This window comes from Coregonus clupeaformis, chromosome 33 (genome assembly GCF_020615455.1).
Source record: "Coregonus clupeaformis isolate EN_2021a chromosome 33, ASM2061545v1, whole genome shotgun sequence".
In the NCBI taxonomy this organism is placed as follows: Eukaryota; Metazoa; Chordata; class Actinopteri; order Salmoniformes; family Salmonidae; genus Coregonus; species Coregonus clupeaformis.
Window position 1 is genome coordinate 42,628,221 of NC_059224.1, and position 144,179 is coordinate 42,772,399.

General features: G+C 42.6%; 1 protein-coding gene and 2 pseudogenes across 1 annotated transcript; 2 read left to right on the plus strand and 1 right to left on the minus strand.

Annotated features, from left to right (window-relative positions):
• Nucleotides 1-4,729, plus strand: part of LOC121549191 — an 11,668-nt pseudogene extending 6,939 nt beyond the window's left edge.
• A 16,703-nt stretch (nt 4,730-21,432) lies between these two features.
• LOC121549337 lies at nt 21,433-44,874 on the minus strand (annotated as a pseudogene).
• A 19,327-nt stretch (nt 44,875-64,201) lies between these two features.
• LOC121549123 (prolyl endopeptidase) lies at nt 64,202-108,386 on the plus strand. The gene is made up of 15 exons (XM_041860977.2): nt 64,202-64,386; nt 64,893-64,967; nt 65,328-65,461; nt 66,829-66,959; nt 69,097-69,306; nt 70,534-70,655; nt 70,983-71,088; nt 80,774-80,965; nt 91,528-91,725; nt 99,982-100,085; nt 100,910-101,046; nt 105,331-105,425; nt 105,549-105,680; nt 105,914-106,070; nt 107,051-108,386. The coding sequence occupies exons 1-15, from the start codon at nt 64,249-64,251 to the stop codon at nt 107,343-107,345; spliced, it is 2,226 nt and encodes a 741-aa protein (XP_041716911.1). The 5' UTR covers nt 64,202-64,248; the 3' UTR covers nt 107,346-108,386.
• The last annotated feature ends 35,793 nt before the right edge of the window (nt 108,387-144,179 follow it).

Below are 144,179 nucleotides of genomic sequence, written 5' to 3' on the forward strand. Positions count from 1 at the left end.
AGCAGAGATGACAAAATACTTTTCATTTCACCCATACAACAATATAGCCTATTATTAAAGTACAGTATGTTTACAATATCATAAATAAGTATTTTACACATGACGACAAGGTGAAGGTGCTCTCTACTCAAATGGCAGAACAAGAATCATTCAGATTGTCCAAAGCACAGCATATGACAGCCATCTCGTATAACTGAGCGATGTCTCCTTTTATATCTGGAAAAGGATGAAGTAGAAGTAGAAACTGATGCTGCTGCAGCATTGCTCATCTTCACAGTGGGAATCCAGTCGACATGGGTGTCTTGATAGAGGTCAGCTAGTGAACCTACAGTAGTACATAAACAAATGAAAAGCACTCATGATATTAGAGTATCATTTCTTCAGGTCACCTATACCATCAGGGCACTTAAGTGTTTGATTGTGTTTAATTCATTCAGGTGTTTTAGTGTCATGTAAAGATTGTTGTCTATTGTTGGGCTGGAACAACCAATAGTCAACACAGCAGGTTGTCCTATCCCATTGAGACCTTTGTCCTATATCCATACATTTTCCCTCCTCTTATTAATAAAGTTCTCAACAAATGATCATTGGGTTTCTATATGAATATATGATAACCACTGGAGTTTTTTGGACAATAATGTTATAAAGGTGCATTTTTATGGTGAAAAAATAGCTTCCCCAAAACTTGAAACTCACGTGACACATGCTAATAGCGAGACTACAAGCTATCCAGCTAGCTAATTTTGACTAACTTACTGTAGTGTTGTTGTTAACACCTGGTTAGCGTAACAGCTACACTAAACTCGAAATCGACATACCAGTGATGAAATGATCATAGCAGACCCTGTACTGACAGCTGTCTGGGTTCTGGTCTTGACGGGCAAAAAGGTTTCTTCGCTTTTCTGACAGTTCTCGAGTCTTATCTCATTGGTATCACCAATGGTGTTTCATGATTCTCAGGACTGTGCGGTGGTGGCAATTTTCCTTTCCCTTCACCATAGTTAGAGGAAGAGTCTTCAAGGGAGGAACGGGTATAGCCAACCAAGTAAGCTGTATCCAGTGACTTCTTGTTAGCATGCTAGCCACCACGCTAGCATGCTTCAAAATGTTGTGGTTTTACTTCAAAAAAATGTTTACTAGCTACACCAAGCTATCTTTTCTATCTGTCTTTTTCGGAAACGGTATCCGGCCATCACACTGCGTGCCACCGTCAGAGATAACCCACTAATTTCTAGCTACCTGACTAGCCTAACACGCTAGTTTTTCTGACGACTAAAAACATAGCATCCCAGCTATGGCGACAAAAGTAACTCCCCATTCCAAACAAGGGAAAGCTCCCAACACGAATATGCTCCTGTGGAAACAAGATATTGGCCAAGGACACCTGCTTGGTGTGCTCCGCTTGCATTGGGCTGCAACATGCCCAGGAAGAGTTAGCCTCCCCCGGATCCTGTCCACACTGTGTCGATATAGGACTCGTTTTACTGTGGATATAGATACTTTTGTACCTGTTTCCTCCAGCATCTTCACAAAGGTCGTTAATCTCTAGGAGACAGAACGCGTCTCCTTCCTGAGCGATATGACGGCTGCGTGGTCCCATGGTGTTTATACTTGCGTACTATTGTTTGTACAGATGAACGTGGTACCTTCAGGCGTTTGGAAATTGCTCCCAAGGATGAACCAGACTTGTGGAGGTCTACAATTTTCTTCTGAGGTCTTGGCTGATTTCTTTTGATTTTCCCATGATGTCAAGCAAAGAGGCACTGAGTTTGAAGGTAGGCCTTGAAATACATCCACAGGTACACCTCCAATTGACTCAAATGATGTCAATTAGCCTATCAGAAGCTTCTAAAGCCATGACATCATTTTCTGGAATTTTCCGAGCTGTTTAAAGGCACAGTCAACTTAGTGTATGTAAACTTCTGACCCACTGGAATTGTGATACAGTGAATTATAAGTGAAATAATCTGTCTATAAACAATTGTTGGAAAAATTACTTGTATCATGTGCAAAGTAGATGTCCTTACCGACTTGCCAAAACTATAGTTTGTTAACAAGAAATTTGTGGAGTGGTTGAAAAACAAGTTTTAATGACTCCAACCTAAGTGTATGTAAACTTCCGACTTCAACTGTGATTGTTGCTGCAGTGTGGAGGTGAAAACCTAAGGATTTATAACGTTATAAAGGGATTCTGTATGGAGATATGAAAGGAGAAAGTACTATTTCCGATTATGCTGTTAAATAGAACACTAGTGAACATTTAAACCCATGTATGAATAGAACACTGATGTAGAGGATGAATTTGTGATGTTGCACAAATGTATAATGGGTTACTAGAGATACAGTAACATAATATTTGTATAATTGCTTACTAGAGATCTGATGAAGTAACAATATAAATAATAATAATAATAATAATAATAATAATAATAATAATAATAATAATATACAACTTGAACACCCAGACGTAGATGTACGTAAGTGGTGTAAAAAGTATTCTATTCAGAGTGGTCCCTTTATGGATCATTTGATAAAGATGAGGTTAAAGCATTGTACTGGACTTGATTTACCCCTAACCAATGAAACTATACAAGCTTCTGAGATTTCCTCCACCCTGGTAATACATTTTGAAATAAGCCCATACCCTGTTAAATAGAACTAATGATTTTCTGTATTCACCTACTCAACCGTTTAACGTGCTAAGTAGAGACTTATTATGGACAGAGCATGCCATCTACAGGGGACTGATAGACAGTGCAACCCAGTTAATCCATATTTATCCCTCCAACGCAATACATATGAATCTTAAAATAATAAATATTGAAGCAGAAAGTGAATCTCCAACAGAAATTTGAAATTAATATTGAGTAACTTTTGAAGGCATACTAAGATGAAAATAATGCCTTCCAATATGGAGAAAGTTATTATGTTTGTTTTGTTTTGTTTTAAACCTTGAAAAGGGGGAAAAGCAGAATATTGTTTGAGAGTGATCCATGTGTTTAAGCAGTAGTGATTGAGGTATTCCTATTGTGAAGGGAGTCCAAGTTGAGGGAAACAGAAATGGAGACTAGTGAAAGTAACAAAGTGAATGGTAATTGGCTTTCAGATAGCAATCCAATAACGCAATATCTTAGTAATTTGAAGAAGTAAGACAGACGGATTGAGCATTGCGATTTAAATTAGAGGCCGCTCACTCATCAAGGCCTGGTCCACTGCTCTTGTGTTTAAGTCATCTGTTGTTTGTGATTTAAGATAAGCTTCCTGTTGAACAATAGATAGCCGCCAGTACACACTGAACTCAAACAGGCTGTAAGAGAGACAGAGGGGGAATTTGGGACAGAGGTATGAATAATTGAATAAGACAAGTTTTTGACAATTTCCAATTATTATTAATACATTCTATAGTTTGGGTAGCACCAGTGATTTAAGTAAGAAGGTAATGTAATCTAAAACAATAATATTTTCCCATTACATGGAATTGTCTCCAGAATGAAGTAGATCCAAGTAAATGTTTTAAGTACCGAATATTGAACTGATAAGCCAGCACCAACCTTTTGAAGGTCCTAGCAGATTTGTTAAACAACAGGTTTTATATTTTGACTAGTTTATGACCCAGGGACAGTTTGTACAGAACATGCTACAGGTCAAAATGACAATGATTACAAGAGAGGGGCTCTGGGATTGTTTACTTTGGAAGGTGCCTATTCAGCTTGACGAGACACTGTATCATCTGATGTGTCTGAAGTATAATTCTGTATACGACTGATGGAATGTCCACTACCAAGTAATTTTTTTTCATGTTTATCAATGATTCTGTATCTCTCCCTTTGAAAGGCTTCCTAAGGCAAGTGCCTTGGAAGAGCCACTGAGGTCCTCGAGGTGCAGAAGAGATCCATCTATGACATCACCAACGTGCTGGAGGGCGTGCAGCTCATCCGCAAGAAGGCCAAGAACAACATCCAGTGGATGGTGGGTGGCGTGTTCGAGGGCTCGGCCAGCGGCGGGGAGAAGTCATGCGCCCTGAGGAAGGAGCTGGGAGAGCTGGAGAGGGCCGAGAAGGCCCTGGAAGACCTGATCACGTCCAGCAGCACCCAGCTCAAGGAGCTGACCGAACACAGGGAGAACCAGCAGCTAGGCTACGTCACCTACCAGGACATCAGGTCTATAGCCAGCCTGCAGGACCAGACGGTCATCGCCGTCAAGGTACTCAGGGGGCCCCCAACAGATCTACCTGAAGAGTAATAACGGGCCCATTGAGGTGTACCTCTGTCCCGAGGAGGGTCTGGAGGATGCCAGCCCCGTCAAGAGCACCACCACCCCAGGAAAGACTACCCTCATCACCCCCTGGGTCACACTGCCACCCCCTCCCCCGTCATGGCACCACCACAGTACACCACTATCAAACAGGGGCCCCAATACACCAACGTCAAGCAGGAGCCCATGGAAGCTGAACTCTCCAGACCTGCACCAGTATCCCTCCCCAACACCTCCACCACCAACACCACCACCCTCCTGGATGTTGAGGGCCTCCTGGCCCTGCCCCCCAGCCTGCTCCAGATGACAGAGGACCAGCTCCCAGGCCCTGGGTTCACCCCCGACTCCAACGCCCCCTTCATCAGCTTCTCGCCTCACCTCGACCACGACGACTACCTCTGGGGGGCTGGAGGACGGCTAGTGCGTGTCTGACATCTTTGACACCTATGACCTGGGAGACCTGCTCCAGAGCTGAGAGATGGAGAGAGGGAGGGAGGGAGAGGGCAGATGGGATGGGGTGGCTGTGGTTATAGCCTAGTTACGACCACGTTACCTGACCTTAAGCAACTCTGAGCCCTAGTTATTATATACGCTATAACTGGTCAGGGAAAACTCCTGTCCCTATTCATGAAGGAGTAGTGTCCTCTGTAGAGGTATGGGGTGGGGGGAAATGTTACACTATGAAGCCATCAACCTTTTCTTTAGCCATGTCTGTTCCATGTTAATGATTTGTCTAAAATGGGCCCCTTTATTTGTATATATATTTGTATCCTTTTTGAGTTTGGATTTAGGGTAGGACCTGGATGGACACTGGTGTGTGTGTTTGTGTGCGCTGTGTGTGTCCAGCTTATGAAGCTCTCAGCATTGTGGTTTGTGTATTTGTTTGTGTCCGTCTCATTTCTATTCTGTGTGCTGTGTGAAAATATAGACGCAGCACATTTTTTATGCATATCTGATGACCAGCAAAAAAACAACTGGGGCATTTTGGGTAGGGGGTGCTATATTAATAAGTCTCAGGATTTCTGTCTTTTCAAAAGTCAATTTTCTTACAGTGCCTATCTTTGGCCATTAGGGGGCAGCATTGTATTATGTCAGCTTTAGAGGATTGACTCACTCGCTGTATGTTTTACAACCGAAGTGAAATGGGGAGGTACTACTGAACGTCTCCAATAAGAACACAGATTTTCTTTGTCCGTTGCAAAACTTATTCAAATGTTGTGCCCTACTGAACACGACCCAGATACCAAACATGGAGTCTGTGGCACTAACTTAATGTGAAGTTTCAACAAGGTGTAGGAGTATGGGTAGTGTAGTTGTCGGGTATTCCCAAGATATCTGTTTATATTGGGGACCTGACCTGGTCACTACCTCGAGCCTCAAGCTTTATGGAAGGTCAGGTGGTGAAGTATTCTGTCTCCCATGATAGAATGTGTCCACATCACATCACAGAGCACAGGTGTCAAACTCATTCCATGGAGTATCTGCAGGTTTTCGCTCCTCCCTTGTACTTGATTGAGGAATTAAGGTCACCAATTAGTTACAAACTCCCCTCACCTGGTTGTCTAGGTCTTAATTGGACAAAAAAAAATGAAAGAAAATAACTAAAACCAGCAGACACTCGGCCCTCCATGGAATGAGTTTGACACCCCTGTCATAGAGGTTAGTTAAAAGCTGTTCTGGACCCATAGCCAAAGACACAGGGGTTGCATCCCAAATTGTGCCCTATATAGCGCACTGCTTTTGACCAGAGGTCATAGGGAATAGTGTGCCATTTGGGACGCAGCCAGGGTCTTTTTAGTGACTGATATTATCTATCTACTGAGTGATCCCTAATCTATGTGACTGAATAGAGTATCATGCCTTGCTCTTGTGAATCGGCAGCTAGGTGTCACATCGTGAAGCTTCTCTATCAAGATGCATTTGATAGTGTTTTATAGTATCTAGACTTTGTAGTATCAAATGACTATATATTTCCAAGGAAATAATCCAATAAGGGTAATAACATGCAACAAAATCTGGGTTTTTAATGGGTGTTTTGATTTAGGCAGTAATTAAGATAAACTGGAGGGCAATTTTAATTTCCCACTTCTTTTGAAACTAGATGAAGTATTTGATTAAATGGTGGTCTGTGTGTTGTTGAATGCTTGCCATGCACCCATAATAGGGAACAAAGAGCACTTTGTGTATTTTTCTGTTTTTTTTCTTATGAAGGCTTGGCCCCATGTGTGTGGTAGTTTAAACCTGGGAGAAAAGAGCCAAATGACACACCAAGGTCAAAGTTGTCTCCTTCTGTCTTTTAGGCTGGGTTGTGTTCATTAGGCACCAAACCGAAGAAAAGGGACCGAAACACGGAGGGACTACCTGGACCATTGTGGGCACTAATGAACACCAGTCTAGAAGTTTAAAAGATTCGGACACATCTCAGGACATTTTAAGCGTGAATTCCATGTTAGTGCATTTTCTGCCTCTTCCCACAATGCGGGTTAAGTCAATTTGTAAGTCGCTCCGGATAAGAGCGTCTGCTAAATTACTTAAATGTAAATGTAAATGTAAAGAGCAGTTAAAGGTACCCAGATCCAGCTGTTAAGGGAGCTCCCAAATTAAGTAAGGTCTTTTTGTTTCTTTTTACCCTACGATTCTAACTATATACACGCCAGCACCCACACATAACCCACCTGTTTGTATTTGTTAGTGGTGTTAATACTGATTTATGGTGTGGGGTCTTTTTATTTGGTTTTAGTGGGTTTTTCACGGGTTAGAAAGGATGCTGTACACAAATGAACGTTTCTATTGTCAGAGTTTTGGGTGCACACGTAAATTCTCTTGATTAGAAGAAATTTACTGAAAAACCCAATGTAAACCTGATAAACAAAATGTTTGAAATGTTTGTAATATCTTTAAATAATGTCTAAGGTACAGGAAAACAAACAATTAATAGGGCTGACTGACCCCCGACCTCTGTTCTGACTTCCTGGTGAAGCCTGATCACCCTCACTAGAAAGACTGGAGACATTGGGTGAGATTTAAATGGGCTATGTAAACACTAACAATTAGAGAGAAGTTTGTAATTTATCAATAGTCCTATGTGTGATTCGGACCACAAGAAGAACAGAGAGAGAACGCTGCCCCTGAATTAGGGACACCTGTCTCTAGTCTATTTTACCATTACCTTATGGGATACAATTATTTCCTTATGGAGTTATCAAGAATTGTAATTCTAATTTGATTTGTTATCGTCATTTGTTTATTTTTGATTTAACAGGCAGTGTTGTTGTTGTTTTTTTGCACGCATGAATCACGATGTGAGTCATGTGTCCAAAGGGGAAATTACCAGTCCCCTGGGGCCCTGGCCCTTTGGTAAATAAGCAAATAGATTTTGTTCATGTGTCATGACTTGCTCTCATGGGTTGAGGATCAAACATGCCGGCTAGGCAAAGGTTAGAACACCCCCTTTCATTTTACATTTACATTTTAGTCATTTAGCAGACACTCTTATCCAGAGTGACTTACAGGAGCAATTAGGATTAAGTGCCTTGCTCAAGGTCACATCGACAGATTTTTCACCTAGTCGGCTCGGGAATTAGAACCAGCGACCTTTCGGTTACTGGCACAACGCTCTTAACCACTAAGCTACCTGCCGCTTTCCTGGGGGCCAGTTTTATGACCGGTCGTAAATACCGTGCAGACTTTCTCTTCCTTGCCATGAAGTATTGGGAGAAAGGACCCCTTTTTTAACAAAGGAAGTCTTCCCTCCAAGACTCCAACATCCAAAAGTGGATAATGAAACAATATTCCTACTTAAAAGAATGTGAAGACTTGAAGTGTGAGCTAAACGTTACAAAATGGTTTAAAACTACAACTCCATTACCAAAGGAAGACCAAGCATACTACGGTATAAGCTGGACGTTGCAAATGGTTGAATTTCTACAAGACCAAGAAGCGTGAAGCTGAAGCTACACGTTACAAAATGGTTAGACCAGAAAGACCAGAAAAGGTGAGACGCTAGTCCACACGTTTGAAATGGAGAAACTCTGAAACTCTCAACCTCTACACGAGGTGAAGAAGAAGACAATGCACTAGACCTTATCATTTCAGTCTGCAGCTGGCATGTATAGTCGTCTAGAGAATTTTCACTAAAGACACGAGTTGGGAAGGACAACCGCTGGTACATCTGAAGTATCCATCTAACCACAACTACAACCAGAAACCCTACCAAGGACATTGGGATCTCTGGTGGGCAAACCAGAGTCCTAAATCATCAACTCAACTATGCGACGTTCAGAATGAGACTGATAAGAGGTAATTATTTAGTAAGTGACTGTTATCGATATATAACATATATCTTCTAAGAGTTTATGGTAACTCGTTAAACAACTTCTTCCGTGGTGCCCCAAATTCCTAATGAGTTAATTGTTACATGATTAATTTAATTGAGTGACAATTAAACATAGTTAGGTGATTCGATAAATAACAGTCATACATTAAAGTAAGTCATGTCACGACACATGCCTGCCTATTAAATAAGAAATATATGTTGGTAATGATTGACAGTTACTCCAAATGGATTTAAGTTTTCCCCACCTCGAGTGATTTATTCGTATTGTTGTTGTTGTTTTGTTTTCTTTGTTTTTGTCTTGCTTCCATAACAAATCTCATCAGATTGGGCCTGCTGGATGGTTGGGATTTCTCCTTAAGGATTAGCTCTCTAACTCCCTGACGCTGTAACTCTGCAGTGAGATCGCCAAGATGATAGGAGAGTATAAGCCAACTTGGAGAAGAAAACAAAAAAGTTTTCAAATGTGTGTTATGCTCTATGACATTTGTTTTAGAAATCTGTATTAAGAATAATGACCACAGATGGTATCTAGATGCATGGAAGATAATTCGGCCAAGAACATTGTGAACCTCACCCCTTCTAACCGGCTGAAATAATGGCAATAATGGCGTTCAGGGTGGTCCTTCACCACTTCTACTGTGAGACCTGAGTCCGAGCCAGCAACCTGTACACTGCATCCAGTCGAAGCTATCAACTGCCTTTTCTCTCATGCCTTTTCTGTCAGGAGTACGACATGAGTCCACATGGAGTGAGCATGGAGAGAGATCCTGTCCAAAACTTCTCTCATGCTGCTGATGTACTGGTAGGAAAATGGACAAAGACATAATGGACTGTAAAGGACAGTGGTGGCTCAGGTGAGAGACATTATCAAGGGCCATCCACTTTGAACATGTGTCATTGGGAGGACGAACTGAAACACTATCTGAAGAAGAACATGACGAAACGCCAGAAGGATGAGTGCCGGGAGGGAGGGGGGTGGTCAACCGTGCCCGTAATTGATTTAGGCTTATCCAAAATTGTTTATTTGGGTCTGCACACTGCAAAATGTATAGTAATTTAGATTAAGAATGCATTGAGATACCAATCTGTCATTACCACAAGTGATGAAAATAGTTAATGCTGGAAATAAAATATGAATATACTGTATGTCAATTGTAGCGGTTTCAGGGGTTGTGTGGTGGATGGAAGTTATGTGCTTGCGAGGTTTCTTTGTTTTTTCGTTGCAACCTTTGCTCTCTCTCTCCCGCTACTCTCTCCTCTTCCATCCTATCATCTCTTCCCTCTGCTAAATCCTTCTCCCTCCAATCTCCTGATTCTGCCTCCTCAACCCTCCTCTCCTCCCTCTCTGAATCTTTTGACTCTCTATGTCCCCTATCCTCCCGGCCGGCTCGGTCCTCCCCTCCTGCTCCGTGGCTTGACGATTCATTGCGAGCTCACAGAACAGGGCTCCGGGCAGCTGAGCGGAAATGGAAGAAAACTCCCTGCGGACTTGTCATCTTTCCACTCCCTCCTCTCTACAGTCTCTTCCTCCGTTTCTGCTGCTAAAGCCACTTTCTACCACTCTAAATGTCAAGCCTCTTTGCCACCTTCTCCTCCCTGCTGAATCCTCCTTCTCCTCCCCCTCCCTCCTCCCTCTCTGTGGATGACTTCGTCAACCATTTTGAAAAGAAGGTTGACGACATCCGATCCTCATTTATTAAGTCAAATGACACCGCTGGTCCTGCTCACACTGCCCTTCCCTATGCTTTGACTTCTTTCTCCCCTCTCTCTCCAGATGAAATCTTGCGACTTGTGACAGCCGGCCGCCCAACAACCTGCCCGCTTGACCCTATCCCCTCCTCTCTTCTCCAGACCATTTCTGGAGACCTTCTCCCTTACCTCACCTCGCTCATCAACTCATCCTTGACCGCTGGCTATGTCCCTTCCATCTTCAAGAGAGGGAGAGTTGCACCACTCCTCAAAAAACCTACACTCGATCCCTCCGATGTCAACAACTACAGAACAGTATCCCTTCTTTCTTTTCTCTCCAAAACTATTGAGCGTGCCGTCTCTAGCCAACTCTCCTGCTATCTCTCTCAGAATGACCTTGATCCAAATCAGTCAGGTTTCAAGACTGGTCATTCAACTTTGACTGCTCTTCTCTGTGTCACGGAGTCTCTCCGCACTGTTAAAGCTAACTCTCTCTCCTCTGCTCTTATCCTTCTAGACCTATCTGCTGCCTTTGATACTGTGAACCATCAGATCCTCCTCTCCACCCTCTCTGAGTTGGGCATCTCCGGCGCTGCTCACTCTTGGATTGCGTCCTACCTGACAGGTCGCTCCTACCAGGTGGCGTGGCGAGAATCTGTCTCCGCACCACGTGCTCTCACCACTGGTGTCCCCCAGGGCTCAGTTCTAGGCCCTCTACTATTCTCTCTATACACCAAGTCACTTGGCTCTGTCATATCCTCACATGGTCTCTCCTATCATTGCTACGCAGATGACACACAATTAATTTTTAAAGGACTGCCCGCTCCATGATCTCGCCATCACAGTTGACAACTCCATTGAGTCCTCCTCCCAGAGTGCAAAGAACCTTGGCGTGACCCTGGACAACACCCTGTCGTTCTCCGCTAACATCAGTGCGGTGACCCGATCCTGCAGGATCATGCTCTACAACATTTGCAGAGTACGACCCTACCTTACACAGAAAGCGGCACAGGTCCTAATCCAGGCACTTGTCATCTCCCGTCTGGATTACTGCAACTCGCTGTTGGCTGGGCTACCTTCCTGTGCCATTAAACCCCTACAACTTATCCAGAACGCTGCAGCCCGTCTGGTGTTCAACCTTCCCAAGTTCTCTCATGTCACCCCACTCCTCCTCACACTCCGCTGGCTTCCAGTTGAAGCTCGCATCTACTACAAAACCATGGTGCTTTCCTATGGAGCTGTGAGGGGAACGGCACCTCCTTACCTTCAGGCTCTGATCAGACCCTACACCCAAACGAGGGCACTACGTTCATCCACCTCTGGCCTGCTAGCCCCCCTACCTCTACGGAAGCACAGTTCCCGCTCAGCCCAGTCAAAGCTATTCGCTGCACTGGCACCCCAATGGTGGAACAAGCTCCCCCACGACGCCAGGACAGCGGAGTCACTGACCACCTTCCGGAGACACTTGAAACCCTACCTCTTTAAGGAATACCTGGAATAGTATAACAGTAATCCTTCTACACCCCCCCTCCCCCAGTGGTGGTTGTCCCACTGGCTATCCTAAGTTGAATGCACCAATTTGTAAGTTGCTCTGGATAAGAACGTCTGCTAATTGACTTCAATGTAAATGTAAATGATTAGCCATCTCTCATTCAATTTCCCATAATCACAGTCTTTTATAATATTACAAAAATGGTTTCACTTTCACACATACCTCTAATTGAACAAATTACTGTACTTTATATGGATCATTATCCTAACAAATGCACTGATGTGGTCAAATGATATGAGATAGCCTGTCAAGATGCTTTAACCTCTTAAGGATTGGACCCTTTGTTTCATTTTTCGCCTAAAATGACATACCCAAATCTAACTCCCTGTAGCTCAGAACCTGAAGCAAGGATATGCATATTCTTGATACCATTTGAAAGGAAACACTTTGAAGTTTGTGGAAATGTGAAATTAATGTAGGAGAATATAACACATTCGATCTGGTAAAAGATAATGCAACCAAAAAAACATGCATTTTCTTTGTTTTTTTATCATCTTTGAAATGCAAGAGAAAGGCCACATTTAATATTGCAGTTTAGGCTCAATTTAGATTAGATGGCAGCAGTGTGTGTGCAAAGTTTCAGATTGATCCAGTGAAGCATTGCAATACTGGACTATTTTGTATCAAGTCTGTCCAAATGTGCTGAATTGGTCAATTGATACATTTTCAAGTACATAACTATAGAGAACACACATAAATTATATGGTAATACAAAATGTAAGTTTACACACTCCCAGGAATGTCATACATGATGGATCATTAGCTTACACACTAACTTTCACACATCTAGATGGCCGGGCGGGGTGGGTGTGGAGCCAGAGACAGCAGGGGTTCAAACTGTAGAACCCAGTTCCTACATTTGAATATAAAACAACAAACCATGCTACATTTTATCTCTGGGACCCTTAGGATGACAAATCAGAGCAAGATTACTGAATGTAAGTACATTATTTACCTTCAGAGGTGAATGTTTCAAACCAGTGATACGTTTTTTGTTGTTGTGCACTCTCCTCAAACAATAGCATGGTCTTTTTTCACTGTAATAGCTACTGTAAATTGGACAGTGCAGTTAGATTAACAAGAACCTAAGCTTTCTGCCCATATAAGACATGTCTATGTCCTGGAAAGTTGGCTGTTACTTACAACAGATATGGTAAAAGATAATGCAAACAAAAAAACATGCACGGGACACCGATCCCGTAGAGGTTAATTCACAATGGAAATACAATAAAATAAATAAAATACAAATAATATTACTCACAACACATATTTTCCACATTCACTAGGCTATGCTTGACAAGCAATTCCTTTATTCCACCAGGGAGTTTTGTTGAAAGCCCAGATGCTCAATTTGAACATTAACAAGTGTCGCTTGCGGTACGGTTTTGGACCTTATCTTTCATATCAGCGAGAAATAATAATAATAAAATAATAATAATAATAATAAAATAAATGATACACACCTTGATAGGTTTAGGGTTAGTGTTCCCACACGGCCATATCTCCATGTTACAGCGCTTGTTCACGGAAGACGAGGCAACCACCTGTGCTAATTAGCTATCTAGCGTGCTCCGAACACCTGTGGGTAAGCGTAACTCGGGAAGTGTAGTTTCGTCAGATGGAGGCACCCATAATTGTATGGATCTGTACAAAACTGCTACAGTAAGTGTTATTATTTTTTATTTGAACTATTATTTTTCACTGATGAAAGATAAGGGCCATCTGTTTCAAAAGCCGTATCGCAAGCGATGATTATTGACCTTTCTAAACATTCAAACACAGCATCGGGATTGTAGTTCACATGAGGTAGTCGTGGGTAAAGCTAAAGGCGGATAACTGAAGGGAGAAGGCATAATAGGGGGTTATAATGATGACAGAACTATGTGAGTTGGTATTTTGAATTTCGTGGCCGCGCATTTAGATTCATGATTGCAAGTACGATTCGCAAATGTGTAATTACATTTTGCAAGCTTGTATCATGATGTGTGAAAGATTTAACAATTGTCGCAAATTTGTAACTTGACATTTAAATAAATAAGATTTGCAATTGTAATTTATTTTCAGAATTATTACTAGTCCATTTACGATTATGAATATTCTGCTGTGAATGAAAAATACACTTGCAGATTTAGAATCTGCGCAGGCTCTGAGTTCTGTCACTGTTGTCACATTACCAAGAGATTCTTAAGCTTGTAAAACGTTTTGTAAGTTTGTACATAGAGATTCACATGGTAAAATGTGATTTGCCCTCTGGGGGCAGGACGTTTTACGCCTAACCATTGGCTGGATTGTTCCATCAATCAAATCTCAAGAAGTAGCTATCCACATGAGCAAGAGAGGATGAGGTAAATTAAACCAAAACGATCTACTTGAAAGTAATCGTCTCTTTTCTGCAGCTTATGAGTGTTCATTGATTTTTTTGGTGAAAAGGCATGACAGTAGTTTGCTTATCGTGAAATATAATGGTACATTTCAAACAAACTCCAGACCAGCCATTGCATTGACAGCCGCTATTGCGTTAGCTAGCTGGCCTCTGACATTCATCCTAGCTTTACTATCAAATGGCTAGGTTTATCAGTCAGCTTTAGATGCGAGGGAAAACAAATATATTTGCTAGTTAACCATCTGATTGATAAAGTTGATTATAAATGATAGCTAGATAGCAAGCTAAATTGAAACTGCTGGGGAAAAGCTAGCTAGCTAACTCCCACCATCAGCTAGCTATATTTTAAAGACTTGTTACTGACAAACTACTTAATTCCACTGCCTGTTTATTGATTAATTGGTGACTGAAAAAGTTGGCAAGAAAATGCCCCTCTCAATTTCACTGCAAATACATGAGGTAGCTAAAAGTAAACTGGTGACAACTTGATCAAGCTTATGAATATGTAAAACTGTTTACAAAATGACGGCACATTAAAGGTAGTTGTGGTTCTCAGCAACTTGAACAGCACTAATTTCTTCCCCCTTTCTGCTCTTTTCCTCAGGTTGAAGCACATCCCTAACACCCAGACAGATTTAAAGAACTTGGGGACCTCCCAGACAACAGGAAAATCATCTTGTTCTTGAAGTTTATTCACAAGGTTAGATAGAAATAAATCCACATGTTATTCTCTATCATGCAGAATTGCAGCTAAACTTGGAGAGCTCATTCAATAATACAGACATGGGTGATTTATGTCCCAGGGGACTGAACTGTGTGCAAGTTTTTGTTCAATTTAGAACACAATTAGTTGAATGAGGTGTTATTGAAGTGCTGGAACAGAAACCTGCAGACTCCTGTGTAAAGAACTTATGGCTGTCATGACTTTAATTGACTAAATACAGTTACCATAAAAAAAAAATAATCTATGCAGGTTTGTCATATGATTTCCAGGAGCCTGGTGGAGATGGATACAATCGGACATTTCCCTGCATCCAGGTTGAGGCCTGCTACCAGCAGGAACATGGAACACTCCGTGTCAGTAAGTCATGCATATTTGTATTACTACCTGTCAGAGAGACTGATTAGAGGGTTTTGCCAGATGCCCTGGGCCAATGGGAGGTGAGGGTTTAGGGGTCAGAGGGAGTGAGAGGGAAGTTACAGACATGAAGATACAACTTGAACCACAGAGTAAGGCTACCTTCAAACCAAAATGCATGAAACGCATGTCCAACGCAGCTGTTTGGTGGGGGAAAATAATTTTTAAAGTGTTTAATTGGTTGATGGATATGCAACTTTAATGACGGACAGCACAACACAAGCCTAGACCCCCCTTCATTGAGTTGCTGCGTCTTTTATGCATCCATTTGTCTGATAGGAAGGCACCCTTATAGTCCTCAATAATCAACAATGTAAATCTTATCTCTCTTACTCTGTCTCTTTTAAGAGCATTCAGTACCTCTATCCATCTCTCTGTAGGTGCTGGAGACAATATTCCAAGGACCTACAGAGCCTCAGACCAACTACCTGCGATCTCTCTAGAGCACAGAAAAGTAACCTCCGCTGGTTTTAATATACTTTATGCAATATGTAAACCTCCTTCACTATGGTTGTCTGTCTGTATGATGACATACAGTATAGCATATTATCCACAGCCACTGGTTGATTTGGATTTACTGTACTCACTCAAACTCATGCGCTCTCCTCCCACTAAAAGTCTCCCAGACTTTTATCAAAACTAACATCTCCATCCCCATATTCCCAGGTGAGTCTGCTGGGCCATGGAACTCTAGAGCAGCACATCAAAAAACCTGTCACCATGTTGTCAGCTATTGACAGGTCCCTGAGGAAGGATGCAATTATCAAGGCTTTAAATGGTCAAATTTGGGGGATGACCACCAAATGCAATAAAGTTGCATTTTTTTATAGGTTACAAAACAATAACTGTTTCTTAGCCTGTTCTCATTTTTACTAACTACTATGGTAACTTAAACATCTGACAACATGCAGACTTTTTTCCATCAAGACAACACATATGATTCAAAAAGTTCTAAAGTCTCATATCCAGGGTGAATACATTTGTATTCATGTATAAAGGACATCACACAGGTGTGCCAACTAAAATATATATCCCAGACAAGACTGAACACTAGGAAAAATAGGCTGCGTTTAGATAGGCAGCCCAAGTCTGATCTTTGTGGTCTTTTGACCAATCAGATCAGCTCTGAAAAAGAGCTGATGTGAAAAGATCTGATGTGATTGACCAAAATACCAATTTGTGGAAAAAAAATCAGAATTGGGCTGCCTGTCTAAACGCAGTCAGGGACAAGTGAATATAATTCAGTTCTTGTGTTCATAGCGGTTTATAAGGAGACTCTGGCTGTAATCAAAGGGAAGGTACCACTGAAGAACCACAGTATTTGATTTGATTTATTAGGATCCCCATTAGCCGACGCCAATGGCGACAGCTAGTCTTATGGGGTCCGACATATAACAAAAAAGACATTACAGACAAAATACTTTACAATTTACATACATTTAAAAACATTAACATGTAGCGTGTGTGTGCATCTATCAGTTACACATACATGTCAGTACATACACACAAGTAGGTCACATGGGAGAGAGGCGTTGTGCTGTGAGGTTTTGCTTTATTTGTTTTTTTAAACCAGGTTTGCTGTTCACTTGCGCTATATAAGATGGGCATTCCATGCACTCATGGCTTTGTATAATACTGTACGTTTCCTTGAATTTGTTCTTGACCTGGGGACTGTGAAAAGATCCCTGGTGGCATGTCTGGTGGGGTAGGTGTGTGTGTCAGTGCTTTGTGTAAGTTGACTATGCAAACAATTTGGAATTTCCAACACATTAATGTTTCTTATAAAAACAAGAAGTGATGCACTCAGGACAGTTAACACGTGCTGCCTTATAATTATCTATAGGCTAGGTTTACACTTGTCAAGTAGCCCGTTTCAGTGTTGTGGACAATTTATGTTTGAGGCTTTACTGAGCCGGACAAACTTCTCTCTTCGAGGAAAGCCCAAGCAACTCCCCAGTGTTTCCGCAGATCAAGTATGCCGACATTTGCGCAGTCTTGCACGAACTGGCACATTTTCTGGGTGGCGCTTGCATTGCCTTCATTGTTGTTTTCCTTACAAATAATAACTTTGGACATGTGTGCATTCCTATCAAAGTAAGTGCCTTATTTTCTGTATATCGTGTTGACGTTTCTACTGTAGCATACAATATGTATGTATGTACAGTACCAGTCAAAAGTTTGGACACAACTACTCATTCCAGGGTTTTTCTTTATTTTGACTATTTTCTACATTGTAGAATAATAGTGTAGACATCAAAACTATTAAATAACACATATGGAATCATGTATTACCAAAAAAGTGTTTAAAAAACCTAAATACATTTATATTTCAGATTCTTCAAAGTAGCCAAGCTTTGCACACTCTTGGCATTCTCTCAACCAGCTTCATGAGGTAGTCACCTGGAATGCATTTAAATTAATTGGTGTGCCTTGTTAAAAGTTAATTTGTGGATTTTCTTTCCTTCTTAATGCGTTTGTGCCTTTCAGTTATGTTGTGACAAGGTAGGGGTGGTATACAGAAGATAGCCCTATTTGGTAAAATAACATATTATGGCAAGAACAGCTCAAAATAGCAAGAGAAAGGACATTTATTTAGAATTCAAGGCACACTTAACCAGCATGGCTACCACAGCATTCTGCAGAGAAAAGCCATCCCATCTGGTTTGCGCTTAGTGGGACTATCATTTGTTTTTCAACAGGACAATGATACAACACACCTCCAGGCTGTGTAAGGGCTATTTGACCAAGAAGGAGAGGGATGGAGTGCTGCTACAGATGACCTGGCCTCCACAATCACCCGGCCTCAACCCAATTGAGATGGATTTGGATGAGTTGGACCGCAGAGTGAAGGAAAAGCAGCCAACAAGAGCTAAGCATTTGTGAAAACTCTTTCAAGACTGTTGGAAAAGCATTCCAGGTGAAGCTGATTGAGAGAATGCCAAGAGTGTGCAATGCTGTCATCAAGGCAAAGGGTGGCTATTTGAAGAATCTCAAATGTAAAATATATTTTGTTTTGTTTAACACTGTTTTGGTTACTACATGATTCCATATGTGTTATTTCATAGTTGTGATGTCTTCACTATTATTCTACAATGTAGAAAATAGTTAAAATAAAGAAAAACCCTTGAGTAGGTGTGTCCAAACTTTTGACTGGTACTGTACATTCAGCAGTCCATTAATCAGTTGGTGTGTGTAAGTGTGTGTGCTGCGGGGTTGAAGCTACGAACCCATAGGCTTGGCTCTCTCATCCCTTCCAGGCTTTTGGGAGGGAGGGTTGACAAGGAGCCTGTCATAGCGCATGTAAGCAATGTCCCCACACGCTCTGGCAGCTTTCATGGCTGGGATAAGTTATTTCCTCTTCTGGCTCACAGTTTCAGGATAGTCCTCGTTGAGGAAGATATACGTTCCTCTCAAGTTCTTGGCTCTTTCCAGAACAGCTACCTTGTCCTTGAATCTCTGGAACTTGACCACTATTGGCCTGGGCCTGTCAAGTGGCCGGTGGTGGGTTTTCCAGTCCTGTTGGCGCACTCCACCTCAATCTTCATGTGGTCCATCTTCAGTTTCTCTGAGATCATTTCCCTCACATTGTTCTCAGACTGCGTCCAGGTCTCATGTGGAGATTCTGCAATCTCCACATGATAGTGGTCCTCTGTAGCTCAGCTGGTAGAGCACGGCGCTTGTAACGCCAAGGTAGTGGGTTCGATCCCCGGGACCACCCATACACAAAAATGTATGCACGCACGACTGTAAGTCGCTTTGGATAAAAGCGTCTGCTAAATGGCATATTATTATAGTCTAATAGTCTATTTGCACTGACATTGGGAGGGGTATTTTTCTTGCTAACATTTTCAGTCACCAATTAATCAATAAATAGGCAGTGGAATTAAGTAGTTTGACAAGTGTTCAAAAGTCAGTAAAGTCTTTAAAATATAGCTGGCAAAGATATACACTACCTTTCAAAAGTTTGGGGTCACTTAGAAATGTCCTTGTTTTCGAGAAAAAAACGTTTTTTGTCCATTAAAATAACATCAAATTGATCAGAAATACAGTGTAGACATTGTTAATGTTGTAAATGGCTATTGTAACTGGCAGCTTCATTAAATAGTACCCACAAAACACCAGTCTCAATGTCAACAGTGAAGAGGCGACTCCGGGATGCTGACCTTCTAGGCAGAGTTGCAAAGAAAAAGCCATATCTCAGACTGCCCATCTTAATCTTAATTTCTAAGTGACCCCAAACTTTTGAACGGTAGTGTATATATATATTTTAAAATATATTTTGGGGATACCTAAAGGAGTCCTAAAATTCCAAATCAAATAGCTAAATGATCCATGGTATAACCATCTTAAAACATTTCCATAAGTTAGCTTAGTTCCCCCCAACCCCCCACCCTCCCCCCCCCCAAATGTAAATCACAAAACATCATATGGCAACTTAGCCCTATAAATAGAATGCCAAATTCATGATATTAATATAATAACATTTACATTTGGATATTGTCTTTCAGTTATCTCTTTATTTAGGTTGATGGCATGACGTTGAAACAATGACGTTGATTCAAACATAACATTTTGCAATCAACATTGATTTCAACATAATTTAAACCATCCAATTGAATGTAGGATGAAAAGTCTGATTAAACAGTGAAAATATGTAAAAATGTCAGCATCTAAAATATAATGAAAATGTGACGTGAGAGGGGTTGAGTGAAAGGGGGAAAGTGGGGACAGAACTAAATCGATACCCTGTAGCAATTTACTGGATTGTTGGAGGAAACTAACTGAATCATTTACTCATGTGTAATACTCTGTTTCAGTTTCCATACTGAGTGATATTGCATAATTCACACCTCTGGGGAGTCCGTAAATTGGTCTCAATAGTAGTGTGTGGGCGATAGGGAGAGTGTGGGTGTGAGCATTTTCCCGTATCAATGAGTTCAACTGCTGCTGGCAACTGGAAGTGATACATTTAAGAGAAAATATATACTCAGTCACACACCCACCCACCACCCCACACACACACACACACACACACACACACACACACACACACACACACACACACACACACACACACACACACAGAGAGACTCTGCTTATCTCATTGCTCTGCTTATCTCATTCGATCCTGATCACACATCCCTTATAATTTGTTATTATATGAAAAGCTGATTTTCCCAATGTGCAATTGTGTCCTGAAGAGTGTGTGCTTGTGTGTGTGAGTGAGAGAGTGAGTGAGTGAGTGAGACAGTCTGTGTGAGTGTCTGCCAGTGATGTCATTCCTTATCGGAGCTCTGAAATACAATGTGGGCAACTGCGGTAGGAAGGAGAGGTAATCAAGATAACAACTTCCCTGATGGGGCATATTAAATCAGCTCTCTTACACACACACACACACACACACACACAAGGTTGGGGAGTAACTGATTACATTAAATGTAATCTGATGACAAAACCCCCCGAACTAATCAGAAGTATTGTCATGAGATTACAGATACTTTTGAAAAACTAGATTACTTCTTGGATTAGTTTTAAATTCAGAAAGGATGTTTTTACGGGGGAAAAAATATATTATAGGTAGCCTAGCGGTTAAGAGTGGTTGCTGGAACCGAAAGGTTGCTGGTTTAAATCACCGAGCCAACTAGGTGAAAAACCTGTCAATGTGCCCTTGAAAGGCACTTAACCCTAATTGCTCCTGTAAGTAACTCTGGATAAGAGCATCTGCTAAATGACTAGAATGTAAATGTGAAATAACACCTTTATGATTTCTCAATGACATTCAATTCAGCATTGAAAAAAGGCACAAGTTTAGGTTTGTTCCACCTGAGCGAGTCTGACCACAAGTCAGAGACCAGCATGATGACACACCAAATGTGTTTAATGGATGCTATTAGTCTTCTTCTAATGCTTCTTAAGGGGAAAGTCATCCAAAATTAACGGAAAGTTACTGAGTTTGGGTAATCCAAAAGTTACGTTACTGATTACAATTTTGGACAGGTAACTAGTAACTGTAACGGATTACATTTAGAAAGTAACCTACCCAAGCCTGCACACACACACACACACACACACACACACACACACACACGTGAGTAAACACATTCAAATGTAAAGTAAGACACATTATTTCTTTATGCATGAATTGTCTCTTTTCAATTATTGCCCCACATCATCAAGAAATAAAACATTACAAAAACAGAAAGTAGGAACTGAAACTCTTATAAACATTTGATCACAAATCTCTGTCTTTGTGGCTTCCTCAGGTTACAATAAACTGCATAATAAATTAAGAATAAGGCTGAGAATATCATAGGTACAATACAAGTCTCGTGTTTATATTCTCTGATAAAGTCCCACTTCTTCAACACAGGAGGTTGGTGGAATCTTAATTGGGGAGGACGGTCTGTTGGTAATGGCTGGAGCGGAATTTGTGAAATGGTATCAAATACATCAAACATATGGTTTCCATGTGTTTGATGCTATTCCGTTCGCTCCATTTCAGTCATTTGTTCTTCACATAGCCCTGAGAGTAAAGATCTCTGTAATGGAGACAAAGCCTTGCTTCAAATAGTAAAGGTCACTATCAGGCCACGGTCACCATGATGGATTAGAAGTATGCTGTCTCTTGTACTCTTTCCATACTATCATTACCGACCCAAGCCGTACTGTGCTGGCTTGGATATTTCCTTTTCACATTGTCCTTTCCAGTACATTGCCAAACATTATACACTGTCTGTGGATGCATAATCAGGCCAGTGCAGTACAATTCGGTTTGCCTTGGCTTGGCTCGGCTCAGTAGTTTGAAAAGGGTATTAATGGTCTGTTATATCACATGACCTGACTCCTGTTTGACATGGCCAGGATGTAGAGGTAGAGGGCGGCTGTGATGCTGCAACCTAAGGACAGAGGATTCCCTCGCTGCTGCATCGTAGGCCACGCTCGACTAGTGACATAGTCTCATCGGAGCCGCTAAGATGGCTGGAGGTCTTCCACTCCAATTCCATATCCTGCAGCAGGACGCTAATGCTGCTGTTCCCCTTCTCCGCCTCAACTTCCGCTGCCATGGCCTCCAAGCGTTCCGCAGCCTTGCTCAGGTCGAACTGCTCGATCTCGGCGTTGACACGGTCACGCTCCTCAACAGAGGGAGCAGGGCCTGAGGGGTCGGGGCCTGAGGGGCAGAAACCCTGGAGGTGCACCTGGAGGCTACAGTAATTAAGGTAGGCGCATGGACAGTGTGGGCAGTGGTAGGGGCGCTCGCCAGTGTGCAGGCGCTTGTGGAGCTTGAGGTGGGCATACTGGGTGAAGCGGGCCAGGCACAGCTTGCACTGGTAGGGCTTCTCGCCTGAGTGGAGACGCAGGTGGGTCTTGAGGTTGCTGGTGCTGCTAAAACGCTTGTGGCACACCTGAAGCGAGAGAGAGAGAGAGAGAGAGAGAGAGAGAGGTTGGGGGAGAAAGGATGAGAGTCATTATTTCATTAATGGTGTTTCTTTAGTAATAGAGTAAGATTAGTATGAGAGTTTACACAGGCTTGCTTGAGAATAATATGATGTGTTATTTTGTGCTCCCATTGGCAACTTTGTACAGTATACCATAGTGAAGAAATATGGTATCAGTGAAGCATGACGTTTCAGTGAAGTCTCAGTATACCTGGCATTCGTGTGGCTTCTCCCCGGTGTGAACCAGGAAGTGTTTCTGCAGGTGGGCCAGCTGGGTGAAGTCCTTACTGCAGGTCTGACACCTGAAGGGCCGCTCTCCACTGTGGACGCGCAGGTGGACCTGGAGACAGGAAACATAATAGCAGGAAGGAAGGAAACATAGAAAGATAGCCATAGAAAGAGATAGCCGTAAAAAGGAAATGAAAGAAGTGGAAACCCAAAAAACAGAGGATGAGACAAATCTATTTCTTGAAAAGAACAGAAAGGCCCTATGCACCCAATAACACCTTTGTTGCAGCCTGGTCTCATACACTAGACATAACATATTAAAGTAAAATCCAGGACACTCAAATGTGTATGATATCAAATCAAATCAAATCAAATTGTATTTGTCACATGCGCCGAATACAACAGGTGTAAAAAAAATAAGTGTTAAGTAAAAAATAGATAACAACAAAAATAAAATAATCAATACAATAACAGTAGCGAGGCTATATACTACCGGTACAGAGTCAGATATGTTACGTTTTGTATGGTTAAATAAGACAGAAGGTTACCTAAGGCAAAAACAATGGCGGCAAGCTTTACACCACTTCAGCTGATGCTTGGCATTGCGCATGGTGATTTTAGGCTTGTGTGCAGCTGCTCGGCCATGGAAACCCAATTCATGAAGCTCCCGACTAACAGTTCTTGTGCTGACGTTGCTTCCAGAGGCAATTTAAAACTCGGTAGTGAGTGTTGCAACCGAGGACAGATTATTTTTACGCGCTACGCACTTCAGGTCCCATTCTGTGAGCTTGTGTGGCCTACCAGTAGTGAGTGTGCCAAATTGAAAGTCACTGAGCTCTTCTGTAAGGCCATGCTCCTGCCAATGTTGTCTATGGAGATTGCATGGCGGTGTGCTCAATTTTATACACCTGTCAGCAACGGGTGTGGCTGAAATAGTCGAATCCACTAATTTGAAGGCGTGTCCACATACTTTTGTATATATAGTGAATCATATGAAATGGATGATGGACATCCACAAATTAATACATACCATACAAAACGTAACATATCATACTAAGTTCAGTGTCCTGTTTTTTTTTTACTATGTTACGTCTATCCCTGAGTCCAGGTTGTTTATTGACAAGGTTTCGATCCAATAAAGGTGGCAATTAGGAGCATACAGTGTAATTGGGAGTATATACTGTTATTTTCCTACTTTGTTAGCCCAGCAGCAGTTTTTTCAGGTTCTTTGTATGACCACAAACTTTTCCATAAACAAAACTATTTCAATAATAATATCATATTAGCATAAACTATAATCTAAACATAAACTACTTGTGATCTCAGACATGGGCCATATGATGAGGGACTGACTGACCTTGAGGTTGGACAGCTGACCAAAGATCTTGCCACAGACGTTGCACTCGTATCGGATCTTCCCATTCTTCCGGGTAAGCGGGTAGGAAAGGGTCTTGTACCCGATGACCCGTCCACCATGCCTGGCCTTCCGCAGGACCACTGCCCCTTCCTCTGCACTGTGGCTGGAGCTCAGCAGGGCAGATGTGTGCTTGGAGGGGAAGTAGTCAGAAGAGGCAGCCAAGCCTGCCGGCGGTGAGCCTCCCCTGGGTGCAAGACAGGTTGCCATGGATGAGGCCCTGGAGGTGGCTGGTAGAGGCTGGTCATCGAAGGTGCTGCTGGCAGGTGAATGCTTAGAGTCCCTGAAGTTGTCCGTTGGTGTCAAAGGGAGGTTTATGAGGTAATTATTTGGTGAAGGCACATGGTCCCCAAGGTGTTTGCGCCCATTTGTCGGCATACAATTGAGGTCTTTTTCGCTTTTGGTCAGTGCAAGGGGCAGATCTCTGCTGCCATTGGGCAGTGAGAAGTTTTTGTGGGAAGTGGTCAGTGTGAGCAGGAGCTCTTTGTGTACATTGGCAGATGGGCGCAGGGAGTGCGGGTAACCCTCTAAAGGCAGCATGTGAGGTGGAAGTGGCATATGAGGAGCTAGTCTGTCACTGTACATGGGGTATGTGTGAGGTAGTAGGCTGTTAATGCCAAGTGGGAAGTGAGGTATGAGGAAGGGACTGCACAGTGAACTGGTGTACATGTGACCTGGCAGCGAGGACACTGGGTAATGTTTGGCTGTGATGGGACTGCCCAGGCTGGGCTTGACAGGGAAGTGCATGTGGGGGGTGACAAGGCTGCTGAGGGTCCTTTTGGGGATGGGGGGTCCACAGTATGGGATGGGTGGGTAGCTGGGGTAGACCACAGAGGGGCAAAGGGGTAGGACAGGGCTACAGGTTTGGGACAGTGCTGATTTGGGTAGTCGGGGGCAAGGGGGATGGGGCTTGGTGGGCTCCTTCCTCAGGATTTCGGACATGCTGTGCCCCCTCTTCCCTGAACTCTTTCCGCGAACCTGGTTCTGCTCTGTGGGACATCAAAAAAAGAGACAGACACACATACTTAGGGTAACGTTTTGTCACGCAAAGTAATCAAATCAAATCAAATTGTATTTATCACATGCTCCGAATACAACATGAAATGCTTACTTACAAGCCCTTAACCAACAATGCAGTATAAGAACATATTTGCTAAATAAACTAAAGTTAAAAAAGTTACACAATAAAATAACTATGCATAGATAATAAACAGCTAGTAGCAGCAGCATAAAAATGGGGGTCAATGCAAATAGTCCGGGTAGCCATTTGATCAACTGTTTAGCACTATTATGGCTTGGGGGTAGAAGCTGTTAAGGAGCTGCTTGCCGTGCGGTAGCAGAGAGAAAAGTCTATGACTTGGGTGGCTGGAGTTTTTGACAATTCTTAGGGCCTTCCTCTGACGTCTTGGTATAGAGGTCCTGGATCGAAGGAAGCTTGGCCCCATTGATGTACTGGGCCGTACGCACTACCCTCTGTAGCACCTTGAGGTCGGATGCCGAGCAGTTGCCATACCAGGCGGTGATGCAACCAGTCAGGTTGCTGTCAATGGTGCAGCTGTAGAAGTTTTTGAGGATCTAAGGACCCATGCCAAATCTTTTCAGTCTCCTGAGGGGGAATAGGTGTTGCTGTGCCCTCTTCACGACTGTCTTTGTGTGTTTGGACCATGATAGTTTGTTGGTGATGTGGACACCAAGGAACTTGAAGCTCTCGACCCACTCCACTACAGCCCCGTCTATATGAATGGGGGCGTGCTCTGCCCTCCTTTTCCTGTAGTCCACGATCAGCTCCTTTGTCTTGCTCACATTGAGGGAGAGGTGGTTGTCCTGTCCCAACACTCATCGTTGTCGGTGATCAGGCCTAACACATTTTACATTTACATTTGAGATTTTAGTCATTTAGCAGACGCTCTTATCCAGAGCGACTTACAGGAGCAATTAGGGTTAAGTGCCTTGCTCAAGGGCACATCGACAGATTTTTCACCTAGTCGGCTCGGGGATTAGAACCAGCGACCTTTCGGTTACTGGCACAACGCTCTTAACCACTAAGCTACCTGCCGCCCCGGCACCATTTTGTTTTCGGCAAACTTAATGATCGCATTGGAGTCGTGCTTGGCCACGCAGTCATGGGTGATAAGGGAGTACAGGAGGGGACTAAGCATGCACCCCTGAGGGGCCCCTGTGTTGAGGATCAGCGTGACAGATGTATTGTTGCTTACCCTTACTACCTGGGGGCGTCCCGTCAGAAATCCAGGATCCAGTTGCAGAGGGAGGTGTTTAGTCCCAGGTTCCTTAGCTTAGTGATGAGCTTTGAGGGCACTATGGTGTTGAACGCTGAGAGGTAGTCAATGAACAGCATTCTCACATACAGTGGGGAAAAAAAGTATTTAGCAATGACACAGGTCAAACGTTTTCTGTAAGTCTTCACAAGGTTTTCACACACTGTTGCTGGTATTTTGGCCCATTCCTCCATGCAGATCTCCTCTAGAGCAGTGATGTTTCGGGGCTGTCGCTGGACAACACAGACTTTCAACTCCCTCCAAAGATTTTCTATGGGGTTGAGATCTGGAGACTGGCTAGGCCACTCCAGGACCTTGAAATGCTTCTTACGAAGCCACTCCTTCGTTGCCCGGGCGGTGTGTTTGGGATCATTGTCATGCTGAAAGACCCAGCCACGTTTCATCTTCAATGCCCTTGCTGATGGAAGGAGGTTTTCACTCAAATTCTCACGATACATGGCCCCATTCATTCTTTCCTTTACACGGATCAGTCGTCCTGGTCCCTTTGCAGAAAAACAGCCCCAAAGCATGATGTTTCCACCCCCATGCTTCACAGTAGGTATGGTGTTCTTTGGATGCAACTCAGCATTCTTTGTCCTCCAAACACGACGAGTTGAGTTTTTACCAAAAGTTCTATTTTGGTTTCATCTGACGATATGACATTCTCCCAATCCTCTTCTGGATCATCCAAATGCACTCTAGCAAACTTCAGACGGGCCTGGACATGTACTGGCTTAAGCAGGGGGACACGTCTGGCACTGCAGGATTTGAGTCCCTGGCGGCGTAGTGTGTTACTGATGGTAGGCTTTGTTACTTTGGTCCCAGCTCTCTGCAGGTCATTCACTAGGTCCCCCCGTGTGGTTCTGGGATTTTGGCTCACCGTTCTTGTGATCATTTTGACCCCACGGGGTGAGATCTTGCGTGGAGCCCCAGATCGAGGGAGATTATCAGTGGTCTTGTATGTCTTCCATTTCCTAATAATTGCTCCCACAGTTGATTTCTTCAAACCAAGCTGCTTACCTATTGCAGATTCAGTCTTCCCAGCCTGGTGCAGGTCTACAATTTTGTTTCTGGTGTCCTTTGACAGCTCTTTGGTCTTGGCCATAGTGGAGTTTGGAGTGTGACTGTTTGAGGTTGTGGACAGGTGTCTTTTATACTGATAACAAGTTCAAACAGGTGCCATTAATACAGGTAACGAGTGGAGGACAGAGGAGCCTCTTAAAGAAGAAGTTACAGGTCTGTGAGAGCCAGAAATCTTGCTTGTTTGTAGGTGACCAAATACTTATTTTCCACCATAATTAGCAAATAAATACATAAAAAATCCTACAATGTGATTTTCTGGATTTTTTTCTCTCAATTTGTCTGTCATAGTTGACGTGTACCTATGATGGAAATTACAGGACTCTCTCATCTTTTTAAGTGGGAGAACTTGCACAATTGGTGGCTGGCTAAATACTTTTTTCCCCCACTGTAGGTGTTCCTTTTGTCCAGGTGGGAAAGGTCAGTATGGAGTGCAATAGAGATTGTGTAATCTGTGGATCTGTTTGGGCGGTATGCAAATTGAAGTGTGTCTAGGGTTTCTGGAATGATGGTGTTGATGTGAACCATGACCAGCCTTTCAAAGCACTTCTTAGCTACAGACGTGAGTACTACGGGTCAGTAGTCATTTAGGCAGGTTACCTTGGCGTTCTTGGGCAAAGGGACTATGGTGGTCTGCTTGAAACGTAGGTATTACGGACTCGGTCAGGGAGAGGTTGAAAATGTCTGTGAAGACGCTTGCCAGTTGGTCAGCTTATGCTATGTGTACACGTCCAAGTAAAATATTTTGCCCTGCGGCCTTGTGAATCTTTACCTGTTTAAAGGTCTTACTCATATCTGCTACCTTGAGCGTGATCACACAGTTGTCCGGAACAGCTGGTGCTCTCATGCATGCTTCAGTGTTGCTTGCCTCAAAGCGTGCATAGAAGTCATTTAGCTCATCTGGTAGGCTCGCATCACTGGGCAGCTCGCGGCTGGGCTTCCCTTTGTAATCATTAATAGTTTGTAAGCCCTGCCACATCCGACGAGCATCAGAGCCGGTGTAGTAGGATTCAATCTTAGTCATGCATTGACGCTTTACCTGTTTGATGGTTCGTCTGAGGATTTTTTATAAGCGTCCGGAAAAGAGCACAGATCCAATGCATCGCACTGGTGACTAAACTCATCACGCTGCAAATGATAGTTTTATGGTACTTTTTGCACAGATCGGCACATGACACAATCGCGAGATGCAGTCTTTGGAATTAACACTGAATGATATTCCTTTTTGAAATGTAATGGTTATCTTGCGCACTGCCAATTACTTGTGCTGATTGTCACCCCTAATGATCACATTAACTGCACTGTGGTGAGAACTCACACACTGACTTCACACAAAGCCACAAAGGGTTCAAGTTTACCGACTGCATATCAACGTATAAAATGAGCAGTATCTGTCGGACTAATTGCATTGTGTCACATCAGCACTAGTCTAACCATGACAAATTTAAGAGTCGGTGTCACAAAGCCAAAACTTTTTTTTCCACCTAACGACCTCACTCTTAGTTGAAATCAGTGATACCGCTGTAAAAGGCTCTCAAGAAAGACAGAAACCCCACAAGTTGAGATGAGTTGACAATAAGTGCAATAGCACACACACACACACAGTCTTGTACAACTAACCTTGTTGGGTCACACAATTCAGTCGCATTCAAAATCCTATTTTCCCTAACCCAAAACCTACCTTAACCCTAACCCGTACTCCTACCCTAACCCTAACCCTAACCTTAACCCGAAATCCTAACCTTAACCCTAACCCTAAACCTAACCCTAGCTCCTAACCCTAAAACTAACCCTAGCTCCTAACCCTAAACCTAAACCTAATTCTAACCCTAACACTAATTCTCACCTTAACCCTAAACCCACTAGAAATAGCATTTGACCTTGTGGGGACCAACAAAATGTACCCAGTTGGTCAAATGTTTGTTTGTTTACTATTCTTGTGGGGACTTCTGGTCCCCACAAGTTTAGTTAAAGAGGTCCGCACACGCATACGCACACGCACAGGCACACACACACACATACATACACAGAAGCCTTATCTCCAATTTGTTTCACAGGACCACCCCTCCCTCTCTTCCAAACAAACAACCAACACTCTTGGAGCTGTCAACTCGGGACGCCTTGCCAGGAAGTAGTCAATGGAGCATTTCCTCCCGCTCTTCCTCTTCAAGAGCAGCTAAATAAATAAGGGAGACCTACCAGAGAACTGTCAGCACCTCAACACCCCCCTCTGGATGGGTGTACGTATGTGTGTGTGTGTACGTGTGTGTGCACATGCGTTCATGCGTTCATGTGTGCATGCATGCGTGTGAGCCTACAGTGCACTTCTAAGTGTGTGTTTGTGTGTGTGTGTGTGTGTGTGTGTGTGTGTGTGTGTGTGTGTGTGTGTGTGTGTGTGTGTGTGTGTGTGTGTGTGTGTGTGTGTGTGTGTGTGTGTGTGTGTGTGTGTGTGTGTGTGTGAAAAAACTTACATTTTGCCTTGAGACCTGAAATTGGTTTCGCCTTAACGAGACAAAACCTCTCCTGGTGACACCTGGAGTTAGATCTTCTCTCCTTTCTTTTATCTCCTCTCCTGCTTTGTCTAACTCCTTCACAAAGGCCTGTGGGTGTGACCTTTATTTCTAGTTAAACACCCACACAAAGAGTTTGTAAGGCGGCTGGATCATTGACTGAGCGACTTTGGCTTCGATTAACCACCCACATCCACCCATTGCTCTAGGAAACTCTAGGAATTGCTCTGAACTCCTTTCAATATGTTGTGCCAAACACTCATTGACCATATTGCTTTTCGCATCCCCTCACCGCAGTGAATAAAAGTCCCAGAGACCCCATATTGTCCCATTCTGTATTAGATTGGATCAAATGGGATTGGATCCGTTAGGCTGGCCTAGTATAACTTATTAAGTACATTAGTTGCGGGCTTGATTTCTATATGAATCTGATGTTAGTCGAGGAGGCCACAAAACAGCAACTTGCGGGCCAGATTGCAGGCCACAAGTTTAAGACCTCTGCATTACAGAATCCAACTCAGACACGTACCAATTCTCTCCATGAAGACCTCTCCGGGGGGCGGGTAGTTAAGACGGCGGGCGAACTCCGGGCAGTACCACACCAACAGCTCCTGGCCCGGTGGCACAGTTCTCACTGTGTAGAAGTAGATGGCCATGCCAGTCTGGCACGCCGCCAGATTCTGGTCCTCAGGACGGCGGGCCGGGTTGACGTAGCGCATCCAGTTACTCTTCTCCTCGTCCAAGCCATCCAGGATGTGATGTAACCGACTCTCTGAGAAGACCTGGAGAGAGACAAGGGGGGAGGGGAGGGGATAAAATGAGTGAGAGAGAGAGAGAGAGAGAGAGAGAGAGAGAGAGAGAGAGAGAGAGAGAGAGAGAGAGAGAGAGAGAGAGAGAGAGAGAGAGAGAGAGAGAGAGAGAGAGAGAGAATATCCAAGGCCTGAGGTCATCTGCCTTTGGCCTAAAGAGCAGGAATCTGGACTTCACCAAAGAAATCGGAAATACAGACATTGTCATCCTACAAGAAACATGGTATAGAGGAGACGGACCCACTGGTTGCCCTCTAGGTTACAGAGAGCTGGTAGTCCCATCCACCAAACTACCAGGTGTGAAACAGGGAAGGGACTCAGGGGGTATGCTAATTTGGTATAGAGCAGACCTAACTCACTCTATTAAATTAATCAAAACAGGAACATTTTACATTTGGTTAGAAATTCAAAAGGAAATTATCTCAACTGAGAAAAATGTCCTCCTGTGTGCTACCTACAGTGGTGGAAAAAAGTATTTAGTCAGCCACCAATTGTGCAAGTTCTCCCACTTAAAAAGATGAGAGAGGCCTGTAATTTTCATCATAGGTACATGTCAACTATGACAGACAAATTGAGAAAAAAACATCCAGAAAATCACATTGTAGGATTTTTTATGAATTTATTTGCAAATTATGGTGGAAAATAAGTATTTGGTCACCTACAAACAAGCAAGATTTCTGGCTCTCACAGACCTGTAACTTCTTCTTTAAGAGGCTCCTCTGTCCTCCACTCGTTACCTGTATTAATGGCACCTGTTTGAACTTGTTATCAGTATAAAAGACACCTGTCCACAACCTCAAACAGTCACACTCCAAACTCCACTATGGCCAAGACCAAAGAGCTGTCAAAGGACACCAGAAACAAAATTGTAGACCTGCACCAGGCTGGGAAGACTGAATCTGAAATAGGTAAGCAGCTTGGTTTGAAGAAATCAACTGTGGGAGCAATTATTAGGAAATGGAAGACATACAAGACCACTGATAATCTCCCTCGATCTGGGGCTCCACGCAAGATCTCACCCCGTGGTGTCAAAATGATCACAAGAGCGGTGAGCAAAAATCCCAGAACCACACGGGGGGACCTAGTGAATGACCTGCAGAGAGCTTGGACCAAAGTAACAAAGCCTACCATCAGTAACACACTACGCCGCCAGGGACTCAAATCCTGCAGTGCCAGACGTGTCCCCCTGCTTAAGCCAGTACATGTCCAGGCCCGTCTGAAGTTTGCTAGAGTGCATTTGGATGATCCAGAAGAGGATTGGGAGAATGTCATATGGTCAGATGAAACCAAAATATAACTTTTTGGGAAAAACTCAACTGGTCGTGTTTGGAGGACAAAGAATGCTGAGTTGCATCCAAAGAACACCATACCTACTGTGAAGCATGGGGGTGGAAACATCATGCTTTGGGGCTGTTTTTCTGCAAAGGGACCAGGACGACTGATCCGTGTAAAGGAAAGAATGAATGGGGCCATGTATCGTGAGATTTTGAGTGAAAACCTCCTTCCATCAGCAAGGGCATTGAAGATGAAACGTGGCTGGGTCTTTCAGCATGACAATGATCCCAAACACACCACCCGGGCAACGAAGGAGTGGCTTCGTAAGAAGCATTTCAAGGTCCTGGAGTGGCCTAGCCAGTCTCCAGATCTCAACCCCATAGAAAATCTTTGGAGGGAGTTGAAAGTCTGTGTTGCCCAGCGACAGCCCCAAAACATTACTGCTCTAGAGGAGATCTGCATGGATGAATGGGCCAAAATACCAGCAACAGTGTGTGAAAACCTTGTGAAGACTTACAGAAAACGTTTGACCTGTGTCATTGCCAACAAAGGGTATATAACAAAGTATTGAGAAACATTTGTTATTGACCAAATACTTATTTTCCACCATAATTTGCAAATAAATTCATTACAAATCCTACAATGTGATTTTCTGGAAAAAAATATCTCATTTTGTCTGTCAATGTTGACGTGTACCTATGATGAAAATTACAGGCCTCTCTCATCTTTTTAAGTGGGAGAACTTGCACAATTGGTGGCTGACTAAATACTTTTTTACCCCACTGTATATCCCCCCACTAGAATCCCCATACTTTAATGAAGACAGTTTCTCCATCCTGGAGGGGGAAATCAATCATTTCCAGACCCAGGGACATGTACTAGTCTGTGGCGACCTAAATGCCAGAACTGGACAAGAACCTGACACCCTCAGCACACAGGGGGACAAACACCTACCTGGAGGTGACAGCATTCCCTCCCCCATATGCCCCCCTAGGCACAACTACGACAACATAACCAACAAAAACGGGTCACGACTCCTGCAGCTCTGTCGCACACTGGGTATGTACATAGTCAATGGTAGGCTTCGAGGGGACTCCTATGGTAGGTACACCTATAGCTCATCTCTTGGCAGTAGTACTGTAGACTACTTTATCACTGACCTCAACCCAGAGTCTCTCAGAGCGTTCACAGTCAGCCCACTGACACCCCTATCAGACCACAGCAAAATCACAGTCTACTTGAACAGAGCAATACTCAATCATGAGGCATCAAAGCCAAAGGAACTGAATAATATTAAGAAATGCTATAGATGGAAGGAAAGTAGTGTTGAAACCTACCAAAAAACAATTATGAAACAACAAATTCAATCCATTCTAGACAACTTCCTGGACAAAACGTTCCACTGTAATAGTGAAGGTGTAAACTTGGCAGTAGAAAACCTAAACAGTATATTTGACCTCTCAGCTTCCCTATCAAATCTAAAAATCTCTAACAGAAAACCAAAGAAAAGTAATAACAGTGATAAATGGTTTGATGAAGAATGCAAAAACCAAAGAAAGAAATTGAGAAATCTATCCAACCAAAAACATAGAGACCCAGAAAACCTGAGCCTACGCCTTCACTATGGTGAATCACTAAAACAATACAGAAATACACTACGGAAAAAGAAGGAACATTATGTCAGAAATCAGCTCAATGTAATTGAAGAATCCATAGACTCTAACCACTTCTGGGAAAATTGGAAAACACTAAACAAACAACAACACGAAGAGCTATCTATCCAAAACGGAGATGTATGGGTAAACCACTTCTCCAATCTTTTTGGCCCTATAACAGACAACAAACAGCAAAAAAATATACATGATCAAATGCAAATCTTAGAATCAACTATTAAAAACTACCAGAACCCACTGGATTCTCCAATTACATTGAATGAACTACAGGACAAAATACAAACCCTCCAACCCAAAAAGTCCTGTGGTGTTGATGGTATCCTCAATGAAATGATAAAATATACAGACCACAAATTTCAATTAGCTATACTTAAACTCTTTAACATCATCCTTAGCTCTGGCATTTTCCCCAATATTTGGAACCAAGGACTGATCACCCCAATCCACAAAAGTGGAGATAAATTTGACCCCAATAACTACCGTGGGATATGCGTCAACAGCAACCTTGGGAAAATCCTCTGCATTATCATTAACAGCAGACTAGTTCATTTCCTCAGTGAAAACAATGTACTGAGCAAATGTCAAATTGGCTTTTTACCAAATTACCGATACGACAGACCACGTATTCACTCTGCACACCCTAATTGACAAACAAACAAACCAAAACAAAGGTAAAGTCTTCTCATGCTTTGTTGATTTCAAAAAGCTTTTGACTCAATTTGGCATGAGGGTCTGCTATACAAATTGATGGAAAGTGGGGTTGGGGGGAAAAACATACGACATTATAAAATCCATGTACACAAACAACAAGTGTGCGGTTAAAATTGGCAAAAAAACACACACATTTCTTTCCACAGGGCCGTGGGGTGAGACAGGGATGCAGTTTAAGCCCCACCCTCTTCAACATATATATCAACGAATTGGCGAGGGCACTAGAACAGTCTGCAGCACCCGGCCTCACCCTACTAGAATCTGAAGTCAAATGTCTTCTGTTTGCTGATGATCTGGTGCTTCTGTCACCAACCAAGGAGGGCCTACAGCAGCACCTAGATCTTCTGCACAGATTCTGTCAGACCTGGGCCCTGACAGTAAATCTCAGTAAGACAAAAATAATGGTGTTCCAAAAAGGTCCAGTTGCCAGGACCACAAATACAAATTCCATCTAGACACCGTTGCCCTAGAGCACACAAAACACTATACATACCTCGGCCTAAACATCAGCGCCACAGGTAACTTCCACAAAGCTGTGAACGATCTGAGAGACAAGGCAAGAAGGGCCTTCTATGCCATCAAAAGGAACATACAATTTGACATACCAATTAGGATCTGGCTAAAAATACTTGAATCAGTTATAGAACCCATTGCCCTTTATGGTTCTGAGGTCTGGGGTCCGCTCACCAACCAAGAATTCACAAAATGGGACAAACACCAAATTGAGACTCTGCATGCAGAATTCTGCAAAAACATCCTCCGTGTACAACGTAAAACACCAAATAATGCATGCAGAGCAGAATTAGGCCAATACCCGCTAATTATCAAAATCCAGAAAAGAGCCGTTAAATTCTATAACCACTTAAAAGGAAGCGATTCCCAAACCTTCCATAACAAAGCCATCACCTACAGAGAGATGAACTTGGAGAAGAGTCCCCTAAGTAAGCTTGTCCTGGGCCTCTGTTCACAAACACAAACAGACCCCACACAGCCCCAGGACAACAACAACAACAACAACAACACAATTAGACCCAACCAAATCATGAGAAAACAAAAAGAGAATTACTTGACACATTGGAAAGAACAAACAAAAAAACAGAGCAAACTAGAATGCTATTTGGCCCTAAACAGAGAGTACACAGTGGCAGAATACCTGACCACTGTGACTGACCCAAACTTAAGGAAAGCTTTGACTATGTACAGACTCAGTGAGCATAGCCTTGCTATTGAGAAAGGCCGCCGTAGGCAGACCTGGCTCTCAAGAGAAGACAGGCTATGTGCACACTGCCCACAAAATGAGGTGGAAACTGAGCTGCACTTCCTAACCTCCTGCCAAATGTATGACCATGTTAGAGACACATATTTCCCTCAGATTACAGCGATCCACAAAGAATTCGAAAACAAACCCAATTTTGATAAACTCCCTTATCTACTGGGTGAAAAACCACAGTGTGCCATCACAGCTGCAAGATTTGTGACCTGTTGCCACAAGAAAAGGGCAACCAGTGAAGAACAAACACCATTGTAAATACAACCCATATTTATGTTTATTTATTTTCCCATTTGTACTTTAACTATTTGCACATTGTTACAACGCTGTATATATACATAATATGACATTTGAAATGTCTTTATTCTTTTGAAACTTCTGAGTGTAATGTTTACTGTTAATATTTATTGTTTATTTCACTTTTGTTTACTATCTACTTCACTTGCTTTGGCAATGTTAACACACGTTTCCCATGCCAATAAAGCCCTTAAATTGAAATTGAATTGAATTGAGAGAGAGAGAGATATGACTACACCAACACAACCTTCTCCCCCGGCTCTGAAACCTAAGTTACAGTATCAATCCAGTAGTATGACGTGAGAAATAAAGTCACTCAAGATGTTGTTCTATCTATCATATAAGGTGTGGAGTGTTTTGGTTGGTGGTGGTAGTGGTGGGGTACCTGGGTGTGGTCATAATCTGTGTTTTTTTTCCTACCAGAAAGACAGTATGACAACTCTACTCGAGTCAGTTCACAACTGGCTGTGTTACATCACTCTAACTTCATTATCATATTTATATACCAATACAGCACACCTAAATGGCTACACATTCCTGGAGAGCAAAAAATAGACTTCATTTTGGATCCTTCACTCTGGATTTCTGCTCTACCACAGTTTTCCACTCAATCTGCTTTACATCAATTTGTTTGTTGATCTTTGTCTGGAAGAGGTGTTGTTTGCAGATTGACTCATGTCTTTATAGTGTTCCGGTTGTCTATGTTATGGCTGTGTTAATCTCATGTCTGTGTAGTGACTCCGTTGTTTAGATGTTGTGTCGGGTCTGTGTCATGAATATGCTGTTTGCATGCCTACGCCATTAGCTGTGTGTATGCAAGTGGAAGTCGTGGCTCGCAAGACCTAGGCCACTTCCTTGCTTAGTCAGTGTGAGAGTCAGTGTGTGTGTGTATGTGTGCATGTGTGTGTGTGCGCGTGTGTTTCCCAGCAGTGAGACCATGGCACTGCCGAGAGGAGCAGAGAGAGGAAAAGCACTGCGTCACCGAAACTGAACAGCTGTGTGTGTGACCTCACACAACCTCCTCCCGAACGGGCAAACACACGCACACACACACAACCTTTACAGTAAAGCAAAAAATAACACGTTGGCATAAAAACACAATCACATACATATTACACAGGATGAGAGACCACAAGTGTCAATTTGTGCCATCCCTCTCACTTACCCTCCAGAAGTACTTCCTGTTGGCATCTTTGGGCACCATGTCATTGCTGTAGGTCTGGCCCACCAGAGGGCCGAACCGTGTCCCCTTCGGAATGAGCTCCCGACTCGTCACCCCAAGCACCTGTACCACACAGGAAGGAGGAAGAGGAGGACCACCCTCCTCAGTGAATTTCATAAAAACAACAATTGTAAAACATTAAAAAAGTTATACTAAATATCATCACGTCACCAAATAATTCATAGCACTATTTTGCAATGAAGGTCTACAGTAGCCTCAGCAGCACTCTAGGGTAGCACCATGGTGTAGCCAAAGGACATCTAGCTTCCGTCCTCCTCTGAGTACATTGACTTCAATACAAAACCTAGGAGGCTCATGGTTCTCACCCCCTTCCATAGACTTACACAGTAATTATGACAACTTCCAGAGGACGTCCTCCAACCTATCAGAGCTCTTGCAGCATGAACTGACGTGTTGTCCACCCAATCAAAGGATCAGAGAATTAATCTAGTACTGAAAGCATAAGCTACAGATTGCTAGCACTGCAGTGGTGAGAGAATGTCATATTTTTTTTCACTTTCAGTTCCACTTACTTAGCTAGCAAATGCAGCTAGCTTGTTTAGCCTACTCAAACACCCTGCTCAAACAGACGGATGCTATGTTAGCTAGCTGGCTATGACTATCCAACACAACACTGGAACTCTTCCATGTCAAGGTAAGCTTTTGGATTGCCACCGGGGCCCGCTGGTGTAAATGCTAAACTGCTTACTGACTGTACACTGTAACGTTACTGCATGATTGTAGCGGGTTTACTAACGCGTTAGTTATATTAGCTATGTTGACTATGACATTACTTTAGCTAATATGGTGACAACAATGTAGGCTGTATGTAGCGGTTATGATATGGTTTGGCTTGGAAAGGATTTGATTTGATTTGATTTGATGATATGGTTTGGCTTGGCTTGGAAAGGTTTTTTCGCCTGGTCACATACAGCTGATGTGTTGTGCACTGAGGTCCACAAGCGAAGGGAAAGGTGAGAGGAGGAGAGTGCATAGATGCGAAAAGGAATACAATGTGGCTGCTATGAAAGTGAACTGTATTTACTCGTGATCAGGGGTGTATCATTCTGCCGAATCTGTTGAAAGATGTTTCTTAAATGGAAGCAAACGGAATGTTTGAATGTGTCACTGTCTGTCCATGTGTCACTGTCTGTCACCTCAAATGTTTATCTCGACCTGTGTACATCTACGTTGTAAACTTTCATTCATAGGCTAGGTTGTAGCAACCTCATGATGGGTATAGGGAAAATTGAAGTATGCTAAACCTATCACTGTTACATTGAACTGGATGAATGGAATATGAATTACAGTCATCTAATATGCTGTAATAAAAATAAGGCCGTGCTCATGAAAAAAAAAAGAAGTCCTCCCTCATCTTAAACGGCACTGACCGCCACTGCTGTACTTAGTGCTATACAGTGCATTCGGAAAGTATTCAGACCCCTTCCCCTTTTCCACATTTGGTTACATTTCAGCCTTATTCTAAAATGTATTAAATAAATGTTTTTCCTGATCAATCTACACACAATACCCCATAATGACAAAGCAACAAAATATTAAGTATAAGTATAGTATTCAGACCCTTTGATATGAGACTTGAAATTGAGCTCAGGTGAATCCTGTTTCCATTGATCATCCTTGAGATGTTTCTACAACTTGATTGGAGTCCACCTGTGGTAAATTCAATTGATTGGACATGATTTGGAAAGGCACACACCTGTCTATATAAGGTCCACAATTGACAGTGCATGTCAGAGCAAAAACCAAGCCAAGAGGTCGAAGGAATTGTCCGTAGAGCTCCGAGACAGGATTGTGTCGAGGCACAGATCTGGGGAAGGGTACCAACACATTTCTGCAGCATTGAAGGTCCTCAAGAACACAGTGGCCTCCATCATTCTTAAATGGAAGAAGTTTGGAACCACCAAGACTTTTCCTAGAGCTGGCCGCCTGGCCAGCTCAATCGGGGGAGGTGACCAAGAACCCCATGGTCACTCTGACAGAGCTCCAGAGTTCGTCTGTGGAGATGGGTCAACCTTCCAGAAGGCCAACTATCTCTGCAGCACTCCACCAATTAGGCCTTTATTGCAGAGTGGCCAGACGGAAGCCACTCCTCTGTAAAAGGCACATGACAGCCCGCTTGGAGTTTGCCCAAAGGCACCTAAAGGATTCTCAGACTGTGAGAAACAAGATTCTCTGGTCTGATGAAACCAAGATTGAACTCTTTGGCCTGAATGACAAGCATAACGTCTGGAGGAAACCTGGCACCATCCCTATGGTGAAGCATGGTGGTGGCAGCATCATGTTGTGGGGATGTTTTTCAGCGGCAGGGACTGGGAGACTAGTCAGGATCGAGGGAAAGATGAACGGAGCAAAGTACAGAGAGATCCTTGATGAAAACCTGCTCCAGAGGGCTCAGGACCTCAGAGTGGGGCGAAGGTTCACCTTCCAACAGGAAAACGACCCTAAGCACACAGCTAAGACAACGCAGGAGTGGCTTCGGGACAAGTCTCTGAATGTCCTTGAGGGCCCAGCCAGAGCCCGGACTTGAACCCGATCTAACATCTGTGGAGACACCTGAAAATAGCCGTGCAGGAATGCTCCCCATCCAACCTGACAGAGCTTGAGAGGATCTGCGGAGAAGATTGGGAGAAACTCCCCAAATGTGTGCCAAGCTTGTAGCGTCATACCCAAGAAGACTCGAGGCTGTAATCACTGCCAAAGGTGCTTCAACAGAGTAATGAGTAAAGGGTCTGAATACTTATGTACATGTGATATTTAAGTTTTTAGTTTTTTATTCATTTGCAAAAATTCTAAAAACCTGGTTTTGCTTTTTCATTATGAGGTATTGTGTGTAGATTGATGAGGGGAAAAAACATTTGAATCAATTTCAGAATAAGCCTGTAATGTAACAATATGTGGAAGTCAAGGGATCTGAATATTACATGTATTTTTGTAGAGCAACACTTTTTGTGGAATGTACTACACAGCGCACAGACCCCCATCGCACACTCAACGTCGTCGAGATATGTTGAGTTTCCTTGTAGGCGGGCTATTTGGCGGGGAAACTGTGAATCCAGCTGTATAGCCTATTGCCTTCTTCTGTTTATGAGTCTTTTATTAAATAATGTGAACAATGTTGTGTCTGTTTGCTGCTTTTCATTAAATCATGCATAGCTGTTCTTTATATGGCCTAAAATAAATGTGTTCATATGGGCACAATACAGTATGTATTGGATAAAGGCACAATTTTGGGGCTTTTCTTGGGCTTGGGCTCATTAAAGTACCAACTGTTAATGTAGGACACATAAAATGTATTTAATATATGTGTCATCAGGCTCAGGTAGCATCAGGTTTGAATATTCATGCTGATCAAAGCTCTAATCAAATCTAGACATATTTATATGCTTTATAATGCTTTTGAATGACACTTCCGGTTTTGGCGGGAAATACCGGGTTACCCGGGAGAAAAGTGATTTGTTCTCGGGATGGAACATTTGTAAAATACCGGGAAAATATTCAACCCTGATACTGACTGACTGAACAAGCTACTCAAAGACAAAGAGGGAATAGGAAGAGACCCTGAATTTGAACAAATTCATATTGACAACCGCTGTCCATGCCCTTACATCAGACACACTTTGATTCGAGTCATGTTCGAATACTCTGAAAAATGCATCGTTCCTCCCTACCTCTCTTGATACAATCACTGATTTGGACAGATGACAGCAATCCAGTGGAACCGTTACTTTCACCTATCCAGTCATCTTATATCTTAGATCTGTGAACACTTCAAGGAAGGGTGGTAGGAAGGATCCATTTTGAAAGATTTCAAACGTGGCCTCAGTCTCATTCCTGTCTCCTGTTCAGTAAGGCGTGAATCCGGTTTTCTCTTAAATGTACTTTTCACTCATCAATGCATAAAAATAATGATATGGTTACCTAAGTGAATTTAGGATTCGACCCTAAACATCAACCTGCCCGCCCAACCACTTTCCTTCTTTCATGTTGATCAAACTAGCTGATACACTTCTTCTTCGACCTGAGATTATTTACGATCAGTAGCGCGGGTCTCAGTGTCTCTGCTTTACAGTTTAATGGCAAGGGACATTGGGAACCGGTAATGTAAAGTAAAGTACTAACTAATCATATTGACCCCAGGCTGTGGCTCTGAAGACTGGGGCTGCATCCCAAATGGCACCCTATTCATTATATAGTGCACTACTTTTGACCAGGGCCCATAGGGAAACCCTATGGTCAAAAACAGTGCACTATATAGGGAATAGGGTGCCATTTAGGATGCGTCCATGGCTATTGTCTTGCCATCTGTTGTAAGATGTACACAGCGTAAAAGACACAGAGAGGAAAAGCTGGAATTAGTCAACAATGTGTCAAGCATTTCCTCCTCCCGAGGAAGGATGGAAGGAAGGATTGGTGGATATGGGAGTGATGTAAGGTGAGTTTTCCAAAACGCACACACAGAACAAATATAGTACAGCCGTATGCACATGCATAAACACACACACACACACACACACATTACACAGACCCATATGAACAGATAGGCATAAATTCTCATGCATGTGCGCAAACGTGCCCGTGTGCACGCAAACACACCGACACACACACACCCAAACACACTAGAAGGCCCCCACAAAGAAACACCACGCCCACTCACTCTCCCACACACGAAAACACAAACACTCACACATACCTGCATTCAAATACTAACTCTTTCACTCTCAACTCTAATTTTTTTAACACATCCCCCCCCATACACAGGAAAGTGTGGTCGTCACGCTTTCAGTATACCCTACCTCTGCAGAGTCAGGGCAGCGTTTCAGGACCAAGTTTCGGGGTAGAGACCTCTCAGCCTTGGTCTTGTTCTGGTTCTCTGGGTGGTTACCCGGGTCCAACGGGTGGTCCTTCAAGATGTAGGTGCACCTCTCCTGGAACTCGGCCTCACTCCAGAGGGTCATGTCTGTGTCCTGGGGGTCTGAGTCAGTCATGGCCAGGGTCAGGGTGGGGGTGGAGACCCATGTGGTGTGGGGAGAGGGGGAGCCATCTGAGGTTAACATGGCTGTGCTGTTCTGGGAGGAAGAGGAGGCCTAGGGGAGAAAGACAAGACAAGTGAGGGATAAGAACACAGAAGAGTATGAGAACTATGATGTGCATTAGCCCAAATAATTGAGGAAGTCCACATAGATTCTCTGTTTCCATTTTTTCTTGTATCTGCTTATATCCTTTGCTCTCTGCTCTTCTCCTGATCTCCTTATTCTCTCTCTCTCTCTCTCTCTCTCTCTCTCTCTCTCTCTCTCTCTCTCTCTCTCTCTCGCTCGCTCTCTCTCGCTCTCTCTCGCTCTCTCTCTCTGTCCTATAGAGTTGAAAAAGCATGAAGCATCACAAACAGCGGATGAAGTGTTCTGAAGGAGGAAGCTCTACTCTGTTTTGAATGGAGCTAAAATTAGAAGCAAGGAAGCCGAGGTGTGAGACAGTCAGAGACGGGGGGAGGTGGCGGAGGGGTAAGAGGGTTGTCGATCAGTCGGAGGGGGGTGTCCTAACTAACTTTCCCACCGAACACTACCGGACAAACAAACTTCAAAGGGTAGCGCCCATCCCTCCACCATCCCACCATCCCACCATCTCCGCCCACCATTCCAAACATCCTGTGACCGTCCAAAACACGATGCCAGGCTGCAAGAAGAGGTTCCTGTGCACGTCAGCCAAGGAGTGGGGGCCACCACTTTCACAAGTAGGAAACCAGTGTTCCCCTTGAATCAGTCCAGACTTCCTCTCTACACTGACTGGGACCTGGCTCTCGTCCCAGTTACCTGTCTGTCTGTTCGTCTGTTCGTCTGTTCCTCTGTCTTTCTGTCTGTATGTCTGTCTGTCTGTCTGTCCATGGTGTTCGACCTGGACATTCTCTTTTCACATTTTCCTTTCCAGCACGGTTCCAGCAGCTATGATGGATGCGTGACCAAGCCAGTGCGGTACAGCTCGGCCTGGGATCAACTCAGAAGTGTGAAAAAGCTTTCATTAAGACTGGACAAAGCCATGAATAGGACTAGAGTTAGTCTGAAAAATGCTAATCCTACAGCGCCTTTGCAAGTGTAAACATCTGGCAAATGTGGGTGGAGTAAATGTTGTGAAATGTCAGAAGCTGGTGATTTGAAATGCCATTTAGCAGACGGTTTTATCCAAAGCAACTATTCAAGCAGGCATACATTTTTCATATGAGTGGTCCTGGGAATCAAACCCACTATCCTGACGTTGCAATCACCATGCTCTACCAACTGAGCTATAGAGGACCAGTTGATGGTATAGATCAAGTTGAAGTTTCCCAACTTTTATTATCTTCACTTTCACTTTTTGAATAAATTCTAGTGCTCCAAAATGTATGGAAGTAGAATGATTTGACATAATATCCTCAACACATTTTGAGATGGTCACAACATAGCACATATAATTATAATTATTATTCATTTTTTAATACCAGTGATATCCTATTAGAACACGTAAACAATTCCATGCATCATACTCATCCATACGAGGAAAGGAAACTGATCTTCTCTTGTACTGTACACTCATCGACCAAGATTGATGGATGACATTTCACGTTTCTTTGGTACGCATTACCGCGGAGTGGAATGAGTGTCACAACAGACGGTGACAGCTCACTCTGAAACCATGCAGCTATGAAACTACACTCTGAAATCGATGCATGATGAGTGAAAGGCACACAGCTGTGGCATCATGAGAAGTTGTAAAAATTTAAAATATCCTCATTACAACATAACACCTTATGACACAAAGGAAGATTAACTTTTGTAAGAGGAGTGATGTGAAATCTGTGCCACGAGTGACTAAAAACGAATACTTCCACAGACTTAATGAAAGCCTACAACTCAAATATCTGTGTCATTGTATGACACTGTCACACCAAATGACACAAAAAAAATGAAATTTAGGAAGTGGAGTGATGTGAAATCTGTGCAGTGTGTGACTGAAAACATACAGTACTTTCACAAACTTCATGAAAGCTCAAATATCACTATCGCTGTTTCACCGTCACACGTCACATTATGACACAGAAAAATAACTTTAGGTGAAATCTGTGCTGTGTGTGAAAAACACACTTTCACAACTCTGTGACTGAAACCCAAATGTATACATACACACACATAGAGCATACTATGGTAGAATGAGAAGAATAGAGTGATGAAAAAGGAGTGGAGGTGTACTTACTGTGAAGCCTTGAGAGGAGCCACACATAGAGCAGGTTATCTGTGTCCTCGAGTGTCTGTGTAATTGATGCTCCCTCTCCTTCCTTCTCTTCCCCCTTCTCTCTCTCTCTTTCTCTCTGATTAGGTTCTTATACAGTGTGTACCTGTTGTGACTGAGTGACAGTTGTGTGTGTGGGAGTCTCTCTCCCTCTCTCTCTCTCTCTCTCTCTCTCTCTCTCTCTCTCTCTCTCTCTCTCTCTCTCTCTCTCTTGTGGGTGTGTGGGTCAGCCCTCTCTCTTCCTCCCTACCTTCCTCCTCTGTGTGTGACTCCTCCTTGGGGGTAGTGATCTGTTCGTCTATGCATTGCTCATTCACTCACTCTGCCCCGGGGGCCCGTGCTACGATAAGAAGAACAGCAAGAGCTTTCTCTCCAGGAGGTGCGTCGCCGGTCACACAGATATGTCCGGTTCAGACACACATCTATCTCCATTTTATTTTTTGGGGAGATTCGAAACACAACCCCCCTTTTCTGTCTTCCTTGGGTGTGAATGCATATATGTTAAGTGATGTTGTGCTATGTTGTGTTTGTAGGCCTAATTCAAGGTTTAGAGAGTGTTTGTTTGAAAAGATTCAAAGAAGTTAACTTTTTCTTGTCAGTTCTTTGAAACGGAGAGTTGAATTCAAATTGAAACCGAGACTTTGGTTAGTTTCCAAAACATGACCATAACCATAATTTAAAGAGGTTAAATGTAAATGTTTCCTACAAGTTCTGCCTTGACAAACTTACATAGGCTAGGTCTATAACTCTCACATAATTCAAATGTCAAGGCTGTCACTTAATGTATCTGCACACATTCTGTATTTAGCTGAAGTGTTCTGAAGTTGAGGACTAAATTTAAGGCTTTGTGAATGTGTAGAAATCGGATATACCCCCTCCACATGACAGCTGCGGTCTGAAATAATGTTATTGTAGACATCAGTATTTGGCATTTGACTGGCATAAATGTACACATACAATGCGGGGTCAAGAAAGCTTGTTCAGCCCTAACACGTGATAACCAGGTTATAACCATGTCGTAATATGTCATAACAGCTGACATAACTTGTCATAACCTGTCATAATATGGTCATAACACTGTCATGACCCATATATTTACACCTGTTGTGACATATATTGCGTTATTTTATGGCTGGTTATGATACCTATATAAGAGTGTCAAAACCCACATTTATTCAAATTAATTGTTTCCCTGCCAAGAAGTTTCCTTTCATTCATTCTTAAATTCTTGTTGTTGTTGTAATGAATTCTTTACAGTCATGTTTTTTCATCACATTTTAAATAACATGTAGAAAACACACTTGACCATTATGACCATCCTGTGTCACTTTACTTCAGGGTTCTTCAATTCCGGTCCTGGAGGGCCGAAACACCTCTGTTTTTCATCCTCTCCTTCTAATCAGGGGCTAATTCAGACCTGGGACACCAGGTGAGTGCAATTAACTACCAGGTAGAATTAAAAAACAGAAGTGTTTCGGCCCTCCAGGACCGGAATTGAAGAACCCTGCTTTACTTGGACTAAGAAAATAAACTCAAGAAGCATTAGACCATCATATTCATATAAGCCAGATAGGCCTATCATGTACATGCCCTTATATCAGTCATTAGTCAAAAAGAGGGTGTCTTGTCCTGCTCCTGAAATCTGCTCCTGCATTCATCCCAGTCATCAGCAACAGAGCATTGGGGTAGGTGCATCTCTGACATCAATGTGTGCGCAATTACAATAATAATTTAACATGGTCAATAAAAATATATATATACAGTATATAACATAAACATACTGTTGACACGTAGGCAATGGTGTAATGGAATGTTTGCCTTGTGTGGTAGGTTTTGTGGGTTTTGACACTCTTATGTAGGTTTTATAACCAGTCATAAATTAACTACCGGGTTAGTTTTGTGGGTTTTGACACTATATAGGTGTCATAACCAGACATAAAATAACGCAATATATGTCACAACAGGTCTAAATATATGTGTCATGACAGTGTTATGACCATATTATAACAGGTTATGACAAGTTATGTCAGCTGTTATGACATTTTATGACACTGTTATGACCGTGTCATAATGTGTTATGACGCTAGGTGTCAAGTAAGTGTCACCCTAATTTTATATGACTACAGATTCTTTCATCACCAAACCAATGGCAGCACATTGGTAACAGCCACACATTATCTTTGAAGCTAAGCAGGATTACGCTTGGTTAGAAATTGGATGGGAGACCTTCAACAAACAGCTGTAGATTGATCAATTTGCCAGTATAGGAGATGCTGTCCAGGCTGTTGCTTTTTCTGATAGTGGATACTAAGTTGAAGACCTGACATTGCTTCAAATTTACAATATCAATGCATTTTAAAGGAAAGCAACAAGGAAAGTTGGTTCATTACAAGAGTAACTATTTTAAAAGGACAATCTGCAATGCTACATACATTTTTAGACTTTAAAATGAATGATATATACCCATTGATTCTTGAAGAATATAACTTCCCACTGGGCACAGTCATCAGTTCAACGTTTAGTTTCGATTTACATTTGGTTGAGTTGTCAACTAACCTTAAAGGTTGGATGAAAAAAAGACTAAATTCACTTACGTTGATGACTTAACAAAAATCTAATCAGTTTTCCACGTTGATTCAACATCATCACATTGATTTTTATTTTTTTTATGACATGGAAACAACGTTGATTAAACCAGTTTTTGCCCAGTGGGGTATAAATGCCTCATGAAATTAGTTCAACTGTCGTACCGCACAAGAACCCTAAATATAAGCTTGTTTTACTCCATTGTTTGTAAACAAACACTGTATAGCCTCAAAAAATGGTTAAAACTATCATTTTGATATCATGGATGGTCAGTCCTTGCATTCACAACTATGTCTATGAATTTGATGATGGTTACATTTCTCAAGACCCATCTTTCAGCTGTTTACCAATAACAGTGGAGGGGTGCCTGCTTTGTTATTGTTTGAACTGGAGACTGCCCCTTTAACTTCAGACAACTGTTTGCGAATTCTATGACATTGTTACAATATGCACATGATACAATTTGTTTTTGCCCGGTAGGTAGTTTCACAAAACCAAAGTCATGCATTGCAGCCTCTACTTGAGGAGTGTTGTTTTGTGGCACTGTTGATTCGGCATGATGCCAGGCAGCCAGGCAGTTCTGACAGAGCGAAATGAGAGGATTTACACCTGGCACGCACCACGAAACAAGGCAAGTGCCTAGAACAGAAAGATAATGTGTGTGTTTGTGTGTGTGTGTGTGTGTGCGTGTGAATGAGCGCGCGTGTGTATATCATGATACGGTACTTTGATGGGTGTATGTGAACTTTCAAGCTCTCTCCCCCCCTCTCTCTCTCTCGCTCTCTGTTAGGTGTTTTTATGCCCTTGTCATTCCTGTCTCATATCCTGCTACACACCACACCTGACCAGGGTAATAATTAGAGCCGTTGACAAGAAGCGCAGTATAATTTAGAGTCCACTTCTCTCTCCTCTCTCTCTCTCTCCCCCTCCCCCCACAGACATCTTATTCATCACATTCTGTTGAGGGTGAGCTGTCTTTTTCTCCCCCATCCTCTATCATTCACACACCTGCATACTGTATATGTGTGGTGTTATGTCTCTTGGGTTTCATAAACACGTCTTAATAACAATTCAATAATGGTGAGACGGGAGACAGGAAGTCAGTTCAACCATTTATCTGAAACGTGATCATCTCAAGACACATATTACCCATGATGCTCTGCGGCACAACTATGGTAGGTATGGAGATGCAAATGATATAACCCTAATACACAACACATCGTACTGGATGAGTAATTATGTTATTGACAACATGATCATGTACTACAGAAAGAATAGCTGAGATCCATATGAAGATTATACTACAAATTACTACAACAAATGTTAGCATGTCATCTGAGTGTCAGTCAGTGAGTCTGTCTGTCAATCTGTCTGTCTGTCTGTCTGTCTGTCTGTCTGTCTGTCTGTCTGTCTGTCTGTCTGTCTGTCTGTCTGTCTGTCTGTCTGTCTGTCTCTTTGCCAGACATGCATGACCGTCTGTCCGTCATTCCATAATGACAGAGTGTGAAGGCATGTGCATAGGTAGGTGGATGGCACAACCGTGAAGTATTTGAATATTACATGAAAGGTTTACGTAACATTCTTAGACTGCCATAGACATGAAAGACCAAGTGTGTCTCCTGTCTCCTCCTCCTTTGACAAAACATAATTGGAATGTGTTCGAAAATGTGTCATAAAAATCCTTAAGTCTATTGAAGCACCCGTGCGTCAATCTAAGTAACGTAATAAAGAAATCCCCCTCAAAATCTGTCAGTTTAAGCTAGAGATATGTTTTTTTGCACGGGCTGCATCTCAATCCATCGCCTATGTCGGTCTCCAACCCCCAAAAAAGATGTGTAAAAAATATATATATTATCTCCTACATATAGGAAAGATATTTCAAAACCTTAATCCTTATGATTTATTTTTTGACTGTCTTTTTTGCCATTTATGACTGTGTTATTCAATGCGTTACTACTATAGTAGTAAAGGCCAAATTCAATATTTCATAAAAATATTAAATTATACCTACAGGGGTCAAAAACTAAATCAATTAGCTAAATGATCCATTGGTATGACCATCTTAAAACAACGTCAATCTGTTACACTCCATTTAGTGTGATATGTTATGTTAGGTTACATTCTAAATGGAATAGCGGTCGTACAATATCATACGAATTAGAGGATGTAACTTATACACTTGGAGGACGTATAGTATTATACGTCTTTCTCTGAGACCATGTTGCTTACTGCATCATAACAACAAAGGAAAATTACAGGGAGAATTTTTGTTGGTGGTTAGTTAACCTAAGAACAAAGCTTAGGATAATTTACATGAAAGATTATAGGAACTAAAACGATAAAGGTTAGGTGAATTTACGTAGCAGGTTAGGTGAATTGGATAAAGTTTAGAATAAGGGTTAGGGGAAGGGTTAGCTAAAATGCTACAGTTGTCCCCGACGCGACTCAAACACGCAACCTTTGGATTGCTAGATGGTTGCGGATTACGCCCACCCATCCTCTCCGACCAACGTCCCTACTTTCGTTTCTGTCTAAAGTAACTGCACAATTAGTAGGTATCATTCGTCTTGGAGGTGATCAGAAATACATTTAGTATGTTTTGTATGGCTCTGAGGCCAGGCTGCAATGGAAAGTTCCCAGATACAGTAGAGAGAGACTCTATTTTACATGCATAAGCAAAGACGCCCTTGGGGGGCCTCTGTAAATTGACTTTGTAAAGAGTTAACACTGTAATTTCCACAGTTTTGTCTGTCTGTACCTGCCTCGGGATAAATCTCACAGGGCTGGACCAAAGACCTACCACCCCTCCTGTCACTATACAGCTGGTGAGAGGTGACAACCCACTGGGCACAGACGTCAATTCAATATCTATTCCACGTTGGTTCAACGTAATTTCATTGAAATGACGTGGAAACAACGTTGATTCAACGAGTGTGTGCCCAGTGGGAAAGGTCCTAGGTATTGTTTGTAGGCACTCCATCCGAGAAAAACTTGCCCACTCTCCTTGTTTTTAACTGTTTTATGGCTCACTTCTAATGAAAATATGTTGCATTCTGGGTATCCCTATTGGTCACTGTCCCCTCCCTCTCTCTCTCCTTCACTGTATTTCTCTGTCTCTGTATCTGTCTGTCTGTCTATCGCTCTCTCTCTCTTGTAACTGTTTTCCTTCTCCTCATCCCATTCATCCTGAGGTTGAATGAAGAGGTTGAGAAATAACTCTCTCTCATGCTCTCTCGTTCTCCTTCCCTCCATCTTTTACCCCCATTATTTCATCAGGTCTCTCTCTACGTCATCGTCCTCCTCCCTCCTGTCTAATCTGCTGTTGACAGGACAATATTTATTATTGATATTTCAGTCTGAGAGGAATGCTGCTAGGGAAAGGAACAGCTTTGTTAAGGAGCACTGATGATACCACCCACCCTGCTACTGTTACTGGACTGGACTAGACTGGACTGACTGACCAAGACTGCTTTGCTACTGTACCAAGGTTCGGGGTCAATTCAATTCAATGCGAGCATGCGTGTGTCTGTGTCTGCCTGTGTGTGATCCTTATCTTGTTAATAATCTACATAAGACATCTCCTACAGGTCCCCTCCACCCATCCACCATAACCCAAACGGACACTCTTGAACTATAAATGCCACTTAAGGAAGTGCAGTTTAGTACCCTCAGGTGGTACATGTCTCTGTCTCGGCTGCTTTAAGACACTCCTCTTATTGTTTTGTTTTCCTCCTGATTAGTGAGACTGTGACAAATGTTGAGGCGGATAATCGTGGAAGGACACACATTTAAAAGAACACAAGTACACTCGGAATAAATACACATACAAGTACACTCACAAGTACAGACACACAAGTGCACCCACAAGTACACACACACACACACACACACACACACACACACACAGATATACAAAACACACACACACACAGATAAACAAAACACTTAGACACATCCCACAGTGCATAAACAAAGGGATGGATGTCATCGGAAGTGGCAATCTGTCTGACAAATGCACACTGCTGTGGAGATCTCTTTCATGTTCACTGAAATGGTCTCTGAGAAAATAGGAAAACATATCACTGTAGTCGACAGTGTTGACACCGTCTATGAATAGTAATAGTAATAGATTTGTCTCTCTCTCTCTCTCTCTCTCTCTCTCTCTCTCTCTCTCTCTCTCTCTCTCTCTCTCTCTCTCTCTCTCTCTCTCTCTCTCTCTCTCTCTCTCTCTCTCTCTCTGTCTCTCTGTCCCCCCTCTCTGCCTCTATCCCACTCCCTCTCTCCCTGTCCCTAACCCTCCCTCCCTCCCCCTTCGCTTTCTCTTTCTTTCTCTCTCTCTCTCTCTCTCTCGCTTTCTCTCTCTCTCTCACTCTCTCTTGCTCTTTCTCTCTCTCGCTCTGTCTCCCCCTTTCTCTCTCTCTCTCTCTCTCTCTCTCTCTCTCTCTCTCTCTCTCTCTCTCTCTCTCTCTCTTTCTCTCCCCCTTCCTCCTTTCCTACCTCCCTCCTTCTCTCGCTCTCTGCGTCTCAGAGCCTCAGCCCCATACCTCTCAGATTCCTGATATATTTCGGGGTGGCCGCTGAACAAACATCAGTAAACCTGATCCCAACAGTCACACTCTGACGTGGAGGTAGAGTTTCCCTTACAGTCACAGACAGCCAGACAGATAGACAGACACATTTAGCTCTAAATGACCTTACTGGGAAAAGGTGTGTGTGTGTGTGTGTGTGTGTGTGTGAGTATTTGATCGAGCTACGGATCTCTTCTTGATAACTCTCGATCATTAAAGGGGCAGCCTCAGTTTCAGCAGGACTTGTTTCAATGTAGGTTTCTGACTAGGATCCCGTGAAGTTTGGCTTTCTGTGATGAGTATACTGTTCAGGAATGGTTGTATACAATAAAAGGGGAATTTTACTGCAACTTAATGACAACATCAATGACATCATCAGGTGCCATAGTGTCTGTCTGCGTCTCTTTGTCTGTCACTCCCCCTCTCCCTCTCTCTCTCTAACTCTCCCTCTCCCTCTCTCTCTCTAAATCCCCCTCTCCCTCTCTCTCTCTAACTCCCCCTCTCCCTCTCTCTCTCTAACTCCCCCCCTCTCTCTCTAACTCTCCCTCTCCCTCTCTCTCTCTAACTCCCCCTCTCCCTCTCTCTCTCTAACTCCCCCGCTCTCTCTCTAACTCCCCCTCTCCCTCTCTCTCTCTAACTCCCCCTCTCTCTCTCTCTCTACCTCCCCCCTCTAATCCTCCCCCTCTATCCCTCCCTTTTTCTCCCCCTCTCTCAGGGCCACTCAGACAGGCCAGGCCCATCACTTCCACCTGTCTCCAGTGTAACCTGCCCCAGTCATTACATCTGTCCCTGATCCGTGCCATAAGTGCCCATGTCAACGTGCAAATTACAGGAGAGCGGCACACGTTTGTTTTTCTTTAAAAGGGCGATATCCGTCTCACGCAACTGATACACTCATCCTCTCTCACTCCCCTCCCTAGCTTTTCTGTTGACGGAGCCCAAAGGGAGAGAGCCTGAGAGACAAAAGGGAGAAAAGAGAGAGAAAGACTTGAGTGGTGGAATCTGGGTGGGGGTGTAGAGAGGGGGAAGGTGGGAACATGCCCTCTGAGAGAAGTAATGATAGGACAGAAGGAGAGAGAGGAGTGATGCCGTTGTTATTGAGGCCTGTTTCTCTGGTCAGACACCGGACAAATGTACCTGAGAGAGCCCTATTATCACATGATCACAAACCACAAATCTACTTCCACAAGGGATCAAGGTGTTATTTGTGGCCAAGACAGTCCGCTTTGTTCAGCTTTGTTCTCTTGTCAAGTTAATTATAATTGAAACAACAAAAGAGCATCAGAAGTTTGGGTTTTAAGTGAAGAGCTCTGCTTGCTAAAGTATTATGGGCTGCAGCTTTGGTCTAACTTCTCAGACTAAACAGAAGGATTGACAAATCATGATAGATGCGTGGAAATGGAGATGTACAGTGCCTTCAGAAAGTATTCACACCCCTTGACTTTTTCCACATTTTGTTGTGTTACAGCCTGAATTTAAAATGGATTAAATTGAGATTGTGTGTCACTTGCCTACACACAATACCCCATAAAGTAAAAGTCAAATTATGTTTTTAGACATTTTTACAAATGAATTCAAAATGAAAAGCTGTAATGTCTTGAGTCAATAAGTATTCAACTCCTTTGTTATGGCAAGTCTAAATAAGTTCAGGAGTACAAATGTGCTTAACAAGTCGAATAATAAGTTGCATGGACTCACTCTGTGTGCAATAATAATGATTAACATGATTTTTATATGACTACCTCGTCTCTGTACCCCACACATACAATAATCTGTAAGGTCCCTCAGTCGAGCAGTGAATTTCAAACACAGATTCAACCGAAAAGACCAGGGAGGTTTTCCAAAGCCTAAAAAAAGGCCACCAATTGGTAAATGGGTAAAAAATAAAAAAGCAGACATTGAATATCCCTTTGAGCATGGTGAAGTTATTCATTACACTTTGGTTGGTGTATCAATACGCGCAGTCACTACAAAGATACAGGCGTCCTTCATAACTCAGTTGCCGGAGATGAAGGAAACCACTCAGGAAATTCACTGTGAGGCCAATGGTGACTTAAAACAGTTACAGAGTTTAATGGCTGTGAAAGGAGAAAACTGAGGATGGATCAACAACATTGTAGTTACTCCACAATACCAACCTAATTGACAGAGTGAAAAGAAGGAAGCCTGTACATAATACAAATATTCCAAAACATGCATCCTGTTTGCAACAAGGCACTAAAGTAATTCTGCAAAAATGTGGCAAAGCAAATCACTTTTATCCCTGAATACAAAGTGTTATGTTTTGGGCAAATCCAATACAACATATTACTTATGTACCATTCTCCATATTTTCAAGCATAGTGGTGGCTGCATCATGTTATGGGTATGCTTGTAATCATTAAGGACCGGGGAGTTTTTCAGGATAAAAAAGAAAGGGAATGGAGCTAAGCACAGGCAATATCCTAGAGGAAAACCTGGTTCAGTCTGCTTTCCACCAGACACTGGGAGATGAATTCACCTTTCAGCAGGACAATAACCTAAAAGACAAGGCCAAATATACACTGGAGTTGCTTACCAAGATGACATTGAATGTTCCTGAGTGGCCTAGTTACAGTTTTGACTTAAATCGTCTTGAAAATATATGGCAAGACTTGGAAATGGCTGACTAACAATGATCAACAACTAACTTGACAGAGCTTGAATAACTTTTAAATTAATAATGTGCAAATATTGTACAATCCAGGTGTGCAAAGCTCTTAGAGACTTACCCAGAAAGACTCACAACTGTAATTGCTGCCAAAGTTGATTCTAACATGTACTGACTCAGGGGTGTGAATACTTATTTAAATTAGATATTTCTGTGTTTAATTTTCAATAAATTAGCAAACATTTCTAAAAACATGTTTTCACTTTGTCATTATGGGTATTGTGTGTAGATGGGTGAGAACCCCCCCCCCCATTTTATACATTTTGAATTCAGGCTGTAAGTCAAGGGGTATGAATACTTTCTGAAGGCGCTGTACGTGACATGTAATGGAAGTGGTTCAGAACCACGCTTATGAAGGGCACCCAGTGAACAAAATTGGTTCAAATACATTAAATACATGTTTCAACGTCTTTTTCAACTAAAAAGACGTATAGCTAGCTCAGAAGGAGAAACATAGATGATAAGTAACCTTGCCTGAAACCTGAAAACTCACGTTGGCTCTCCAAGCTAATGCCTGAGCTTTAACTCAGCCAGCTTACACAGTATTGTGGCACGCAGGAGACCTGGATTCGAACCCCGGTCAGTCACAAACAGTACAGATGATGTAGACCTAGTCAGTACATTCTCTTTCTCTCTGTCTGTCTTTCGAACCAAAGATAAAAGATTATTCTCCAAACTGACATCATTCCTTCCTTTCACTTACCTTACCTGTACCGTTTGTGTGTGCGTGCATGTGACCTCACAAGCAGTACACATAAACACGAGAGAAGACAAGCTTTCAAAGGAACTCTTTCCCCTGTGTAGTTTTGTTTCCTATAAAACTGTCCCTTTTCTGCTCAGCTCCTTCAGCGGGTATGGCGTAAGACTGTAAGTAACCCGAGTGCCCCTCTTACCCCTTTCAACACGCTCAATTCCAACAATGACACACTTCCCCTCGTCTCAGGAAGAGTGGCAAGCACTAATCTTTTCTTTCTTCTGAGGGAACTGTACGTCTGAAATGAATACTGTGTGCTGTAAAGGTGTAGTGCTGAAAAAGAATAGGTGACGTCGTCACCAAACAATAACACTCTAAATTCCTCATGCCCAGAGTGCTGTAAGATGCTTTCAGCAACATTTAAGTGTCATTATCCAACATGCCTGTGTATTTCACCTATATCTAATTATTCTCAGTCGGTATGTCTCATTCGCACCAATGAGATCAGGAATCACTCAAATTGAGGCTAAAGTGAGACAAACATACACAGATGATGACAACACACTTCCTGTAATTTGCGCACCAGTCACGGCGGGTCATTTTCCTTGGGCACTGTAATTTCCTTGGCAGGCTCTTCAAAAACATCCTGTTGTCAGTGAGTGTAGGCCTACATCTGAGGGGGACACCTTTCTTTGACGGACCGAGACATCACACAGGGCAGTGAAGACAGACACTGGGGGGGCAGTAAATTGTGGTATTACTTTGGTCTCTTTTGTAAGAGCCCTGTTGTTGTTATTGTTGTTTGTCGGCTTGAGATCCCTCAAATAACTACTTTTAGAAGCAGTGGGATGGTGACACTGGTTCCGCCATTTAATGGTTCCACAAGGCGCTACAGAGGGTAGTGCGTATGTCCCAGTACATCACTGGGGCCAAGCTTCCTACCATACAGGACCTCTATACCAGGCTGTGTCAGAGGAAGGCCTTAGAAATTGTTAAAGACTCCAAAGGCCCTAGTCATAGACTGTTCTCTTTGCTACTGCACAGAAAGCAGTACCGGAGCACCAAGTCTAGGTCCAAAAGGCTCCTTAACAGCTTCTACCCCCAAGCCATTAGACTGCTAAACATTTAATAAAATGGCTACCCAGACTATTTGCATTGATCCCCTTTTTTCCGCTGCTGCTACTCGCTGTTCATTATCTATGCATAGTCACTTTACCCCTACTTACATGTACATATTACCTCTATTTTCCTCGATAACCTGTACCCCCGCACATTGACTCGGTACCGGTACCATCTGTATATAGCCTCGTTATTGTTATTTTATTGTGTTACTTTTTTTTCTTACTATAGTTTATTTGATTATTTATTTAGCAAATATGTTCGTACTTAAAAAAAAAATCTGCATTGTTGGTTAAGGGCTTGTAAGTAAGTATTTCACGGTAAGGTCTAAACCTGTTGTATTCCGCGTATGTGACAAATACAATTTTATTTTGTTTTATTTGATATACAATTATTATTTTAGTTTTACAAACTTTTCATCAACCTACATTATTTTGTGATCGGTTGCCATTAATGTCATACGAATAGAATATAATTGTATTGTCCATACGAGGACGGAAATGTGCCTTTTGCCTCAACTCACCAGTATTAATATACAAGCATGTATGGTATAAGGTTAAGTTTAACTGGTAAGAATCTAAGCGCCATGCACAATATTGTTGTTGCAGCTAAAAGGAAAGAGGATACCAATGAATTAAAAAAAACATTCTGACACACATAAGTTGGTGACTTAACCTGCTAACTTATCCACCACAATGGACCTGAGATTCATGTTCTAGCTGACCAACTGATCTTCTGCAGGGAAGAAGGCAGGTGGTCATCCCTCTTCCAGCCACACAACAGAGACAGACAGGTGCTTCCTGTGGGGATGTGTACAGGTCACTGTGTTAGTCTGGACAATGGAGAATGTGGCTACTCATTCAGAGTGATAGGCACACCCACACACACATGCATGTACACACATACACACACTCTTTCTCTGTCTAGCATACACACACAAATCACATGGTCTCTCTTGTGCATAGACACAAACCTACTCACACGGTTTCTTACACAAACACTCTCTCTCTCTCTCTCTCTCTCTCTCTCTCTCTCTCTCTCTCTCTCTCTCTCTCTCTCTCTCTCTCTCTCTCTCTCTCTCTCTCTCTCTCTCTCTCTCTCTCTCTCTCTCTCTCTCTCTCTCTCTCTCTCTCTCTCTCTCTCTCTCACACACACACACACACACCACTCTGCTTAGGATACAGACGCAGGGAACAACAATAGCTCTGTGACCCGTATCTAGAGTTGACATAAGCAAACAGGAAATGATCCCCCTTTTGTGGAGGAGGGTATTCCTGACATGAGGTCAATTAGGGAAAGAGAGATAGTGGGTAGGGTGGAAGGGAGAAGGGTATAGGGGTTGTAACATCCCCAGGGGGTAATAACCAGCAAAACACCCCTTAGTAGGTGAAGAAACGCAACGACCCAAAACGACCAACACAAAAACCTCGGACACCTCCTGTCCATCGCTGACCAATCAGGAACGACCAGGAAGCCAGCACCCATAGCAGAGGAACAGAAATGTTGCGACCCGAGACAATAAACAAAAACACCCGTGACACCTAGGCCATTACCTGCAGGTGAAAGTTTCTTGTTTATTACAACACCTTGCTTTCACCTGTTCTTTCACCTCGTCTCTCCACTTTCACTGTGAATGTTACCGTAAGTGGATGTCATAAGATAAGTTGTCTATTGTTCTGCTTGTCAACTTTGAAAAGTGCGTCTTGGTCCAACATGACAGTTCTGATATTAGGGAGCTTTAAACAACATTGCTTTGATACCACTTGTGACAGGATAACAATTGGAGGTTCAGCATTCTAAGTTTACGCTTCTTTTCTTTTTTTTTTTACTTCTAAATGGCTATTCTGCTATGGTATCCCAATAAATACATAATTCCTTGAACAAAACTCCAGTATGTAATTAAATCTGTCTCTGTGTCTTATCACCATCTCTGAAGAATGAATCAAAGTCACATTCTTACTGGTGTCACAGTGTAATAATAAGAACATCTAAGTTGTATAATGCAATTAATTAGCATTATACAACTACTGTTATTCAAACACACACACACGCACACAAACACACACCAACACACCAAACCAGTCGATGGTGAGAGGAGATAGAAGGGTTGATGGATGAGGAGGATATAGGGAGGAAGAGGATGGGAAAAGAAGACAGTGGAGCAGGAAAGAAAGGATGGGAAGGGATGGGAAGGGAGGATGAGGGATGGACAGAACCACCGCTCTCCTCCATGATGTGATAGAGATGGTGATGGAGTTTCTCTGATGATACTGATAACCCCTGACTGGACAGGGGAAGGGGAGAGGTGGAGGAGGGGAGAGATGGAGTGTTTTCCCGCGATTGTATTTGAAATAGCTTATTGCTAAAGGCCTGTTTTGTCTGCATGCTTTTCACTGACAGATTTGCCGCCGTTGCCGACTGTAGGCTATGCCTTGTTATTGGGCTACACAGAATCCACAGCTAGGCTATTTTTTAAAAGAAGCTATTGGTCCTCCGTGGCTAAATTATAGGCATACTCGGCTACTCATGGTGTAGTAAGTATGCTATTCTGAATTATTTATTTCTGAACAGACCGCAGTAATTCTAGAACTTTGGCAAATCTATTTTAATTTATCAGGTGTGCTGCAGCATTTCCAGCATTCTTCCCACTGCTATGATTCTATAATATTTTGTTGTTTTGGCTCTGTACTCCAGTACTTTAGTGAAAAATGTACAGGCACAAATATCATACCCCCCAAAAAATGCTAACCTCCACTGTTATTGTAATCGTGAGAGGTTAGCATGTCTTGGGGGTATGATATTTGTGCTTCTGTAACTTCCTCACAATTTACGATTCATTCAGGATTATTTGTGATGATGGTAGCATCCACATTCATGTAGAAATATATTATATTCTTATTTACAATAAAAATTACTCCAAAATGACACAATACATGATTTACCATTCATTTATATCTGAAGCACAACCAAAACAAACAGCAAATGCATCCAACAAGTTTGTAGATTCATAAGCTTGATGTAATCATTGTGTGATATGGGACCAAATTATAAACTTTTGAATATTTTAATACACATAAAGTGTGTTAGGAAAGTATTCAGACCCCTAGACTTTTTCCACATTTTGTTAAGTTACAGCCTTAAATGTCATCAGCATTCTACACACAATACCCCATAATGACAATGCGAAAATAGATTTGTAGAAATGTTCGCAAATGTATTAAAAATAAAAAATACCATAAGTATTCAGACCCTTTGCTATGAGACTCGAAATTGAGCTCAGGTGCATCCTGTTTCCATTGATCATCCTTGAGATGTTTCTTCAACTTGATTTGAGTCCACCTGTGGTAAATTCAATACATTGGACATGATTTGGAAAGGCACACACCTGTCTATATAAGGTCCCACAGCTGACAATACATGTCAGAGAAAAAACCAAGGCATGAGGTCGAAGGAATTGTCCATAGAGCTCTGAGACAGGATTGTGTTGAGGCACAGATCTGGGGAAGGGTATCAAAAGAATTCTGCAGCATTGAAGGTCCCCAAGAACACAGTGGCCTCCATCATTCTTAAATGGAAGGAGTTTGTAACCACCAAGACTCTTCCTAGGGCTGATCTCCCGGCCAAACTAAGCAATCGGGGGAGAAGGGCTTTGGTCAGGAAGGTGACCAAGAACCCTATGGTCACTCTGACAGAGCTCTAGAGTTCCTCTGTGGAGATGGGAGAACCTTCCAGAAGGACAACAATCTGTGCAGTACTCCACCAATCAGGCCTTTATGATAGAGTGGCCAGACGGAAGCCACTCCTCAGTAAAAGGCACATGACAGCCCGCTTGGAGTTTGCCAAAAGGCACCTAAAGACTCTCAGACCATAAGAAACAAGATTGTCTTGTCTGATGAAACCAACAATTGAACTTTTTGGCCTGAATGCCAAGCGTCACATCTGGAGGAAACCTGGCACCATCCCTACGGTGACGCATGGTGGTGGCAGCATCATGCTGTGGGGATGTTTTTCAGCGGCAGGGACTGGGAGACTAGTCAGGATCGAGGCAAAGATGAACAGAGCAAAGTACAGAGAGATCCTTGATGAAAACCTGCTCCAGAGCGCTCAGGACCTCAGACTGGGGCGAAGGTTCACCTTCCAACAGGACAACGACCCTAAGCACACAGCCAAGACAATGCAGGAGTGGCTTCGGGACAAGTCTCTGAATGTCCTTGAGGGCCCAGCCAGAGCCCGGACTTGAACCCGATCGAACATCTCAGGAGAGACCTGAAAATGTCTGTGCAGCAACGCTCCCTATCCAATCTGACAGAGCTTGAGAGGATCTACAGAGAAGAATGGGATAAACTCCCCAAATACAGGTGTGCCAAGCTTGTAGCTTCATACCCTTATTTTTTTAAATAAATTAGCAGAAAATTCTAAAAAACTGTTTTTGCTTTGTCATTATGGGGTAATAAGTGTGTAGATTGATGAGAAAAAACAACAACAATTTAATCAATTTTAGAATAAGGCTTTAATGTAACAAAATTTCGAAAAAGTCAAGGGGTCTGAATACTTTCCGAATGCACTGTATAAGTGAATTTGTGCCAATACGTTTGGTCCCCTAAAATGGTGGGACTACTGTATGTACAAAAAGTGCAGTAATTTCTAAACGGGTCACACGACATGGATGGTAATACCCTCAAATTAAAATGAAGTCTGCACTTTAACCTCATAGTAATTTTATCATTTGAAATCCAAAGTGCTGGAGTACAGAGACAAAAAACTTTTGGAGCTCACTGTAAGTAATTGCTATGACATTAATGCTTTTCAGAGTGAGTTAGGACCTTGTGTTTACTTTCAAGTCTTGCGTGTAAATATATAGCCTCAAATTTAGCCTGCCAAAACCCACTCAAACCCACCAATAGAGGGCGGTCTCAAGACTCTGGTGGTAGTCTTGGAAGTTATTTTTGAATGTGTCCAGCTAAAGAAGGATAGAGTTTATACCCATACCACAGAGTTTCTTTGCCCATACAGTCATTGGCTTCAACATTCAAGTTGATGTTTGGGAGGGCATGAGACAAAGTATTGTGTAGTACCCTATCGGTGGACAAAGTTGTGTGTGTTAACTGTAGGAGTATCCATGGTGCTGGAGATCAGAAGTGTCTGGTGAGAGAAAGGCAGGTTGAGGTTGCCATGATCAGAGTAGTACAGAAGGTGTCGTATGCTGAGGGAGTGAAGAGAGTAGTAGAAGAAGATGGGTCCAGGGCGAGGGATCCTAAGAGGCTCCCTGTGAGTAGGCCGAGGCCAATAGAGAGGGATAGGAATAACATATGCTTCAGTAAGGTTGGTTTCTTAGCGTTCATAGTTCACAGAAAATAGATGTTCTGGTGGCAGCTGCAGAGAAGTACTTGGGTTTACGAGATTCTACTGCCGAAAAGTTACAAGGTGTGTTGAACGATAGTGTCCCGTCCTCCCAGGCCTGGTGTAGGATCAGATAGGGCCAAGTAGTGGAATAGTGGTGAGGTTTTTTAATGGGTGTAGGGTTAGGTGGTAGGGCAATTTTCTTGCCTTTTCACTGTCATTTTCTCTTCACTTTTTGTGTCACAAAATGTAATGAATTCACACTCCAGAATAGTAGGCGGAAAAACACAGGGCTAGATAAGAAAAATAGATTAACAGGGAGGCCTCATACTCCAGTACAGTAGGTGGCGGTGTATGCACCTTTCAGTTGTTTGCGATGGGCCAATAGATCATTTAAGAAGGTGGGTGCTTCGACAATTCGATTGATCTTGTGCAAGCTTATGTGCCGAGTACATTACGATGTTACAGGTGTTAAACTTATGGGCATGTGGCAGCAGTATGTAGGAGGGAGATTCCAAGGTGTGAGAAGTGTGCAGAAGGGCATGAGACAAAGGAGCATGAAGCAGTGGGGAAGTGGTGGTATGTGCTAATTGTAGGGGTGGCCATGGGGCTGGGGATCAGACATGTCCAGCGCGAGAGAAGCAGGTTGAGTTTTCCAGGGTAAGAGTAGAGAAGAAATTGTCATATGCGGAGGCAGTGAAGAAAGTAGAGGAAGAGGGGTCAAGGGGGTGGGGGGAGTGGTGAGAGTAGGAAATATATACCAGTACAGTGGGATAGGCAAGCAAGTGATATATGTTTCAGTAAGATTAGATTTTTAGCGTTTATAGCAATGGTTATTAATTGTACTGTAGGGATGGAACGTAAGTCGAAGAAAATTGAGGTTGTGGTGGCAGCTGCAGAGAGAAATTTGGGTGTGCGAGACTTGACAGCAGAAGAGTTACAGGGAGTGTTAAGTGGTGATGTCCCATCATTTCAGGTTGAGTGCATGAGGTAGGAGTGAGTATATCTAAATAGTGGAGAAGGGTGGGGTTAATTATTAGTAATAGTTTTGAATTTGTGAGTGTAGTGTTAGATGGTAGGGTATTTCTTTGCTTTGTTTTATTTTATTTTTCAAGGAAAAGAAAAGGGAGTTGTACTCCAGTCTAGTAGGTGGCGGTAATGCAACAAATTGGATGCCAACCGCAGTTAAACCTCATTGAAGAAGAAGAAGAAGACAATTCGATTGGGAGAGCAATGGCAGAAGCAGAAGCAATGCTTGATTCTGTTGGCGCGAGTGAAGATAGAGGAAATGAGTGGAATACTGTAACGTCTAAGAATGGAGCTAAAAGTGCTAAGCGGTGCTAAAAGGGCTAAGTTGTAAGTCAAGATAAGCCTCAGTATGATAATGCCTCATTCCTTGTTGGAGTGCGATGCATGAGCAAGGATGTCTTTTTGGGAAACCCGTTTGCGGTCACAAAGATGTGACCAGGAGTGCTATGATGTTGATTTCATGTGTGTCAAAATAACAAAAGGAGAAAGAACTGTGGATGTAAAAATAATAAACACATGAAGTGGAATGCTATTATCGGAGTAGGGCACTAATAAAAGGTGTCATATCTGGCGTCTCGATGGATATTGAGGCTTCATGGTTTAAGATGAACATGCCAGTAATGGTTCATTCACGTCACTTAACCCGCACTGTGAATAGAAAGAAGTGTCAAGTGTTTGCAAACGGAATATCATTGTTGAAGAGTCTGAGGATGCACGGTGCTGCAATTGTGATGTGAATCACGTTCCAGATTTCCCTGAGTGCCCTGTTCAGGTGAAGGAGGTCAAAGTAGGAAGGACCAGGGCTGTCGAGAAGGTCTCCTATGCAGAGGCATTAAATTGTTGAAGCAGCGAGTAGAGATGATGAAGCTATGGCAGTGGATGATGCCCAACAGTCTATGGATGTCAGTCAGTGGAGAGAGAGATTTTGTTATGTTTATTGTGCAGGTGATTAATTGTACAGGACAAACTAACACAAAATCGAAGAAACTGGAAATCATCGTGTAAGTGGCTAAAAGGTTCTTGGATCTCCAGGATTTCACAGCTGAAACATTGCAGGGAATAATGTCTGAAGATGCTTCCCCCTCTCAGGCCCCAGAGCTGAGTACATTTGACTAAGTGAAGGAGTACATTGACTTTTGTTTAGTTTTTTAAGAATAAATGTGGAAATTATTATTATTATTTTGTTATAGTATTATTATTTTATTTTGAAATTTGTGAGTGTAGTGTTAGATGGTAGGTTATTTCTTTCTTCTTTTATTTTTCAAGCAAAATATAAGGGAGTTGTACTCCAGTCTAGTAGGTGGCGGTAATGCAACAAATTGGATGCCAACCGCCGTTAAACCTAATCGAAGAAGAAGACATTTTAAGAAGAAGAAGAAAAAGACGAAGTTGATGTTTGGTCGAATCCAGAAAGTCATATCCAAACAATTATTTAAGTATTCGACACAACTTTCCTTATTACGGATTTCAAGAACAGTCACTTCTAAAATGTCTTTCCAGTATCCAAATGCTTACCGTGACGAGGCAGTTGTAAGTAAGAGGCTAGCTAGTCATGCCGCTTTCAAGTGAATGGGGAGGAGCTAGCCACTTGCTAGCTTGCCATGATGTACCGGTACTTGCTAACTAGCTAGCCGTCTTTGTTTAGTTGGATAGCTTGAGGCTACTAAAATAAGTTGTCATTTGAACACATGCACATTGCTTGCTAGCTAGCTAGCTAGCTAGCTAGCTATGAACCGAGTTCGCAAGCTAACAAATGAACGCTAGCTAGCTAACTGTTAGCTTGTAGCATAATGTTACCAGCATGGATAACCAAACCTCAAATGAATGAGCCAGTTAGCTAGGCTTCGTTCGCCTTTTGTTGGCTTTGTTTCATGTTAGCTAGCTGCTAGCAAAGCTTTTGCATAGGCTAGCTAGCAAGCTAACCTTAGCTCTGTCATGTTATCACATAACATCCAGCAGCAAATGATGAATGATCAAAGTTGTTGGCTGACAGCTGCCGCACATTCTGGATTTCACCTGGTTGTTATTTCTTACAGGTGGATGACTACCATGGCAATAAGATTCCAGACCCGTACAGTTGGCTGGAGGACCCAGACAGCGAGAAGACGCAGGTAAACGCCCATCTGCCATTCATTCACCACTGGTTGTTTTATCAGCTGGTTTAGGTCAGGGAGTCCTTAGTCGGTGTCAACTTGGTGACAGAAATTCTGATAATTCTCATTAATTTGTATATTATTACTTTTATCAAGGGATAATAAAGTTAGCTGAGTTGGTCACTGTAGATTTTGTGCCACTGCCAACACCCCCCCACAATCAAGGACAAAGACTGAAATTACATTTGAGTCACCAACTAAAATGTCCAAACAGTATTGACATAGGCTACTGACACAGTAGATAAGGTTGCAACCAGCACCACCTTCTGTGAATTAGTGGTCATTGCAGTGATGTTGATATGGCTTGTTTCTTCCCAGGCTTTTGTCAATGCTCAGAACCAGCTGACACTGCCCTACCTGGAGCGCTGTGAGGTGCGGGAGCTGTTCAAGGAGCGCATGACGGAGCTCTATGACTACCCCAAATACAGCTGCCCCTTCAAGAGGGGGAGTAGGTGAGAGAGAGAGAGAGCGAGAGAGAGAAGGGCTGGGGTTGGGTCAAGGTTAGCCAGCAGATCCGACCCGCTTCCTTACAGCTGCACTAGGGTCAGACAGCCTTCCTTTGTAAATTAAGGAACTGCAGAGCCAGCGCGATCCAGGGATGAGAAATGTATTGTGCTCCGCATTTTCCCATTATCCCAACTGCTACACTGAGAAGATTGAACGTCTGCTAGTTTTCCGGAAAACTGTCATTTTCGTCCTCATGCTAGGTAGCAGAAGCCACAGCAGCCATTCCAACCCTAGTGCAGCTGGTCATGTTCATTAGGGCATGTAACACATTTTTTTTTTTACATTCTGCAACAGGAAAATGAGGATTTCTTATTGGACAACACCAGAGGTTTATTCAGTAGAAACCCAACAGAAGCAAACAATCAAACGGGGGTGGGACATAGCTGCATTTGTTCATAGAATAAAAAAAATCTGCTTCTAAATGTTTTCCGTTAAGAAAAATGATGAATACACCCCAAGTAGGCCCTCCCCGTTTGGTTCCTTGTGAGGGGGCTTTCACACCAAATTGGTTTGGTGCGTCTTTTCCGAACTCTGGTGCGTTTACCCCCTTATTTTGCTTCGATTGGACTGGTGTGAACACTGCACTCGGGAGCGCACTAAACAATGCACCGTGATTCGCTCACAAAGGGTAGTCTCGGTCCGATTCAATTCGTACCGTGGTGCGGTTCGCTGCAGGTGAGAATGCAGTCCGGACCAAACAGAGAAATAACCAGAGTCGCGCATCATTATTGGTTGTTTGACTGCGAACATTTGATGAAATGCGCACAGCATCATAACGTGAGATCTCTGAAACATTCTGAAAGCAGCAGCGCATCCTATGCAGATTAGGGGAGATGGGGGCTATACCGGGGATATAGGCTATTGACTATAGCCTATTCACGTCGCAGTTAGAGCGTCTATTGCGCTGTTTCCTCCCGCATGTTGTTGGAAGATCAAAGCGAAAGTAATTGATAATCATGAATGGATTTAACTTGATCAATTTTGCCCAAGAAACAAAATATAATAATAATAATATAATATGCCATTTAGCAGATGCTTTTATCCAAAGCGACTTAGTCATGTGTGCATACATTTGACTTGCATGGACATGTGGTTTTGTTTCGGAATTTTTGTTAGTTTGACATTTTGGCGATGTGAAGCCAACTGAACTAAATATAAATAATACAAAGTAACAAATAGTCGAACTCTGATTCGGACTGTAGCTCAAAACTGTGTGAAAACGCCTTAAGAGGTTCAGGGGGACTTGTCTCTTGGAATACTGGATAGTGCAGTTCCATTGGTGTCAGGCTCACATTCTTGTTCCCCTCTGCAGGTATTTCCACTTCTACAACACAGGTCTCCAGAACCAGAGTGTGATGTATGTTCAGGAGAGCCTGGAGGCAGAGCCCACAGTCTTTCTGGACCCAAACACTTTCTCTGAGGACGGGACTGTCGCTTTACAAGGTGGGGGACTGAAATGTGTTCAAACAATATTATTGACAATACTATACAGATGGCCATTGTCTTCATTATATGTTCTCTCTATTAACAATCAATGTGTGGCGCTGACATTACACTATGTAGTCTAGCTGGGCATGCAAGGCTATATGATGTGTATATACAGTGCCTTCAGAAAGTATTCACACCACTTGACTTTTTCCACATTTTGTTGTGCTACAGCCTGAATTTAAAATTGATTCATTTGAGATTTGTCACTGGCCTACACACAATACCCCATAATGTCAAAGTGGAATTATATGTTTTTTGAAAGTTGAGCAGTGAATTTCAAACAGAGATTCAACCACAAAGACCAGGGATGTTCTCCAATGCCTCACAAAGAAGGGCACCGATTGGTAGATGTGTAAAAAAAATTAAACGAAAAACAGACATTGAATATCCCTTTGAGCATGGTGAAATTATTAATTACACTTTGGATGGTGTATCAATACACCCAGTCACTACAAAGATACAGGCGTCCTGCCTAACTCGGTTGTAGAGAGGAAGGAAACTGCTCAGGGATTTCACCGTGAGGCCAATGGTGACACACGGCTATTTCAACCACACCCATTGCTGACAGGTGTATAAAATCGAGCACACCGCCATGCAATCTCCATAGACAAACATTGGCAGTAGAATGGCCCGTACTGAAGAGCTCCAAATCATGTCCAATCAGTTGAATATACCACAGGTGGACTTCAATCAAGTTGTAGAAACATGTCAAGGATAATTAATGGAAACAGGATGCACCTGGTAAGGTATTTCTGTTTTTTATTTTTAATACATTAGCAAAAATGTCTAAACCTGTTTTCACTTCGTCATTATGGGGTATTGTGTGTAGATTGGTGAGGAAAAACATTTATTTAATCTGCACAGGATCGGTACCGCCGAACATCACCTGCGGGACAGGTACAGGATGGCAACAACAACTGCCCGAGTTACTCCATTTGACATTTTTACATTTACACCAGGAACGCACAATCCCTCCATCAGTGGCCAGACTGTCCGCAATAGGCTGAGAGAGGCTGGACTGAGGGCTTGTAGGCCTGTTGTAAGGCAGGTCCTCACCAGACATCACCGGCAACAACGTCGCCTATGGGCACAAGCCCACCGTCGCTGGACCAGACAGGACTGGCAAAAAGTGCTCTTCACTGACGAGTCGCAGTTTTGTCTCACCAGGGGTGATGGTTGTATTCGCGTTTATCGTCGAAGGAATGAGCGTTACACCGAGGCCTGTACTCTGGACCGGGATCGATTTGGAGGTGGAGGGTCCATCATGGTCTGGGGCGGTGTGTCACAGCATCATCGGACTAAGCTTGTTGTCATTGCAGGCAATCTCAACGCTGTGCATTACAGGGAAGACATCCTCCTCCCTCATGTGGTACCCTTCCTGCAGGCTCATCCTGACATGACCCTCCAGCATGACAATGCCACCAGCCATACTGTTCGTTCTGTGCGTGATTTCCTGCAAGAAAGGAATGTCCGTGTTCTGCCATGGCCAGCGACGAGCCCGGATCTCAATCCCATTGAGCACGTCTGGGACCTGTTGGATCGAAGGGTGAGGGCTAGGGCCATACCCCCCCCAGAAATGTCTGGGAACTTGCAGGTACCTTGGTGGAAGAGTGGGGTAACATCTCACAGCAAGAACTGGCAAATCTGGTGCCGTCCATGAGGAGGAGATGAACTGCAGTACTTAATGCAGCTGGTGGCCACACCAGAAATTGACTTTTGATTTTGACCCCCCCTTTGTTCAGGGACACATTATTCAATTTATGTTAGTCACATGTCTGTGGAACTTGTTCAGTTTATGTCTGTTGAATCTTATGTTCATACAAATATTTACACATGTTAAGTTTGCTGAAAATATATGCAGTTGACAGTGAGAGGACGTTTCTTTTTTTGCTGAGTTTTGTTTTGTTCAGTAAACTTGCGGGTCCAAATAAAATCACCTTTGGGCAAAATTCGGGCCGCGGACCACCAGTCGGGGAATCCTGGCATAGGCTAACTCATTTGCCCCTGCTCTCCGCTGTCTCCTTATGTCTTCACTATAGAAGTGTTTTCAATAACTTCCTTGTTTTAAATCAAGTTCTGTCGATCTCCTCAGGCTATGCGTTCTCGGAGGACGGCGAATACCTGGCGTATGGCACCAGCGCCAGCGGCTCGGACTGGGTGGAGATGCGCTTCCTGCGGGTGGAGGGGGCCGTGGCCCTCAAGGACAAACTAGAGAGGGTTAAGTTCAGCTGCATGTCCTGGACCCACGATGGCAAGGGCCTCTTCTACAACTCCTACCCTAAGCAGGAGGGCAAGAGCGACGGTGAGCATCCTTGATACGTAGATACACACTGAACAAAAATATAAACGCAACATGTAAAGTGTGGGTCCCATGTTTCATGAGCTGAAATAAAAGATCCCAGAAATGTTCCATACTCTCAAAAAGCTTATCTCAAATTTTGTGCACATTTGTTTGCGTCCCTGTTAGTGAGCATTTATCCTTTGCCAAGGTAATCCATCCACCTGACAGGCGTGGCATATCAAGAAGCTGATTAAACAGCATGATCATTACACAGGTGTACCTTGTGCTGGGAACAATAAAGGGCCACTCTAAAATGTGGGAGCATGCAACTGGCATGCTGACTGCAGGAATGTCCACCAGAGCTGTTGCCAGAGAATGTAATCTTAATTTCTCTACCATAAACCGCCTCCAACGTCATTTTAATGAGTTTGGCAGTACGTCCAACCGACGTCACAATCGCAGACCACGTGTATGGCGTTGTGTGGGCGAGTGGTTTGCTGATGTTAAAGTTGTGAACAGAGTACCCCATGGTGGCGGTGGGGTTATGGTATGGGCAGGCATAAGCTACTGACAACGAACACAGTTGCATTTTATCGATGGCAATTTGAATGCACGAGATCCTGAGGCTCATTGTCGTGCCATTCATCCGCCGCCATCACCTCATGTTTCAGCATGATAATGACTAAAATGTAAATGTAATAATGCACAGCCCATGTCGCAAGGCTCTCTACACAATTCCTGGAAGCTGAAAATGTCCCAGTTTTTCCTTTGGCTGCATACTCCGCAGACATGTCACCCATTGAGCATGTTTTGCTCTGGATCGAAGTGTACGACAGCGTGTTTCAGTTCCAGCCAATATCCAGCAACTTTGCACAGCCATTGAAGAGGAGTGGGACAACATTCCACAGGCCACAATCAACAGCCTGATCAACTCTTTGCGAAGGAGATGTCACGCTGCATGAAGTAAATGGTGGTTACACCAGATATTAACTGGTTTTCTGATCCATGCCCCTACCTTAAAATGTATTTAATTTTTTATCTGTGAACAACAGATGCATATCTGTATTCCCAGTCGTGATTAGGGCCTAATTTATTTATTTCAATTGACTGATTTCCTTACATGAACTGTAACTCAGTAAAATTGGAAATTGTTGCATGTTTTTTTTTTGTTCAGTATAATATGTTAGGTTCTTCACATCGCCACAAGGGGTACATTAACACCTCTGTCTCTCTCTCCTCATCCTCTAGGCACTGAGACGTCCACCAACCTGCACCAGAAGCTCTACTTTCACGTGTTGGGGACCCCCCAGTCCCAGGACTGCCTGTGTGCGGAGTTCTCCGACCACCCCAAGTGGATGAGCGGTGTCGAGGTAGGATGGAGTCACTATTACTAAACGCTCCCCTACAGACAGGTGGGTGCTTGACTTGCTATATCTAGCAAACTGTTTTAACACAGCCATGGTTCTAAGCTTAAATAGGCACTCAAGCAGAAATAACATTATTTGAGTAGTAATGTCGTAATCTTTAATGTAAGTAATATTTTCTGTTCACTTAGCATCCACACCAATCCTGTTCCCCTCTACACTCACGAGGAGAGACAGTTTTGCTATGTAACAATTTCTCTGATACTTTATTTGGGTTAGGGTTAGCGGCAGAGTGTTGTGGTCAGAGTGCTTGACCAGTGTCGCTCTCTCCAGGTGTCCGATGACGGGCGCTACGTGCTGCTGTCCATCAGGGAGGGCTGTGACCCGGTCAACCGGCTGTGGTACTGCGACCTCCAAACCACTCCTCAGGGCATCACAGGTACCCCTAACATTCATAATCAATTATTGTAATAACAGGTACCCCTCGCCCAAAACGATGAAAGGTCACTGGTTCTGCTGTAGCTTCCTGAAATCAAGTAAAAAATAAAATAAAACATTTCACAGTAAAATAACAATAACGAGGCTATATACAGGCGGTACCGAGCCAATGTGCGGGGGTACAGGTTAGTCGAGGTAATTTGTACAAGTTGGATAGGGTATTAAAGTGACTGCATTTGACATGCTGGTAGAAATTAGGTGAAAATTGACATTTAATGACTTTGTGGGGGGTTTCTTTGACTGTTATTTCCAGCGTTATCCATTGGGTTTGCTGCAGGCAGGAAATCCTAGGAAATGCTCTTTAATTGACACAAGCTGTCTCCAATCATTAAATGTGTAGTTTTACATGAATGTTTAGTGGGGGGGAACACCTAAACCAGGGGAGGCATAGCATACGAATCTTAATTGCACAAAACCTATTATTTGGCAGGGAATACTATTTGTAGAGCAGTGATTCTACACCTCGCTTTGCTCAAGCTGATCCTCTCCAAAAGACTCAATCCCTGATCATCGGAGGTTATATACAGTGGGGGAAAATAGTATTTAGTCAGCCACCAATTGTGCAAGTTCTCCCACTTAGAAAGATGAGAGAGGCCTGTAATTTTCATCATAGGTACACGTCAACTATGACAGACAAAACTGAGAAAAAATTCCAGAAAATCACATTGTAGGATTTTTATGAATTTATTTGCAAATTATGGTGGAAAATAAGTATTTGGTCAATAACAAAAGTTTCTCAATACTTTATTATATACCCTTTGTTGGCAATGACACAGGTCAAACGTTTTCTGTAAGTCTTCACAAGGTTTTCACACACTGTTGCTGGTATTTTGGCCCATTCCTCCATGCAGATCTCCTCTAGAGCAGTGATGTTTTGGGGCTGTCGCTGGGCAACACGGACTTTCAACTCCCTCCAAAGATTTTCTATGGGGTTGAGATCTGGAGACTGGCTAGGCCACTCCAGGAACTTGAAATGCTTCTTACGAAGCCACTCCTTCGTTGCCCGGGCGGTGTGTTTGGGATCATTGTCATGCTGAAAGACCCAGCCACGTTTAATCTTCAATGCCCTTGCTGATGGAAGGAGGTTTTCACTCAAAATCTCACGATACATGGCCCCATTCATTCTTTCCTTTACACGGATCAGTCGTCCTGGTCCCTTTGCAGAAAAACAGCCCCAAAGCATGATGTTTCCACCCCCATGCTTCACAGTAGGTATGGTGTTCTTTGGATGCAACTCAGCATTCTTTGTCCTCCAAACACGATTGAGTTGAGTTTTTACCAAAAAGTTATATTTTGGTTTCATCTGACCATATGACATTCTCCCAATCCTCTTCTGGATCATCCAAATGCACTCTAGCAAACTTCAGACGGGCCTGGACATGTACTGGCTTAAGCAGGGGGGACACGTCTGGCACTGCAGGATTTGAGTCACTGGCGGCGTAGTGTGTTACTGATGGTAGGCTTTGTTACTTTGGTCCCAGCTCTCTGCAGGTCATTCACTAGGTCCCCCGTGTGGTTCTGGGATTTTTGCTCACCGTTCTTGTGATCATTTTGACCCCACGGGGTGAGATCTTGCGTGGAGCCCCAGATCGAGGGGAGATTATCAGTGGTCTTGTATGTCTTCCATTTCCTAATAATTGCTCCCACAGTTGATTTCTTCAAACCAAGCTGCTTACCTATTGCAGATTCAGTCTTCCCAGCCAGGGGCAGGTCTACAATTTTGTTTCTGGTGTCCTTTGACAGCTCTTTGGTCTTGGCCATAGTGGAGTTTGGAGTGTGACTGTTTGTTTGAGGTTGTGGACAGGTGTCTTTTATACTGATAACAAGCTCAAACAGGTGCCATTAATACAGGTAATGAGTGGAGGACAGAGGAGCCTCTTAAAGAAGAAGTTACAGGTCTGTGAGAGCCAGAAATCTTGCTTGTTTGTAGGTGACCAAATACTTATTTTCCACCATAAGTTGCAAATAAATTCATAAAATATCTTACAATGTGATTTTCTGGATTTTTTTTCTCCTCAATTTGTCTGTCATAGTTGACGTGTACCTATGATGAAAAGTACAGGCCTCTCTCATCTTTTTACGTGGGAGAACTTGCACAATTGGTGGCTGACTAAATACTTTTTTCCCCCACTGTAAATGGGGCAATTAGGACAGTTAAAGTGGAGAGACTATGAATCCAAAGAGAAAATATTTTAAATTCAATCACTATCGCTTGAAAAAAAGAGCGTGTCAATACCCCACTGGGACTCTTTGCAGACAACAATATATTCTGCAAAACCTGCAATTTAGCTTTAGATTATGAATGGAAAGACAGGATAGACAGCCATCTGAAATCAAATTAAAACACATTACACTGTTCAGAAGAATGCTTCTTCTTTAGAAGGTTGTGGAGGATATAGCGAAACACTCATCCTTACATAACAAGACAATATCAATCAACTAAAATATTTCACAACGTATTCCTTGTCTGTTTTTAACATAAGGGTATGATCAGGGCACCAGACTTTGTTTGAAAGTGCGGGTGAGAACACTTTTTTGGGCGTTGTTGTTTGAAGTATTTTTTAATTAACTTGTCTCAGCAGCATACATATTTGATGCAAAGAGGCTAGAAATAGCTTATTTGGTCGATATTACTTAACATTTACATTTACATCATTTAGCAGTTGCTCTTATCCAGAGCGACTTACAAATTGGTGCCTTCAACTTATGATAGCCAGTGGGACAACCACTTTAAAAAAAAAAAATTTGTGGGGGAAGAAGGATTACTTGATACAATTCCAGGTATTCCTTAAAGAGGTGGGGTTTCAAGTGTCTCCGGAAGGTGGTCAGTGACTCCGCTGTCCTGGCGTCGTGGGGGAGCTTGTTCCACCATTGGGAATAGCTTTGACTGGGCTGAGCGGGAACTGTGCTTCCGTAGAGATAGGGGAGCTAGCAGGCCAGAGGTGGATGAACGTAGTGCCCTCGTTTGGGTGTAGGGTCTGATCAGAGCCTGAAGGTAAGGAGGTGCCGTTCCCCTCACAGCTCCGTAGGCAAGCACCATGGTCTTGTAGTAGATGCAAGCCTCAATTGGAAGCCAGTGGAGTGTGCGGAGGAGCGGGGTAACATGAGAGAACTTGGGAGGTTGAACACCAGACGGGCTGCAGCGTTCTGGATAACTTGTAGGGGTTTAATGGCACAGGCAGGGAGCCCAGCCAACAGCGAGTTGCAGTAATCCAGACTGGAGATGACAAGTGCCTGGATTAGGACCTGTGCCGCTTTCTGTGTAAGGTAGGGTCGTACTCTGCGAATGTTGTAGAGCATGATCCTGCAGGATCGGGTCACCGCTTTGATGTTAGCGGAGAACGACAGGGTGTTGTCCAGGGTCACAAGCCGAGCAGACAGACCCGGCGCCAGGATAGGCCTAAAGTGACTAAGAGGGCAGTTTTAAATTGGTGAGGGGGCAAAATTCTTGCATTGGGATTATATTGAATTATTCTTATATGCCGCTATACCACAATAAACAAAGAGACTCCGAGGCCATTGAGTGCTTTTGAAGTGACAGGTTGGCGCAAAATCTGCAGCCAATCTGCGCTGTATCAGCACAATGGACAGCGCCTCACACACTAAAGCAAGGCTGTTTTGGCAATGAATATATGCTACAAGATAGGCTGTTTGTAATAGGTGAATTACCCTATGTGAATGCAGCCGTACACACAGCTGTCTTACAACAATGCAAACTAAACGCTGAAAGTACAGTGTATTCTGACTTTTTCCACATTTTGTTACGTTACAGACTCCTCAATCTACACACAATACCCCATAATGACAAAGTGAAAACAGGTTTTTAGAAATGGAGTGTCTTCGGAACAAGTCTCAATGTCCTTGAACCCGATCGAACATCGCTGGATAGACCTGAAAATGGCTGTGCAGCGATGCTCCCCATCCAACCTGACAGAGCTTGAGAGGATCTGCAAAGAATGGGAGAAACTCCCTAAATACAGGTGTCAAGCTTGTAGCGTCATATTCAAGAAGAGTCGAGGCTATAAACGCTGCCAAAGGTGCTTCAACAAAGTACTGAGTAAAGGGTCTGAATCCTTGTGTAAATTAGATATTTCCGTTTTAATTTTTAATACATTTGCAAAAATTTCTAAAAACCTGTTTTTGCTTTGTCATTATGGGGTATTGTGTTAGATTGATGTAAAAAATATATATATATATTTTATCAATTCCACAAAATGTGGGAAAAGTCAAGGAGTCTGAATACTTTCCGAATGCACTGAACACAAATATAAACGCTACATGCAACAATTTCATTGATTTTACTTAGTTACAGTTTGTATTAATTAATCAGTCAATTTAAATACATTTGTTAGGCCATAACCTATGGATTTCCCTGTTACTGAGCATTTCTCTTTTGCCAAAATAACCCATCCACCTGACAGGTGTGGCATATCAAGAATCTGAGTAAACAGAATGGTAATTACACAGGTGCACCTTGTGCTGGGTACAAAAAGCCACTCTAAAATACCACAATGCCACAGATGTGTCAAGTTTTGAGGGAGTGTGCAATTGGCATGTTGACTGCAGGAATGTCCACTAGAGCTGTTGCCAGATAATGTAATGTTCATTTCTCTACCATAAGCCGCCTCCAACGTCGTTTTAGAGAATTTGGCAGTACGTCCAAGAAGTAACAGGTTGGCGCGAAATCTTTGCTGCGCTCCATCAGCACCATGGACGGCACCCTACACACTAAGCATGGCCATTTTGGCAGTTAAAATATTGGCTAGCTAAAAAAGTATTTTTGCTATTCCATACTCTAGGTTTTTGCTGAAAATGATTCCACTGGTTATACCACCAATATTTTGATCAAAACCAACCAGCTACAGTCGTGGTCAAAAGTTTTGAGAATGTAAGTATTGGTCTTCACAAAGTTTGCTGCTTCAGTGTTTTTAGATTTTTTTTTGGCAGATGTTACTATGGTATACTGAAGTATAATTACAAGCATTCCATAAGTGTCAAAGGCTTTTACTGACAATTACATGAAGTTTATGCAACGACTCAATATTTGCAGTGTTGACCCTTCTTTTTCAAGACCTCTGCAATTAACTTCTGGGCCACATCCTGACTGATGGCAGCCCATTCTTGCATAATCAATGCTTGGAGTTTGTTAGAATTTGTGGGTGTTTGTTTGTCCACCCGCCTCATGAGGATTGACCACAAATTCTCACTGGGATTAACGTCTGGGGAGTTTCCTGGCCATGGACCAAAAACATATGTTTTGTTCCCCGAGCCACTTATTTATCACTTTTGCCTTATGGCAAGGTGCTCCATCATGCTGAAAAAGGCAAAGAACTAACTCTGATGGTTGGGAGAAGTTGCTCTCGGAGGATGTGTTGGTACCATTCTTTATTCATGGCTGTGTTCTTAGGCAAAATTGTGAGTGAGCCCACTTCCTTGGCTGAGAAGCAACCCCACACATTAATGGTCTCAGAATGCTTTACTGTTGGCATGACACAAGACTGATGGTAGCGCTCACCTTGTCTTCTCCGGACAAGCTTTTTTCCAGATGCCCCAAACAATCGGAAAGGGGATTCATCAGAGAAAATTACTTTACCCCAGTCCTCAGCAGTCCAATCCCTGTACCCTTTGCAGAATATCAGTCTGTCCCTGATGTTTTTCCTGGGGAGAAGTGGCTTCCTCGCTGCCCTTCTTGACACCAGCCCATCCTCCAAAAGTCTTCGCCTCACTGTGCCTGCTGCCATTCCTGAGCAAGCTCTGCACTGCTGGTGCCCCGATTCCGCAGCTGAATCAACTTTAGGAGACGGTCCTGGCGCTTGCTGGACTTTCTTGGGCGCCCTGAAGCCGTCTTCACAACAATTGAACCTCTCTCCTTGAAGTTCTTGATGATAAATGGTTGATTTTAGGTGCAATCTTACTTGCAGCAATATCCTTGCCTGTGAAGCCCTTTTTTGTGCAAAGCAATGATGACGGCACATGTTTCCTTGCAGGTAACCATGGTTAACAGAGGAAGAATAATGATTTCAAGCACCATCCTCCTTTTAAAGCTTCCAGTCTGTTATTCTAACTCAATCGGCATGACAGAGTGATCTCCAGCCTTGTCCTCGTCAATACTCTCACCTGTGTTAACGAGAGAATCACTGACATGATGTCAGCTGGTCCTTTTGTGGCATGGCTGAAATGCATTTTTGGGATTAAGTTCATTTTCATGGCAAAGAGGGATTTTGCAATTAATTGCAATTCATCTGATCACTCTTCATAACATTCTGGAGTATATGCAAATTGCCATCATAAAAACTGAGGCAGCAGACTTTGTGAAAATTTATATTTGTGTCATTCTCAAAACTTTTGATTACAACTGTAGATTGTTTCTTACCTTTTCAGAAGAGTTGCAGCCTCCTTGATGCTCTGTTGAACTTCCTGATTAATCGATCAATCCATTCTCTGCAAAATCTTCTTGAACAATCCCCCTCAAATGCCAGTTGGATTAGTTGAGCTTTCCTTTGGCGTGGCATGCTTCGTCTGTTCTGACTGAGCACTTTTGTCAAAGTGCAAAATGAGTTCTTGCCAGCTGCCTATTGTTAACAAGTGTTGACACCTCAGTTCCCATAGCACTTCGAAATGGTTTTTCTTTCTGTAGTGCATTTCAAATGCTCCTTGCTTGATGCGTGCCTAGCGAATCCTATGGTTCTATCCAGTTAGAATCTTCCAGTTAGAATACCGACCTTGGGTGAAGGCCTTAGCTGCGTTAGCGTTGGACACAATACAGAACTTTTGACATAGGAATCAAAATGCCGCATCTGCAGTAACCGAGTATTCCAGCCACTCTCTTCCTATGAACCAGTTGCTATTAAATTAACGTTTTTGGACAGAACCTGTGGCTATGGTAGGCTAACCTGGGCTGGCTCCTCTCTTCCAAGATCGTCAAGAACAGTCTGAGGTGGAGGGTGCTGTGGAGCCATTATCCTGGTGGCACTTGTGGAAGGGGGGGGTAGGCTCTTCACGCGGAGCTAGCTGGAGCTCGGGCAGCAGCATCATTGCTGGGCTTGGCGGCAGCCTCTTTGGTTTGATTTCTGATATCCATCGTGGCAGATATAGGCAAATAACACTTAATGCCTTTTACAGCTAGCTAAGAAGCTAACTAAACTCTGGAGTGGTGGGGCGAGAGGCAGAGTTGAGTGAAGCAGCTTAAACTGAACTTGACCTTATTAATCAAAATCAAATAGGCCTGTTACAGGTGGAGGCGTATCACGTTATTCACGGAGCCTACCAAAGATGTGCAGCTATTTTTCCCGCTTTTTATGGAAACCCAAAGGAGTCATACCTAACCACCCAGTGGCTTTCCGTAGCCCCCCTACATGCAAACACACACATCTCACAGCGCTGATCCAGCGCAGCGGCGATAAAGATTTCGCGCCAACCTGTCACTCAATCATTTAAACTTTTTTATATAGGGACATAAAACTAAAACATGTGGCACAAGTTTCAACTGAGGTGGCTAAGCCCCTCGTGGAGCTGTGCCCGCAAACAGAGCTGTTTTATGGAGATACAAATATATCATGTGCTTTCTCATTTGGTGCATACAGTGGGGAGAACAAGTATTTGATACACTGCCGATTTTGCAGGTTTTCCTACTTACAAAGCTTGTAGAGGTCTGTAATTTTTATCATACAGTGGGGAAAAAAAGTATTTAGTCAGCCACCAATTGTGTAAGTTCTCCCACTTAAAAAGATGAGAGAGGCCTGTAATTTTCATCATAGGTACATGTCAACTATGACAGACAAAATGAGAAAAAAAAATCCAAAAATCACATTGTAGGATTTTTAATGAATTTATTTGCAAATTATGGTGGAAAATAAGTATTTGGTCAATAACAAAAGTTTCTCAATACTTTGTTATTTACCCTTTGTTGGCAATGACACAGGTCAAACGTTTTCTGTAAGTCTTCACAAGGTTTTCACACACTGTTGCTAGTATTTTGGCCCATTCCTCCATGCAGATCTCCTCTAGAGCAGTGAATTTTTGGGGCTGTCGCTGGGCAACACAGACTTTCAACTCCCTCCAAAGATTTTCTATGGGGTTGAGATCTGGAGACTGGCTAGGCCACTCCAGGACCTTGAAATGCTTCTTACGAAGCCACTCCTTCGTTGCCCGGGCGGTGTGTTTGGGATCATTGTCATGCTGAAAGACCCAGCCACGTTTAATCTTCAATGCCCTTGCTGATGGAAGGAGGTTTTCACTCAAAATCTCACGATACATGGCCCCATTCATTCTTTCCTTTACACGGATCAGTCGTCCTGGTCCCTTTGCAGAAAAACAGCTCCAAAGCATGATGTTTCCACCCCCATGCTTCACAGTAGGTATGGTGTTATTTGGAGGCAACTCAGCATTCTTTGTCCTCCAAACACGACGAGTTGAGTTTTTACCAAAAAGTTCTATTTTGGTTTCTTCTGACCATATGACATTCTCCCAATCCTCTTCTGAATCATCCAAATGCACTCTAGCAAACTTCAGACGGGCCTGGACATGTACTGGCTTTGCAGGATTTGAGTCCCTGGCGGCGTAGTGTGTTACTGATGGTAGGCTTTGTTACTTTGGTCCCAGCTCTCTGCAGGTCATTCACTAGGTCCCCCTGTGTGGTTCTGGGATTTTTGCTCACCGTTCTTGTGATCATTTTGACCCCACGGGGTGAGATCTTGCGTGGAGCCCCAGATCGAGGGGAGATTATCAGTGGTCTTGTATGTCTTCCATTTCCTAATAATTGCTCCCACAGTTGATTTCTTCAAACCAAGCTGCTTACCTATTGCAGATTCAGTCTTCCCAGCCTGGTGCAGGTCTACAATTTTGTTTCTGGTGTCCTTTGACAGCTCTTTGGTCTTGGCCATAGTGGAGTTTGGAGTGTGACTGTTTGAGGTTGTAGACAGGTGTCTTTTATACTGATAACAAGTTCAAACAGGTGCCATTAATACAGGTAACGAGTGGAGGACAGAGGAGCCTCTTAAAGAAGAAGTTACAGGTCTGTGAGAGCCAGAAATCTTGCTTGTTTGTAGGTGACCAAATACTTATTTTCCACCATAATTTGCAAATAAATTCATTAAAAATCCTACAATGTGATTTTCTGGAGGAAAAAAATCTCAATTTGTCTGTCATAGTTGACGTGGACCTATGATGAAAATTACAGGCCTCTTTCATCTTTTTAAGTGGGAGAACTTGCACAATTGGTGGCTGACTAAATACTTTTTTTCCCCCACTGTAGGTACACTTCAACTGTGAGAGACAGAATCTAAAACAAAAATCCAGAAAATCACGTATGATTTTTAAGTAATTCATTTGCATTTTATTGCATGACATAAGTACTTGATACATCAGAAAAGCAGAACTTAATATTTGGTACAGAAACCTTTGTTTGCAATTACAGAGATCATAAGTATTTGGTCACCTACAAACAAGTTTTGCCATCTTGGCCATAGAAATAAAATCACTTGGTCCAGCCTTTTTTTATTTTGAGCTCAATGGGAAACCTGGTAAAATAGACAAAATCCACACATAAGCAGATGTTTTGATTGGCCCTCTGTGTGCAACGCATTACATCACTCATTGTATCCCCTTTATCTCTCTCTCCCCTCCAGGCCTGTTGCCGTGGGTGAAGCTGATAGACAACTTTGATGCGGAGTACGAGTACGTGACCAACGAGGGCACGGTTTTCACCTTCAAGACCAACCTGGAGGCCCCGCGCTACCGCCTCATCAACATCAACTTCGCTCAGCCCGCCCAGGCCAACTGGAAGGAGCTTATTCCCCAGCACGACAAGGACGTCATCGGTAGGTCACAGACAGAATGAAAAGAGAGTTTTACGCGCATTATATGTACACTTTATACAGGAGCTAGACAAAAATATCAACTAAAGTGGAAAAAGTCATTTCCACCCACTGCATGCTGCTCCCAACAAGTGATCTTTAAAAGGCAACCTAATCAAGATATTTTAGCCTCTTTGGGTCGCTTAAAGAGGTATTGTTCAGCCATAAACCGAGAGGAAGTTGTGTATCTCTTTACTGGAATTTTTGTATGTTTTTCAGAATCCGTTAAACATTTAATTGAATTTGTATGGCCTAAAGGTGATTATAGATGCAGTTCATTCGGAAAGTATTCAGACCCCTTGACTTTATCCACAGTTTAAGTTACAGCCTTATTCTAAAATGGATTAAATACAAATTTTCCGACATCAATCTACACACAATATCACAATGTCAAAGCGAAAAGAAGTTTTTAGAAATTTTTGCAAATGTATTAAAAATAAAAACCGATACCTTATCTACATAAGTATTCAGACATTTGCTATCAGACTCGAAATTGAGGTCAGGTGCATCCTGTTTCCATTGATCATCCTTGATGTTTCTACAACTTGATTGGAGTCCACCTGTGGTAAATTCAATTGATTGGACATGATTTGGAAAGGCACACACCTGTCTATATGAGGTCCCACTATTGACAGTGCAAAAACCAAGCCATGAGGTCGAAGGAATTGTCTGTATAGCTCCGAGACAGGATCGCGTCAAGGAAAAGACCTGGGGAAGGGTACCAAAAAACCTCTGCAGCATTGAAGGTCCCCAAGAACACAGTGGCCTCCGTCATTCTTAAATGGAAGAAGCTTGGAACCACCAAGACTCTTCCTAGAGCTGGCCGTCCGGCCAAAGTGAGCAATCGGGTGAGAAGGGCCTTGGTCAGGGAGGTGACCAAGAACTCGATGGCACTCTGACAGAGCTCCAGAATTTCTCTATGGAAATGGGAGAACCTTCCATAAGGACAACCATCTCTGCAGCACTCCACCAATCAGCCCTTTATGGTAGAGTGGCCAGACGGAAGCCACTCCTCAGTAAAAGGCACATGACCGCACACTTGGAGTTTGCCAAAAGGCACCTAAAGGGTGCCCCCCGAGTGGTGCAGCGGTCTAAGGCACTGCATCGCAGTGCTTGAGGCGTCACTACAGATCCAGGTTCGATCACCAGGCTGTGTCGCAGCCGGCCGCGACCGGGAGACCCATGAGGCGGCGCGCAATTGGCCCAGCGTCGTCCGGGTTAGGGGAGAGTTTGGTTGGCAGGGATGTCCTTGTCCCATCGCGCTCTAGCGACTCCTTGTGGTGGGCCGGGCGAATGCACGCTGACTCCGGTCGCCAGTTGTACAGTGTTTCCTCCGGCTGACTTCCGGGTTAAGCGGGCAGTGTGTCAAGAAGCAGTGCGGATTGGCAGGGTCGTGTTTCGGAGGGTGCATGGCTCTCGCCTTTCGCCTCTCCCGAGTCCGTACAGGAGTTGCAGCGATGGGACAAGACTACCTACCAATTGGATATCACGAAAAAGGGGTACAAAAATAAAATTTTAAAAAAGGCACCTAAAGAACTCTCAGCCCATGAGAAACAAGGTTCTCTAGTCTGATGAAACAAGGATTGAACTCTTTGGCCTGAATGCCATGCGTCACGTCTGGAGGAAACCAGGCACCGCTCATCACCTGGTCAATACCATCCCTACGGTGTAGCATGGTGGTGGCAGCATCATGCTGTGGGGATGTTTTTCAGCGACAGGGACTGGGAGACTAGTCAGGATCGAGGGAAAGATTAACTGCGCAAAGTACAGAGAGATCCTTGATGAAAACCTGCTACAGAGTGCTCAGGCCCTCAGACTGGGGCGAAGGTTCACCTTCCAACAGAACAACGACATTAAGCACACAGCCAAGACAACGCAGGAGTAGCTTAGGGACAAATCTCAATGTCCTTGAGTGGCCCAGCCAAAGCCCGGATTTAAACCTGATCGAACATCTCTGGAGAGACCCGAAATGTAGCTGTGCAGCGACGCTCCCCATCCATCCTGACAGCACTTGAGAGGATCTGCAGAGAAGAATGGGAGAAACTCCCCAAATACAGGTGTGCCAAGCTTGAGGCATCATACCCAAGAAGACTCGAGGCTGTAATCGCTGCCAAAGGTGCTTCAACAAAGTACTGGGTAAAGGGTCTGAATACTTATATAAATGTGATATTTCCGTTTTTTTATTTGTAATAAATTTGCAAAGATTTATAAAAACCTGTTTTTGCTTCGTCTTTATGGGGTATTGTCTGTAGATTGAGGAAAAAAACAATTTTAATCAATTTTAGAATAAGGCTGCATCAAAATGTGAAAAAAGTCAAGGGGTCTGAATATTTTCCGAATGCACTGTAAATGTGCCCATTTGGGGATCTGATAGTATTTCTGATTGGCTTAACGCATCACCACTAATGAGCGGTTTAGCTTCTCAAAGTAATGTTTTCTTCACCTCAAACAGCAAGCAAACAAAGTCTGTTTTTACATCCGTTGAGAATGACAATAGTTCCTCAATGTATTTGAAAAATCTTTCCAACTCTCTCCCTTTCGATAACCACTCGGCGTGATAGGAAAAATGTAATGCTCTGATCCAGTGGAAATTTGATAAAATCGGCCTGCCTGATTACTTGACTTGGACTGAAATAGGTTATGGTACTCATTTTGGGTGCTGGTACTGTTTATATTTAGGTGCAGGAGCTCCACAATACTTTTGAGCTAATATTCTATAAGAGGAACAGGAGCTCAAGCAGTAGAAATTGAGGTGCCAGTACTCTGCTCCGGTGAGCTTCTGTCAAAGTCAAGCACTGCTTCTTATCCCTTGTGCAAATGGCCTACAGCTGTGTCTGTCCCGAGCTCACTGGTGCAGGAAACTGAGGGGCCAGAATATTTTATACAATGTTGCAAGTTCGCTAGCACAAGCTTCGGGCTGGACCCAAGTTAATAGTTGATACAATGTTTCAAGTTCATTGCAGACAGGCCATGTGTAGCCAATGTGGTTTATAGGAAGAAAATAAATCTGGATATTTTCTACTTGCAGGCTGCAATGTTTTTAAATTTGTTGGCTTTATTTAGGCTATTTTTACATAGTTGGCAGTAGAAGTTTTTAGGTTTGTATAATTTTCATTTAGATTTAAATCGAATTTTGATTAACCACATGACAATGATTTTGAGATATGAAGACGTTTTTATAAATGAAATGAAACTGTTCCACGAAAATGTGCCTATGAAAACCATAACTGGCAGGCAGATCGGTAGAAATGGTAAGATAAATTGGTATTTCACATGAGAAAGGTTGCCGAGTAATGGCAGAATCTGCGAAAGGCAGCAGGAGGAGAATGGTTGGGTCAGGTTAAGTTTTTTTTTCTTCTGGTTATCTAGATCGCTGGATCCCTCTTGAGTCATTTGTCTTATTTCATCAAACCGTAAGCTTAAATCATCAGACAAGTTCAATGCATATAGTTGATTTTATTAAAACACCTTAAGTGTGTCTATATATGGAAAAATACACGTTTAAACATTCCTGGGATCTGCAGTGCTTTAACCATGAATTATTTCCCCCTCTCTCTGGATCTTTACCTTCATCTTCTTTATTTCCAGTAAGCACCAGATGTTCGTGTATATTGAGTAGGGATTCACTCAACAACTTGTTCTCTCTTTTTTTAAGTTGATTAACATCAGCTTTGATAACATTGACTGTACCCTTCAGCTTTTTAGTTTCTTTTTCCAGTGTCACAGCTTTCTCATCACTCATTTCAAGGCTCACCTTCATCTCATGTATATCTTTACAGACTAACTCAAGTACGCCTAATTTATAGATTTTAGCAGTTCGGTTTCCACGCTTACCGTACAGGGTGGTGAAAATAGGTCATCCATGTCAGTCAGTCTCTTATCATATTTTTTAGAGGTTAGTTCTCCATTCTTTCCGTGTTTACCCTCCACCATGTTTTTGTTTTGACTGCGTTGGTAGTGTTCGTCTATAAAATGCTCTAGCCTTACAAGTTGTCTTGAGTTATTATCCAGTTTTGATGTTGTTGCCCACGAGTGAGCAGATCAGCGTAAAAGTACTATTATTTTGTCAGTTTTAGGGAGATTAATTTCTACGCTTTTTCACGAGGCATTCACAAGGCATTCTGCACCGCCATCTTCAGTCCGCCATATTTCCTATCAAGGTGTTTTCCATGTTAGTAAAGACAATATTAAATTGAGAATAGTCTGATAGATGAAAATATGATCACTTGATGAGAGAACAGCGTGTGCAGCCTGAGGGGCAAGGAACAGAGGGCAAGCTTTTTTGGCGACTTTCTCAAATATAGTATGTAGTCTCATCATACAGCCCATATGTTTTGATTTCTAAGGTTTGTATCATTCACAACTAAAGTTGCCAAATAACTCTAAATCTAGCGTATAGGACCCGTTTCAAATTAACATATTTATGCTCAACATAGCCACTTCATATGTGCGCGAAGTCGCTCTGGAATGGGCAAAATATCCTTTCTATTTTATTAAGCTTAGTTAAAATATCCTTTTCTTACTATAAAATATCTACAGTGAGGGAAAAAAGTATTTGATCCCCTGCTGATTTTGTACGTTTGCCAACTGACAAAGAAATGATCAGTCTATAATTTTAATGGTAGGTTTATTTGAACAGTGAGAGACTAACAACAAAAAAATCCAGAAAAACGCATGTCAAAAATGTTATCAATTGATTTGCATTTTAATAAGGGAAATAAGTATTTGACCCCTCTGTAAAACATGACTTAGTACTTGGTGGAAAAACCCTTGTTGGCAATCAGAGGTCAGACGTTTCTTGTAGTTGCCACCAGGTTTGCACACATCTCAGGAGGGATTTTGTTCCACTCCTCTTTGCAGATCTTCTCCAAGTCATTAAGGTTTCGAGGCTGACGTTCGGCAACTCGAACCTTCAGCTCCCTCCACATATTTTCTATGGGATTAAGTTCTGGAGACTGGCTAGGCCACTCCAGGACCTTAATGTGCTTCTTCTTGAGCCACTCCTTTGTTGCCTTGGCCGTGTGTTTTGGGTCATTGTCATGCTGGAATACCCATCCACGACCCATTTTCAATGCCCTGGCTGAGGGAAGGAGGTTCTCACCCAAGATTTGACGGTACATGGCCCTGTCCATCGTCCCTTTGATGTGGTGAAGTTGTCCTGTCCCCTTAGCAGAAAAACACCCCCAAAGCATAATGTTTCCACCTCCATGTTTGACGGTGGGGATGGTGTTCTTGGGGTCATAGGCAGCATTCCTCCTCCTCCAAACACAGCGAGTTGAGTTGATGCCAAAGAGCTCGATTTTGGTCTCATCTGACCACAACACTTTCACCCAGTTCTCCTCTGAATCATTCAACTCCTCTAAATCATTTCAGTCCTTCACGGCGTAGTGTGTTACCAATTATTTTCTATGGTCCCAGCTGCCTTGAGATCATTGACAAGATCCTCCCGTGTAGTTCTGGGTTGATTCCTCACCGTTCTCATGACCATTGCAACTCCACGAGGTGATATCTTGCATGGAGCCCCAGGCCGAGGGAGATTGACAGTAATTTTGTGTTTCTTCCATTTGCGAATAATCGCACCAACTGTTGTCACCTTCTCACCAAGCTGCTTGGCGATGGTCTTTTAGCCCATTCCAGCCTTGTGTAGCTCTACAATCTTGTCCCTGACATCCTTGGAGAGCACTTTGGCCTTGGCCATGGTGGAGAGTTTGGAATCTGATTGATTGATTGCTTCTGTGGACAGGTGTCTTTTATACAGGTAAACTGAGATTAGGAGCACTCCCTTTAAGAGTGTGCTCCTAATCTCAGCTCATTACCTGTATACAAGACACCTGGGAGCCAGAAATTTTTCTGATTGAGAGGGGGTCATACTTATTTCCCTCATTAAAATGCTAATACATTTATAACATTTTTGACATGCGTTTTTCTGGATTTTTTGTTGTTATTCTGTCTCTCACTGTTCAAATAAACCTACCATTAAAAGTATAGGCTGATCATTTCTTTGTCAGTGGGCAAACATACAAAATCAGCAGGGGATCAAATACTTTTTTCCCCTCACTGTAATATAAAATAATGGAATGGGATTTATACGCATATCATGTCTGCTAAATTAATAAGCCTACGCCTATGGCATAGCCAGATAACAACATATTGAAGGCTAACTCATATTCTGTTCTTCTGAAATGCATTTTCTTTATATCATAATGTTTCTTTAGACCTGCCTAAAATACATTACGATTTATTGTGATGGTGTATATTCAATTGATTTATTAGACTTTGTTAATTAACGGTCAATTACTGTGAGACCGGCAGTCTTTTACATGACAATAACCGGCTGACAAAATTATATGACTGCCACAGCCCTAGTAGAGGATAAAAAAGCGGTTGTAAATTTACTAACAGTTGTGGAGTTAATGATGCGAGTTGGGACACACATTTTTAGGAGGAGGAGATAGCAGTTTAAAAACAATACTACGGTGGTCAGACACACATCAATAGTTTCCAAGTTATCAATATTCAGAACATAAGACAGCACGAGATCAAGAGTATGGCCTTTGTGTGTAGGCCCTGTGGCATGTAGCACAAGTTAAGAAACTCCCCAGCTAGTGCATTATTTTGGCAACACATTGTTTCGATCTCCAAGAACAATAACCCTGTCATATTTAGGTGTAACCAAAGGTAGCAGGTCAGATAATTCTGCAATGAACAAACTATTAGGTTTAGGAGGCTGTTTCTTGTTCAAGCAAAGGACAAGGCTCTCAATTGAGGAAAATTTGCCACATGACACAGCGCTACATATATACTTGTCTCTATGAATGACGGCTACCCTACCACCACGGCCAGACGGCTTGGGTTTCTGTAGATAAGAGAAGGATGGAGGGGTAGGTTCATTTAGAGAACTAAAATCATTGGGTTTAAGCCAATGACGTATGTTTTAAGCCAGGTTTCAGCAAGCATGAAAATATCAATGCCGTGTTTTTCCACTAGCGCTAGCTGTCGACTATACAGCTGATTACAGACTCATTTTCAGCTGGATACTTTTTCCACTTAAATTAACTAGGCTACTTTTCAATTCGCTAGTCAGAAAAGTCTGCCGAGCCCTCTCCCGCTAGAATGAACGTTATGCATCTTCTAGCGACCTATTGATAGGACAGGCGCCTGTCAGTCACAAAGTGAGCGATGACAGGGAACACTGCTGGTTTGACAGTCCGTTGTGTGTCCCACCTCTTGGTACCTGTGTGTGTTGAGTCTGCTGTGGTCGCTGTCAAAATTCTTTACACGGAGGGAGGGAGCATAAATTTGCACGTCCCATATAATGTGGAAACGATGAGTCGAAATCGAGTACAGTAGGTGGCATTAATGCACAATAACGTTGGATTCCAGAAGCCGATAAACCCCACAGAAGAAGGGGCAGGAGTGACAACGGTAGCTAGCTAGCCGTAGACCGTGTCCTTCGTCCCCGTCTGTTGGTCTGTTTTTCCGCAGTTCTGTTAAGGACGGCAAAGGCAGGTGTTCGGCAGGCGGGAGCGAAGGACACTGTGTGCTAGCTTAGACAGCTAGTCCGGTACACAGGAGGCAGGGGCAACACTACAGTGGGGGAAAAAAGTAATTAGTCAGCCACCAATTGTGCAAGTTCTCCCACTTAAAAAGATGAGAGAGGCCTGTAATTTTCAGAAAATCACATTGTAGGATTTTTTATGAATTTATTTGCAAATTATGGTGGAAAATAAGTATTTGGTCAATAACAAAAGTTTCTCAGTACTTTGTTATATACCCTTTGTTGGCAATGACACAGGTCAAACATTTTCTGTAAGTCTTCACAAGGTTTTCACACACTGTTGCTGGTATTTTGGCCCATTCCTCCATGCAGATCTCCTCTAGAGCAGTGATGTTTTGGGGCTGTCGCTGGGCAACACGGACTTTCAACTCACTCCAAAGATTTTCTATGGGGTTGAGATCTGGAGACTGGCTAGGCCACTCCAGGACCTTGAAATGCTTCTTACGAAGCCACTCCTTCGTTGCCGGGCGGTGTGTTTGGGATCATTGTCATGCTGAAAGACCCAGCCACGTTTCATCTTCCATGCCCTTGCTGATGGAAGGAGGTTTTCACTCAAAATCTCACGATACATGGCCCTATTCATTCTTTCCTTTACACGGATCAGTCGTCCTGGTCCCTTTGCAGAAAAACAGCCCCAAAGCATGATGTCTCCACCCCCATGCTTCACAGTAGGTATGGTGTTCTTTGGATGCAACTCGGCATTCTTTGTCCTCCAAACACGACGAGTTGAGTTTTTACCAAAAAGTTATATTTTGGTTTCATCTGACCATATGACATTCTCCCAATCCTCTTCTGGATCATCCAAATGCACTCTAGCAAACTTCAGACGGGCCTGGACATGTACTGGCTTAAGCAGGGGGACACGTCTGACACTGCAGGATTTGAATCCCTGGCGGCGTAGTGTGTTACTGATGGTAGGCTTTGTTACTTTGGTCCCAGCTCTCTGCAGGTCATTCACTAGGTCCCCCCGTGTGGTTCTGTGATTTTTGCTCACCGTTCTTGTGATCATTTTGACCCCACGGGGTGAGATCTTGCGTGGAGCCCCAGATCGAGGGAGGTTATCAGTGGTCTTGTATGTCTTCCATTTCCTAATAATTGCTCCCACAGTTGATTTCTTCAAACCAAGCTGCTTACCTATTGCAGATTCAGTCTTCCCAGCCTGGTGCAGGTCTACAATTTTGTTTCTGGTGTCCTTTGACAGCTCTTTGGTCTTGGCCATATTGGAGTTTGGAGTGTGACTGTTTGAGGTTGTGGACAGGTGTCTTTTATACTGATAACAAGTTCAAACAGGTGCCATTAATACAGGTAACGAGTGGAGGACAGAGGAGCCTCTTAAAGAAGAAGTTACAGGTCTGTGAGAGCCAGAAATCTTGCCTGTTTGTAGGTGACCAAATACTTATTTTACACCATAATTTGCAAATAAATTCATTAAAAATCCTACAATGTGACTTTCTGGAAAAAAAATCTCAATTTGTCTGTCATAGTTGACGTGTACCTATGATGAAAATTACAGGCCTCTCATATCTTTTTAAGTGGGAGAACTTGCACAATTGGTGGCTGACTAAATACTTTTTTCCCCCCACTGTATGTGACCCTGTGTGCTAGCTAGTTAGTTAGCTAACCCAGGGCTTCCCAAACTCGGTCCTGGTGCACGTTTTGTTTTTTGCCCTAGCACTACATAGCTGATTCAAATAACCAACTCATCAGCAAGCTTTGATGTTTTGATTCACCTGTGTAGTGCTAGGGCAAAAACCAAAACGTGCATCCAGGGGGGGCCCCAGGACCGAGGGCCAGTGAGAAAAGTTAACGTTGGACTGACTGAATAAAGTCGATCTCATATCCTTTCCATTCATAAATCATACAACGTAGTTATATGTCCATGGTATCGCATCGGGACAAGTAAACTAAAGATCTCATTTTTATTTTCGATATGAAGTCCGTCAGGACTTGCCAGACAGTGATTTTAAAGTGAGTGACTCGTCCGTAGCCTACCGAATTGCATCGGTAAGAGAGCTGTAGGCTTTTTGCCAATTATCTGCACATAAATTATGAAAACATTTGATTATGATGGTGAATCCTCCTCACTGCAGGAACAATATGTAGGCTGGTGGAGCGAGAGCCTCACTCTGGTCCAAAATATAATACAATAAAAAATGATTAATTGTTTTAAAAGCTAATGATACTTATATGGTATTTTCAAAGATATTGATGTAGGTCTACTGATTTTAATGAACAGGTTGACAATAAGAGTAGTCAACTGCTGCTTTCTGTGTAGCAAAGCCCATGTTTAACACCTGCTTTTTTTTTTCATACCTGTATTGCAGATAGCTGAGAAAATGCCTGAAGGCCCAGTGCAGTCAATTAAGTTTTTCCAGTGTTTTATATCATATTGTACAACAGCTGATGAAACTAACACTGTAAAAGCGAAAGTGTAATCAGTGTTATTTCCTTAAAATACAATCTAGCATTTGAATGTACCAGAGGCCACCAAAATAGTGCTTGTTCTGCAACAACAAAATGCCGGGGGGAGCCAGGCTGGCTACTTTTTCTATTTGTGGAAAACACTGTCAATGTCATGGAAATAATAAAATCATTGCATATGAATGACTTATTATTTAGAGATCTTACATTTAATAAACCAATATTGACATGGATACCTGCCTGATTGACCGAAGTATTCAGATGAGTTAAAGGAACATAAATTAGGTTACTTACATTAACCGCACTACGGGACATAGTATGCTTTCCATGTCCTCTGTTGCTAATTATGACCGGGAGGACTGGAGCACTACCAGAACCAGACAGCCAGTCTATTGGTTTTGATCAGGTCCTCGGTAAATAACTGCCATATACTGTCTAGGAGTACTCTGTTATCCACATGATCATGGTTTTTAAACTTTTCGATTGTTTGACTTACCCTTCTTCATGCGCTCTCTCTCTCTCTCCCATTCCCTCCATCTCCCTCCAGTGTTTGCCACCTGTACCTACTCCAGCCTCCTGTTCGTGTGTTTCCTGCACGATGTAAAGAACGTCCTTAAGATGTACCGTCTGAGCTCGGGGGAGGAGCTCAGGACCTTCCCCCTGGACGTGGGCTCTGTTGTGGGCTTCACCGGACGCAAGAGGGACTCTGAGATCTTCTACTACTTCACCTCCTTCCTCTCGCCAGGTAGGCTATCATAAACCAGGGCTCAAAACTGTGACCCAAGCACTCACATTTGCGACCTTTTGACTTGGCAGTGCGACACCGATTCTTAATTGGTCGCTAGGGTGCCAGTGGAAAAAAAAAAAAGTTTTTGTTCATGTTAGTTTTTGGTTCACAATGTGCTTTTTTTCATTATCAAGATTTATTCAAACAGCAAAGGGTATGCAACAATGGATATGCAGACCAGGTAGCCTATTTAAAAAGTTTGTTCAGAAGTCTTGGTTGAATCTTTGCGATGCGCAATTGTCATCATGCTCTGTTTGAATGAACATTTCTAAAGGCTTTCCCAAAAAACCTTCTCAATTAAATGTTGACTAAAGAGTAGGCCTACCTGGCAGAATGATATCATTCGCATCAATGACAGGGCATTTGTTTTTCCAACTCTGCCATCACATGTAGCTTACACTGTACAGTACAAAAACACCGCTAGCCTAACACAACGTGTTCTTGCTTAGGTGTACAATTGAATAAAGGACCCTCCTGCCCAAAAATGTTTTGATTGTTCCCAGTACTTAAAAGTGCTCTCCTGATGTGGTTTAATCCTTGGCCTACAATAGCCGCACCCCCATGGAAATCGAATTAACATAATAATTAACATCCCCATCAAAGTCCGTCTGTTTAAGCTAGATATTCAGTGCCTTGCAAAAGTATTCATACCCCTTGGCGGTTTTCCTATTTTGTTGCATTACAACCTGTAATTTAAATGGATTTTTATTTGGATTTCATTTAATGGACATACACAAAATAGTCCAAATTGGAAATGACAAAAAGATTTGTTTCAAAAAATTCTAAAAAATTAATAACGGAAAAGTGGTGTGTGCATATGTATTCACCCCCTTTGCTATGAAGCCCCTAATAAGATCTGGTGCAACCAATTACCTTCAGAAGTCACATAATTAGTTCGATTGCACACAGGTGGACTTTATTTAAGTGTCACGTGATCTGTCACATGATCTCAGTATATATACACCTGTTCTGAAAGGCCCCAGAGTCTGCAACACCACTAAGCAAGGGGCACCACCTAGCAAGCGGCACCATGAACAAACATTTTTTTTTTTATGTTCATCAAATGAAGACCAAGGAGCGCTCCAAACAGGTCAGGGACAAAATTGTGGAGAAGTACAGATGAGGGTTGGGATATATAAAAATATCGAACTTTGAACATCCCTCGGAGCACCATTTTCTAAATCCATTATTAAAAAATGGAAAGAATATGGCACCACAACAAACCTTCCAAGAGAGGGCCGCCCACCAAAACTCACGGACCAGGCAAGGAGGGCATTAATCGGAGGCAACAGAGACCAAAGATAACCCTGAAGGAGCTGCAAAGCTCCACAGCGGAGATTGGAGTATCTGTCCATAGGACCACTTTAAGCCGTACTCTCCACAGAGCTGGGCTTTACGGGAGAGTGGCCAGAAAAAAGCCATTGCTTAATGAAAAAAATAAGCAACCACGTTTGGTGTTTGCCAAAAGCCATGTGGGAGACTCCCCAAACATATGGAAAAAGGTACTCTGGTCAGATGAGATAAAATTGAGCTTTTTGGCCATTAAGAAAAACGCAATGTCTGGCGCAAACCCAACAGCTCTCATCACCCCGAGGACACCATCCCCACAGTGAAGCATGGTGGTGGCACCATCATGCTGTGGGGATGTTTTTCATCGGCAGGGACTGGGAAACTGGTCAGAATTGAAGGAATGATGGATGGCGCTAAATACAGGGAAATTCTTGAGGGAAACCTGTTTCAGTCTTCCAGAGATATGAGACTGGGACGGAGGTTCACCTTCCAGAAGGACAATGACCCTAAGCATACTGCTAAAGCAACACTCGAGTGGTTTAAGGGGAAACATTGAAATGTCTTGGAATGGCCTAGTCAAAGCCCAGACCTCAATCCAATTGAGAATATGTGGTATGACTTAAAGATTGCTGTACACCAGCGGAACCCATCCAACTTGAAATACTTCAAATCCCAGTGGCTAGATGTGCCAAGCTTATAGAGACCTACCCCAAGAGACTTGCAGCTGTAATTGCGGGGGGGAGGGGGGTGAATAGTTATGCACACTCAAGTTTTCTGTTTTTTTGTCTTATTTTTTGTTTGTTTCACACAAAACATTTTTTTTTTGCATATTCAAAGTGATAGGCACGTTGTGTAAATCAAATGATACAAACCCCCAAAAAATCAATTTTAATTCCAGGTTGTAAGGCAACAAAATAGGAAAAATGCCAAGGGGGATGAATACTTTCGCAAGCCACTGTATGTGTTTTTTTGCACGGGCTGCGTCTCAATCCATCGCATCCGCCGATATCGCCCTTCCGCATCTGCGGTGAAAGGTGGCAGAGAGAGAGCGGTGTTTGTCAGACCATGAGACATCCCGGGAAAATCAGTCTTCTCACAAAAACGTCTGTAGCGTCCAAACGGTTTAGCCTATAAAACTATTATGACCACTCTATTGAAAGCTGAAAGTCACCAACACAATGGTTTTCTCCCTTTTGCATGAATGGAACTACGGTGCATTCGGAAATTATTCAGACCACTTCACTTATTCCACATTTTGTTAACAGCTTTAATTTAAAATTGATTAAATGTTTTTTTTCCCCTCATCAATCTACACACAATACCCCATAATGACAAAACAAAAACTGGTTTTTAGATTTTTTGCAAGTGTGTGTATATATATATGTGTGTGTGTGTGTGTGTGTATATATATATATATTGCTCAAAAAAATAAAGGGAACACTAAAATAACACATCCTAGATCTGAATGAATGAAATAATCTTATTAAATACTTTTTTCTTTACATAGTTGAATGTGCTGACAACAAAATGACACAAATTATCAATGGAAATCAAATGTATCAACCCATGGAGGTCTGGATTTGGAGTCACCCTCAAAATTAAAGTGGAAAACCACACCACAGGCTGATCCAACTTTGATGTAATGTCCTTAAAACAAGTCAAAATGAGGCTCAGTAGTGTGTGTGGCCTCCACGTGCCTGTATGACCTCCCTACAACGCCTGGGCATGCTCCTGATGAGGTGGTGGATGGTCTCCTGAGGGATCTCCTCCCAGACCTGGACTAAAGCATCCGCCAACTCCTGGACAGTCTGTGGTGCAACGTGGCGTTGCTGGATGAAGCGAGACATGATGTCCCAGATGTGCTCAATTGGATTCAGGTCTGGGGAACGGGCGGTCCATAGCATCAATGCCTTCCTCTTGCAGGAACTGCTGACACACTCCAGCCACATGAGGTCTAGCATTGTCTTGCATTAGGAGGAACCCAGGGCCAACCGCACCAGCATATGGTCTCACAAGGGGTCTGAGGATCTCATCTCGGTACCTAATGGCAGTCAGGCTACCTCTGGCGAGCACATGGAGGGCTGTGCGGCCCCCCAAAGAAATGCCAGCCACACCATGACTGACCCACCGCCAAACCGATCATGCTGGAGGATGTTGCAGGCAGCAGAACGTTCTCCACGGCGTCTCCAGACTCTCACGTGCTCAGTGTGAACCTGCTTTCATCTGTGAAGAGCACAGGGCGCCAGTGGCGAATTTGCCAATCTTGATGTTCTCTGGCAAATGCCAAACGTCCTGCACGGTGTTGGGCTGTAAGCACAACCCCCACCTGTGGACGTCGGGCCCTCATACCACCCTCATGGAGTCTGTTTCTGACCGTTTGAGCAGACACATGCACATTTGTGGCCTGCTGGAGGTCATTTTACAGGGCTCTGGCAGTGCTCCTCCTGCTCCTCCTTGCACAAAGGCAGAGGTAGCAGTCCTGCTGCTGGGTTGTTGCCCTCCTACGGCCTCCTCCAAGTCTCCTGATGTACTGGCCTGTCTCCTGGTAGCACCTCCATGCTCTGAACACTACGCTGACAGACACAGCAAACCTTCTTGCCACAGCTCGCATTGATGTGCCATCCTGGATGAGCTGCACTATCTGAGCCACTTGTGTGGTTTGTAGACGCCGTCTCATGCTACCACTAGAGTGAAAGCACCGCCAGCATTCAAATGTGACCAAAACATCAGCCAGAAAGCATAGGAACTGAGAAGTGGTCTGTGGTCACCTGCAAAACAAGTCCTTTATTGGGGGTGTCTTGCTAATTGCCTATAATTTCCACCTGTTGTCTATTCCATTTGCACAACAGCATGTGAAATGTATTGTCAATCAGTGTTGCTTCCTAAGTGGACAGTTTGATTTCACAGAAGTGTGATTGACTTGGAGTTACATTGTGTTGTTTAAGTGTTCCCTTAATTTTTTTGAGCAGTGTGTGTATATATATATACACACACACACAGTGGGGAGAACAAGTATTTGATACACTGCCGATTTTGCAGGTTTTCCTACTTACAAAGCATGTAGAGGTCTGTAATTTTTATCATAGGTACACTTCAACTGTGAGCGACGGAATCTAAAAACAAAAATCCAGAAAATCACATTGTATGATTTTTAAGTAATTCATTTGCATTTTATTGCATGACATAAGTATTTGATACATCAGAAAAGCAGAACTAAATATTTGGTACAGAAACCTTTTGTTTGCAATTACAGAGATCATACGTTTCCTGTAGGTCTTGACCAGGTTTGCACATACTGCAGCAGGGATTTTGGCCCACTCCTCCATACAGACCTTCTCCAGATCCTTCAGGTTTCGGGGCTGTCGCTGGGCAATACGGACTTTCAGCTCCCTCCAAAGATTTTCTATTGGGTTCAGGTCTGGAGACTGGCTAGGTCACTCCAGGACCTTGAGATGCTTCTTACGGAGCCACTCCTTAGTTGCCCTGGCTGTGTGTTTCGGGTCGTTGTCATGCTGGAAGACCCAGCCACGACCCATCTTCAATGCTCTTACTGAGGGAAGGAGGTTGTTGGCCAAGATCTCGCGATACATGGCCCCATCCATCCTCCCCTCAATACGGTGCAGTCGTCCTGTCCCCTTTGCGGAAAAGCATCCCCAAAGAATGATGTTTCCACCTCCATGCCTCACGGTTGGGATGGTGTTCTTGGGGTTGTACTCATCCTTCTTCTTCCTCCAAACACGGCGAGTGGAGTTTAGACCAAAAGCTCTATTTTTGTCTCATCAGACCACATGACCTTCTCCCATTCCTCCTCTGGATCATCCAGATGGTCATTGGCAAACTTCAGACGGGCCTGGACATGCGCTGGCTTGAGCAGGGGGACCTTGCGTGCGCTGCAGGATTTTAATTCATGACGGCGTAGTGTGTTACTAATGGTTTTCTTTGAGACTGTGGTCCCAGCTCTCTTCAGGTCATTGACCAGGTCCTGCCGTGTAGTTCTGGGCTGATGCCCCACGAGGTGAGATCTTGCATGGAGCCCCAGACCGAGGGTGATTGACCGTCATCTTGAACTTCTTCCATTTTCTAATAAATGCGCCAACAGTTGTTGCCTTCTCAGCAAGCTGCTTGCCTATTGTCCTGTAGCCCATCCCAGCTTTGTGCAGGTCTACAATTTTATCCCTGATGTCCTTACACAGCTCTATGGTCTTGGCCATTGTGGAGAGGTTGGAGTCTGTTTGATTGAGTGTGTGGACAGGTGTCTTTTATACAGGTAATGAGTTCAAACAGGTGCAGTTAATACAGGTAATGAGTGGAGAACAGGAGGGCTTCTTAAAGAAAAATGAACAGGTCTGTGAGAGCCGGAATTCTTACTGGTTGGTAGGTGATCAAATACTTATGTCATGCAATAAAATGCAAATTAATTACTTAAAAATCATACAATGTGATTTTCTGGATTTTTGTTTTAGATTCCGTCTCTCACAGTTGAAGTGTACCTATGATAAACATTACAGACCTCTACATGCTTTGTAAGTAGGAAAACCTGCAAAATCGGCAGTGTATCAAATACTTGTTCTCCCCACTGTGTGTGTGTGTGTGTGTGTGTGTGTGTATGTATGTATATATATATATATATATTTTTTTTATATCACATTATTCATAAGTATTCAGACCCTTTACTCAGTACTTTGTTGAAGCATCTTTGGCAGAGACTACAGTCTCGAGTTCTTGGGTATGATGCCACAAGCTTGGCACACCTGTATTTGGGGAGTTTCTCCCATTCTTCTCTGCAGATCCTCTCAAGCTCTGTCAGGTTGGATGGGGAGCATTGCTTCACAGCTATTTTCAGGTCTCTCCAGAGATGTTCAAGTCCGGGCTCTGGCTGGGCCACTCAAGACATTCAGAGACTTTCCCTAAGCCACCCCTGCATTGTCTTGGCTGTGTGCTTAGGGTCGTTTTCCTGTTGGAAGGTGAACCTTCGCCCCAGTCTGAGGTCACGAGCGCTCTCGAGCAGGTTTTCATCAAGGGTCTCTCTGTACTTTGCTACGTTCATTTTTCCCTCGTTCGTGACTAGTCTCACAGTCCCTGCCACTGAAAAACATCCCCACAGCATGATGCTGCCACCACCATGCTTCACCGTAGAGTTGGTGCCAGGTTTCCTCCAGACGTGACGCTTGGCATTCAGGCCAAAGAGTTCAATCTTGGTTTCATCAGACCAGAGAATCTTGTTTCTCATGGTCAGTGTCCTTTAGGTGCCTTTTGGCAAACTCCAAGCGTGCTATCATGTGCCCTTTACTGAGGAGTGGCTTCCGTGTGGCCACTCTAACATAAAGGCCTGATTGGTGTAGTGCTGCAGAGATGGTTGTCCTTCTGGAAGGATCTCCCATCTCTACAGAGCTCTGTCAGAGTGACCATCGGGTTCTTGGGCACCTCCCTGACCAAGGCCCTTCTCCCCCGATTGCTCAGTTTGGATGGGCGGCCAGCTCTAGGAAGAGTCTTGGTGTTTCCAAACGTCTTCCATTTAAGAATGATGGAGGCCACTGTGTTCTTTGGAACCTCCAATGCTGCATAAAGGTTTTGGTACCCTTCCCCAGATCTGTGCCTCGACACAACTTTGTCTCTGAGCTCTACAGACAATTCCTTCAACCTCATGGTTTGTTTTTTGCTCTGACATGCACTGTCAACTGTGGGACCTTTATATAGACTGCTGTGTGCCTTTCCAAATCATGTCCAATCAGTTGAATTTACAACAGGTGTACTCAAATCAAGTTGTAAAAACATCTCAAGGATGATCAATGGAAACAGGTTGCACCTGAGCTCAATTTCGAGTCTCATAGCAAAAGGTCTGAATACTTATGCAAATAAGGTATTTCTGTTATTTATTTTTTATAAATTAGCAAACATTTCTAAAAACCTGTTTTCATTTAGTCATTATGGGGAATTTAATAATCTATTTTAGAATAAGGCTGTAACGTAACAAAATGTGGGAAAAGTCAAGGGGTTCGAATGCACTGTATATATGGAGATGGTTTAGTGCCTAAAATAAGGGGATAAATACATGTACAAACAAATATATACTGGAAATTATATCTCTCAGATATAGGACAGACACTTTAGAACAAACTTCCATCTTATAACAATTCCATATGTTAGCTTAGAAGCCCCCCCTCCCCCGGTTTAGACAGGGCCTAGACTCTAGAGGGTTAAGCGTTGTTGTGGACTTCGTACATCCAATATTTGTAGTTTTTCTATAAAGAAAAGTGTGATTTTGAGAGTGAAAACCTGAAAGAAACTCAGAAACCTGGAAAAACATCACCAGGAAATCTGAATTTACCAAAAGATAAAACTGCTTTTATAAGGGCACTACAACTGTAGTGACTGTTCAGAATCGTTAACAATAACACCCTTTTTCAGATTGCGTAAAGGTTTTATTTATTTATAAAGATTTTTAGCCTGGTTCGGAAGGAATCCAGGTACATTATGGGACACAGTTCAGGACATTATCACTGTGCAGCGGCGCAAAATTGGTGCGACCAAACCATATGCTGAAAAAGTTGGTGCCACCAGTGAATCAGACACACAGACAAAAATATACACACACACACATTCTGTGGTGGGCTTCAGCAGATGCAAGAGGGACTCTGAGATCTTCTACTACTTCACCTCCTTCCTCTCACGACGTAGGCTATCATATTACACACATTCTGAGTTAGAGACCGATACACATGCATACAGATGTTCTACTACTTCACCTCTTTCCTCTTGCCAGATACACACACACACACACACAAACACACTTTCTACTATTTCACCCCTTTCCTCTCTCTTGTCTCTTGTAATGTACGAATGTAATTCAGACTTGTGGAATTTCTACAAATATACGGAATTGAAAAATTAAAAATGACCTGTCCCCCGCTCTCTTTCGTCCAGCCATCATCTATCACTGTGACCTGACCAAGGAGCCCCTGCAGCCCCACGTGTTCCGGGAGGTCACCGTCAAGGGCTTTGACCCCTCTGACTACCAGACCACTCAGGTGAGATAGCTACAATATTACATGTACATGATGACCTTTCAAAGGATGGTATGCTTTTCCATACTGTACAAATTAAAAAGAAAGTCACACACTCATCTCTCCTTGCTGTGGATTTATTTGACCAACATTTCGGCTAAAGATTAAACGTTGGTCAAATCTATCCACAGGAAGGTGAGATGATTGTAACTTTTTCATATGCGTAGTGTATTTTCTGTTAGTTAGCACCTCACCTAAAGGGTGTGTTCTTTATTTTATTTACTTCATGCTTTTCTATACTAACACAAATCACCAGAATTGACTGATTCGATGTGTGTGTTTTGTCACTTCAACAAACCTCTGTGTAAATACGGAGTGTACTAAACATTAGGAACACCCAATATTGAGTTGCACCCCATTTTGCCCTCAGAACAGCCTCAATATGTCGAGGCATGGACTACAAGGTGTTGAAAGCATTCCACAGGGATGCTGGCCCATGTTGACTCCAATGCTTCCCACAGTTGTGTCAAGTTAGCTGGATGTCCTTTGGGGGGGTTGACCATTCTTGATACGCACGGGAAACTGTTGAGCGTGAAAAACCCAGCAGCGTTGCAGTTCTTGACACCCTCAAACTGCCCATTCACCCTCTGAATGGCACACAATAACAATCCATGTCTCAAAGCTTAAAAATCCTTATTTTACCTTTCTCCTACCCTTCATCTACACTGATTGAAGTGGATTTAACAAGTGACATCAATAAGGGATCATAGCTTTCACCTGGATTCACCTGGTCAGTCTGTCATGGAAAGAGCATGTTTTCTGCACTCAGTGTGTATTTGTGTCTCCAGGTATTCTACCCCAGTAAGGATGGCACTGAGATCCCCATGTTTATCGTCCATAAGAAGGGCCTGAAGTTGGACGGCTCTCACCCTGCCTTCCTCTACGGCTACGGAGGGTTCAACATCTCCATCACTCCCAGCTACAGGTAAAACCACAAGTCACACTGCTAGCTACAAGTACAACCACAAGTCATACCAGTGTTTTCCGTAAGCGCTGTCCTTCGGCTAAATAGACGATAACAGACTCATTGCTCTGCTGGCTACTTTTTCCACTTCGTTAAGGTGATCACACCAAAATATGTTTAGAAACAATTGATAAAATATGTAATTTGGCCTTTATTACTATATTCCTTAGAAATGCATTGAATAACACATTCATAAATGTAAACAGTTCCCCAAAAAATCAATAAGGTTTTAAAGTGTCTGTCCTATATCTAGGAGTGATATATGACCAAGCACCTCTTTTCGGTCTCATGTAGCAACATTTGAAATGATGGCCTCTGCATGCCTCTGGAGGCTCCGCAATTACGTCACACCCTCCATACGGAGCCTCCGACCACATTTTCAGATCAAGCATAAACTGGCTTTAAGTGTCCACAGCAGCAGAGCCAATAAAATACAGAATTTGAAGAACAAACATCATTGTGGCAATTCATATCTTACAAGTCATATTTACAGTTTACTGCATCTCAAGATAAGAGGTTTAATGTTAAAAAAAGGTTATCTTACTTAGAAAATAGTCCTGATCATATAGTCCTAGACGATATCAGAAACTAACACACTGAAATCATACATTTTCAGTCATTTTAATTGCAAAGTCAAGTCTTTCTATCAATACCACAACTAAAGTTGTGAAATTATTCAATAATTTAGCTGTATATTTCAGTTGGGATCAAGGCATTAGAATGTACCAGAGGCCACCAAATTAGAGCTCGTTCAAATTAGAGCAATTTCTTCCTCCGGACCCACCCAGCCTAGAACTCCCTGGTTGGCTACTTTTTCTATTTGGCTGGCATACTGGTAGCTACAGGTACAACCACAAGTCATACTGCTAACTACAGGTAAAACACAAGTCATACTGCTAACTACAGGTAAAACCACCAAGTCATACTGGATCTATTACCCAATTTGTCTATATTCACTTAAAGTTGCTACATTTACCAATTTAGCTAGATCTCTATTTCTTCTTTTGATTGCCTCATGAAGTAATGTTCCTTTACTTAGTGCTGAGCGATTAGTGCTTTTTGAGGTCGGTTCGGTTTTGGTTAGATTTTTATTTATTTATATAATCACGGTTTTCAAAGTAAAAAGGCATACTTTTATGACTGCTGAAAACCAACTATCAATCACTTAGATCATGTATTTTCAGGTAGAGATACCTCACGAAGCAACAGCTGCTCTCTATCCCGTCACGATCGCTCATTAATAATAATAATAATAATAATAATAATAATAATAATAATAATAATAATTAGTCATTTAGCAGACGCTCTTATCCAGAGCGACTTACAGGAGCAATTAGGGTTAAGTGCCTTGCTCAAGGGCACATCGACAGATTTTTCACCTAGTCGGTTCGGGGATTAGAACCAGCGACCTTTCGGTTACTGGCACAACGCTCTTAACCACTAAGCTACCTGCCGCCCGATTTGGATTATTTTGTTAAATATTAAATGCATTTTGCATTACAGTTGAAGTCGGAAGTTTACATACAGTTAGGTTGGAGTCATTAAAACTCATTTTTCAACCACTCCACAAATGTCTTGTTAACAAACTATAGTTTTGGCAAGTCTGTTAGGACATCTACTTTGTGCATGACACAAGTAATTTTTCCAACAATTGTTTACAGACAGATTATTCACTGTATCACAATTCCAGTGGGTCAGAAGTTTACATGCACTAAGTTGACTGTGCCTTTAAACAGCTTGGAAAATTCCAGAAAATGATGTCATGGCTTTAGAAGCTTCTGATAGGCTAATTGACATAATTTGAGTCAATTGGAGGTGTACCTGTGGATGTATTTCAAGGCCTACCTTCAAACTCAGTGCCTCTTTGCTTGACATCATGGGAAAATGAAAAGAAATCAGCCAAGACTTCAGAAAAAGAATTTGTAGACCTCCAAAAGTCTGGTTCATCCTTGGGAGCAATTTCCAAACGCCTGAAGGTACCACGTTTATCTGTACAAACAATACTACGCAAGTATAAACACCATAGGACCACGCAGCCGTCATAACGCTCAGGAAGGAGATGCGTTCTGTCTCCTAGAGATGAACGTGCGAAAAGTGAAAATCAATCCCAGAACAACAGCAAAGGACCTTGTGAAGATGCTGGAGGAAACGGGTACAAAAGTATCTATATCCACAGTAAAACAAGTCCTATATCGACATAACCTGAAAGGCCGCTCAGCAAGGAAGAAACCACTGCTCCAAAACCGCCATAAAAAAGCCAGACTACGGTTTGCAACTGCACATGGGGACAAAGATCGTACTTTTGGAGAAATGTCCTCTGGTCTGATGAAAAAAAAAATAGAACTGTTTGCCCATAATGACCATCGTTATGTTTGTAGGAAAAAGGGGGACGCTTGCAAGCCGAAGAACACCATCCCAACCGTGAAGCACGGGGGTGGCAGCATCATGTTGTGGGGGTGCTTTGCTGCAGGAGGGACTAGTGCACTTCACAAAATAGATGGCATCATGAGGAAGGAAAATGATGTGGATATATTGAAGCAACATCTCAAGACATCATTTACATTTACATCATTTAGCAGACGCTCTTATCCAGAGCGACTTACAAATTGGTACATCAGTCAGGAAGTTAAAGCTTGGTCGCAAATGGGTCTTCCAAATGGACAATGACCCCAAGCATACTTCCAAAGTTGTGGCAAAATGGCTTAAGGACAACAAAGTCAAGGTATTGGAGTGGCCATCACAAAGCCCTGACCTCAATCCTATAGAAAATGTGTGGGCAGAACTGAAAAAGCGTGTGCGAGCAAGGAGGCCTACAAACTTGACTCAGTTACACCAGCTCTGTCAGGAGGAATGGGCCAAAATTCACCCAACTTATTGTGGGAAGCTTGTGGAAGGCTACCCGAAACGTTTGACCCAAGTTAAACAATTTAAAGGCAATGCTACCAAATACTAATTGAGTGTATGTAAACTTCTGACCCACTGGGAATGTGATGAAAGAAATAAAAGCTGAAATAAATCGTTCTCTCTACTATTATTCTGACATCCTAACTGACCTAAGACAGACAGGGATTTTTTTACTAGGATTAAATGTCAGGAATTGTGAAAAACTGAGTTTAAATGAATTTGGCTAAGGTGTATGTAAAAGTCTGACTTCAACTGTATGTGGGTTGAATATTGTAACACAGAAAAAACATGAAAACAGCCCCAGACCATTATTCATCTTCTACTGGACTGCCAGATGGTGAAGCGTGATTCATCACTCCAGAGAACGCGTTTCCACTGCTCCAGAGTCCCAATGGCGGCGAGCTTTACACCATTCCAGCCGACGCTTGGCATTGCACATAGTAATCTTAGGCTTGTGTGCGGCTGCTCGGCCATGGAAACCCATTTCGTGAAGCTCCCCATAAACAGTTCTTTTGCTGACGTTGCTTCCAGAGGCAGTTTTGAACTCTAGTGAGTGTTGCAACTGAGGACAGATTATTTGTACGTGCTACGCACTTCAGCACTCGGTGGTCCCGTTCTGTGAGCTTGTGTGGCCTACCATTTCGCGGCTGAGCTGTTGTTGGTCCTAGACTTTTCCACTTCACAATAACAGCACTTACAGTTGACCGGGGCAGCTCTAGCAGGGCAGAAATTTGACGAACTGACTTGTTGGAAAGGGGGCATCCTATGACGGTGCCGCGTTGAAAGTCACTGAGCTCTTCAGTAAGGCCATTCTAATGCCAATGTTTGCATGGCTGTGTGCTCGGTTTTATACACCTGTCAGCAACGGGTGTGGCTGAAATAGCCGAATCCACTAATTTGAAGGGGTGTCCACATACTTTTGTATATATAGTGTACCTCGCGAAGCAACAGCTGCTCTCTTTATCCCCCCACGATCGCGCATTCTGGATTATGGTCATTGTAGTTAATTACCACATTTTATATGCTGAACTATGTCAAATATTGGCCTGTTGGAAACTACAACTCCCTACTACATCGCACAGTTCAGGCTGGAACTGATATATCTAGAGAAACCATGCAATGTGCGCATTGAGCTCACAGAAAAAAAGGGTTAATCTCTCAGCACTACCTTGACTACTATAGATATATCGTTGATATTTAAGGTAACATTATTTGCAGGCGATAGTTACATTTAGCTCCTTTTTGAAGGACTAACATATCTTGGCCCTTCTACACAATGCTTTCTATCTACCTTGACTTGTTTAGACAGAGTAACAGGATGTTAAATGTTGTTTTTTCCAGTGTGTCACGGCTGATCTTTGTCCGACACATGGGAGGAGTCCTGGCGGTAGCCAACATCAGAGGAGGAGGGGAGTATGGAGAGACCTGGCACAAAGGTAACAGACACAGGTTGCCAGTCACTTGAGAGGAGAGGACTCCTGTTATAGATTCTGATTCCTAAACTTTACACACACACACACACTCTCACCCGCTCTGTCCCTGTGTGTGTGTTTCTTCAGCGGGCATGCTGGCCAACAAGCAGAACTGCTTCACGGACTTCCAGTGTGCAGCAGAGTACCTCATCAAGGAGGGCTACTCATCCCCCTCCAAACTCACCATCAACGGAGGCTCCAACGGGGGCCTGCTCGTAGGTAGGGCCCGCAATGATGACATCACTATTGTTTGTTGTTGATGCTTTTAGTCAGTGAGCTCACACCCAGTCTGAAAACCAACCCTAGCACTGCCCTAACCTAACACAGTTTTGTTGACATCCTCCTCACCTGGATATCTGTATGTGTGTGTGTCTCTTGCTGCCTGCTAACCTTTTTGGTGTGTCCAACTTCTCACCTGTGTGTGTGTCTGTCCATCCCTCTCCGTCCCCCAGCGGCGTGTGTGAACCAGCGGCCGGAGCTGTTTGGCTGTGCCGTGGCCCAGGTGGGCGTCATGGACATGCTCAAGTTCCACAAGTTCACTATCGGCCACGCCTGGACCACCGACTTCGGCTGCTGCGATGTCAAGGAACAGTTTGATTGGCTCATCAAGTGAGTGCTCCTCCTTGGTCAAAACCATTCATCTTGGGGCAACAGGGGAAGCGGGTTTGCAAAATGCTATCATATCATGCAATTATACCGTTTATAAATTGGTCAGATATACACTGAGTAAACCAAACATTAGGAACACCTTCGTAATATTGAGTTGCACCCCCCCCTTCCCCTTTGCCTCAGAACAGCCTCAATTTGTCTAGGCATGGACTCTACAAGGTGTCGAAATTGTTCCACAGGGATGGTGGCCCATGTTGACTCCAATACTTCCCACAGTTGTGTCAAGTTGGCTGGATGTCCTTTGGGTGGTGGACCATTCTTAATACAAACGGGAAACTGTTGAGCATGAGAAACCCAGGCAGCATGCAGTTCTTGACACAAACCTTGTGTGCCTGGCACCTACTACCATACCCCGTTCCAAGGCTGAAAAATCCTTCTTTAACCTGTCTCCTCCTCTTCATCTAAACTGATTGAAGTTGATTTAACAAGTGACATCAAAAAGGGATCATAGCTTTCAACTGGTTTGACCAGTTTTCACCAGTCTGTCATGGAAAGAGCAGGTGTACTTAATGTTTTGTATACTCAGTGTATAGTCTCACAATAGGGGTCGTCATGTGTTAGTGTGAAAATGTTTGTGTGCAGTCTGTTACTGTGTCTGTGATGTTAGTTTATCTGGGTGTATTTTAGCCCCAAAAATATAATCAAGCACACTGTATTTTTATGGGTATGATTTTTCCTGATTAATCAGGAACCCCTGCTTTTCTGACATAACCTTCTAATCATACATGATACATCATTGAAATGTACCTTTGGCCAAACCAATCTTATTTTTGTTCAAATGTTTTGTTCTGTTCTCATCCCTATTATTTGCCTGCTAATGATGGTGATTCACCCACATGTGGATGTGCATTGACTTTGACCCATGCCGCAATCCTCTTTCCTGTCTCCTAATGTCCCCCTCCTCTCTCCGCTCCGGCCAGATACTCCCCGCTGCACAACATTCACGTTCCCGAGTGCGAGGGCGTCCAGTACCCCTCAGTCCTCCTCCTCACGGGCGACCACGATGACCGCGTTGTCCCCCTGCACTCCCTCAAGTATATCGCCACACTGCAGCACGTGGTGGGCCGCTGGGCGGGCCAGAGTAACCCGCTGTTCATCCACGTGGACACCAAGTCGGGCCACGGTGCCGGCAAGCCCACCAGCAAGGTCATCCAGGAGGTGGCTGACACGTACGCATTCATCGCCCGCTGCCTCAACATCTCCTGGGTTAAATGAGGTGGTGGAAGACCTCCGACACATACGCCTTCATCACCCACTGCCTCGAAATTTCCTGGGTCAAATGAGGTGGTGAAAGACCTATGTCCATGGAGCGCTGTGGTTCTAGTTCCCCCTTCTCTCTTTCTTTGTGGAACTCTCTCTGAAAGTCTCTCTCTTTCTTGTTTCTCTGGTTGTCTTTTTGTATTTATCACAAAGCTTTTATTCAGCTGTTCCCTCCTCTCATCCTCTCTTTCCTTTTATATCTCTGACTTGAGCAGTAATCAATGTCAACACTTTAACCTGTGTTTCTGGTCTGTTTCTCTCCCCCTCTCTCTGTTTCCCAAATCTGTATTAACCACCCCTCATTTTATACATGCTCATCTCCTCTCTTTCTCTTGTCTCTCCCCTCCCTTTCCCTCTCTCCCCACGTGTGCCTGTTTTGGGCATGCGCTCCAGGACAGCAGAAGTATACAGTTAACCCCCTGTCTCCATGCCTCATCCTTCTGTCCCCAGTACCCTACCCCGCAGGGGCCAGCCCCAGCACATACCCACCCTCATAGCTCTTCCTCTTATTTGTTATCCTCTGTATTATATTCCATGTGTATTTTGGCTCTGATCGGAAAACCCTTTGTTCAATGTCGAAAGATAAGTGATACAGGGTTGGACTTATAACACTTAGTTATCAGCCTAGAGGTCAAAGGTCAAGGCTGCACATGTCATCAGTAGGGGGCGTCATAAAATGAAACAGCCCCCAATTGGTGCAACCCCCTACATACTACAATTTTATTTATTTATCATTTGCAGTACATTTGGAAGGCTTTTGCTCAGTAAAATCACTAGGTAAATGATTTTAGAATTTAGGATTAAAACTGTTCTATGGTCAGGGGGAGGGTAATGCAGAAAGAAAGTGTGTCTGCATGTGTGTTTGTGTGAGTCTCCACATATCCTCTCAGACTGATGTTAATTTCTACCTCTTGACATGTGCTGATTGTTTATCAATTAAAGGGATATAAACTAACTGCAATGCCACAACTTCAATAAAAAACATTTTGAACAGTGCTTTTTTTGTCCATTTTGTAACTCTCCTTACCTATTAGGTAGCTGATAAACTCATAGGAGCAGTGCAGTTAAATGCATTTGTCCTGTTTTTCTTTTACACTGAGGTCAAAATAACAATAAGAAATTGTGAAAATGATAATGCCCTTTTTGTATATTATATTATTATTATTGTATAAGAGCTGTTCGAAAAAATCGCCTGGAATTTCAGCCTGTTCAGGGGGGATGTAATTTTGTCCTTCTGCATAATGTCACCCTGCGATCTGATTATAAGAGACCAATTGATGTTCATCATTTATTTCAATATTCCCTCCTAGTTTTGGTGCTTGTCCCGCCCAAAAGCAAGAGAGGTTGTGCAGTATGGCTGCCTTTGCACTGTATTCCATCAAAACAATCACTTTGATTTGAATGTGATTTTTTAAATTCATAACTGTCAGAGAAGTTCAGTCGAACCTCATGTACAGCACACTGCATTAGACTACATTGCAAATCATGCTAGGTACACGTGGATTTGCCAGCAGCTCCTTCAAGCATCGCAAATATCTTGAAATCCATGCAACCATTCATGAAGTGTCTAGATAGTTATTTTTCTAGAATAAGTAAAGGACATGCTTTTCATGGGTTGCATGCTTCGTCACCACATTGTTTTGAACGTTCTCTTGAGGACTGATGCCCAAATGAACGTTCTACTAGCCACTTAATGGCATTCTCTCAGCCGCCATGTGCTGATGATGCAAATCATTAGTAGGAAAACCTTTTGCCATCACTGTGATGTCGCCAGATTGACTAGATGAAGTATAACTTTAGCTAGCTAGTTAAGATTGAAGGTCCGTATTTTGCTAGCTAACGTTAGCATTGTTGTCTAACTTTTCTAGCTATGGCAATTGTTATCTCTCTAAAGTAAATTTGACGATATGATAAGTGATGGCAAAGTTGTTTTCTACTAATTACTTGCCTGCTTCAGCAATGTCATCGTATTTCCAGGCCACTAAAGTGTCTCCTCAGATAATGTTAAATAGATTGCTAGCTACCAGTCTGTGAGCTAACTAATGGTAGCTTGACTGCTGTTCAAGCTGCAGTCACTCAAAACGGACAAAGGTAGCCTACTTTAGGGTTCTCCCCAAAGAATGTACGAGAGGCGCTGTGCCAGTTTGTGGACTGGCTGCACCACTATGTAAAAAATATAATCTAGATTGCAGGAAATGACAGATACAAGTGTTAAAAAATCCTAACCCTATCCCCCCACCTTGTTAAAAAATACTGGGGAGAACCCTGCTACTTGATTTAACTTATATTTTTTATGTTTGTGTATTCTTTGATGACTGTACAAAATTATATTTGTCATTAGGTATTAGCGCTAAAATAAACTGGCTTGTGATTGGATTTGTAGCTACTAGCCTGCCAGCCAGAAGAGAGAGGGTAGCTATTATTATTATTAGCTAGATATCTCATTAGTTGTATGTTTATCTGTGATATGACTCACAAATAGTAAGCCTTCTGGCTGTTGAATGCAATAATTAATGTATAACCCTTAATGCCTTATGATAGATCAAATGATTAATGACATTTCAGGCTGGAGGTCTAGCTAGTTTGACTTTGCTACAGGGCATACATTATATTATTTCAGTTATGGACTATCAGATATGAAATTGTTTTCTCAAATGTGAGAGTGAAAAATTTAGGATTATAAAATATAACTTTGTCACCTTGCCAACAGGTTGATAACTTGTAACTACACAATTCCCTTCTATTCATGATCCCCTTATGTGCTAAAGGATCATCGCTGAGGAATGCCTGCAGGATGAGGAGGACCATGAGGTCATGGACTTCTTGGTAGAAGATGCTTTTGATGACGAGCTACTTGGTGAAGACTAGGACGAAGAGGATGAACATGGACTGGCAGAGAAGCAGCTGAAATGGTTCCCCCACAACCCTCCTAGGTTGATGCTGGTGGTGGCTGCTGTATATACCGAGCTGGTGGTGCAGGTCGTAGAAATTCTATAGCCTGGTCCTAGATCTGTTTACGCTGTCTTGCTAACTCCTAATGTATGATAGTTGTCATGCCGTTACCATAGCAGTTGGCTTGGCTATACATAGGAGTTGGCTGTATAGCACAAACGGATCAAAGGACAAGATAACATTTGGCTGATTGTCAGAACAGAAAGAGTGAAGCTTCAATGTACAGTGGGGAAAAAATGTATTTAGTCAGCCACCAATTGTGCAAGTTCTCCCACTTAAAAAGATGAGAGAGGCCTGTAATTTTCATCATAGGTACACGTCAACTATGACAGACAAATTGAGAAAAAAAATCCAGAAAATCACATTGTAGGATTTTTAATGAATTTATTTGCAAATTATGGTGGAAAATAAGTATTTGGTCACCTACAAACAAGCAAGATTTCTGGCTCTCACAGACCTGTAACTTCTTCTTTAAGAGGCTCCTCTGTCCTCCACTTGTTACCTGTATTAATGGCACCTGTTTGAACTTGTTATCAGTATAAAAGACACCTGTCCACAACCTCAAACAGTCACACTCCAAACTCCACTATGGCCAAGACCAAAGAGCTGTCAAAGGACACCAGAAACAAAATTGTAGACCTGCACCAGGCTGGGAAGACTGAATCTGCAATAGGTAAGCAGCTTGGTTTGAAGAAATCAACTGTGGGAGCAATTATTAGGAAATGGAAGACATACAAGACCACTGATAATCTCCCTCGATCTGGGGCTCCACGCAAGATCTCACCCCGTGGGGTCAAAATGATCACAAGAACGGTGAGCAAAAATCCCAGAACCACACGGGGGACCTAGTGAATGACCTGCAGAGAGCTGGGACCAAAGTAACAAAGCCTACCATCAGTAACACACTACGCCGCCAGGGACTCAAATCCTGCAGTGCCAGACGTGTCCCCAGCTTAAGCCAGTACATGTCCAGGCCCGTCTGAAGTTTGCTAGAGTGCATTTGGATGATCCAGAAGAGGATTGGGAGAATGTCATATGGTCAAATGAAACCAAAATATAACTTTTTGGTAAAACTCAACTCGTCGTGTTTGGAGGACAAAGAATGCTGAGTTGCATCCAAAGAACACCATACCTACTGTGAAGCATGGGGGTGGAAACATCATGCTTTGGGGCTGTTTTTCTGCAAAGGGACCAGGACGACTGATCTGTGTAAAGGAAAGAATGAATGGGGCCATGTATCGTGAGATTTTGAGTGAAAACCTCTTTCCATCAGCAAGGGCATTGAAGATGGAACGTGGCTGGGTCTTTCAGCATGACAATGATCCCAAACACACCGCCCGGGCAACGAAGGAGTGGCTTCATAAGAAGCATTTCAAGGTCCTGGAGTGGCCTAGCCAGTCTCCAGATCTCAACCCCATAGAAAATCTTTGGAGGGAGTTGAAAGTCTGTGTTGCCCAGCGACAGCCCCAAAACATCACTGCTCTAGAGGAGATCTGCATGGAGGAATGGGCCAAAATACCAGCAACAGTGTGTGAAAACCTTGTGAAGACTTACAGAAAACGTTTGACCTGTGTCATTGCCAACAAAGGGTATATAACAAAGTATTGAGAAACTTTTGTTATTGACCAAATACTTATTTTCCACCATAATTTGCAAATAAATTCATTAAAAATCCTACAATGTGATCTTCTGGTTTTTTTTTTCTCATTTTGTCTGTCATAGTTGACGTGTACCTATGATGAAAATTACAGGCCTCTCTCATCTTTTTAAGTGGGAGAACTTGCACAATTGTTGGCTGACTAAATACTTTTTTCCCCACTGTACTTGAGAACTACTATAGAAGTTGTTGGCTTTATTACAGGAAATATAGAAAAGAGAATATGACGTGGTTTGCCTGTGTGGCACCTGAATGCAAGGGCAAGAGGTTGTGTATGATAGTGATGTAACTTGCACTTTGTTTTCAGGTTTAAATGAGAATGTATTCCCCAAACTGTATTCTTTCAATAAAGTTGTTTCAATAATATTATATTACTTGTGTATGTCTTTCCTTATCATATGTAAGACACAATGCTTTCTGTAATTTGTTTTGGTGCAGATACAGTGCCGTCATAAAGTATTCACATCCCTTGACTTTTTCCAGATTTTGTTGTGTTACAGCCTGAATTTTAAATGGATTAAATAGAGATTTTGTTTCACTGGCCTATAGACAACACCCCATAATGTAAAAGTGGAATTATGTTTTTAGACATTTTTACAAATTAATACAAAATTAAAAGCTGAAATAGCTTGAGTCAATAAGTATTCAATCCCTTTTGTTATGGCAAGCCTAAAGTTCAGGAGTAAAAATGTGCTTAACAAGTCACATAATAAGTTGCATGAACTCACTCTGTGTGCAATAATAGTGTTTAACATGATTTTTGAATGACTACCTCATCTCTGTACCCCACACATACAGTTATCTGTAAGGTCCCTCAGTCGAGCAGTGAATTTCAAACACAGATTCAACCATAAAGACCAGGGAAGCTTTCCAATGCCTTGCAAAGAAGGGCACCTATTGGTAGACGGGTAAAAAAAAACAGACATAAAATATACCTTTGAGAATGGTGAAGTTATCAATTACACTTTGGATGGTATATCAATACACCCAGTCACTACAAAGATACAGTTGTCCTTCCTAACTCAGTTGCCAGAGAGGAAGGAAACCACTCAGGGATTTCCCCATGAGGTCAATGGTGACTTTAAAACAGTTACAACATTGTAGTTACTCCACAATACTAACCTAAATGACAGAGTTATTTTGTAAGGATCGGAATAGAAATACCTTTTACTGTGAAGGAGTTATATCTTCCAGATCTTGAGTTGTAAAACAGTAACATGAAAATATACTTACATGGCCTGATTTTGACTTTCATTATGACCTTGTTTATGACCCGAGATAGGTTTTATTTACACAAATGGGTCTTTCTATAAATAATGGGGCCAATGTGTGACACTGGGATCAACATTTCAAAATGGTTTGAAGCAAAAATGTTCATGCAAATTGACCCATAACTCCACATATACACCAACATAGGCACTTCATTGTTATTTTCAAGGACCACAATGTTATACAATTGTATAATTTATATAATTGTACATATAGGGTCTAATATAGAACCCCCAAAAAAAAAAAAAACAGCATGAAAAAAAGTGTCAGAAAAGTAGACCATTACCACTTTAAGAAAATTCATTTTTTTAGGCCTTGCCAATGCATTGATATTCTAATTATTATTACATTCTAAAATATGTGAGAATAATGTGGACATTGCCTGACTAAATAGATTGGATGCATGCATGGTATGTGGCTGATGCAGGCACACATAATAAAACCATGAATAACGGTAGCACTAATCTCACAATTTGAATCTCACCATCGCTGTTTTTATCACGAGAAAGTGACCAAAAACAAGGTTCCTTTTTTAATGGAAGGATTTGTATGGAAAGCCAAGTTGAAGCCAACATTAGATGTTCTCGTCCTCATACTGTAATAACCGCACGTGGTTTTACCACAACAGAGTAGCACAACACCCTTCAATTGAAGCAGCGAGAAACAAACGAAAGTGGTCACGTCTCTCACAAAAACTGATCAAAAACGAAATCACGGGTAATTATAAGGGAGCAGGAGAACTTATAAATTGGCTACAATAAGGACTTTTCAAACACCAAATTGAGGAAAGGCCTATTCCAGTACTTGAATTCCTGAGCTCCAAATTCAAATTCAAGTAGGCTACTTCAAGCCCTGTGTACTGTTTAAAATTGCTGGTGTAACATGGAAAACAAAATGTATTTGTCATGTTATTTCATTACCAGATCATATTGTGAATAAGCCCACTAGGCTATGTAATGTGTTGTCATTATATCCAGAATAATTAATAGGAATAGCATTGGGTGTCGCGCAGGAGTCTATACACAATTGCACACCAAGACACAACTGTCTTCAATGCGTAACGAGGCACAAAAACATATGAAAGCATGAACACATTACCTTGATGCTTTCCCTGTTAAATCTAACAAGACCTTGCTGTAAATCAAGCAGACAACAGATAATCAACAGGCACAACTGTTTTCACCGGGGTAACGAATGAGACACCAAAATATTCAGGATATTCCTCACAAAACAGCTTTTTTCCAGCACTTGGGCTGTTGTTGCATTGCATGCGGTATCATGACAGCTGTTTTTCACTTGACTGTCATTCAGAAAATTCCTTCCTAGATCAGATGATGATGCTAAAGGGGACAAAACGATAAAATAGAATGTGTTGATACTGAAGATTATACCATGGGCTATTGTGTCTCAGAGGCCTAACACAGAAAGTAATACTAAGTATACTTATTATTGCTTACTGTGTTTGGCTTCAGATGCAGAGGTCTATAGTCTGCCCTGTAGATAATAGACCGTTTTAATGGAACGCAAGCATGCATTCTAAATAATTGTGGGAACCCTGACTACTTCCTCTCTGAAAACTTGTGGTTATGCTAGCTTGCTACACTTCCCACAAAGCAAGTAAAATTAATCTGACCAGCTTTGGTTCTTGCTGTTCTGTTCTTGGTTGTGGCTTGTGGGCCGGCACAAATGCCTTATAATCAAATATTAAAATGTTTAGATTTGTGTTGTGGGATCACTGGACATTTTATTTCTACCTGTTGCATGTGCTGAAGAGCAAGTGGCTAATTTTCTCTCCCATGCTTTGTTGCAGTGTTCCCTTGGAACTTGGGATAGATGTGTTCAGCCAGAAACTTAGAGGGATCTGTGGTGTGGCACCGATGCCAGGATAAGGTGACTAAGGAGGCAGTTGAAATCGGCGAGGGGGCTGCATCTTTTGGGGTTCTTGCATTGGAATTATATTGAATTCTGCTTATATAATCACGCTATACCACAATAAACATAAAGTTCAAATGCTGAGACTGCTTTTGAAATCTGTAGCCTATCTCTGCTGCGCTGTATCAGCACAATGGACAGCGCCCTACAGTTAGGCCATTTTGGTAATGAATATAGGCTACAAGATAGATAGGCTGTTTGTAATAGGTGAATTGCACTATGTGAATGCAGCCATACACACAGCTGTCTTACCAAAATAATTCACACTAAATACTGAAAGTACTAGCCTAGGTATTCATGCCTGCAAACAAAAATACTGAATAGCAGTTTGGCTTAGAATACCGAAACAACTGTGAATGTGAACGAATGCGAACAGAACAAAACAGTGGTACCAAGTAGTAGGCCTAGTAAACAAAATATCAGCTCGATAAAGGCATGACACAATCTATATTTAGGCTAGTTATATTAACAGTAAACAAACACAGTAAACAAAAGGCAAATGGAGATCAAAATAACCAAAACATAACCTACAGCCTAACACAGTGAGATGCAGTCATACATAGCTGTCTTGCCAAATAAATAGGCTGCTGAGGGGAGGACGGCTCATAATAATGGTTGGAACGGAGCTAATGGAATTGCATCAAACCATGTGTATTTGATACCATTCCACTGATTCCACTCCAGCCATTACCACGAGCACGTCCTCCCCAATTAAGGTGCCACCAACCTCCCGTGGCCTATACAGGCCCGCTTCAAAATGGAAAACATGCACCTCGCTCGTGAGTTCAGCAACACATTGTGATATGGCACAATACACTTCTGTGAATCAAATTCGACCCACGTAATCAATTAAGCAATGCCAGCGTACCATAAACACGTTTCCAATATGTACTGTTCCATTAACAGCAACAAAAACCAATAGGCTACCAAGAAAACCATAATAGAATGTATCTATTTCTATGATAAAACATACTGATATGTAGCTATACCCAGGGGCGTCATTTAGGTTCTTGCATTGGAATTATATTGAATTCTGCTTATATCATCACCCTGATCTGCCACACATGCTATACCACAATAAACATAAACATTTTAAAAAATGCTTTTGACCAAGAAGTGACAGGTAAAATGGCACGAAATCTCGCTGTGCTTTATCAACACCATGGACAGCGCCCTACACACTAAAGCAAGATTTTGATAAAAATCAACCAGATGGATGATTTTAAATATGTTATTGGGCCATAAACAGATATGGCTCATTAACCTTTACGGACCAAATAATTATGATCCACACTTCTTTGACAATATATAAAATAAATTATCAACCCTGCAAGCAATACAATACTCCATCCTTTTTACGCTGCTGCTACTCTGTTAATTATTTATGCATAGTCACTTTAACTCTACCCACATGTACATATTACCTCAACTACCTCAACTAGCCGGTGCCCCCGCACATTGACTCTGCAACGGTAACCCCCTGTATATATAGCCTCCCTACTGTCACTTTATTTTACTTCTGCTCTTTTTTTTTTCTCAACACTTTTTTTTGTTGTTGTTTTAATTTTACTTTTTTTGTTTAAAATAAATGCACTGTTGGTTAAGGGCTGTAAGTAAGCATTTCACTGTAATGTCTGCACCTGTTGTATTCGGCGCATGTGACCAATAACATTTGATTTGATTTTGATTTGATATTATGGTGGGAGATTACAATACTGTTTTAAATAGGTCAATGGACCGTAAAGGAAATCACACTACAAACTATCACCCTCATGCTCTTAAGGAAATCATGAATATATTAGAACTAGTAGATATATGGAGGCTTAAATATCCTGACCTAGTGAGATATACATGGCGGAGACTCAATCAAGCTAGTCATCTTAACTTATTTCTTATGTCATTCTCGTTGGCACCAAAAGTTAAAAAGGTGTTGATAGGGGACAGAATGCAGTCGGACCATCATATAATTGGCATATTCATTACTCTTACTGAATTTTCACGTGGGCGAGGATATTGGAAATTTTATCAAAGCCTATTGGATGATAACTTGTTTTTAACTAGGACATAGGAATTGATAACTGATTTTTTCCCGACATAACATACAGTGGGGGAAAAAAGTATTTAGTCAGCCACCAATTGTGCAAGTTCTCCCACTTAAAAAGATGAGAGAGGCCTGTAATTTTCATCATAGGTACACGTCAACTATGACAGACAAAATGAGAAAAAAATATCCAGAAAATCACATTGTAGGATTTTTTATGAATTTATTTGCAAATTATGGTGGAAAATAAGTATTTGGTCAATAACAAAAGTTTCTCAATACTTTGCTATATACCCTTTGTTGGCAATGACACAGGTCAAACGTTTTCTGTAAGTCTTCACAAGGTTTTCACACACTGTTGCTGGTATTTTGGCCCATTCCTCCATGCAGATCTCCTCTAGAGCAGTGATGTTTTGGGGCTGTCGCTGGGCAACACAGACTTTCAACTCCCTCCAAAGATTTTCTATGGGGTTGAGATCTGGAGACTGGCTAGGCCACTCCAGGACCTTGAAATGCTTCTTACGAAGCCACTCCTTCGTTGCCCGGGCGGTGTGTTTGGGATCATTGTCATGCTGAAAGACCCAGCCACGTTTCATCTTCAATGCCTTTGCTGATGGAAGGAGGTTTTCACTCAAAATCTCACGATACATGGCCCCATTCATTCTTTCCTTTACACGGATCAGTCGTCCTGGCCCCTTTGCATAAAAACAGCCCCAAAGCATGATGTTTCCACCCCCATGCTTCACAGTAGGTATGGGGTTCTTTGGATGCAACTCAGCATTCTTTGTCCTCCAAACACGACGAGTTGAGTTTTTACCAAAAAGTTATATTTTGGTTTCATTTGACCATATGACATTCTCCCAATCCTCTTCTGGATCATCCAAATGCACTCTAGCAAACTTCAGACGGGCCTGGACATGTACTGGCTTAAGCTGGGGGACACGTCTGGCACTGCAGGATTTGAGTCCCTGGCGGCGTAGTGTGTTACTGATGGTAGGCTTTGTTACTTTGGTCCCAGCTCTCTGCAGGTCATTCACTAGGTCCCCCCGTGTGGTTCTGGGATTTTTGCTCACCGTTCTTGTGATCATTTTGACCCCACGGGGTGAGATCTTGCGTGGAGCCCCAGATCGAGAGAGATTATCAGTGGTCTTGTATGTCTTCCATTTCCTAATAATTGCTCCCACAGTTGATTTCTTCAAACCAAGCTGCTTACCTATTGCAGATTCAGTCTTCCCAGCCTGGTGCAGGTCTACAATTTTGTTTCTGGTGTCCTTTGACAGCTCTTTGGTCTTGGCCATAGTGGAGTTTGGAGTGTGACTGTTTGAGGTTGTGGACAGGTGTCTTTTATACTGATAACAAGTTCAAACAGGTGCCATTAATACAGGTAACGAGTGGAGGACAGAGGAGCCTCTTAAAGAAGAAGTTACAGGTCTGTGAGAGCCAGAAATCTTGCTTGTTTGTAGGTGACCAAATACTTATTGTCCACCATAATTTGCAAATAAATTCATTAAAAATCCTACAATGTGATTTTCTGGAGAAAAAAAATCTCAATTTGTCTGTCATAGTTGACGTGTACCTATGATGAAATTACAGGCCTCTCTCATCTTTTTAAGTGGGAGAACTTGCACAATTGGTGGCTGACTAAATACTTTTTTCCCCACTGTAGGTACAGCAAATCCCCTTATTGTATGGGACACTTTTAAATGTGCCTTTAGAGGCCATGCAATTCAGTACTCATCTCGAAAACAAAAGCAATTTAGGTCAAAAGAGTCCATACTAACAAAGGAAATAGAAGGTCTAACACAACAGATATATAGCAATAAAAAGTAACAGAGGCTCAGAATAAATTAGAGGAAAAACAAAAAGAAATTGAGAAACTTATTCAAGAAAGATCAAGTGTAATATATTATAAAAATAAAGCAAACTGGATGGAATATGGGGGAAAATGTACAAAATTCTTTTTATATCTTCAACATAGAAATGCTACCAAAAGTAATTTACTGAAACTGGTTAAAAATGACGGAGTCGCTCATGATTCACCAAATTATATTTTGAAGGAGGAAGCAAAGTACTTTAAGCATATGTTTTAGTTTCAGTTCTTATTCATTCTAATCAGACAGTTTTTTTTTTTTTTACATGGGACGATACATTGAAGATAATACAGTGGGGGAAAAGAATTTAGTCAGCCACCAATTGTGCAAGTTCTCCCACTTAAAAAGATGAGAGAGGCCTGTAATTTTCATCATAGGTACACGTCAACTATGACAGACAAATTGAGATTTTTTTTTCCAGAAAATCACATTGTAGGATTTTTAATGAATTTATTTGCAAATTATGGTGGAAAATAAGTATTTGGTCACCTACAAACAAGCAAGATTTCTGGCTCTCACAGACCTGTAACTTCTTCTTTAAGAGGCTCCTCTGTCCTCCACTCGTTACCTGTATTAATGGCACCTGTTTGAACTTGTTATCAGTATAAAATACACCTGTCCACAACCTCAAACAGTCACACTCCAAACTCCACTATGGCCAAGACCAAAGAGCTGTCAAAGGACACCAGAAACAAAAGTGTACACCTTCCCCAGGCTGGGAAGACTGAATCCGCAATAGGTAAGCAGCTTGGTTTGAAGAAATCAACTGTGGGAGCAATTATTAGGAAATGGAAGACATACAAGACCACTGATAATCTCCCTCGATCTGGGCCTCCACGCAAGATCTCACCCCGTGGGGTCAAAATGATCACAAGAACGGTGAGCAAAAATCCCAGAACCACACGGGGGGACCTAGTGAATGACCTGCAGAGAGCTGGGACCAAAGTAACAAAGCCTACCATCAGTAACACACTACGCCGCCAGGGACTCAAATCCTGTAGTGCCAGACGTGTCCCCCTGCTTAAGCCAGTACATGTCCAGGCCCGTCTGAAGTTTGCTAGAGTGCATTTGGATGATCCAGAAGAGGATTGGGAGAATGTCATATGGTCAGATGAAACCAAAATAGAACTTTTTGGTAAAAACTCAACTCGTTGTGTTTGGAGGACAAAGAATGCTGAGTTTCATCCAAAGAACACCATACCTACTGTGAAGCATGGGGGTGGAAACATCATGCTTTGGGGCTGCTTTTCTGCAAAGGGACCAGGACGACTGATCCGTGTAAAGGAAAGAATGAATGGGGCCATGTATCGTGAGATTTTGAGTGAAAACCTCCTTCCATCAGCAAGGGCATTGAAGATGAAACGTGGCTGGGTCTTTCAGCGTGACAATGATCCCAAACACACCGCCCGGGCAACGAAGGAGTGGCTTCGTAAGAAGCATTTCAAGGTCCTGGAGTGGCCTAGCCAGTCTCCAGATCTCAACCCCATAGAAAATCTTTGGAGGGAGTTGAAAGTCCGTGTGCCCAGCGACAGCCCCAAAACATCACTGCTCTAGAGGAGATCTGCATGGAGGAAGGGGCCAAAATACCAGCAACAGTGTGTGAAAACCTTGTGAAGACTTACAGAAAACGTTTGACCTATGTCATTGCCAACAAAGGGTATATAACAAAGTATTGAGAAACTTTTGTTATTGACCAAATACTTATTTTCCACCATAATTTGCAAATAAATTCGTTAAAAATCCTACAATGTGATTTTCTGGAATTTTCTTTCTCATTTTGTCTGTCATAGTTGACGTGTACCTATGATGAAAATTACAGGCCTCTCTCATCTTTTTAAGTGGGAGAACTTGCACTATTGGTGACTGACTAAATACTTTTTTCCCCCACTGTATAAGGCAAGTACAGGAAACAATAGAACACTATGAAAAAGCTGGGAAACCAGGCCTTCTATTCATAGCAGACTTTGAAAAGGCATTTGATAAAGTACGACTGGAGTTTATATATAAATGCCTGGAGCATTTCAATTTTGGAGAATCTCTTATAAAATGGGTTAAAATCATGTATAGTAACCCTAGGTGTAAAATAGTAAATAATGGCTATTTCTCAGAAAGTTTTAAACTGTCAAGAGGAGTAAAACAAGGTTGTCCACTATCGGCATATCTATTTATTATGGCCATCGAAATGTTAGCTATTAAAATCAGATCTAACAATAATATCAAGGGATTAGAAATCCAGGGCTTAAAAACAAAGGTGTCATTGTACTCTGATGATTCATGTTTTCTTTTAAATCCACAACTTGAATCCCTCCACAGCCTCAGAGGATCTAGATACATTTTCTAACCTCTCTGGATTACAACCAAATTATGATACATTTACTATATTACGTATTGGATCACTAAAAAAAATTTAAATTTTACATTACCATGTAGTTTACCAATAAATTGTCTGATGGTGATGTGGATATACTCGGAATACATATCCCAAATGAAATAAATGATCTCACTCCAATACATTTCAATAGAAAGTTAGCAAAAATATAAGATCTTGCTACCATGGAAAGGTAAATACTTGTCTATTTGTGGAAAAATCACCCTGATTAACTTTTTAGTATTATCCTAGTTTACCTATTTGCTTATGGTCTTGCCTACGCCTAGCGAACAGTTTTTTAAATTATATGAGAAAAAAATATTCAATTTTATTTGGAACGGCAAGCCAGACAAAATTAAACAGGCCTATTTATATAATGAATATGAATTCGGAGGACAGAAATTATTAAATATTAAAGCATTAGACCTATCACTAAAAGTTTCAGTCATACAAAAGTTATACTTAAATCCGAACTGGTTCTCTAGCAAATTAGTAAAATTGTCTCACCCCATGTTCAAGAATGGCCTTTTCCCCTTTATTCAGATTACAATCTCTCACTTTCAGTTATTTGAAAAGGAAATAATCTCCCAAATATCACTATTTCTAAAACAAGCCATAGAAAGTTGGTTGCAATTTCAATTTAATCCTCCAGAAACGACAGAACAAATAATGCAACAAATATTGTGGTTAAACTCAAATATACTAATTGATCAAAAGTTGCAACTTCCTTGATGCTTTGTGGAACTTCCTGAGTAATTGATAATTTAATTCTCCCCGAAATCTTCTTGTAAGATCTTCTTCTGTGCTGACTGAACACGTTTGTCAAAGTGGAAATTGAGTCCTCGCATGTAGCTGTGGATGCCCCAAAAGTCAGTCCATGTTTCAGTGCAGGAAGCATGGTCGGCAAAGCGGATAGAAGCCCAGAGAATCATTGCAGGATATCAAGTGGGGTCCATTTGTTCTCATTTGAGCCAGAGCGGGCGATTTCAGTTTGCAAAAACTGTCGAGCGACACTAAGTGAAGCTGGTGGTTGAAACAATGAACATATGGCACTTCTGTTTACTCTGTCCTGCAATATTTTCTGCATGCCTCCCTTTTTACCTGACATGACACTAGCGCCGTCATAACATTGACTAAGTATATTTTCTGTGCCAAGGCCAACTTTTGTTAGCTCAGTAAGAACAAGGTTTGTAAGTGATAAAGCGCCACAGTATTTTGTAGTTGCCATTGGCAGCAACCGATCATACACGTTATTGTTTTCATCCAGGTAACGAGTGACAATGGATATATTTTCACAGTAGGATCCTTGGTCCCATCTACCTTCAGTGTGTACCAAGAGTCTCGAATTTCTATAACTATTTCCTCAGTGACAATCTCACTCATGAGCGCTATGATTTCATTTTTAATGTTGAGTGACGTGTTTGTCGCATTGTGGGGTATGGTGCTAAACACCTTGGCAAGTTCCTTTTCTTTTCAGAGAGTATATTCCATCATAGACAGAACAGGTCCACTGCCACCCTCCCCTTGACTATCCTGTTGCTGGTTTGAAACAGGGTCCACAATCGGCAACAAATACATGCGATTTCTTGCCAGTAGCCCATCATTAACAAATGTTGACACCGATGTTCCCATAGCACTTCAAAGTAGTTTTTCTTTCCACAGTGCAGTGCATTTCAAATGCTCTTTACTTGATGCGTGCCTAGCAAATCCTCTGGTAATATCAATAGTATTCTTCCAGTTAGAATACCCAGCTTGGGTGAAGGCCTTGTCTGCGTTAGCATTGGACCCAACACAGAACTTCCGACATGGGAAACAAAATGCAGCAAACGTGTATTCCAGCCACTCACTTCCTATGAACCAGTTTATATTCTAGGCTAACCTGGGCTGGCTCCTCTGTTCCAAGATCATCAGGAACAGTCGTAGGTGGAGGCGGCTGTGGAGCCATTATCCTGGCAGCGCTTTGGAAAGGTGGGTGGGCTCTGCACGCGGAGCTAGCTGGAGCTCGGCAGCATCGTCACTGCTGGCCTTGGCGGCGGCCTCGGTGGTTTGATGCGGCAGCTTCTCATCGCTCTCCTTCTCCTTTGTTTGGGTACTTTGGCGAAGCCAATTTCTGATATCTATCGTGGCAGATTAGCTGGTTTGAACTAGCTAAATAGGCTAATGCTAATAACACTAATGCTTTTTACAGCTAGCTAGCTAAGAGTGAAGCAGCTTCAACTGTAAACTTATAAATCAGAATCAAATATTACAGGCGGAGACGTATCGTGTTATGCACTTAGCCTAACACAGAGATGAGAAGCGTTTTTTCCCGCTATTTATGGAAACCCAAAGGAGTCATACCTAACCACCCAGTGGCTTTCCATAGCCCCTCTACATACAGTGGCGCGCCCTGTCCATTGTGCTGACAGCGCAGCGGAGATACAGATGTTTTTGCGCCAACTTGTCATTCAATCATTTTAACGTTTTAGCTATTTTTATATAGGAACATAAAACTAAAACTGAGGGGGCTAAAGTTTGAACTGAGGGGGTTAAGCCCACTTTAGCCCCCTCGTGGAGCCGGGCCCATATGGTGCACAGGGACCTGTTTTGCTGTGCTTGTAGTAATGTGGAGCTTACAAGCATTATGCCAGACTTTTTTGGGGCACTGCATTTTTGTTTGCATTTCCAGGTCTTGTGCTTGAGGAGGGGACAATGCAATTAACTCATATAAATGCCTTAGGGGAGAGTGTGGTAAGTTGAGGCATTTTTTACATTCAGCATCACTCCATCAAGGGATATATAGTATTATTTTTTAACAAAGATATCTACATATATTTCAGGATGTTGTGTATCCCTAGAAATCATCAGAATTCATGTAAACATTGCAGTTTTGAAAACATAGCTTGTCCAAAAAAAGTGGTTTCTTGGCACAATTTACCCCGGGTATGGAGTAAGTTGAGCAACGGGACAGGGTAAATTAAAGCCACCTACAAATTTCTGTACTGAATAAAATATTACCACTACCTTTTTAAAACCATGTCTATCTTGATTTCCCAACCACATTTACACAATCACAATCGCTTTTATGTCTTTTAGGCATTTAAAGCATATTTTAACACAGGCTTAACACCTAACAAACACTTTGTACTTTTTCTTAACACAGGCCATGCCCTGTTGTTACTTCATATCGCAGCGACAATGCCTTGCATAACACCTGGGGAGAAAACACTTCAATTTGCTCAACTTGCCATTGGCTCAACCATTTGCTCAACTTATCCCAAGGCAAACATTTTGACTATAATAATAATAATATGCCATTTAGCAGACGCTTTTATCCAAAGCGACTTACAGTCATGCGTGCATACATTTTTGTGTATGGGTGGTCCCGGGGATCGAACCCACTACCTTGGCGTTACAAGCGCCGTGCTCTACCAGCTGAGCTACAGAGGACCACAAATAAATGTTGGACTATATTAGACCACACTACAAGGATACACTTTCATGCTAGTTTTAGAACCTCATATTGAAATGTATAGAGACCCTACCTGATGTAGAAAACAATCTTAAAAGTATCTACTCTACTACGAGATACAAGCATGCATGAAACCTCTAACACAATACATTTATTTGACTTGGTGAAAATTCACTGCTCAAAAAAATGAAGGGAACACTTAAACAACAAAATGTAACTCCAAGTCAATCACACTTCTGTGAAATCAAACTGTCCACTTAGGAAGCAACACTGATTGACAATACATTTCACATGCTGTTGTGCAAATGGAATAGACAACAGGTGGAAATATAGGCAATTAGCAAGACACCCCCAATAAAGAAGTGGTTCTGCAGGTGGTGACCACAGACCACTTCTCAGTTCCTATGCTTCCTGGCTGATGTTTTGGTCACTTTTGAATGCTGGCGGTGCTTTCACTCTAGTGGTAGCATGAGACGGAGTCTACAACCCACACAAGTGGCTCTGGTAGTGCAGCTCATCCAGGATGGCACATCAATGCGAGCTGTGGCAAGAAGGTTTGCTGTGTCTGTCAGCGTAGTGTCCAGAGCATGGAGGCGCTACCAGGAGACAGGCCAGTACATCAGGAGACGTGGAGGAGGCCGTAGGAGGGCAACAACCCAGCAGCAGGACCGCTACCTCCGCCTTTGTGCAATGAGGAGCAGGAGGAGCACTGCCAGAGCCCTGCAAAATGACCTCCAGCAGGCCACAAATGTGCATGTGTCTGCTCAAACGGTCAGAAACAGACTCCATGAGGGTGGTATGAGGGCCCGACGTCCACAGGTGGGGGTTGTGCTTACAGCCCAACACCGTGCAGGACGTTTGGCATTTGCCAGAGAACACCAAGATTGGCAAATTCGCCACTGGCGCTCTGTGCTCTTCACAGATGAAAGCAGGTTCACACTGAGCACATGTGATAGACGTAACAGAGTCTGGAGACGCCGTGGAGAACGTTCTGCTGCCTGCAACATCCTCCAGCATGACCGGTTTGGCGGTGGTTCAGTCATGGTGTGGGGTGGCATTTCTTTGGGGGGCCGCACAGCCCTCCATGTGCTCGCCAGAGGTAGCCTGACTGCCATTAGGTACCGAGATGAGATCCTCAGACCCCTTGTGAGACCATATGCTGGTGTGGTTGGCCCTGGGTTCCTCATAATGCAAGACAATGCTAGACCTCATGTGGCTGGAGTGTGTCAGCAGTTCCTGCAAGAGGAAGGCATTGATGCTATGGACCGCCCGTTCCCCAGACCTGAATCCAATTGAGCACATCTGGGACATCATGTCTCGCTCCATCCACCAACGCCACGTTGCACCACAGACTGTCCAGGAGTTGGCGGATGCTTTAGTCCAGGTCTGGGAGGAGATCCCTCAGGAGACCATCCGCCACCTCATCAGGAGCATTCCCTGGCGTTGTAGGGAGGTCATACAGGCACATGGAGGCCACACACACTACTGAGCCTCATTTTGACTTGTTTTAAGGACATTACATCAAAGTTGGATCAGCCTGTAGTGTGGTTTTCCACTAATTTTGAGGGTGACTCCAAATCCAGACCTCCATGGGTTGATAAATTTGATTTCCATTGATCATTTTTGTTTGATTTTGTTGTCAGCACATTCAACTATGTAAAGAAAAAAGTATTTAATAAGATTTCATTCATTCAGATCTAGGATGTGTTATTTTCGTGTTCCCTTTATTTTTTTGAGCAGTGTATTTTTTTTGGACAGAACTTGCTTACCACTTTTTCCATGTGGTTTCTTCCTTCACAGAGTCTATGAATTGATGACCAGTTCCTAAATATTTGGTCAAAGTATTAATTTTGTGTATGGTTTCCTAGAAACATTTTTTGCAGGTCAGTGTGGAGACATGCTCACTGTGGGGTAGGGACAATGGGGATGTTCTGCTGCCTGCACCTGGCTCTGGTTCCATCCCACTGGGCACACAATTAAATTACGCTGAACCAACGGGGAATAGATGTTGAATTGACGTCTGTGCCCAGTGGAATCTCACTGCCCTGCTCTCCCTTACAGCAATTGGGGGCTGGAATCTCTGATTCTGATGCTGTGTCTGTTTCACTGCTGTCACACAGAGCACTGACGGAAGGGATAACTCCCTAACAAAAATGCTAAACCTGTCTTACAAACACAGTCTTGCACTACATTGCTGATTGTGATTTAATGTGTTTTTCACAATGATGTTTGATTCTGATTACAAGAGTATGATTTTGTCATATAACTCAGGGCAGAAGAGTGAAGAACAGAAGGTACATGGTCTACTCAGATGGGCGTAGTATAGGATTCTTTATAAAGGCATCATGAGTTGAAGGTCCAATTGTACAGAGATTTTGCCATAGCCCATGCCAAAAGGTCTAAATAAATAGTTGATGGATTTGTAGAGGGGATGATGCAGATCAATTACAATTGAGTAGACAATTTTGACCTACAACTGAACAGCAATGGCTGGTATTGTAATACAGTCGTGGTCAAAAGTTTTGAGAATGACACAAGTATTGGTCTTCACAAGGTTCGCTGCTTCAGTGTTATGAGATATTTTTGTCAGATGTTACTATGGTATACTGAAGTATAATTACAAGCATTCCATAAGTGTCAAAGGCTTTTATTGACATTTACATTAAGTTTATGCAAAGAGTCAATATTTGCAGTGTTGACCCTTCTTTTTCAAGACCTCTGCAATCCGCCCTGGCATGCTGTCAATTAACATCTGGGCCACATCCTGACTGATGGCAGCCCATTCTTGCATAATCAATGCTTGGAGTTTTGTCAGAATTTGTGGGTTTTTGTTTGTCCACCTGCCTCTTGAGGATCGACCACAAGTTCTCAATGGGATTAAGGTCTGGGGAGTTTCCTGGCCATGGACCCAAAATTTGATGTTTTTGTTTTGTTCCCCGAGCCACTTAGTTATCACTTTTGCCTTATGACAAGGTGCTCCATCATTCCAGGCACGACTCCAACACCATCATTAAGTTTGCCGACGACACAACAGTGGTAGGCCTGATCACCGACAACGATGAGACAGCCTATAGGGAGGAGGTCAGAGATCTGGCCGTGTGGTGCCAGGACAACAACCTCTCCCTCAACGTGACCAAGACAAAGGAGATGATTGTGGACTACAGGAAAAAAAAGAGGACTGAGCACGCCCCATTCTCATCGACGGGGCTGTAGTGGAACAGGTTGAGAGCTTCAAGTTCCTTGGTGTCCACATCACCAACGAACTATCATGGTCCAAGCACACCAAGACAGTCGTGAAGAGGGCACGACAAAGCCTATTCCCCCTCAGGAGACTAAAAGATTTGGCATGGGTCCTCAGATCCTCAAAAATTCTACAGCTGCACCATCGAGAGCATCCTGACTGGTTGCATCACCGCCTGGTATGGCAACTGCTTGGCCTCTGACCGCAAGGCACACAGAGGGTAGTGCGTACGGCCCAGTACATCACTGGGGCAAAGCTCCCTGCCATCCAAGACCTCTATACCAGGCGGTGTCAGAGGAAGGCTCCTCAAAATTGTCAAAGACTCCAGCCACCCTAGTCATAGACTGTTCTCTCTCTGCTACCGCACGGAAGCGGTACCGAGTGCCAAGTCTAGGTCCAAAAGACTTCTCAACAGCTTCTACCCACAAGCCATAAGACTCCTGAACAGCTAATCATGGCTACCCGGACTATTTGCACTGCCCCCCACCCCATCCTTTTTACGCTGCTGCTACTCTGTTAAGTATTTATGCATAGTCACTTTAACTCTACCCACATGTACATATTACCTCAACTACCTCAACTAGCCGGTGCCCCCGCACATTGACTCTGCAACCGTTACCCCCCTGTATATATAGCCTCCCCTACTGTCACTTTATTTTACTTCTGCTCTTTGTTTTTCTCAACACTTTTTTTTTTTTGTTGTTGTTTTATTCTTACTTTTTTTGTTTAAAATAAACGCACTGTTGGTTAAGGGCTGTAAGTAAGCATTTCACTGTAATGTCTGCACTTGTTGTATTCGGCGCATGTGACCAATAAAATTTGATTTGATTTGATTTGATTTGATTCTCGAAAAGGCATTGGTCGTCACCAAAATGTTCTTGGATGGTTGGGAGAAGTTGCTCTCGGAGGATGTGTTGGTACCATCCTTTATTCATGGCTGTGTTCTTAGGCAAAATTGTGAGTGAGCCCACTCCCTTGGCTGAGAAGCAACCCCACACATTAATGGCCTCAGGATGCTTTACTGTTGGCATGACTGATGGTAGCGCTCACCTTGTCTTCTCCGGACAAGGTGTTTTCCGGATGCCCCAAACAATCGGAAACGGGATTCATCAGGAAAATGACTTTACCCCAGTCCTCAGCAGTCCAATCCCTGTACCTTTTGAAGAATATCAGTCTGTCCCTGATGTTTTTCCTGGAGAGAAGTGGCTTCTTTGCTGCCCTTCTTGACACCAGGCCATCCTCAAAAAGTCTTCGCCTCACTGTGCGTGCAGATACACTCACATCTGCCTGCTGCCATTCCTGAGCAAGCTCTGCACTGGTGGTGCCCCGATCCCGCAGCTGAATCTACTTTAGGAGACGGTCCTGGCGCTTGCTGGACTTTCTTGGGCGCCCTGACGCCTTCTTTCACAACAATTGAACCTCTCTCCTTGAAGTTCTTGATGATCCGATAAATGGTTGATTTAGGTGCAATCTTACTAGCAGCAATATCCTTGCCTGTGAAGCCCTTTTTGTGCAAAGCAATGATGACGGCACGTGTTTCCTTCCAGGTAACCATGGTTAACAGAGGAAGAACAATGATTTCAAGTACCACCCTCCATTTAAAGCTTCCAGTCTGTTATTCTAACTCAATCAGCATGACAGAGTGATCTCCAGCCTTGTCCTCGTCAACACTGTGTGTTAACGAGAGAATCACTGACATGATGGCAGCTGGTCCTTTTGTGGCAGGGCTGAAATGCAGTGGAAATGTTTTTTTTATTTTTTATTCCTGGGTGTAATAACATTGCCTTTCAACTAGATACGCCAAGATAATTTTTCCTATAGGGTCCGGTAACCCTGGCCCGACTTTTGTGCAGATAGCGCCGTTTCTCCCCCTCAGATAGCCCCAGAAAATATCTGTTTGACATTATCAGACGGAAGTCAAGTGAGTTTCAGCTAGAATGTTTGTTGACGGAAGTTAAGGGAGGTCCCGCTTTCCCAAAATTCTAAATGACTCATGTTATTGTTTTGACCGTTAAACTATGTATACACTCCCCTCCATATGTATTTGGACAGTGAAGCAACGTTTTTCTATTTTAGATTCTAGATAGAATGTTTCATATTAGGCAACAGTACATAATGTAAGATTTTTGGGGGGGTATTTTCATACATATCTGTTTTAACATTTAGAAATCAAAAGCATTTTATGTATCTATTCCCCCCATTTGAAAAAGCCATAACTATTCTGACAAATCAAATCAAATCAAATTGTATTGGCCACATGCGCCGAATACAACAGGTGCAGACATTACAGTGAAATGCTTACTTACAGCCCTTAACCAACAGTGCATTTATTTTTAATAAAAAAGTAAAATAAAACAACAACAAAAAAGTGTTGAGAAAAAAAGAGCAGAAGTAAAATAAAATAACAGTAGAGAGGCTATATATACAGGGGGGTACTGGTGCAGAGTCAATGTGCGGGGGCACCGGCTAGTTGAGGTAGTTGAAGTAATATGTACATGTGGGTAGAGTTAAAGTGACTATGCATAAATCATTAACAGAGTAGCAGCAGTGTAAAAAGATGGGGTGGGGGGTGGGGGTGGGGGGCAGTGCAAATAGTCCGGGTAGCCATGATTAGCTGTTCAGGAGTCTTATGGCTTGGGAGTAGAAGCTGTGGGAAGTCTTTTGGACCTAGACTTGGCACTCCGGTACCGCTTGCCGTGCGGTAGCAGAGAGAACAGTCTATGACTTGGGTGTCTGGAGTCTTTGACAATTGTTTGGGCTTTCCTCTGACACTGCCTAGGATATAGGTCCTGGATGGCAGGAAGCTTGGCCCCAGTGATGTACTGGGCCGTACGCACAACCCTCTGTAGTGCCTTGCGGTCGGAGGCCGAGCAGTTGCCATACCAGGCGGTGATGCAACCAGTCAGGATGCTCTCGATGGTGCAGCTGTATAATATTTTGAGGATCTGAGGACCCATGCCAAATATTTTCAGTATCCTGAGGGGGAATAGGCTTGTTAAAGTGAATACTTGTTAAAGTAGTCAAAAGTTTTGTATTTGGTCCCATATTCCTTGCACGCACTGACTACATAAATTATGGGTTATGTTTTGCCAAGTAGGAACTGAATGGTGAATAATGTCTTGTGCCATTTTAGAGTAATTTATTTAATTGTAATTGTAATTTATTTATATATCTGAACACTTCTACATTCATGTGAATCCTACCATGATTATGGATAATCATGAATTAATTGTGAATAATGATGAGTGAGAAGGTTACAGAGGCACTAAGATCATATTCCCCCAAAATGCTATTCTCCCCTGTTATTGGTGATTTATCTACATATCTTTTTTTTTCTTCTTTTTTTTTCTTTTTTTTTTAGCAGACTTACAGGAGCAATTAGGGTTAAGTGCCTTGCTTAAGGGCACATCGACAGATTTTTCACCTAGTCGGCTCGGGGATAAGAACCAGCGACTATTACGGTTACTGGCACAACGCTCTTACCCACTAAGCTATCTGCCGCCCTATCATGCCATTATCAGGATTAATTTAAAAGCATTCAGAAAGTGAGTACATTCTTTCATTGCTTCATATGAAACATGTTATATCAAATCCAAAATGCTGGAGTAAAGATTAACATTTTAAATATTAGCCTCACTGTCCAAATACATATGGAGGGAGTGTAGACGAAGAGCTCCAGAAACTGCTTCTCCAAAAGAAATCCCTAATCACAAACTGCTGAGTTGGCCCGCATATGAGCCCAGCTTCATCCCTGCAACTCAAGATAACAGATTTAAACAGTGGACACAGAGAGGCATCACATCACTTTATACAATTATAAGGAATGGGGATCTAGAGAGCTTCCATTACCTGGATAAACATGATTTACAGGAACCTGCAAGTTCGACACTACTTTTTAAAATAAATACAAGTGATTGACCCTCGAGCACCTCAGAAATTGAACCAAGTATTCACTAATGCATACAACTTGGGTATCCTCAAAGAAACACTCTACAAACTGGATTAAAAAGAAATGGGAGGAGGAACTTAACATTGAAATAACTGATGAAACATGGTTGAACATATTTACGACACAATTAAGCTCTACTAACTCAAGGTCTTGGAGAGAATTCTGTTGGAAGAATGTTATACGTTTCTTCATAACACCTAAACTGAAATCATAACAGACTGGCTCCCAACAGCCTTGTTGGAGAGAATGTGGGTGTGGTGAGTGATTTAGAAGGAGTCAGGCGCAGGTGGGTAAATCACAGAATGCGTCAAACACTCCAGTGCGGAAATGCGTCGCACTGGAAAACAACACACAGGTGAATATCCCGGCGATACAAAATACAAAGAGCTCCACCGAGCTGATCTTATCTCCACAATAAACAATCACATACAAAGACAAGGGGGCAGAGGGAACACTTATACAGGTACTGATGAGGGGATGTGAACCAGGTGTGTGTAATAAACAAGACAAAACAAATGGAATGATGAGATGAGGAGCGGCAGTGGCTAGAAAGCCGGTGACGACGAATGCCGAAACCTGTCCCCCCCCCTTGATGCGCAGCTCCAGCAGCGTGCCAACACCGGCCTCGGGGACGGCCAGGAGGACGCGGAGCAGGGCGAGCCGGATGGCAACGGTGGAAATCCCGCAACAGGGAGGGATCGAGGATATCCCTCACCGGGACCCAGCACCGCTCCTCTGGACCGTACCCCCCACTCCATGAGGTACTGAAGGCCCCCACCTGACCCTAGAATCCAGGATGGAACGGACGGAGTACGCCGGGGCCCCCTCGATGTCCAGAGGGGGTGGAGGGACCTCCCGCACCTCAGATTCCTGGGGCGGACCAGCCACCACCGGCCTGAGGGAGTAGTAACCTATAGGTAACCTTTTTTGTTCTCCTCAGGACTTTGAACGGCCCCACAAACCACGGGCTCAGCTTCCAGCAGGGCAGGGGCAGATTCCAGGTCGAGAGCCAGACCCGATCACCCGGTACAAAGACCGGGGCCTCACTGCGGTGGCAGTCAGCGTTGGCCTTCTGGCGATGCACAGCGTGCTGGAGGTGGATGTGAGCAGCTTTCCACATCTCCTTCATGCGCCGAAACCAGTCATCCACCGCAGAGGCTTCGGTCTGGCTCTGATGCCACGGTGCCAGAACCGGCTGATAACGTAAAACACATAGAAATGGCGATAGGTTAGTGGAGGAGGGGCGGAGAGAGAACTGGGCATATTCGGCCCATGGCAAGAACACCGACCACTCCCCCGGCCGGTCCTGGCAGTAGGACCGCAGGAACCGACCCACATCCTGATTCACCCATTCCACCTGCCCTTTAGACTCGGGGTGAAACCCAGAGGTCAGGCTGTCCGAGACCCCCAGACGTTCCATGACGACCAGGATGGTGGTGTTACCCTGAGAGAGGAGAAGATCAGTGAGAAAGTCAATACACAAGTGGGACCATGGCCGTTGTGGAACTGGTAAGGGATGTATCTTACCCGCTGGGAGGTGCCTAGGTGCCTTACTCTGGGCGCACACCAAGCAGGAGGAGACATACACCCTCACATCCTTTGCCAAGGTAGGCCACCAGTACTGTCCGGTCAGGCAGCGCACTGTACGGCCGATACCTGGGTGACCAGAGGAGGGGGACGTGTGTGCCCAATAGATCAGACGGTCACGGACAAGAGACGGCACGTACCGCAGCCCAGCTGGGCAGTGAGGTGGAGATGGCTCTGTGCATAATGTCCGCTCTATGTCTGTGTCCACCGCCCATACTACCGGCGCCACATTGCAGGAGGTTGGGTGTATAGGGGTGTTATCCATGGGCCTCTCCTCTGTGTAGTACAGCCATGATAGTGCGTCTGCCTTCATGTTCTTTGTACCCGGTATGTAGGACAGTGTAAAATCAAACCGGGTGAAGAACAGGGCCCACCTGGCCTGGCGAGGGTTCAGCCTCCTCGCTGCCCGGATGTACTCCAGGTTACGGTGGTCAGTCCAGACGAGGAAAGGGTGTTTCGCCCCCTCGAGCCAGTGCCTCCACGCGGTCAGGGCTCTGACAACAGCCAACAGCTCCCGATCACCAACGTTGTAGTTCTGATCCACCGGGCTGAGCTTCTTGGAGAAGAAGGCACAGGGGCAGAGCTTGGGTGGCGTGCCCGAGCGTTGAGATAGGACAGAGCTATCCCTACCTCGGACGCATCCACCTCCACTACGAACGGTACTGATGGATCGGGATGGACCAGTACCGGGTCTGAGTTGAACAGAGCCCACAGGTTACTGAAAGCCCTGTCAGCCTCAGCAGACCAGCGGCGCCGGGACGGCCCACCCTTCAACAGAGAGGTGATGGGAGCTGCGACCTTGCCAAAGCCCCGGATAAACCTCCAATAGTAGTTGGCAAAGCCAATAAAGCGCTGCACCTCCTTTACCGTGGTTGGAGTCGGGCCAATTACGCACGGCTGAAATGCGATCTCCCTCCATCTCCACACCGGAGGTGGTGATGCGGTATCCGAGGAAGGAGACGGACTGTTGGAAGAACAATCACTTTTCTGCCTTGGCATAAAGGTCATGTTCCAACAGTCGGCCCAGCACTTTGCAAACCAGGGACACATGCTAGGCGCGTGTAGCTGAATACACCAGAATGTCATCGATGTAGACCACTACACCGCGACCAAGCATGTCCCGAAACACCTTGTTCACAAAGGACTGGAAGACTGATGGAGCATTCATCAAACCGTACGGCATCACCAGGTATTCGTAATGCCCTGTGGTTGTGCTGAATGCTGTCTTCCACTCGTCCCCCTCTCGGACACACACCAGGTTGTACGCACTCCAGAGATATAATTTTGTGAAGAAGCGCGCCCCATGCATTGACTCGAAACAGATGGAATGAGGGGTAGAGGACAACTATAACGAATTGTCCCCTTGTTAAGTGCTCGGTAATCAATGCAAGGGCGCAGACCTCTGTCTTTCTTCTCCACAAAAAAAGAAACTTGAGGAGGTGGGCCAAGTGGAGGGACGTATGAACCCCTGGCACAGGGACTCGGAGATGTACGCTACCGTTCAAAAGTTTGGGGTCACTTAGAAATTTCATTTTTTTCAAAAGAAAAACTATTTTGTCCATTAAAATAACATCAAATTGATCACAAATAGAGTGTAGACATTGTTAATGTTGTAAATGGCTATTGTAGCTGGAAACGGCTGATTTTTAATGGAATATCTACATAGGCGTACAGAGGCCCATTATCAGCAACCATCAATCCTGTGTTCCAATGGCACGTTGTATTTGCTAATCCAAGTTTCATTTTAAAAGTTTCCCTTTTGCAATTATGTTAGCACAGCTGAAAACTGTTGTGCTGATTAAATAAGCAATAAAACTGGCCTTCTTGAGACTAGTTGAGCATCTAGCGCATCAGCAATTGTGGATTCGATTACAGGCTCAAAATGGCCAGAAACAAAGAACTTTCTTCTGAAACTCGACAGTCTATTCTTCTTCTGAGAAATGAAGGCTATTCCATGCGAGAAATTGGCAAGAAACTGAAGATCTCGTACAACGCTGTGTACTACTCCCTTCACAGAACGGGGGGGTTATGAACCCTCGCGCCAAATGGTTTGGAGCAACTAACTCCTGGTTGTTCCATAGTATTGGCGATCTGAACGTCTCTGTGTTTCAGGGACAGATTGCCGCCCAAAACTCTAAATGACCAAAGGTGGACACTGGAACAGTATATGTCAACATCCAAATGTTGGAAGTGATGAGAGGGGGAATTTGGAAAATGAATGTATATTTTGTGATGTCATTAAAACTTTTATAAAAACGTTATAACGAAAACATTGTAACTTGAGGAGCTTTCATACTGTGCATTTCAAGTTTGCATCCATTACAACGTGTAGGAAATATCCAGGAGAAAGATAATATTTTTATAACGATAGTAAGATGATTTTGGTTCTTTAACGAAATCATAGTGTTCAGAATACTTTGCCCAGTAACTAGCCACGCCCACGGGAGCTCAGAAAGAGTTTCCGCATGACGTAAACATCCTCTTTACCAGAGTGTATAAAAGATTGAGTTAAGAATTAACAAAGACGGACCTCAAGCTGCAGCGAGGTCCATATTGGTCCCGACCCTGAAAATCAACACGAGGTGAAGACGACAAAGTTGCCTCCACTAACAATCAATGTTACGGCTGAGAAGTGGTTCTAAGTACTGTATCTAAGGAGGTGAATTTAAGTGGGACCATCCTGTTACTCTCTTCAAACCATCGTCTACTACACTGGATCATCGACACTGCTGATTAGCCGTCCTCAGAAGACCACTTCCAGAACGTGAATGTAAACAGACAACTAAGAAGAAGGACATTGTGACCTCTTGTGGACAATCAGGGCCTTAAATCTAAGGCCTATCCAAAAGAGAAGGCCCAATTGACCCCTTTCCACAAAGGCCTGGGTCCAACAGAGATACACGATGAAGACCTTCAACACGTAAATACATGCATTACTTCTTACCAAACGGGCGGCAGTTCAGGGCAAGGTATTAGGATTACTGTGAGCGTAGTTCCATGTGTATCCAAGTGTTCTCTCTCTCTCTCTTTAACTCGCCATCTGTTGTAACAAGTGTCATATTGCGTTAGTCCGCTAGGGACCCGTTTTCATTGTATTAAGTTCTAATCCCTAACCTATACGTGTATGTGTTTATATCTTGTGTTAGCATTTTAATTAGTTAGTAAATAAATACTTAAATCAATTTGTGTAGTACGGAATGATCAGGTTCGTGCAGACTTAAAGAGTCTACGACTTTCAGAATGAGACTGATATGAGGTAAATGATTAATAAATTACTGTTAAATGATAAGAGATATCTTTAGAGTTAATTTGGGAAACGGTAACTCGTTAAACAACTTTTCCCGTGGTGCCCCAAATTCCTAATGAGTTAATTGTTACATGATTAATTTAATCTAGTAACAATTAAACCTAGTAGGTAATTATTCAATAGATAATAGTCATCACAATAATTAAAGTCACGTCATGACAACTGTCAACTGTGGGACCTTATATAGACAGGTGTGTGCCTTTTGTCGTATCGAGTGAGTGGTGGCCATTATTGCTGATGAACAAAAGGAGTCTGCTCATACGGAACGTTGATCATAAGGTTTATTCAGATCACAAGCTTCAGCATGAGTGACAGACTCGCGAGGTCTGGAGAGCAGTGTCCTCCAATTCTAATGGCTGCTCTGCCCTTTCTTCTTCGTGTACCCCTATTTATAAACAATGCAACAAGATGGGCTCCCTCTTCTGGCCAATCACCAGTCTCCCCTGTCTACAACACACACTTCCTGTCTATTGTATATGACATTATACTAAACATTGCCTTTTGATACTAACATAACCAACATTCCATTTCTTCATGAAAAACATTTAACAAAGACATAATCTTAATACACTACATATTCCCCCCTTCGAGACAAAACTAAAAAGTCTCGACAACAATAGGATTATGACCAGTAACAATTTATCTTATTGAGTATCTTTAACCTTAAACCAAAAACATTCTCCTCTAGAGTGTAAATACCTTTCTATGAAATATGAACAACTGTTTATGAAGTATGAATACATTACTATGAAATATGAACAAATCTTTATGGAGTGTAAGAGCGAAAAACTGTCCGGCAACCTTCCATCCATATCAATCAAGACAGTAAAATTCTCTCACGGTCCCTCTGCCCCAGGCAACCACCTCGGTACTCCAGATAAACTCATAACCCATGTAAATGCATTTGAAAGTATGATGCAATTAAATACACATGTAAGCCCCTGCAAACAAAATCCTATCCAAAAACATCCACTGTAAGGCTGGTCAACCCATTGGACCGTACAGTGAAACTCTCCCTTCCTAGCCTCTCTGTCCCTAAACATTCACGAAATAAACAAAAACATCTAAGATCCTCACATGTATTCAATAACATCAAACATCATTCTACAAAAATTAATCCCTGAGAATATGACACAATTATGTATTACACATGTCTATATTTCATTGCAGACACTGGAATGTAGTCCACTACACTTCATCTCCCTGTAGTCTCCTCTTCCAATGGACTGTTGATGATGGAATCAGCCACACCCTCCTTGTTTCATCTCCTCCAGTCATATTGTTTCATATTGTCCCTTCATATTGTCCTTGTTTGAGTATTTCAATCTCCATATGTTCCCCCAAATGCTTCTGGAAGAAAAGAAAAGAAACATAACAGTATCTTTTCCAAAAAAAAACACTTTCAAATTGAACATCAATATCAACTAAGAATATAGAAATGATATATAAATGATGTATGAATCACATAAACCTATTCCCCCCTTTGATTCATAAATCATACCAACATCACCCTAATATTGAATATTTAAATCATCAAATAATCAAAATGATATTTATCCATCAGTTCCACTTGTCCATCTTTATCCAGATCAGGAACAGTCAACACCGACATCTGAGTGTTGTCTCCAGGCATCACTTTCCAACCTATCTCAATATCATAGCTTTCTCAAAGGTCAGTAACAAATTACAAACATCACACAGTGTTATCAAAGCTGCCATTAAAATGTAACCCATCACTGCCCCTACTGGCCTAATTGATCTTGCAACCAAATCCTCTCAGATCTCCCAAGTGCATCCCTTATAATGCATATATAACCCTAGTGATAATATCTGAACTATCTGGACTCAAAGTATCTACTATTATCAATATGATCTTCCCAAATGTTACACCATACCATGAATAAAGTCCCCCCTTCTCCCTTAGACTTATCCTTCAATGATAGGCTTGAAGACTATGACATGTCGCCATGTCACCCTTTTAACCCTAGATTTAGCTGTGTCCGGTGCTATCCCTCTTATAATGGTAAAAACCTCATATGGAAGCTTCAACGTTGACATGTAACAAAATCCTATCCATCCATAATGTAAGAATATATATTTTATCACCACAAACCCTCCAAATATCTCTAAAATTCTCCATAGTCACATTGTCAGTCAAAAGCTAATCGTTTAACCATCAAAGTCCTGCTCTTCTTACTACCTGGTATATTAAAAAGTAACCTTATATTTCTCATTACTACCCTTAATGTCATGCTTATCCAAAGTCATCATATAATCATCACAATCTGATATTCCCATAAACATACCCTTTACCTCATATGTTTTATTAGAACAAAAACAACTTTTAGCCCTCAATGTTTCACCTCAAATGCTCCAGTTACGCTGTTACCTGATTTTTCTTTACCATCCAATAAATGCACACAAGTTAATTCACTTAACCCAATACCACCTACCCCTAGGCTTAAACAAATGTTTTGACCACGACATTATTTTATCTATTACTGACTGTTGCTGCTGATACAACAGTCATGACAACGCATAAGATTGACCCATACTTGATAGAGGTCGAACGACCGTCTCTAACATGTTTGACTGGAATTCTAACCAGACATGGACCCTCAAGATTCCTCACTGACCTTACAGAATGAGCTGCTGGAACCTGCCCATCTATCTCTAATTTTCACAACAGAAGAATCAAACCACTCCCTTTAGTTTCTCTCTTCCCTAACAAGCGGTACTGATCAGATACCTCTCCTTGTCTGTCATTAAAATCAAAGACCTCATTCTGTCCTCCATGATAGTATCCTTCACTATTCTCTCTACTTCTATCTGCTCTCCTATTTTAACCCTATTCGTCTTGCTACCCCCTTTAATTTCAGAACAGTTGTTGTCGGTGTCATACTTCCTACATTTGCTTATTGCCATCATATCATTAATCCCTTCCAAAGTTACCATTAAATTACCAATATCCTATGTGTATTATCTACTGTTGAGTGATTACTGTAATCTACTCCTCCTGAACTCCCTCAATAACTGTGGAGGCTACAACAGACCTCAACTCTTCCATTATAAGCGTTACTTTATGAATTACATAGCCCTTTAACCAATAATTCTTAACCAGAACAAATTCTAATGCTTGCACTAGATAAGTACACTTCTTCTCCATAATTATCTCTGTAACATTACGCAACATAAGTGAACAGTCACTCCTAACCCTCTTCTAAACTATACCTCCTTTAATTAGGTGCCACAGCTTCTACTCTTGGTCCTGATAACAATACTTCTTCTCCATAATTATCTCTCCATATGGAAGAAACGTCCCTATCCTAACCCTAATAAGTATTCTTTCCCTTAAAATTGGTGCTGGAGCTATTTGTTCCCTTATAATCAAATGCGATATATTTATGACTTTAATAACTATCAATGTTGAAAGAGTTAACTTGCTTCTCACTGTTGTTATAATAGACTGAAGTGTTAATGTCCTTAGTTACTCCTAGTTTTTCCCCAAAGAAAAAAGTTGTCTTTGCTTGTACTTCCATCTATCACCACTAGTGTCACTTTTCCCCAAATCTCAGTCCTCTCTATAATCCCTGACTTTCAAACTTTTGATTACACAAAATACACCTATAATTACCTTGATCTTCCTACTCTAAAGTGTCATTCACTACTGTTCTCTCTCTCTCTTACTACTAACTTTGAAACTTAGCTTACTGTCTTAGAGTTCCTTCAACCTAGTCCTCCTAACTTATTTTAATGTAATCTTTTCTCTCCTAACCTTTTAAAAACATTTTCCACTGATTTATTCACACATCCCTTTACCACCAAATTTTTAGAATATGTGATTGGGAAAGTTCCCCACCTGCCTTTGACTCATTACACACAGACTTGGCAAAACGACTAAACACCTTTTAGCCTAGCCTGAAATCCCTTAGTGTAAGAATTTAACCCAGAATAAACAATGCATCTCTTTTAACTTTATTTTTCCAGACAGATTGTCTAATAGACAGAACAATAGATTATCATCCTTCCTATGCTATTATCTTTTTTAAGCACATGATTCCCAGATTCCCAAAAACCCAGTCGTCTAGTGTACATCTTATTGTACAATTCAATTTAAACAATGCATCTCTTCCCAACACTGCAATAACAGTATCTTCTAATATTAGTACCTTAAGAGTAATTAACTGTTTTACTACCTCAAATCCCTATCCTAATTAGTTATCAATTAGTGAGATGTTTAACCTCTTTAGGCTGAACCCAGATAAGTTTTTCCACTATTCACCATCACTTCTAATGGTCGGTTGTTTTTACTTCAATTGTTAGCTATTTTCTCTTCTTCTCTAATCGATTCTCTCAGCTGACACCCCCCTTCGTCTCTTCTAGGCACTAACAGGTGATCTTCACTTGCTCCTTTATCTTACTCTGTTGTTTTCTCTTGGCGCATTTCCATCCCAGGTAAAGTAACCAATCTGTCCACAATTATAACAGTCTTCTGAAAGTTGCTGGAAGTGTAGCTGAAATCTTCCTCCTTCTTCTATTTCTTCTTTGTTCTTCTCCAATTCTTGGGATCCTCTCAGCAGTTTCTCCTCTTCTGTATCTTCAGCGTCTCGAGCTGTTCCTCTAGCTCTCTTACCTCTCCCAAAGTCGTCGCTTCCTCCAGGCCTGATAAGCCTCGGTCTATATCTCCTTCTATTTCTTCTTTGCCAGTCATTGTAGGATAAAATCCTCTTGAACATAAAGCACCTTTAATCTCCAAATCTTCATCGCTTTCTTCATCAGAACTCGAATCTCTTGTCTCCTTCTTCGTTCAACTTTCATCAGAGATCAAATCTCGTGTATCCTTCTTCGTTTCTCTCTTGCCAACTTCCTTCTGATCACAGAGTCATATCCACCCATGACCTCTCTCAATCACTCTCATCTTCATCATCCTCATCTTCTTTAAGTTCCCAGACATCTCGGTTTTTCTTCCTTCTGGAGTTTTGGATTCATCTTTATCGTCGTTTCTGCTTGTCCTCTATCTATTATTCGTCTTCATCTCTGATGTAACAATCACCCGGCTGGATGATCACTGAAAGCTGAGGATAAACATCCCTAAGCTGTACTTTTTGCTGAATCCGTATGTGCGAAAGGTGTACTAACTTCTGCCATTAGTTTCTCCTAACACTACTTTAGTTAAAGAACTATCCTAATTAGTCAATTTTCCCCTATATCAACCCTTTTATATTCCTTTATTGTGAACTATCTTATTTTAGACTGTATAGCCTATGGCTTCCCCCCTTAAATTATTAATATAACCCTAACAACAAATCAAATAAAATATGAATATTAAAAAATTCAATTAAATGCCTTATTCAAAAACCATTTAATTAAAAATTAAAAACCAATTAAAAACTCAATTAAAAATTATGAATAATTTAAAACCATTTTTTTATTCCTATATCACCAATTTATCAATTAGTGTTGGCTATCTTACCACAACCCATCAAATGCAAGTAAATGTAACCCTAAACTCCATTGTTTAATATGCACCCAAGTATCTTAATTGCCGAATAATGTCAGTACCTGATTTCCAACCTAATTCCAATCAAACCCCAGTTATGCACAGAGCTTCCAAAATGCAATTTTTAATGAAATAGTATTTGCCAAGCCTATGTAAAATTGTCATAACATCACATATCTTGTAACATTCTCAAAACCTTTTTTTTTTACTTGATCCTCGGCCGCGTCACGTGATCACTTCCTGTATCTCCTCGCTCCCCCTCTCTCCTGTCTCTCATGACAAGGGACAAAGACACAGAAACAGCTTTTAGTAGTTAATGCAATCACTGAGTATTTCCAACCATTCAATATTTGTTCGTTCTACATTATTCACTCTAAGACTAAACTCAGAACTAAATAGATCGCTCAAAAACATTTTTATTTTATTTTAATCCGTCATTTAATTATTTAATTCAATTTATTATAATCCGTTACCATATATCAAATTTATAAATTCAATAGGTCACAAAACAAGTTTCATCTTTAACCCGCCGTTTAAACTAGAATACCCGTGTCAAAATATATCTTCTCTTTGTCCGTGTGTTTCTCTGTCTGCCCCTGCAGCTCCCAAATGGGACCTATGACCTCGACCCACCATTTTGTTTTGTAGGCTTAGCACAACCGTTGTCGTAGTTTTAGCCCCGTAAAATCATGCACATGCGCACATCCCCTTTAATCCCATGCTTGCCATACAATAGAACGATAGCATTACGCTACAGCGTCACTATTTTATACCTTATACTCACACAATTACACATAACAGAGCTCACATTTGCGTAGAACTTTCAGTTCCACCACATACAAACAAGTTTAAGAGGCTTGAATCCATCACAGTGGACCTCTAAGGTTAAAGTTATCATGTAGCACGCAACACAATTAGCATTTAGCAATTAGCATTTAGCATTAGGTACACTGTGACACAACACACATTTAGCATTAGCCTTTAGCATTAGGTACACTGTGACACAACACACATTTAGCATTTAGCATTAGCCTTTAGCTAACTGCGGCCTACAACATGTAACAAAACCCGCATTGCGTCTTTAATTGATTACTGTTTCGTTTGTCCTAAATTTATTTTGCCGTGGGTATGGCTATTTCTACGAGCGATCCCCCCCAATGCAACTATCCCGTCGGACAGAAGCTGAGCAAGCCATCCCCAAGAAATGTCCCACCAACCCCGAGTCCCAGACTGACCTGAAACTCATAATGCGTTGCCAGGATTTTGACCCACCCTGGTGGTCGCCTCGTTCGTCACGAGGGCTTATCTAAACCTGCAATGCTCTAAAATTGTATACATATCTTGGCCCCGACTGTTCTTGACTTACTATTCAAGCAACACATCTCTATAAACAATCCCTAAACTCTAACCACTTTTGCGCTATTTTTAAAATTTGTATAATGATTAGCCAGACCCCAGTCATCAGCAAAAACACCACCTGAGGCACGGTCATAATGGTACATTCCTCCAGTGTACACAAGCAGTAACAAAACTAACAACTTAGCTGTGTTTAGTCGGGTCATGACTCCAGACCGGGTTAGCTTGAGTTAGCTTGGCGACTCCAAATGCAGCAAAGAAGGATTGCAGAACCACTCCTGGCAAGCTCGCCATTTGTCGTATCGAGT

What these genes read in the sequence shown, in the direction of transcription:
- LOC121549123 (XM_041860977.2), top strand. Translation starts at nt 64,249, where the DNA reads ATGTTTGGTCGAATCCAGAAAGTCATATCCAAACAATTATTTAAGTAT. An exon ending in CGGGACTGTCGCTTTACAAG is followed by an intron (nt 66,960 to 69,096) that starts GTGGGGGACTGA and finishes CGATCTCCTCAG; the next exon opens with GCTATGCGTTCTCGGAGGAC. An exon ending in GCAGGAGGGCAAGAGCGACG is followed by an intron (nt 69,307 to 70,533) that starts GTGAGCATCCTT and finishes CTCATCCTCTAG; the next exon opens with GCACTGAGACGTCCACCAAC.